Source organism: Thermobia domestica, chromosome 3 (assembly GCF_964235325.1).
Source record: "Thermobia domestica chromosome 3, izTheDome1.hap1.1, whole genome shotgun sequence".
In the NCBI taxonomy this organism is placed as follows: Eukaryota; Metazoa; Arthropoda; class Insecta; order Zygentoma; family Lepismatidae; genus Thermobia; species Thermobia domestica.
Window position 1 is genome coordinate 330,969,689 of NC_137456.1, and position 144,179 is coordinate 331,113,867.

A 144,179-nucleotide genomic window follows, 5' to 3' on the forward strand; every position below is an offset into this window, starting at 1 on the left:
GGCTCAGGTGAGCCATCGGTTTTTGCCGTCTCGGTTAGGTGAGGTGTTGACTCGGCTCATTTCTCGGTTCGGATCGATAGTAGATGAGCTATGAGCAGAGCCACTCGATCCGTTGACAACTCTAAACTCGGGCGGAGCACCGCGGTGATTCAGATTACTGCTAACTCCAGAACAGAAAAATAACAGGGTTGCCGGGATATTCTAAGATGGATATAGGCCTATACATGATGTGTCTCATGTAACCCCTCTTTAATAAATTGATGTGGGTATCAATTTATCTCTATACACCTTTATGCTATAGCCGTAAATAATTAATACTCGTAATTAATTAATTAATACGTAAAATTTACCATATTTTCCAATATTTTATCATATATATATATATATATATATATATATATATATATATATATATATATATATATATATATATATATATATATATCGAATTACCCTCTCAAACCATAATTATCAACATTAAATCTCCTTGTCTTTATATACGTGACTGTGTATAGCTGTGTTGAAATGGCTCCCATTATGAATGATTAATAAAAGGGATAATTCAAAATTGATCACTTTTCTGAATATCTTATCATAGGCTATATGGAGAAATTACTAATTTTTCAGTATTAACATATTGCTTTATTGGTCTGTTTTTCTGTTAAGATCAATCATTATAAAGAATTCTAGTGACAAAAGAAATCATACTTAACTTTAAATTATCTTCATAATACTCTTTCGTAATATTCCTATATTGTCTTTAGCTTTATAATTTTCCTATGGTATTTTTAAATTCCTCATATTTAGAATTTCTTGCGAGAAGAATAATCGTCATCTAGTTTCTACATATTATTATTATTATTATTATTATTATTATTATTATTATTATTATTATTATTATTATTATTATTATTATTATTATTATTAATAATAATAATAATAATACCAATATAATAAAAAGACTATTCCGGATAACAGTGTTGTTATTTGTATAATATGGGCAGCTCGTGGAAACATCATTTTATGCCACATTTTCTGACTTTCGAGTAAGTATGAAAAGAAAGTTCATCATTCCTATGCAATTCGATACAATGACACATACCAAACAAGTATGCCTTGTGGTTTAATACCAATCCAGTCCACCTAATAACTTAATTTTACTAGAAGTGACAATTATCATGATGTTCGCTAAATCCTCTCATATCATGGTAAAAACGAAATGAAATCTTTAAGTTTTATGTCCCACGGTTTTGCCGGTTAGGCTAAAGGTGAGGGTGATGATGAGAGATGAGTGAAATGGTGGGATAAAGAAAGTGGGAGGAAACGGGACCATCCCGAGAAAACCCACGAGCACGGTGTTTGTCCACCACAAAGTCCACACGGCGCGAGCTGGGATCGAACCAGGGACCCCAAGCACCGGAGGTGAACGCTCTACTACTGAGCTACCGCGCTCCCCCACATATCATGGTAAATAAAGTGCTGACTTCGCTTCTTCATATTTTGTATGGTCGGAAATTCTCTTTTATCTTATTCATTGGAGGCAAACGTTCTTACAGATTTAGGCTGGACTGCAACTGAACATGTGTGGTTTATTGTTCAACAGCCCTGCAACTCTGCAAGTAAACAAGTTACCACCAAACGGAATCTGTAATCAGAGGTTCCTCCCTATAAAGGTTCAGACTTTTCTTTACTGAATAGTTTTAAGCTCTTTCCTTTTTTATAGTAGGCAATAAAAATAGGAGAAGAACAATATTACTTTTCTGCGGCAGTGTGTCATTTACTGCAGCAAAGCTATGGTAGTCAACATTTGCAGACACTCCTCAAATAACAGGAAGAATCCCACAGCTATTTACAAAGGCAATCTGAAAAACAAGTTCATTTCTCTGCTTTCACGAAATATTTACATGTGTGACACTTTGCGTGCTGAAATTAATAATAATAATAATAATAATAATAATAATAATAATAATAATAATAATAATAATAATAATAATAATAATAATAATAATAATAATAATAATAGTGAATATCTACAATATGTTATCATTATTCATACTTTATCTTATTTTTGACAGCAGTGTTACATACATAATTTTGTCTTCTTTAATCACAAGCCACTGTTGTGCTTATCCGATTCAAATCTCTCCTCCATATCGTTCTGCTTATTTACTCAGTAAAGTACTACTAGACTAATATTGATTCAAAACAATTCTTTGATCCAATTTTTTGTTGTATATACCTACATTCATGTCCAGTTCCATCTAAAGAAACTAGTGTAAAAAATATTTGTTCCCGAGCATTATAGTAGTGTATGATTGAATTCCGGATATATGAAGGCCCATAAATATGCAAATTACATATGGGCCGTTAAAATTAGTGCAATATGCATTGGGCCGCGGAGAGCTTCGCGTTTGAATCAATTTTACACGAATACCGAGAGAACACTTCGCGAATGTAGCATAGATTGTGTCTTAAAATTACACTGTTAAAAATTTCCTTGCTCAGAAATGAGAAAAATGCATGTTCAAAATAAGATAAGTATTTTTTTTTCTCATATTTGAGACAAAATGTTTCATTATTTTCAAACGCGTTTCCATTTGTGAGCTCAAGGCTAATTTTCAGGTTCCCATTTATCAGATTTTCTCATTTCTTAAAAATGAGAATGAAATAGTGCGTGATTTGCAATATAATAGATGACTGAAAAATAACGGTAACAATCTTACTGAAATAATATTACTATGTCTTACTAGAGTGTAATATTGCTAGGGCTTAATTACTATACAGGGAACGAGATAAAAGATTTCAGTTGTAGCAGAGTGAGAATAGATATGAGTACGCAGTGATGCGGCTGAGATGGCGTATGAATACACTATACTATTACGAGAGTCGAGGAAGTAAACATATGAAAATAAACGTATAGATTCGAGCAAACAAGATCGTGGAAGTTATTACCTGAGTTGTATTAAAATTAATATTGTATTGTAAGTTCATATAGTTTATTGGTGGAACACTATTGTAGTAATTGAACCGAGTTCACAGTAAGAGCTCAGGTAAATAATAAATGGATTGATTACTGTAAATATCCTTTCTTTATGCAATAATAAATAGAATGGGGAGGCATGTCAATGTTTTACACCCTTTTCCATTCGTTATAAGATGCAAAATAGCTGATGTATCGAAACAAAGAACACACATAAGTTATCTGTGTAGTTAGAAACAGCGTTGAAAAAAGTGTGATTTATTATTATGGAATTGTAATGCAAAGACACTTTGTACTGATCACCTAGCATAGATTAGCTCCTCTTGTTTTCCTCACCAGTAATCTTTTTAATGACATACGTTTGCAGGTTATTTGTGGCATATAGTCACTGTGCGAATTGCATATTTCGTGCAGACTGATTATATGAATGCATACAACAATTCTGAAATATAGACTTCTTTCTGAATTCACTTTCTGTACTTTCAGCAATCATTTTTCAGGTGTGCATTTGCATTCCCAGCTGCAGATTCACTTTAAGAGGTCTTGTTAAAAAACACCAAACAACCTGTGCTAGATGGCCACTTAAAAGCACGAGTGCTATGTAACCGAGTCAGAGCAGGGGTGCAGAAGGATGCTCCGTCCGTAGGGAGCAGGCGCGTCAACGATGGTGGTTGTACGCTTAAAGGAGGATTATGGAAACCTACTGTTTTTACGATGCAAAGATATATATTTCTGTGAAAGTTATTTGTTTGTTACTTTGAAGTGTGCACACATTTTCCGGAACAGATCCATTTTAAAGAGCCTTGTGCTAAAAACAACAACCAACCTGTGCTAGGTGGCGACTAAAAGCTTCAAAGCTACCTAACCGAGTCAGGGCTGGGGGGCGGGCGTCCGTAAGAAGCAGGCGCGTTAGCGGTAGTGGGTATACGCGTAAAACGGTTCTGGAAAACCACTGTTTTTACGATGCTAAGGTATGTTTTTGTTAAAGTAATTTACTTGTTACATTGAGGTGTGCACTTACATTCCCCGGAGCAGATTCATTTTAAAAGGTCTTGTGCAGATAACAATCAACCTGTGCTAGGTAGCCACTAAAAAGCACGAATGCTATCTAAACAAGTCAGAGGCTGGGGGCGGGCGTCCGTAAGAATCAGGCGCGTCAGTGGTGATGGGTATACTCGTAAAAAAGGATTATGGAAAATCACTGATTTCACAATACAAAGATATCTTTTTTGTTAAAGGCATTTGCTTTAACTTCATATTGTTGGTAATTAATGTATCACTACTTAGCTTATGGGCGAATGTGCACGCCAGGTTCGACCTTCATTAATATATTTCACGCAAATGCGCATCTCACAAATAAGAGTACACCAGATTTCGATTACTTACACACTAATCCATTAAAATATTATTACAAATTTCTTATGTAAATTTTACAAATATGTGGATCCGTATAATCAATCTGCACGTAATATGTTTCCCTGGGGGAGGGATGAATTTCACCCATATACGCATCCAGTCGTCACACACGTACACAATCTGTATAGAGAGAATTTGAAAAGTTATCCATACCAGGGATGAAAATTTTCTTCTTCAAGAGCGTTAAATATTTCTCATAGAGAAAATCCCTGGCATTTCTGTCAATTCTGCATATAGCATATAAAACACTGCATATAGCAATATACACATTTGTTCTTAATTTAACGTAGAAGCCGTGATAGCTAAGTGGTAGAGCGTTCACTTCTGGTGCATGATTTCTTAGTTCGATCCCAGCTCGAGGCAAGTGTGCTGTGTGTTGGATAAACACAGTGTGTGTGGGTTTTCTCGGGATTCTTCCCACTTTCTTGATTCCACTGTCTCATTTATTCCCTAACAGCACAAAATCTTCCCTAGGATGTCCCATGGCCCTCCCGCCCGGGAAAACGGGACTATCCCGGGACGATCCCATAGGACTCCTGCGACATCCATGGGACTGACACGCGAATTCCAGATGTCCGCGTTTGTCCCGGGAAACGGGACGACCCGTGGGACTCCAGCGGGAGTCATGCAGGAAGAATCCCGTAGGAAACCAGAGGATATCCTCAGGCAGAACCACGTACGCGAATGGGATAATCCCGGGACGATCCCGTGGGACTCCTGAGACATCCGTGAAATCCTGATGAGAATCCTACGGGACTTCAAACGGAAGCTCATGTGTAATCGTGTAGCATTGCACCAGAAATGACGATGTGAATCTATTGACTGTTTTCAGGCTCTGGTTTCAGATTTGCAAACACAATGTACAGTGCAAATCATACGGAATATGTGTTATTTCACGTGTAGCTACTTGAGAGGCGCCTTTGAAAAGCCAGAGCCTAAAAATAACCAATAGCTTCACTCTGTAATTATTGATAGAGCTATCGTGCAATACCACAGGGTGGCCTGTACATGAACTTCCGCTTCAAAGTCCCAGTGAGTCCCGTCAGGTACATATTTATAGGCAGTGGCGTATTTACGATTTTGTTTCGGGAGGGGCTTTGCTATCTTTCGGGGGGGCTTTCCCTGGAAATGTGAAAATTCTGCAAGATATTTCATTTACTTTACTATACTAAGTAAGATTTCGGGGGGGAGGCTTAAGCCCGGAAGCCACCCCCCTAAATACGCCACTGGCTATAGGTAAACATTTCAAAAGCAAATGTTTGACTCGTTGACTTGCACTCTCTATTACCGCAGTAACGTTTCCAATGATATTAGCTATGGTTAGGTAAATTTAAATTTCGTGAGAAAATATATCAATTGGTGCCTTTGGACAATCTCCTTGTTGGCGGGATAAACTGCAAAATGTAGCCAGTGGATGCTTGACGCCACATTGTATCATCATCAAATCCTTCAGACGTCTTCCTTGTGACAAAGTGATCTGTACGATTCAACATAGTCATATATGGGACTATGCGAAATAAGAGCGAAGATGTAGCTATTTACAATATATAAGTTATCTGCATATAGTATTTTTCCACATTACTTGTAATAATAACTAACTTAGTGTTGTTCAGCTGTAAATTTCTCCTCAAGGGATAGAAAGAAAATAAGAATGGAACATGATTCAACTAGGGAAAAAAAAACTGCCTTTTCTGAAACATGAACCTAGTTAATCATTAATAACCGAAGGTCACGTTTGGATCGTAGTTATCTAGCATCTGTGTAGCAAAGAAAGATATGCTTAATAAAACAAATGGGTTACACACGTACAATCTTTTATTCAAAAGCTATCATACATGAAGGGATTTTTTCACCCTTTCAAAATATACATCTAGGGTTTTATAATGTGAGCATTTGCATGTTCATCCCGGCTTCAGTCACATCGCACTTTATGTGTATTCATTTGCCTGTCAACATCGCGCTTTGTTCATCCCCTTTCCCTACAAAATGGAAAAGGAAAAAAATTCTGTTAAAAGACGAAGTGAGTGCAAATATTCATAAAAAATTAGCCACAGAAAAATCTAATAATTACGTTAAATACGTATGGATGTATGGAAAGTAGTAGGGAGATGACACTTGTTGGAATTACTCGCTTTATTATTATGATCCAGTCATAAGACAATGAGACCTGTTTTGCTTGAATTGAAAAATCTTTTCGCTAGAAATATGTAAGTACATGTGATGCTGCGAATCAGTCGCGCTTCTGACAAGAAGTGAATATAATACTAAGTATTAATTATAAACCAACAACGAACTTTAAAAAGCAGAGAAAGCACACCAAGTTTGGATTTAGTTCGCATAGCGATGAATATATAAAGTTAGCCTTTAAATCAGTAATCAAGCCAAAAGGCAAAGACAAGCAACATAGCTAACTGTCCAGGCCAATCGAGGCACACACACATTCCAGTTCGAGCTTTGGATAATGATGTTTGTCTCTTTTATTCATTGTTGAACATTACTATCCCTTGACGTAAGTAAAAAATTGTTTCAATGAAAGAAAAAAAACTCTATCCATTGAATTCATTTACTTTCTTTTGTATCAGATGTCATGTAAAAAGTGGAAAACGGAACATATGAAGCCAAATTACTAGCATTACTTTGTTACAAACCTTGAGATAGAAGTTAGAAAGGAGCAACTAAGTAATAAACAAAATACAATATTGATACAAGTATTTGCAATGGGATGACCAAAAATTACCCGAACCGTACAAAAAAGAACAAGATTTCCGCTGGACACACACACACACAAACACACACAATGAAGATAATGTGAATCAACTGTGGTGTAGAACAGGGTGTCTACTGGTACTTGAAATACTGGTATTTGATTTTCTTACTGGAAATATTGGAATGTACTGGAAATTATTGTCTAATACTGGAGAAATATAAAGATTTCCTTTGAGACCCTTCAAGATGGCAGTCCCATTATCTGGGTGTATGTGATGATAAAATTAATTGGTCAAACATTGAAAGAACTTGGTAATTCGAGAAAGAAAATCAATAGTGTTTCCTTTTTTTTTTAACCCACTAGTTTCTATGCATTCTTTCCATCAGAATATTGAAGAACTAGCTTTATCCACACATTTTACAGCTTCTTGAATATCATAGTATGCCTTTTTTTTTATCCAGGGTGGTGTTTTGAAAATTTGTAAGTCAAGAAATCAACTCCAGTAAACACCCTGTAGAATCCTGAAGGACGATCGCCCCCAAGCAGTCTTTTGGCATGTTTATAGTTTATGTGAAAGTATATCGTGTAGGATTTCTTGGGACATGGCAAAATAACATTAAAAACGAAGACTGCCTGACCTGTATGAAGATAAAAATACAGAACTATAATAATTACAATAGCCATCTACACTATTTAAAAGTCATAAAACGTATTTAGTAGACACATCCCACTTCGTAAATGGGTTTCCATGCCTATCGCGGGTGCGTTACACATGCAAAGAGAGTGTATTATTAATTTTACAACGACTTTTCTTAACTATTAAGTAGGGTCGCACAATGGTGTCTTTGGTGCGACATCAACAATACATTACATTATAATACAGAATAATTTTATGTATTATAATTGATTGCTTGAAGCTTCCGTTCACCACGTCCACTAAGCAAGAGCAAGCAATTTACAAACCTAAAAGTGTCAATATGTTACTTACGTTTCTCTCTTTTCATTCTTTCCGTTGCGTGACGAAGCCAGCTTTGAACTGGTCTTTTGATCTCAGCATCTGTAGCAAATTTGCTGGACGCTTGTTGCCTCACTGTCTCTGGAAATATAATATTTCTGAATGAGAAAAACTGGCAAATTTCTGCAATAGATATGTGTTATAACAAGAAGGAATATGAAATATAATATTCGACATGCATTTCAATAGGTGAAATGAGGTTCCAAAAGTTATGGGATACAAAGATAATAGGTCTATTGTGCTATGCCTTCTCGAGCATGGCGAGTGCAGCAACTTGGAATGGCATGGACTCGACAAGTCGGTGGAAATCCTTCATAAAGTCTTGGTTGTTGGCTATTATGACCTGATTGTTGCAAGTAAAACGTGTGCACAAATGGTTCGTACGATGATATCGTACATGTTTCTATTAACTTTATGTCTAGCAGTATTTGGCCGATTCATTGTTTAGAGTGTTCTGCAAACCAATCGCGAATAATTTTGGCTTGCTGATATTGTCTAGGTCAATCGGACTCGAGGATCCAAGAATGCCATATAAACACGCACCACATAATTACAGGCCACAAGCTTGTAACTGCCTTGTTGATAACTTGAGTCTACGGCGTCTCGAGTCTCCGCCACATACGCACTCTACCATCAGTTCGTATCAACTGGGATCATGATCAGTATGGCTATCCGGCATATTGGCAGTTATCAAGAGCAACACACACATTGATAGTTTTCGTCGTAGAAGCAACATCACGGTCAATGACCTTTTACAGAAGTTCAAGTAACAGAAGTCGAGTGCTATGTGCATTTATATTTGTTTTCCGCAACACATGAAGTGGTTCTATACCGCTATTACATAACTTGTAGGACTTTAGTGTATTTCAAAAACAACATCCTAATTTTATTTAAAATCACGAAGCATTTCAGACACGTGGTAGCTTGTAATTCTACCTTATAATTAAGTTTAGAGGTTTTTCAAAACATGAGAAATATTTGTGTACTATACCATGATTTAAAAAAAAATCTCCTGGATAACGCAAACTGCTCAACATTATAAAAAAAATCTACCATCCATTCTTCTTTCTCAAAAATAAATTTTAAAATAGAATGAAACAACAGTTCACGATCATTAAATTTTAAGAAAAGTCAATTATGATATTAAACAAGTAGTGAGTATCAAGAAACTAAGAGAATAAGTTTATGTAAGCTGGTATAAAATACTAATTCACAATCCTGAATTTAATTTCTCGAAACATATCGACATTTATTTTCTCATACAAATTCTTTGGAAAAACTGAGCTCTGTGAACAAATTACTTCGGAGAATTGTTTTATAATACTAACTTCTAGATAATTTTTGTAGTGGATGGTCGAATCGAGTGGAAACACATACAAATTCTAGTTAATCGTCTTAAATAATAACATAAGAAAATATATAATAAATCATAATATATTACCTGTAAGAACATCACAAGAATATAGGGGTTCCTCCACAACTAAAGTATTACCTCGAACATTTGCTGACACGTAACCAGTGATCGGGGACTTTCCATTGTTTGATTCAATATTAACTTCCTTATCTGATGATACAGTCTTCTCACAGATTGTTAACATCAATTCATCTGTCTCTTCTTTTATCCGTCTTCGTAAATGCCTCGAAGATATGCAATCTGCGGATTTTCTCTTTCTTTCCATTTCCTAGAATTAATGAAAAAAATCAATGCTTGAAATTTCAGCAGGGCTCGCAAAAGCCATGTTTGAAAACAGAAACAGCTTTGAGTTTAAAACCAGATCTTTTTTTGTTAGTGTTTAAACCAGGTTTTTTGGTTTAAATTGATTTGCTTTAATTATTTAGATTACATGTGAATAGAACTAATTTCGTTTGACCTTAGCAAGCTCCCTCATGGCTGTATGGTTAGCGTACGCGCCTTTGATGCGGGAGACTCAAATTCGCGATGGGTGCTCATGTGACTCAGATTCCACGTTAAGCTGTAGTTGCACGTCTCATATAGCCATGCTACTGAGAGACCCTACACTCCAAGCCTAGATTGTCCTTAACATCTTTATGTAACAGCGGAGACCTTATGAAGGATGGAACCTAGAGCTTAAAGTGGGATCAAATCACTTACCCAGTTTGCACCCAAGAAAAACTGTCCTCCGCCTGGCCCCGAACCCAAGACCTAGCTCGACCCTCTGTAGACTCATGTACAGAAGAGACCTGATAGAAATGTGTTATATTGATCTTGCGTACTTGTGAATATTTTAAATTATTTTAGAAAGACAACTGCACAAGTGGAACCACTATACAGATTATTGAGGTGGGCGAGCTTTTTTTTTATTATTTTTTTATTTATTTATATTTTTTTATTTAACAGAACTAGTCCCAGGTATTTGGTGACCGAACTTGGCAGGATCATAGTCGACTAAGTTTCAGAACTAGAAGTTGCGAAACCTTATTGGCTACATCCACATCTTATCAATTGGACTTTTCAGTTTTAATTTTAAAGTTCCAGCCTTTTTTAAGAAATAAACGTCGGTTTTAGCGAACTGGCTATTATACAGTGACAATAAAATAAATTTTAACACCATGTGTGTTGATTTCCTCGGGGTTTTCCCATTTCCTTACATTTCTTTCATTTCACCATTTCACTTATTATTATCATCAGTCTCCTTTAGCCTAGGGCATAACCCTAGGAAAATTAATATGCAAAATATCTGCTTATGAAAAATCACACCGGCACGATTAAAGCGGGAGCTTTTCGATGTAAAATATATATATACCGCCCAGCTCTGTACTGAAACTGGACAATCCAGATTCACAGAATACTATCCGTATTAGAATAAAGTGAAGTGGGCGAAGCCCAAATTCTGTTGTTCCCTAGTAAAAAATCAGATTGTAATTATGCTAATGTACTGATTGCACCAAACCGAACAAGGTGCTTTTTACGAAAACTTGTATTTTAAGCGCATGACTTAACTTTATTACGTCATTTTTATTGATGTCTACTTTCGGATCAGCCTTTTATGTTGTGAAAGGGCTCATCAACCTCCTGTTGCATAAGGATGTTAAGGCTACACAAACTTAGTTATATGTAACCTAAATAAATAAAGAAATCAATTTGAACAAAAAGTAACAATGTGAAAACAATATGGTTTAATCAAATTCTTTTCTTTCGACAAAACATGGTTTCTGCCAACCCTGGCAATAACAAGGATTTATGAGCAGTAAGCACAATACGTTGTAGCTTTCCATTACTTTTACATCCAACACCGCCTTCCATCACTCACTGGCGGGTGTAGGACAAAAGCTCACTAGACCTTTTGTCTAAGCTGACTAAATATATAAATAAAAGAAACACATGACTGGGATAGTCATCCATATTTTTCGATTATATTTGCGAATTACCACTTTTACGTAAATCACACCGTGCAGATTAAGAATAAGGTAACATGTTCCAGCCAATATTACCCTTCACAGATATTGTTTTTCTCTTTCCCTCCTCTTTTCAGAATACAACCCTCGCTCAGCTTTTACAATTTGAGTTACTGCAATACTTTTATCTTATATTACAAATCGTTGTCATAAAAAATCTAAACTAGTATATTTTAATATATTAGCATTGTAACTTAATTGGTTCGGTTCCTGTTCGGGCTAGCCATTCTTGTAACACGATGGGTTCGATTCTCGTTTGTCCCTGTTCGGGAAGACATTATTGTAACTTGCAGGGTTCTATTCTCGTTTGTCCCTGTTCGGGAAGACATTATTGTGAGCTGCAGGGTTCGATTCTCGTTGGTACGCCTTTATTATTATTATAGTACTGAGTTCGATCCTCATGTGTGCGTTGCCAGAGTAGAGACTTTGATTACAATACATAGATCCTACAGATCCCTAGGTGGAGTCGGACATCTACCATAGTCCGGGATTCGATCCTTTGCTACTAATATGTCTCCTTGAATATGTCATAACAATTGCATCATTCATTTCAGCTTACCATATAGCCACTGGACACACAACTTAGAATTCGAACCGGAACGTTTTAAAGAACCAACATAAAATAGATTCTAATTGTACGTTTAGCGCTGATGCAATTTACTAATACACGTATTATTAAGTTGCATAGGCGCTAATCACTCGTGCTGTAAGGAAAGAATAAATTACATTATTTCTTAAAATTAATACATGTAAATTTAGATTATGATTATTGTTTTGAAAGGATACTCAATTATTGGATTTTGCTTTTAATTCACAACACTAAAACTTTACGAACATATAATACATAAATAGTGGCACTTCACTTTTAATAACCAATAATACAAGCCCATTTAATACGAAAGACGCGGATGTCGCGGTAGACACGAATTATTCGTTATATTTCACCACAAGGTTGATTCTGTTGTTCACTAGCACTGTTTACTCACTGTAACAATTGGAAAGGAATTGTCGTTGGCGGCTCCTGAGGATATGTCCAGAAGGTTGCGGGTTGGTTTCTTTACATCTTCTTTGATGAACAAGTGGTTTGGCTGCTGGCTTACTCCATCTCGCTGTAATGACTTTGTATTTATTTGTAAACGAATACTTTAAAATTTGTGATCATCTTCGTTCTCACTACATTGTTTCCGAAGTTATATTTTACACTAACAAAAAATTTGACGTTATTTCAAATTGTTTTTTTTATTTTAGTTGAGCGCACCATACTCAACGTGGTTGCTTCTTCGTAAGTGTAAGTCAGACTACTGCACCTTTTCTTTTCGTCTCGCCGTGTTGCTAAGCAAAAGAATCGGCTTGCTACGCAGTTTGATGATGTCAAGAGCTAAAAATAGCCATGACAGCCCATAGACAGGAATGTTTTGAGACGACGTTTGTCCATTGTGCTGAATTTTAGGTCCTTATAAGGGAAGGAGAGAGGAACTCTTGCGATCTCCGTCGCAGACAAAATGCACATTCGTTTGTTGGCTGAGAGAAAAATTCTTGGAAACACTTTTATGTGAGGTTCATTTAAAAAGTTAAAAATTTCTTCTTAAAAATTGACTGAGCTAAACTGTATGGTTACAAAGGCGCTCGACAGGACGTTTGTTTTTTGATCGAAGAAGAAAAACAAACAGAACCCTGCAACACTGATCACTTCACTAGTGTCACCAAATTTCATTCATTGGTCTTCAAAGGGTTAACATCACTTAACTCTTCTCGTGACGATATAACGAAAAATTTTCAAAGTCCTTTCGGAAAAACGGTAACGAACACGTGGGCCATACGAAACGAAATTCGGATTACGGTTGGGCCATAATTTCAATAAAGTCTATCAATGTCTTTCATTTTATTATTGTATGTTGTCGTTTTAAAATATTTAAGTGCCACAATTTCCAGCTCAACAAAATATAAACAAAATTATTGTTATTTTCTTTCGAAATATCACATTTAATAATTGAACAACTAATTACTGGCATTGTTTACCATTAAACATAAAAACATTACAAGTATATTAAATAATCATTGTAACCTAAAATATATGCTAATGTAGTGCCTTATACTCTTAAATGTACCTTGAATTAATTATCTGACTATTATCGAAAAGCATTCATTTTCAATATTTACTTTCATTGAAAACAACTTCTAATATTCTTGAAGCTAACACAATAACTGTATATCTATTTTCATTTATTGTTATTATTATTAGTAGTATTATTTCAATTATCATTACTACTATAAACCAAATATATGATACAAAAATTAAATTCAAGTATGAACACACGTAAATATTTTTCAAAATATCGGTTAAAGTATGAAAACTTTTACTTAATTCTACAACAATACTAATTTATCATAATATTTTACATTTATTACATTCTGGTTAAAACTTGACCAAGAATGGACTGAACAGTGGATGGTTTGTCACACCATTACACTTTTTAAAGTGTCTGCTCTCCTAAATTTCGAAGATACCTACCCACATTAAAATATCATTTATTTCCATCCCCGAAGCAAAGTGAAAAGATAGGATATTTGGGTAAAGTTCAAAAATAATACAGAAGGGACTAATAAGAAAATTGCCTACTCCGGGCATTACATAATACGAGTAACCCATAGTTGGAGGGACCTTTGCTTCCATGTCTTCGAGTTAAGACTTAAAATGTTTTCGTATTCAACGAAAAGATTAATGCAAAGTAAATGCAACAATGGTTGCTAACAATTGGCCTGAACACCACTTACTTGATACTTATTCATAGTAAGATGTCTCATTGTATATTCTTTTCAACTTAACAACGCGCCTGAAGGTGGGTACAGATAACTACCATAACTTACCACACCAAAATTCAAGTATCCTCAGCTGATTAGTAATCCCAGAGGCATACTGATTGGTTAAAACAAATAAATTGATATTACACATCGTAAGTATACATTACTATTAATTGACGCATGGTTGTTATTTAAAAATTGAAATTTTCATTGCATTAATTTAAAATGTGCTTATTCAGGTTTATCACCGAATGATTTCTCACCAAAATATTTAAATTTGTGATTTAAAACATTTTCAGTTTTGTCAAATTGCAACATTGTGATGACATATTTAATATAGATTTTCCACATATTCAATTTAAATTCATTCCATTTCATTATATTTGAAATTTTTCATTACGCAAATGCACCCTTGCACTTCGAAAAGAAACACTATATTTTCTAAGATTAAAAAAAAATGAAATTTCACCGTGAATGCATTAACAAAAAAAAATATGCTATTACAAGTAATTTGGTACCACATATATTTCAAATATCAAGATTTTTTTTTTTTGTTAAAATATTAAAACCATTGCAAGTGTCGGCATCATACAGTACAAGCAGTCCGGCTTAACGAAGTTTCGTTTACCCTACACCTACTCGAGGCTTTTTCAACACAAAAACAATTTTCAAAGGTTTCATTTGCCAATAAACAACTAGCATGAATGGTTTCTCAGCATGTATGACTGCTGCATAGCACAAGAAATTGACTAACTTATCACTACTTGAGTTGCAATTACTTTTCCTTTGTGATAATTTTCGACGTGCACCAATTTTACTATATTTAGGTTGAACACTAGATTGCTTTTTTCTTTTCACTAGGTTTTTCCATTTACCTGTATGCTTAGCTTTTGTTATGACGTCACGATCAGCTGATAGCACATCACTGACAATAATTGGCGATCGACATTTAATTTTCCTATTACGTTCACTTTCAAATCGATTAAACGTAAATGATTTATTCACCCAGTTACCACATTCTTCCTGAAAAGGTTCGTGATATTTCTTTGTAGGTGATGAGTGGTCAGCACCTGACCTATTTACTACGCCATGAATCGCTAAGTTACTAATGTGATTCAATTTTAAACTTCGGTCACTTGTCTGAGCATTGGTGCGACTGTTACATTTATTCCTCAAAGAACATTTACGAACATACTTGGAAAATTTTGAAAAACAATATAGCATGCGTTTAACTCTTTTTAGTTTTCGTCTGACTTTACGTACTTTCCTTTTATATTGCCGGTGCCTTTTGCCACATTGAACCTGTAAACTATATTTTCTTGCCCTTTGACAAACAACATTTCGTAACCCACTAAAATATTCTTGACAGGTTTTTAATTTCTTTTCCCACGTTACTGAGTTATGGTTACTACTATGAGGCCTACAAGACACAAAGCCATTTTTACTTCCTTCTAAATACACAATTTGAATGCAAGTAACTATGCAAAAGATGACATAATTCATTTGTTCTATCTGTATGCTTTTAACTTTCAACTCACAGCTTAAAGAACTACTGTTCTCTTGACAAATCTCTACAACCCTAACAGACACAAAAAATAAACAAGTTTTGTGAAACGGAACGCATTCCAATCTACTGGTTAGCGAGGTGCCATAAAAACAATTTTCCTCTAAGAAATACCTCATACTACAAGGTTGCGCATATGGGCTACTTTCATTCCCCTTTTCAACGCAATTTATTACCACTTTAGTAAACCTTTCTGTAGTGAAGCACGCTTCGCATTCCTGAATGCCTTTTGTCCCCTTACAAAACAAACAAATGACAGCTGGGACAGCTGATCGCTCGCTCACACACGGAGCTACACTAAACGTGATCGACTTGGTTGGTAGGGTTTGCAAGACAGCTGGGTTGTTATTCTTTTTTCTTCCTGTTTCTTTTCTCTCTGAAACGCTATTTGACAGAGACAAAACAAATTCTTTGGCTTGGCCTAACTCAATGTTAACGTGATTAACAACAGAAATGCTTTGTTTTTCTACCTTTAATTCACTCTCAGACATTTCTTCAACCTGTTCAAATTCAGTGTCAAGAAATTCAATATTGGCTTGATTTACTACAATAGGTGGTGACTGAGACTTAACACATGGCAAAATAGTACAACTTTTAACACATTCATTTTTCACTGTTCGTGCGTATGCTTTCCGAGCTACGGGGGCAATGTCCCACAAAGTACCTACAGACTCATATTCAATAAATTCTAAGCTATTTTTAGCAAATTTTCTTTCTAATGGTACAGTTTTCCTTTGACAACTTTCATAATTTTGAACATTTTCTGACTTATTAACATTTACAGGAGAATCAGCAAACCTAACCCATTTTTGTGATGTTGTTTTACAGTTTACCTTCTTTTCCTCGCTGGAATCTTTATTACAACTAATCTTATGATGTCTTAAATACTTTTTATATATCCTTTCGGCTACCCTTTCTTTCGCAATACGTACTATCTCTGAAATTTCAAAGTCAATGTTTAACTTACGTTTGATGTCTGACAAAGAAACAGATTTTGATTTATAGACACATTCATCTTTAACTCTTCTATAAAGCTCAGATTCACGTATTTCATGCATTTGAGACACAATTTTATCTTCAACTCCTGCTCTATATTCTCTATTGCTTTCTAAAAGAAATTTTGCAGCTTCCTGTTTAGCTCTTTTACGAATTTTGGATACTTCCTGATCTATCTTCAAAGCATTTTCAACATCTCGCAATGTAAATGGTTCTATTCTATATCTAAATTGCATTTCTACCATTACATACTCTCTTTCTTTTAGAAATTTTCGCATTTCCTTCATGACAGGTACCATTTCTCCATTCACATACATGATGACTGATTTACGAAATTCAAACAACAAAATTAAAAAGTACTAAGAAGGCACTACAATTTACCTTGATCAAAAATACAATTAGCGTCACTTTTATGTGGTTTTATCAAACGTTCCAGTACATAAATTGCTAGTTTCGATTTAGCGGTTCAGGAGTTCTGTCTCTGTTTCGGAGCGCCATTATTGTAACTTGCAGGGTTCTATTCTCGTTTGTCCCTGTTCGGGAAGACATTATTGTGAGCTGCAGGGTTCGATTCTCGTTGGTACGCCTTTATTATTATTATAGTATTGAGTTCGATCCTCATGTGTGCGTTGCCAGAGTAGAGACTTTGATTACAATACATAGATCCTACAGATCCCTAGGTGGAGTCGGACATCTACCATAGTCCGGGATTCGATCCTTTGCTACTAATATGTCTCCTTGAATATGTCATAACAATTGCATCATTCATTTCAGCTTACCATATAGCCACTGGACACACAACTTAGAATTCGAACCGGAACGTTTTAAAGAACCAACATAAAATAGATTCTAATTGTACGTTTAGCGCTGATGCAATTTACTAATACACGTATTATTAAGTTGCATAGGCGCTAATCACTCGTGCTGTAAGGAAAGAATAAATTACATTATTTCTTAAAATTAATACATGTAAATTTAGATTATGATTATTGTTTTGAAAGGATACTCAATTATTGGATTTTGCTTTTAATTCACAACACTAAAACTTTACGAACATATAATACATAAATAGTGGCACTTCACTTTTAATAACCAATAATACAAGCCCATTTAATACGAAAGACGCGGATGTCGCGGTAGACACGAATTATTCGTTATATTTCACCACAAGGTTGATTCTGTTGTTCACTAGCACTGTTTACTCACTGTAACAATTGGAAAGGAATTGTCGTTGGCGGCTCCTGAGGATATGTCCAGAAGGTTGCGGGTTGGTTTCTTTACATCTTCTTTGATGAACAAGTGGTTTGGCTGCTGGCTTACTCCATCTCGCTGTAATGACTTTGTATTTATTTGTAAACGAATACTTTAAAATTTGTGATCATCTTCGTTCTCACTACATTGTTTCCGAAGTTATATTTTACACTAACAAAAAATTTGACGTTATTTCAAATTGTTTTTTTTATTTTAGTTGAGCGCACCATACTCAACGTGGTTGCTTCTTCGTAAGTGTAAGTCAGACTACTGCACCTTTTCTTTTCGTCTCGCCGTGTTGCTAAGCAAAAGAATCGGCTTGCTACGCAGTTTGATGATGTCAAGAGCTAAAAATAGCCATGACAGCCCATAGACAGGAATGTTTTGAGACGACGTTTGTCCATTGTGCTGAATTTTAGGTCCTTATAAGGGAAGGAGAGAGGAACTCTTGCGATCTCCGTCGCAGACAAAATGCACATTCGTTTGTTGGCTGAGAGAAAAATTCTTGGAAACACTTTTATGCGAGGTTCATTTAAAAAGTTAAAAATTTCTTCTTAAAAATTGACTGAGCTAAACTGTATGGTTACAGCATTAAATTAGGTTTGCGTATTTTGCGAATAAAATATAATAAAGTGCGTGAAGAGTGAAGTTGCCTAACTGGGATGGCATTTAGTATTTCCCCCAACTCGATCCATGGAACTGGTACTGCAGCTTAGTGAACCATTGTGCTAATGAAAGAAAGAAAAAAGACTGCGGGGTTTCTCATCCCTTTCGCTCGCTCAGCTATATTTCGTAACGCAACTAAGTCACTTTTTTTCAGGGTTGGCAAAAACCATGGTTTTTATTGAAAAAACCAAAAAAAAAACGGTTTTTTTGGTTTAAACCAGGTTTATTTGGTTTAAATAATTTGCTCTATATATTCATATCATATATGGACAGAAATAAGTTTGTTTCGCCTTGATGTTATTATGCAACAGCCGGGTTATGCTGGAAGGGGTCACATAAGCTTAAAGCGGAATAAAAAGTGCTTCTCGAGTTACATCCGATAGAAATTGTCCTCCATTTGAACTCGGAACCAGGACTAATTGGCCACAAATGCGATACGTCTGCCGACTCACTCACGAAGGAATCCTGATAAAAATACGTTGTACTGATCTTTACATGCTTCTTAATATAGCTCTCAACAGTCATTTCGGAAGGACAAAAAGATAAACAGTTGCACAAGTGAGACCATTATACTGAATTACATATGGACAATTTCAAAGTACAACGGAGTACAGAAGAACTAATTTAATTCAAGTTAGTTAACAACGACTTATATTGGTGACGACTTACTTTGCATATCACAAAGATACGAATTATTTGGGTCCACTTTGGCTCAGACTCATTGTAACCATACAGTTTAGCTCAGTCAATTTTTAAGAAGAAATTTTTAACTTTTTAAATGAACCTCGCATAAAAGTGTTTCCAAGAATTTTTCTCTCAGCCAACAAACGAATGTGTATTTTGTCTGCGACGGAGATCGCAAGAGTTCCTCTCTCCTTCCCTTATAAGGACCTAAAATTCAGCACAATGGACAAACGTCGTCTCAAAACATTCCTGTCTATGGGCTGTCATGGCTATTTTTAGCTCTTGACATCATCAAACTGCGTAGCAAGCCGATTCTTTTGCTTAGCAACACGGCGAGACGGAAAGAAAAGGTGCAGTAGTCTGACTTACACTTACGAAGAAGCAACCACGTTGAGTATGGTGCGCTCAACTAAAATAAAAAAAACAATTTGAAATAACGTCAAATTTTTTGTTAGTGTAAAATATAACTTCGGAAACAATGTAGTGAGAACGAAGATGATCACAAATTTTAAAGTATTCGTTTACAAATAAATACAAAGTCATTACAGCGAGATGGAGTAAGCCAGCAGCCAAACCACTTGTTCATCAAAGAAGATGTAAAGAAACCAACCCGCAACCTTCTGGACATATCCTCAGGAGCCGCCAACGACAATTCCTTTCCAATTGTTACAGTGAGTAAACAGTGCTAGTGAACAACAGAATCAACCTTGTGGTGAAATATAACGAATAATTCGTGTCTACCGCGACATCCGCGTCTTTCGTATTAAATGGGCTTGTATTATTGGTTATTAAAAGTGAAGTGCCACTATTTATGTATTATATGTTCGTAAAGTTTTAGTGTTGTGAATTAAAAGCAAAATCCAATAATTGAGTATCCTTTCAAAACAATAATCATAATCTAAATTTACATGTATTAATTTTAAGAAATAATGTAATTTATTCTTTCCTTACAGCACGAGTGATTAGCGCCTATGCAACTTAATAATACGTGTATTAGTAAATTGCATCAGCGCTAAACGTACAATTAGAATCTATTTTATGTTGGTTCTTTAAAACGTTCCGGTTCGAATTCTAAGTTGTGTGTCCAGTGGCTATATGGTAAGCTGAAATGAATGATGCAATTGTTATGACATATTCAAGGAGACATATTAGTAGCAAAGGATCGAATCCCGGACTATGGTAGATGTCCGACTCCACCTAGGGATCTGTAGGATCTATGTATTGTAATCAAAGTCTCTACTCTGGCAACGCACACATGAGGATCGAACTCAGTACTATAATAATAATAAAGGCGTACCAACGAGAATCGAACCCTGCAGCTCACAATAATGTCTTCCCGAACAGGGACAAACGAGAATAGAACCCTGCAAGTTACAATAATGTCTTCCCGAACAGGGACAAACGAGAATCGAACCCATCGTGTTACAAGAATGGCTAGCCCGAACAGGAACCGAACCAATTAAGTTACATCATTTATACATAAATAGATATCGAAGATACTTCTCATTTCACTAAATGCCTCTCGTGGGGTCTGTATGACCCTTCCCCCCCCACACACACACAAAGTACGGAATTTCGATGTATTTTGTTAATAGTAAACATTGAAACAAAACAATATTTAGAATGTTTCTTTGCTTGCAATTAGGCCTACATAAGAATAATAACTACAAAAAAAAATATCACAAAACAAACATTTATAAACTTACATAAAAAGAGTTGCTTTTGTAGTATAATCTTTTTGAGTAATGAATGGGGAATTTAGGTCTGAATATAATACGAATAATATACGGGAGTGAAACGTGATAACCCACAAATGTGTGTTCATCAAGATTTTACAAACACTTACACTTTTACGAACATTTTCGTTTTTTGGTTTAAACCAGTTTTTTTTTTTTTTTTTTTTGAAAAAACCACCTGGCTTAAACCAGCCAACCCTGCTTCTTTTAAAATCAAAATCACTACCGTAAAAGACTGGAGGAGAAACAAAAAGCAACCCCCAAATTGAATTTCATTAAGACTTTGGTTCTTCGCATAAAATCTTTCGTCACTGGTGCCTGATAACCCGAATCACTCTTCACAGTCTCGATATTTGGAAATTCTAACCTTTCAACCTCCGTTGCGTTTTGAAGGGGTTCGGCTATTATTTGTAGTTGTAAGTCGCAAATATGTTCGGGGGGCTTCTAACCCCGTTCGCTCGCTCAGGTAGACCTGCATTTCGTAAAGTAAATAAACCACTTTTAATTTAAACATTAATATAGTGGAGAGATGTAACTCAAGCTACGTAAAAAAAAAAAAAAAAAAAAAGCCTCCACAGTAGCCTTTAAACTCTTTCATTGCATCGTCTTTGCAAATTTCAACACTATGATAAAATTTGCATGAGATACGTCCGGTTAAAATTTGTAAAAAGGCAGATTCTGCTGCGCTGCTTTTAAGTGCAACACTGTTGTGTTTGCTTAAGTCACTTCACAACAGAAAAGAAACACAAAACATATGATGAAAGCAGTTTTAATTGAAAATAATCCATGTTCATCAATTTCGCTAACTAACACCTTGGCGGGTTAACTTTAGCAGACGGCTCTACCAAAAGAAAAATTTATAGGTCGAAAAATAATGAAACGGTAATATAATTCTTTAAACTCATAAACCATATGGGGCCGCGGTGGCTCAGAGGTAGAGCGTTCATCTCTGGTGCTTGGGGTCCCGGGTTCGATCCCAGCTCGCGCCAAGTGAACTCTGTGGTGGACAAACTCCGTGTGCGTGGGTTTTCTCGGGTTCTCCCGTTTCCTCCCACTTTCTTCATTCCACCATTTCATTCATTTCTCATCATCACCGTTTCCCATAGCCTCGGTGCACAATCGTGAGACGTTAAAATAAATATTTCATTTCATTCAATTTCATAAACCATATGTGGGAGTAAGTAACATAGGAAAGTATATGTTATGGTGGAACTATTTGCTAAGGCAGAAGGCGGCTGAATACAAGTTAGGAACGAGATGGTAAGTGTTGTATCTGAAGATTTGGGAAATGGTTAGAAACAATGGTTGCAGTGCAAAGGCAAGGTTCTAGATTACTGGTCCCCCTTCCCATTGAGCAGTAATAAAGACAGAAAACAACGTGCCCTGCGGGGCTCTAACCCGCCTTCACTCGCTAACGCTCGCTCGGCAATACTGTATAAGTTAAATGTATAAACTTTAGTACAGAAAGAAATCTACCCATCTACTAATCCACATCGGGGACCAGTAATCTACAACCTTCCCCACGCAAATCATGTGTCACTTCAAAGGTAGAAAACAACTTGCCCTGCGGGGCTTCTAAGCCCCTTCAGTCGATCAGTTATGTAGCGTTTTGTAACACTAGTGCTCCAAATATAGTAAAAAATAACTAGACAATATTTGCTCATCTTCGCTTTACCACACATATCTTAACAAAATCCCAGAGGCTGGTGCTGGACACTGAATGGCTGCTTATCAGTTTGGTACATCAACAATGCAGGTTTTATGGTAAATCAGTTTGCGTGCTTATTCTTAAACTGTACGCCATAATTTCAGCATGAAATAACAGTGTGAAATAAGAGTAAGAATGTTTTAGATAATTGTTTGAAACATAAAAAGTGAAAAATATTTTAAAAGATTCTTACCTATTGTAAATCTGCCCATTTGTTCATAGCATTCCTGCTCTGTTGAACTTTAAACATTGATTACTACGGCTGTAACTAGAATAACAACAACTCTTTTTTTTTTAAACCACTAAAACTTTCATCGAAACAGGAGCGTCATTTCAGATTTTGCTTGGGGGGGCAAGACCCCTTGATATAAGTAAAATTTCGCATTTTTCGCTGATTTACTATTATTCTATTGATAAAATCTATATACATCTCAAGCTCAGGGGGGGGGCAAATGCCCCTCTCTGCCCCCCATAAATGACGCCCCTGCATCGAAACTTACCGAAATCAAGACTAAAATCTGTTGGAACACTTAATATTTCACTAACATCAACCACTGCGTCACCGCTGAACCTCACGTATTCCCTCCAATACCACAAACCACAATGCAATTGTGACAAACAAATGACGGTTCCGAACGCGCACCACAGCACTGAGGACCAGGCGAAATTTTATGGTTTATATTTTCTTTTCTGCAGATTTTTAAACATATTCTTTTATTATGAGAGAAATACGTATAATTTTGTGAATTTCTATTTCCCGTTGCCATGTGGCCATCCTGCGGGACAACCGTGGGATTCCCATGCATATAGATCCATGCCTGTTCCAAGCGGGACTTCCCTGGGATTACCTATTTATATCCTGGATTTTTTAGGATCGTTGTGGGTCGTACGTAATCATAATGGGACGTCCCGTGGACTACTTGTGCTATTAGGGTTCTGATCATCGTCGTCTCCTTTAGCCTAATAAACACAAATGTGGAGCGTAAAACTCAATGATTTCATTTCTTTTTAAATTTAACGTCCCAATATTGTGCTCCAAGGCAAAGGGAGACACTGTATTGATGGATAATAGTGTTGTAGTGAAATGTGGACGATCGTTGCTTGGTAGATTTTGTGAATTTATCTGCTTAATTTTTCGGTTTGTTACAAAACAAATATTTCGTTATCAAAGAATGTATTTTTCTTGAAATGAAGATTTAAATATATTATATTTTAAATAATTAACTGTAGAAATTTATTTAATATGAATTCTGTATGTACTAATTGTTTGATATTTTTGTTGCATGTTTATATTTTGTTTATACCCTTTCCTCTTTTCCTTATCGTATTTGAGAACCCTGTTTCAGTGCACCGTTTCTCGCTTTGGAGAAATACATTTCTCTCTCTCTTTTTTTTTTTTTTTTTTTTTTTTTTTTTTTTTTTTTTGAGAAATGTGTTTCTCAAAATGGGGGTTTTATGCCTCATTTACTCAGATGTTTATTTCTCAATTTTAAGAAAGAATACATTTTTTCTCAAATTTCAGAAAGCATTTGCACCCTCAGAAATGAGCCATAATTCCTCGCGTTTGAGTCATTATTTCTCAAAATGATTTGAGAAAATCGAAATCTCACTTTTAAGAATGTATTACTCGGTGCACAGATAAGAAACGGATGTTCTCAAATACGAGGATTTTTTTCTCGAATTCAAGAAACCATTTTTAACAGTGTACTCATATACAGACCACGACAATAGTCTAGGAGACAAAGTTTGTGTTTGTCTCGTATCGTAAAAGTGGTGGCCTCTTAGGAACTGTATATGTACCTGGAAACGTATGACTTCATGCCCACCATCAGCCATCTTTTGCAGAATTGAGTGAACGAGAGATATATTTATTTATTTATTACTAAGCTACCAGATACAATCTCAGAGGCCATTTTACACTGGAGCCTTCAAATCAACAATAATAACAACATTGGGAAATGAAGTGGAAGGATGGCGGCCAGGGTCTGTATTTTAAGGTACCATCTCAAAATTGACCTGGTATAACTGAGGAAAACCCTGGAAAACCTCAGTCAGGATACTGAACTCTGAACTCGAACATGGGACCTTCCGATTGCGAGCAAAAACGCTGTAATAATAGTAAATCTTTGAGTTTTACGGCCCACTCTTATGTCGGCTAGACTAAAGGAGATGGGGATGATGAGAAATGAATGAAATGGTGGAATGAAGCAAGTGGGAGGAAATGGGCGGGCCCCGAGAAAACCCATGCACACGGTGTTCGTCCACCACAAGGTTCACTTGGCGGGAGCAGAGATGGAACCCAGGACCCCATGCACCAGAAGTGAACGCTCTACCAATGAGCCACGGCGGTCCTTAAAATAATAATAATAATAATAATAATAATAATAATAAGTAGTAGTAGTAGTAGTGGTAGTGTCATTGATAATAATTGTATTGTGTATGTATGATACTTGAAGACAGTACTTGAACTACACACACGATAAGGCTCGATTTGGCTCGTTTTGGCTCGAGTCGAGTTTCCAGTCGAGTTGGAGGAAATTTTTCGAGCCGAGTTCTCTAGTCGAGTTCAAAGATTTCTATTTCGAGTAGAGGCGAGTTTCAAAGAAAACTCGCTCGTGTCCATCCCTAATTTTTACAAACCAACTCACTACCAATTTTCCATATATAGAAAGTGCCCCTCCCCCACATAAAGGAGAATTTTAAAAAAATGCTAGGACACATTCTGTTTATTTTCAATAAAGAGTTAATACACTGAATTTTAGTTCCGTAAGTGTAACGACTTGCGAGATACTCATTTCTTTTTTTTCGCAAAAATTTGGATCCTCACTACCTCCTTAGGATATTATGCATTATAATAAAAGCAATATAACATCCCAATTTGGATTAAGGCCGAAATATATACCGAAAGTAATTTCTTTTGACTTTGCAATTTGACCGTGATGATCAGGCACACATAGTTACATTCAATTTTTTATATATTACAGTGATTCAAAAATGTACTTTTTCCAGTAGTTAGCTTCTCTAAAAACTCACAGGTCTCGAAAGCCAAGTTGTAGTGTAAGTCATATTGCTATTATTACAATTAAAAATATCAATATCGAAAAGTGCCTGAATTAACTTGGTTAGATATACTCATCTCAGGTAAGTAGACAGAAACAAGTGGAAAAGGAAGGGAAACGAAGGTCTTGAAAGTAAAATGGAGACAAATTTACCAGTCTTCAGAAGATACAGTCTACAATGCAGTGAGCAGAGAGGGTCGGTAGATCATACTGAGTCGGTGGGTCATGGTGGGTGGTGGGTCGCAGTGGGTCACGGTGGGTGGTGGGTCACAGTGGGTCATGGTGGGTGGTGGGTCACAGTGGGTCACATGCTGTTGACCCACGATCCACTGACCCACTCAAAAAACTTGACCCACTCCATCTCTGATTTGCACATTATTTTCATACCGTTTACAACAATGTACCCGCCACATAAAACGTTGACTCAGCTTTCTAATCGGACCGAATGTAATATATTAAATAATTTTGAATGAAATGAAATAAACCTCAAAGAAATAGAAAATTCTATACGAGCGTTGAAACCAAAAGCATATTGTGATCCTGATAACATTCCTCCTTATGTTGTGAAAGGTTGCAATGATCTATTTAAATAGCCACTCCGCATTACATTTAATATTTCTATAAATATTCCTTGCTTTAAAAATATCCTTATATATAAACGCAGCGGCGCAAATCTGTCTTCAACTTTCGAGGGGGAGGGGGACGGGTAAGAATGTTCTCATAACGTTTTTTTTTTTAATAGCAATGTTCAAAATATTTATGAAATTGAAAAACAATGCACAAATGAAGATGAAGGGAGCACAGTTGTCGTCAACATTGGAAGGCGGGCAGATTTGATGCTTATTCTGGAAATGGGGAGAGGGGGAGATGAGACTCATATTACAGTAGATGAATCTAATAACTCTGTTGTATTATATATCAGGCGATCCAGATGAAGTAGTGGTACATATCAGTGCCGTGAACACATTCTGAAATCTGAATATATGCATATTTATAATTGATATGTTTCTACTGAGGCATCCACAATGATCCACATTAACATTTTATTACACTTGTTTTATAATACTGTAATATAAATAATGCCTTCCCCGAAACTATGAAGAAAGAAAATCAATTATGTATGACACAACAATATGATAGTGATCTCAATAGCATTATAGCAATCGTTACAGGAATTAAACAAATAGTTGGAAATAAAGTAACTAATTAATGACAAATTTAATGTAATGAAGTTTCAAATCTTTACATAATTAAGGTGAAATGAAAAAGCCAAGAGAAATAAATTTCATTTCACTTTCTTTTGTGGCAGTCGGACACAAATCTCACTTATCCCCAAAAACCACTTTTCAAATTGGATTATTGGGGGGACAGCAACCCAATTCTAATATTGATGGGAACATAACCCTCTTCAACCCCCCGGGATTTGCGCCAGTGTATAAATGTAATTTTGTTTTAGTTTTTATTTATAAATATTAAAATTATATAATACAGTAGTTAAATTTCAACGAACCATTATGGTGCAGGTATTCAACATTCTTAAGAGCTACTCTTGTTTATTTCGATTTAAAGAAGCTATAATTAGATAATACATATTTCGCTCGACTTTTCTATGAAGCCACAGCTTCATTAGTTGCTAGTATATAAATTTCCTACTTTGCAAGGTCAAGCAGTTTCCTTAATTTATAATTTTAACACACACACACACACACACAAAAAAAAAAACAGGTCATGGAAGTTGCTACTAAAACAGCAAAAATAAACACCTGCCTCAAATACCATCTCCTCATAATAACCAAGAAAAATATATATATTTTTTTTAGTCATCGAAGATGTTTGAAGTCCTTTGAACAATAAAATTACAGCTCAGACCTCAAGAATGTGCTTTTTCTTTTTGTAAGTTGTTTCAATCTTCCTTTTCAATTCTGCACATGGAATGCGTTTCCTATCTTTTTGGCTCTGAACCAAATGAGTCCAAGTGAGTGCGAAGTGAGCGCGAGCTCGCGCTCACTTATCTCAACTGGGCTCGCGATCACTTTTCTCAACTGAGCTTGCACTCACTCGGGCTCGCGCTCATCTGTTTTGACTGGGCTCGCACTCACTCGCGCTCGCACTCAACTGTCTCAACTGGGCTCGCGCTCACTAGCACTCGCGATCACTTCTCTCAACTGACCTCGCACTCACTTGGGCTCGCGCTCATCTCTTTTGACTGGGCTCGCACTCACTCGCGCTCGCGCTCAACTGTCTCAACTGGGCTCGCGATCACTTCTCTCAACTGAGCTCGCACTCACTCGGGCTCGCGCTCATCTCTTTTGACTGGGCTCGCACTCACTCGCGCTCGCGCTCAACTGTCTCAACTGGGCTCGCGCTCACTAGCACTCGCGATCACTTCTCTCAACTGAGCTCGCACTCACTCGGGCTCGCGCTCATCTCTTTTGACTGGGCTCGCACTCACTCGCGCTCGCGCTCAACTGGACTCGCGCTCACTAGCACTCGCGATCACTTCTCTTAACTGAGCTCGCACTCACTCGGGCTCGCGCTCATCTCTTTTGACTGGGCTTGCACTCACTCGCGCTCGTACTCACTTCTCTCAACTGGGCTCGCGCTCACTTATTTCTTTGGGGCTCGGGCTCACTCGGACTCGTGCTCACTTCTCTCAACTGGCCTCGCGCTCACTTATTTCTTTGGGGCTCGGGCTCACTCGGGATCGCGCTCAATTATTGAGCTCGAGCCCGGTTGAGCGCGAGTGCCGAGCTCATGAGCGCCGGGCTCGCGAGTGTGGGCACCTATGCTAAATGGTAGATCTATTAGAACTTCTGGTTTCAATATTAATTGAAGAAATATTGCGTGATTCTCTTTACTATCTTTACTAGAGTCTATATTATCGTATTTCAATTGATACTAATTCAAATTAGAACGTAGCAACACTAATATTATTCGAGATATCGCCATACACGAATAAGATTTATAAGTATTTCATTTTATGTTTATTTCTATCAGTAGCGTAGCGTGATATTCCGAAAGGGGGATGCCAAAGTTAGTCATTTGTGCGATATAGTACTACTGCAAGCAGCAATACATAGCTATTCCGAATAGAAATATAGGGTTATACAAAATTTAGGAGGAAGCCCCCCTAATTGGAGGTCTAGTGGGGCATAGAGAAGTGAATGCGTAGATTACGTTAGAATTTAAGAACCAATTGTCTCAGCTCCTTCTTGCTACTACCGTTGTGACGAGAAAACTAGGCCCCACTTTTGTATGAACATTGTTTCTAGTATCGTTCCCTTTATTTCTTTCTCGTGGGCGGCTTTTTTCTCCACATACCATACGTCAATCTCGTTCTTTAAAAAAATGAAATGAAATCTTTGAGTTTTACGTCCCACGGTTATGCCGGTTAGGCTAAAAGAGACGGTGATTATGAGAGATGAGTGAAATGGTGGAATGAAGAAAGTGGGAGGAAACGGGAGAACCCCAAGAAAACCCACGCACGCGGTGTTTGTCCACCACGAAGTTTACTTGGCGGGGGCTGGGATCGAACCCGGGACCCCAAGCACCAGAGGTGAACGCTCTACCACTGAGCCACCGCGGCCCCGTTCTATATATCGCCCCTAGAAATTTTTCATCTTGGGTCCGGAACTCAGACGCCCGTTCGTGAATATGGGCCTGATTGTATATATCATTTGAAGATGTAAATACAAAGCACTTAAACCAACTCTGGGGGCCTGTTTTTGTATCCAGATACTGAAGTCAAGGGCGCAAATCTGTCTTCAACGTTCGTCAGATGGGTAAGACTGTTCCCATAATACTTTCCTTTTTTAACGATGTTCAAAATATCTATGAAGTTGAAAAAAATGCTGTGGAGGATTAGGGAAGCAGAGTTGTCTATAACATTTTAAGGCTTATTGTGGGGGGAGGGGAGAAGAGACTCATATTACAGTAGATGAATCAGATTTCTGAGGTAAACCTGTTGTACTCGTATATTATGTACCAAATGATGTAGATGAAATAGTGGTACATATCATTATTACATCTCAGTGCCGTGAGCACATTCTGAAATTTGAATATATGCATAATATTAATTGACATGTTTCTACTTACGCGTCCACAGTGATCCACATTAAAATTTTAGGACATTTGTTATGACTTCCCCAAAACTATGAAAGAAAATCAATCAGACCTATATTTGGCGCAACAATATTCTTATCTGAGCAAAATTATGATTACCACAATAGCATTATAGGAATTGTTACAGGAATTAAACAAATAGTTGAAAATAGACTACTAATAATTAATGAAAATGAAATATTAAAGAATACGATTCTTTTTTAAAAATGAAAGAAGTCAAAGGACATCAGTTTCGTTTGTGGCAGTCGGATAGAAATCATCATCACAATTTTCTAATCGGATTATTGGGGGGGTGGACAAGATTGTAGGGAACATGTTCCCCTTATGTCCCCGAGATTTGTGCCAGTGACTGAAGGACCCTGGCACAATCTTTGCGAGTGACTGGGATTGGTGGCTCTCTTGTCCTAGTAGATCGGTGATCGTAATTCTACAGAATGCTTTATATTTATGCCTGTGTCTTTGAGCTCCTTTACGATGAAGATTACAATTACGATGCATTTAGTTGTGATTAAGGCATAACTATTTTAATACTATTATTTACATGCTTCAAAAATGCGTTGAACTAACCATTTCCGTTTTGTTCTATTTCCTTTATATTAGGGCTCGTACGTTCTGATCAGAAACTATAGCTTAGTTCAAAATATATACAGTTGGAAATACTTGAATATGCCAGCGTATATCTAAAGCAAATGAAAGGTTGCAAGGGATGAGGAGAAGTGAGAAGGGAAGTATTGCGCATGTGCATTCAACAGAAAGCAGACAAAAACCCCGATGCTTTCAGTAGGCCTGGAAGCCCGAGGAAAATAGCATACGACAGGAGGAAAGACAGAAAATGTGCATCTGAGCGACGCGCATGCGTAGGTTCCTCTTGTCAAATTAAGTCGAGAGAGCGCGCCAGAAAATTGCAGTGGAGATAATTGTGATAATTACAAGCAAACAATTTATGTATAATGAAATACGTACTTTTTATTATCAACAGGGGATGCCGGGCATACCGGCGTTCTCTTACGCTACGCCGCTGATTTCTATTGTCACTAATTACATAATCTCTTTGTTTTCAGAGATATGAAGGCATAGACACATTTATAGCAAACATGGGCGTCTCTGGCGGGGGATGAGGGGGACACGTCCCCCCAATATTTTGAAGTTCAATATTTTATTCTAATTGCATTTATTTACTAACGACAGAATATCATATAAATAATAATTATTTTTTGGAATATAATATTCAGGCTGTGAAACGATTATAACAAGAGTAATTGATATACCTTAGGAGGTCCGTGAAGGTAAGCACAAAGGTCACAAAGGGAATCCAAGATAATAAACAGGTTGGACTAGGTAGTACCATTTCAGTCACTTCCTTTGATGTCCCCCTCAAATTTTACATGCCAGAGACGCCAGTGATGGCAAATGAAAAACTTCTGGGAGGATCTCGAACATAGCCGTTTATATTGTCCATTGGCAGTCGACGCACACTGTTTTCCAACAAATGCATACATCTGTCATAGTACTTTGTAGGCATATTCAGAGGGTTCATGTATCCTCATTGTCTTATGTAAGTTGTTATAAAAATTGTTCTTAAGTATTTACCAAATTATTTACTTGTCAATGACATTTGTTACGAAGTCACAGTAACATTATAACTGAATACTGGATAGGAATTTGTCCAAAGAATGTACATATTCGAGTGTATGTGAAGTATATTTATGTATGGACTTAGTTTATTATTTGACAAATAAAAAATACAATGTACAAACATACTTTTCTTTAATCAAAATGAAACAAATATATATACATTTAAGTTTTTTTGTGTGTGTGTGCGTGTGTGTAACGTCGCATGATTATGTTTCAAGGCTAAAGAAGAAGGCAATGATAATGAAGTGATGCAATGAAGAAAGTAGGAGGAAACGAGAATACATCGAGAAAACCAGTGCACATAAAATTTGTCCACCATATCAGACTTACTTGTTTAAAACTACGCAAACCAACATAATTAAAACTTTAAGTTACAAGGAGCTTGTGTGTTGATTAAATTAAAATTCTCATCTATGCTATTTATGGAAACAACAGGTCTCAGCATAAAAATGTAACCTTGCAGATTCAAAATTGAGTAAAAAAGTACTTTAACAATTAGATTGTATTAGTATTCAAAAATAGGAAAGTGGGATATTTATTCTGCTGCCTTGCTAGCACAGGGAAAATTACCCAAAATTACAAAGGTAGATGAATTTCACACTACACTAAACAATTTATCGTAAGTACGCCTTCTACACATTAATATTGATGTTAGACATTTTCATCTTCAAAGCTGGGAAATACAAGTAATTTTTGAAGTACTCGTATTTTTTCAAAAACTGATTTCTATTTTCCAACTTTTAAGAGGAAAATGTTTTAACTTCAATATTAATGTGTAGAAGGCGTAATTACTATAAATTGTCCAGTGCAGTGTGAGAGTAATCTACCTTTCTAGTTCCAGGAAACTTTCCCTGTGCCAGCAAGACAGCAGAATAACTACTTTTTTTCATTTTTGAATACTAATAAAATCTCATTTTTGAGTACTTTTTTACTCATTTTTTTAAAAAAATCCTTCTCATTTTTGAGAAGAGTTTTTCTTAAATTTGAGAGGAAATATTCTCAATTTTTGAGAACGTGTGTTTCTCAATTTTGCGGCTATCTGAGCATTTCGAATACTTTTCTACTCACTTTTGAGTATACATGTTCTCAGTTGTGAGGAGAGCATTACTAGTTTTTGAACAAAGAGTTTCTCAATGTTGATTACATTCATCTCATTTTACAGTTAACTTCCTCATTTTTGAGAAAATATGTTCTCGTTATTTTTGAGAAATAGCAGTTTCTCATTTTATTTAAGAATATTTTATCTCGCTTTTAAGAGAATTTTTACTCAAAAGTGAGTAAAATTTACTCAAATTTGAGTACATATTGTTCTTATATTTTAAACACCAATACTTTCTCACTTTTGAGAACAATGTATTTGGAGCTATTCTGAGAACACAATGTTCTCAAATTTGAGTCAATTTTACTCTTTTTAAGTAAGTATTTTTAACAGTGAGGCTTCAAATGTCGTTAGCACCAATTTAAGTATATACTTTAGTTCTTACTGTCAAGGTTGAGACCTGCACGGTAGAATGTTTGAGCCGAAACGGAAGCTCAACACGGGTAGTGATGTAAACCTGCTCGGCTCGGTCCAACGGAGCGAAATGCTCGAGCCAGCAAGTTTGGGATAAGCCATCGATTCGCTCCCAACTGAGCCATCAGCTCTGTTCGTCTCGGTTTGGGTGAGCCATTGGCTTAGATCGGCTCACCTAGGCTGACAACCCTAAGCCCGAGCCGAACAGTTTTGAACATCCGAGCCCTACAAATTTTAACAATTTCTGTCTCGAGGCAAATATTTGCTTTTCCGGAACTCAAATCCGGAATCTCGTGAACGATGGCCATGCCTCCTAGGCTTCACGACTACCGGCAGTCAATTAGTTTCTAGTATTCAGGTAGAAACCACCTATCTTTCATGTTTATACAAGTTGTTATAATAATAATAATAATAATAATAATAATAATAATAATAATAATAATAATAATAATAATAATAATAATAATAATAAGTTGTAGTAGCAGTAGTATCATTGATAATAATTACACTGTCTATATAGGATAGTTGAAGAGAGTACGGTACTTGAAACTACACAAAATTTAGCTCCATTTGGCTCGTTCTGGCTCGACTCGACTCGAAACTCGACCTGAATTCGAGTCGAGTTGGAGGAAATTTTTCGAACCTACTTCTCGAGTCGAGCTTAAATATGTCCGAGTTAAATATGTTTCGAGTCGAGTCGAGTTTCAAAGAAAACTCGCTCGAAGTCGCTTGTGGCCATCCCTACAGGCTTCTTATTCGATAGAGAAGGCGGTTTTCAGAACGGTGTTGAATAGAGCACTGAAACTTCAACCAACACTCTGGCAACACTGATCTGACAAATGAAGATCAATGCAGTGTGAATTTTGCAGCGGAATAGCGGATCGAGATTTCGGGGGGGGGGACCTTCATCAAGCAGTTAATTGAAAACGGTTGAATACGATGATAATATATTTATTCACTGTTTGCACCCCCCAATATTTTCTTCAAGTTGGCGCCTATGTTCGCAGCGACCTTATCCTGATAGCCGAAATACGCAGCTTCAATTCAGGCGACTCCGCGCACATTACATAGTTCCTCACGTTACACACGTAAAACATTACTTAGGAGATCAATTCAAAGAGCAAATTGAGTTCAAGTATATAAAAATGTCAGTACAGAAACAATATTTAAAATAAGAGATACTACATTTATTAGTAACGGGTTATGAAAATGACATCACGACTCAGAATCGGAAAGAGAGAAGGAAAGAAAGGAGTGAAAAGCCGGCAGCTAAGATGCGAGTCTCTTGCAAGTGTTGCAAGATTATAAACTTGAAAAATCTTATATCAAAAACAGAAGAACAGTAAAATTAGTTAATTGGTCAATGTTAGAAACCGTCCACAATGGATAGAAAATGGCTTAATATTTTTATATGATATATAAATTAAATAAAGTAGCTACCCCGTAAGAAACTTCTTTGCCTGCTGACAAATGAAACAAAATAAAGAATGGAACTCACATGTAACTTCTGCTATTTTTGTGCAGAGGGTAACACTGCTCTGCCAAATATCGCCTTCGCGCGTGCGTTAGAGTGGGTACGTGCATGTACTGAAACTGAAACAATGAAGAGTGTTAAGCGCGAAGTTGAAAATATGAATGAATCCGAATTATCATCTTCTCAGTATTATCGCAAACACGCGGAAGGGAAACCTCTTAAAATCAAGCAAAGTAAATTGTCATCAATTTCTACGCTCGACTAAGAGTATAATATGCAGACAAAACTATTGAAGAAATTGTTGATATGATTGTTGCCGGTTCGCTGTGGTTTACTCAGTGCCAATGTAGAGTGGCTGTGCTTTGAGAAAAAAATTGTATTTTTAATTTATTGTGTGGGAGGGTGGCTGCTCGTATGTTTCTGTTTATGATTGACCTTTTTCAGGTTGATATATGAGAATAACTTTATTTCTTATCCTTTCTTACCTTAATCAATTGAAATGAATAAGCAAAATAGTTTTCATGCTCTCGGGTTTTAATTGTGAGGATTGCAAATAGCCTTCATGACGTGCGAATTTCCAATACATTTATTACTATTGTCGTGTCTTCATGAATTATTAAAACAAATAAACCAAGAAACATATTTTTCGTAAGCGGCAGGGAAAGGACGAGAAATTACTGTTCCGCTCATATCAGCTGAAACCCGGAGCAGCGCCAGTTGAAACCCTGGCGATTGAGAGCCAAACCAAAACACACACACACACAGATACAAAGGCTTTCCTGTGAAAAGGTTCGCGCGCCGACATGTACTAATGCGCTTGTAATGCGGCTCTCAAGTTAACATTGCGTTTTTTTGTTGTTTTTTTTTTTTTTTTTTTTTTTTTTTTTTTGTAATTTATTACTTCTGGAATTTCAGATACGTGAACTTTCTATATCGAAACTTTGAAGCATAAAAGTACATATTTTCTTCTTTCTTTCTTTTTTAACTCTTCAGCCATCGTCTTCTCCCACTTCGATTTCATGATTTCGCACTCTGATGAAATATATTAAATACCGGCAGGAAAAATACTAATATATAACCTCCCTTTTAGGCGCCCCTCCAACCACACGCCCGGGGCACGTGCCTCGCTTCCTGCCCCAAATTTGCGGCCCTGTGAAATAAATATGTAAAATACAACGGTATATGTAAAGCTCTTACTTACAAATGCAAAAGAAGGAAGAATTTCAATTTTTGTTTAACTTTCGAAAGAAGCAATTACGAGATTAAAAATAAACTAGGAAAGGTAAAACATTTGTAAGAAAATGAAGTGAAACACACAGCGGTCTATGCTCTCACCCAGCAGTCGTATTGTTTTGAACCCCAAAATGTGACTTTTGGCATCTTGCACTTAGGTTCACAGCGGAAGCGACGAAATGACTTGACTCCAGTGCCGTGCTGTGGTATCTCAGAACCTGGGGGAGAGTATAAGACGGTGCCCCCGTAAATATGGGTGGATCGACAGACCAGCCATGAAGCGCCACCATGCTTGGCGAAAAGCGGTAGAAAATTTTCAAAATTAAACCCACCACAAGGCACGGGACTGCTTGACATCCATTGTAGCTTTTCTCCCCACCGGACAACACCCCCAGAAATCTACTGTGATACCATTTCCAAAATACATTTTGTTCAAGTATCCCTACTCGAAAACCCCTGTAAATAGAGTCTTTCTCCAATACAACTGAAATAATCTATTGTTTTCCTCCGTATTAATAAGATCACTTTTTGTTCAAAGGGAAAGGTCTATTCACACACAAAGCAGATACGGTTACACAATATATTCACTCTGGTATCCAAATCTACTTCCCTTTGATATTATACTATTGGGAAAAAACTCTTAAATTTGTCAAATTTTCATATTATAAATGGTAAAAAGTTTATACTAACCAGCCACTGCCTTGCTCTTATTTTATTAATAGGCCAATTAATTCTTATTAATCTCCACAATCTGCGTGTTGTCTTGTATACACTCTTGTATCAAATGCTTTTGCGTCCAATGCTCTCTCTGCAACCGAAACGCTTCTTCTGTCTGTCTTTGTTTTAATTCTGCACGCCACCTCTATTGTCAGTGGTACAATTTCCCAATGTTTAATTAAAGAATCTTCAAAATATTTAGGAATATCAAATGAACAAAAGTGAAGTGTGATCACTTGCAGAGTCGGATTTAGATTTACTGGGGCCCTAAACTGTTGAAGGTAATGGGGCCTGTTACGTGCCCAGGCGAAGGTACACACCCTATATACAGAAATGGATGAACTAATGATATTTTAGGAAGCAGGCTAGCAGAAGGGGCACCATTACTTACATCATAGTAGCCTACACAACAGGAAGCACTGTTGCTACGTCCTATGTATATATAAATTTTATTTTATTGATTGACTTTCTTATAGATTGGAAATGGCTATCCAGTTTTCTTCAGGCTTTTGGGGGCCCCAAGTCAGTGGGGCCCTAAACTGTAACTTGTTTAGCTTATACGTAAACCCGGCACTGATCACAGGAAACAAGTAAAGAAGCTTTCAATGAATATATCAATTTATTTCAAAATAGGAAACTACACAAAATTTATGCTAAGTCTATGAAAGAACTGATAATAATTTGCAGCACGAAGAAAGCAGCATTCTTCAAATTACCAACAAGGTATTTTAATTTGCCAACTTGTTAAGAAATTGAGAACTTTGGGGGGAGGTCCACCCTTACGGTCCTTAACGACACCCCTGGAAACCACACTATTTTTCGATTGGTATGGTAAAATAGTATTTTCCGTACTATTTTACTTTAAATTATTAATTATACATAAACTTTATTTTTAAATGACTGAATCGAGGCAATCTTACAATGATGTTTTATAACCTGGTCATTTGGGGGGCCAAGAACTCATTTGGGTGGCTTGGCCCCGATGCCTCCCCGTAACTACACCCCTGGTGAAACCCATCAACTGAGAATTAACACTAAAGTTATCAATAACCAATTGAAAATTGTTATACCTGTTTTCAATTAGTGTCAATGCATCATTTAATGTAATTTAATAATAACACTTGTCGGCATGAAAATCCTCCCACGAGGGTAAAAGAGTGTACCGGATTGATTTCGAGACGCTGATTACAAATATCTCATCAAGAAAGTTTCAGCACGTAAGTTTTTTTTTTTTTTTTGCGGGGTCTTGTTTACATAATTGACAGAAAAATCGTATTTTTCGTATTTCATATGTCTTTTCCGTGTTTGGAGTACATAATTCTCAATTTTTATCTTAATCCAAGAACTGTTACTAGGCTATACCCTAGGAACATTCTTTTCTCTAGCTCATGACACCCCGGAAACGTACCCCCTTCCCTTGGGTTGCAAAGATTTATTGTCGTTCGACACTGCATAAACCTAGGCGTTATTGACGGAGAAAGGTTTCGTAATGAACTTGAAATCATCGTCGGCTGCCTTTTGTCTAGATGACAGACAGATTGTTAAAAAAAGGCGCCAAGATATACACCACGTTATCGCTTGAAACAAATATTTTAGTTTCGAGTTGATCTTCGTGTTAGAAGGTGGTGTTACGCTGTGTCTGTGTATACCGTAGGTGGAAAATACTTCTGCATGAGATATTGACGTTTGTGTTATACGAACATGCCGAGAACTTGCAACAATTCCAATGATTCATTCATTCTGCTACATATGTAGGGAAGTGATTTTCAAGGCACAAAGTTGGGCATTGTCACCGTTTCTGAAGACAGCCTACCATCTACTTCGATTGTAAAATCGATGACCAGGATCGCGTTTGGGCTCCGAAACAAAGTTGTATCTCGTGTGCGCGTACTTTCACAGGATGATTGAAAGGTACACGTAAATCGATGCCGTTCGCCGTAACTATGGTTTGGCACGAGCCCCGTGGTAATGTTTCAGACTGTTACTTCGGCCTGATTAATATAAAAGGTTTCTCAAAGAACATCAAGCATAAAATACAGTATCCTAACTTGGATTCCGCGAGGAGACCTGTGAAACATGATGTTTGTCTGCCTGTACCCACACCACTAGACTTATACACCCTGTGCAGTGTTTCATCCGATGAAGAACCTGCTGCTTGTGAGGATGTTGCATAATCTTCCAGTACACAGTCAGATCCCAATTACGCTCCAGTGCCTGACACTAATGAACCACATGTGACAAGTCATGAAGAACTAAATGATCTGACCAGAGACTTAACCTTCCCAAGTCTAAAGCCCTGTTGCTTGCATCACGACTTCAACAATAGAATCTACTAAACCAAGAAGTGAATATATCAATGTATAGGAAAAGAGAGGTGAGCCTAGTTCCTAATTTTACAAACGATGGTGATTTGGTGTATTGCAGTGACTTTCCATCGCTAATGATGTGACGAAGGTGCAGGTCCCGTTAATTTCCACTTGTTTAGAGAACTGCCCACGCTATAGTTAGCGGTTGTCACAAAAGAGTTATAATTAAACTACACCATGATTTTCATGGGAAAGGTGGATTAATCTAGGGGAATAACAACATAACTTTCTAAAATATTTAAGTTTATTACATGCTAGGATGGCAATATACAACAACAATATTATTTGAGTAATTCAACAGGAGCAATTCATATTATTGATAGTGTGTTTCATAGATTGACAATTTAGTATAGATTGCTTTAACAATGACGTTATTGGAGATAAATGATGAAATGCAAGTATACGACAACAGTTCTTAATCTTGAAAGTTTTATGGTGGACAAGCAAATCATTTTAAGGTACTGCATGTCATCTCTACTCAAGAAATTACTGATGCACTAAGTGCTCATACATACCTTTCTGTGATCTCGTAACTTGGAGAACTTTGATGACGCTTCTGGTAACTCGTTGCCGACGTTCCGATGCCGAATGTCGAGTTTCGAATCTCTGAGTCGTTGAATGAATAATTTGAGACCTTGAGGTCTCTTTTTATTAGTTTCGAGGGACACACCCAAACCTCGTATCAGTCAGCTCAACCGTTTCCATCAGATTCCTAAATATGGAAACCTATTGTTCTTTTGCATTCTGATTGGCTCTTAGCAAGTACCGCACCCAGGATACATGGCATGACACACATGCACACACGTGGACGTCGTGAACAGTCACTGCCGGAAGATTTCAATGGCATGATTTCTAGATTTATCCATAATTGATAACTATTTGACTCCACTATTTGACCAATTTCCGCACATTAATGCAGGATCACGTTGTCAAAATCCTGATTGTGTATCCTGTATGGTGAGTAGTATAACCTTCAACAAGTAAACTTCCTACGAAAATTGCGCAGTAAAAGCCACATCAGTCACCTTCAGAAGTTTTGCGTATTTCCTTTCTCTGGTGCTAGCTTCTGGCAAACCGAGAGAAAAATATCGTTTTAAAATGCATATTAATTCAAAATAACCCTTTTAATTCCTTCAGTAAAGAGCAAGGGAACCATATTTTGGACCCAGCGTCACATTCCCACTGCTTCATAATTTTCTACCTCGAAAATTGCCAAGAAGCGAGCGTTAGTGCCGGAACATTTGAAACTTACTTTTTGAGTGGCCCTCGTAAAATAAAGTATATTGAAGACAAATAGAAAATCTTGGCAAATAGAATAATATAAAGGTTCATAAAAATAATTATGAGCCTTCTGTCAACATAGTCACATTTCATCTCTTCTTAACCTCAATACAGAGAACGTTTACAACAACAAGGTTGGTGTCTCTGTTCCATCACATAACACAACTAGATGGAAAAACAGGTGATCATGTATGAGGAACGTCAAGCTAATAAGTATATCTTAGTTTTACACTACATATTGTTCATTGCGTTAAAGGTGTATTACATTAAATTGAAAGTCAATAACATTTCAACATACTACAATTGTAAGAAGTTACGTGAATGAAATACTACATTAAATTTGATAGTAAACAACATTATGAACATACTACGATTGCAAGAAGTTAACATTATCACAGTCTACATAATGCCATGAAGTTCGTAACAGCTAATAGTCTTCATCTCCAAAGATTCATCACAAAAGGTTCAAGAACTTTGCATATAATATTTAACGACAAGCAGCGTTAATTTGTTTGAATTTTGTTATATGCAAGAATAGGACATAGAGCGAAAATAATGATATATAGTGAAAACAGTACAAGTGAATTAGATTATAAGACAAATAAAGATAACCGTTCAGATTACCACCCTAACGATAATTTTATAATGTTCAGAACACTATCTCAGATTTGAATTCAGTTCGTTTAGTACATTTGAGTTGCTAATTGTAAACTCTGAAACCTCATACAACAGCTTCGATTAAGTTTTGTTGTATGTTTGCGGATGTTAATGCTTACCATCTAGTGACATATTTACTATACCATAGTAGTAGGGACCCCGTTATGGCGAACCGAGTCAGCAAAAATTTCTCGATTCTGATTGGCTGGGAGAGGTCACGTGACGTTAGGCCCCGCCCACGCGGGAAATTCAAATTTTCAGGTCACGTGGTATGACTTCATGAGTCACCCTGCGGGGAAATCCCTCACCCGGGATTTTTGAAATTTGTTCCCTTTTACGGGTAAGATGTGTGATTCTGATTGGTTGAGAGATATCACGTGATTTTACACCCTGCGATATTTGAAATTTGTTCCCTTTTACGGGTAAGATGTGTGATTCTGATTGGTTGAGAGATATCACGTGATTTTAGACCCTGCGATATTTGAAATTCGTTCCCTTTTACGGGTAAGATGAGTGCTTTGGTACCACGATGATGATTGGCTGATAGAGGTCACGTGATCTTAGGCCCTGGGATTTTTAAAATTCGTTCCCTTTTTATGGGTAAGATGAGTCCTTTGGTACCACGATGCTGATTGGTTGATAGAGGTCACGTGATCTTAAGCCCTGTGACTTTTGAAATTCGTTCCCTTTTTATGAGTAAGATGAGTGCTTTGGTACCTCGATTCTGATTGGCTGATAGAGGTCACATGATTTTAGACCCGCCACACGGCGAACAGAATACGTGGGAAAACCCCTCACTCATTTGTTTTATTTTATGTGTAAGATGCGTGTTTTGGTACCTCGATTTTGATTGGTTGATAGAAGTCACATGATCTTAACCCCCCACAGCCCATGAGTGAAATATAGAGCGATATGTCGGTGATCCTGGATTTTAGAATTTAGTTCCCTTTTATGGTTATGCGTAAAGTTCCCATGAAGGGTTCAACCTCCTCCTTAAATAACCCTTTTTTGGTATCATGATATTGTACTGAAGTTTACCTTAAATATTATCGTTCTCTTTGACAGATAAGATGATTACCAGCTTTTTTTACCTTGATGGAGATCCTGTCCTTGAATTAGTAGTCTATGTCTCTGGAAGTAACAATGGTGAAAGAGAGGTGTCGCTTGTAGATTTCTTATAACACATTGTTGTGAGTTTAAGCGATTTTTTGCTCAGTAAGCGCTTCATTAATGGAAACAGTGTTGCCAGATTTGTCTTACCTAAACTGCTCCGATTCTTTTCGAAACGGTTCCGCAGAGTACAAGAAATTTTAAACTAAAAAATTTTTCGAACTAAAAAAATTTCAAAACTAAAAAAAATTTTAAACAAAAATTTTCAAACAAAAAATTTTCGAACTAAAAAATTTTGAAACAAAAATTTCAAAAAAATTCGAACTAAAAATTTTAAACTAAAAACTTTCGAACTAAATTTTCAAATCAAAAAATTTTCGAACTAAAAGGAATTTAAAAAATTTTCGAACCCAAAAAAAAATTCGAACTAAAAAAATTAAAAATTTTTCGAAAAATATTTTAAACTAAAAACTTTAGAACTAAATTTTCAAACCAAAAATTTTTCGAACTAAAAATTTTAAAAAAATTTCGAACCAATTTTAAAAACAAGTTTCGAACTAAAGATGTAAACCACATTTGAAAATTTTCAAATTAAAAATTTTTCGAACTAAATTAAAAATCAAATTTTGGACACTAAAAAAATTCTTTAATTAATTTTTCGAACAAAATCATGTAAACCAAATCTTGGATATATTTTTCACCTTAAATTTTCAAGATTACCATGATTTGAAAACAAGTGTTCAGGGTTTCAAGAAATAATAAAACATATTTTTTTTTTTCAACTTGTTGTATTTAACGAAAAGTATGTGGTCTTCCTATACATGTTTATTAACATAATAAATACAGGATCTAGTTAATGAATATTTTGGACGCGTCATCATCTTCGAATCTTGTAGCCGTATCCTGTAAAGAAAAAGAAGAAACGACGGATTACTTTAAGAATTTCTTTTTTCTGAAACAATAAAAATGAGTCAATATTGATAAGAGAGAAATAAAACTTACTCGTAAATGATGGATGTGCTTAGGCTCATCTTCCTCCTCGGGTACAGGATCACTGCATTTTTTTCACCGATGGATGTTTATGAACTCTTCTGGGTACTGCATTTTTCTTGGTGTTGCTCCTTTATGGTCAAGGTTCCTCCTTGGATACGAGATGACTGCATTTCTTCCACTGATGGTTGTGTTGATGGTTTATGAACTCTTGTGGGTACTTCATTTTCTTCTTGGTGTTGCTGCTTTGTGGTTAAGGAAGGGAAAGAAGAAAAGGAAAAGGAAAAAAGAAATGGCGGCCTTATTGGGTGTTTACAGTTTTTTCTTCTTCATCTTCTTTTTCCAGTTCCATCTTCTGTTTTTTAACGTACCCGTACGGAACCGTATCATAGGAATTGAATTCTTTAAATCGACGTTTTGTGTACTGGATACTGTACATTTTTTCTTCTTTGCGTGTGACGATGGTATGGTCTTTGGTCCTGCATATCTTATGGGGGATAGTGATGGTGACTTGTCCACGGCATTGATTTGTAATCATTTCTTTTAGCGTGTTGAAATTTAATTGCTGTCCTGCATTGTAATTTAATGTAAATCCTCTAATTTTGCATATGTAACTGGTGACGTTGGTATCCGGATTGTATATTTCTAGGCTGTAATTTTTTGGTCCTCCACTGACAAATGTCTTGATGTATGCTCGTGGTCCGTAAGATTCCATCTCGTCCGATAAGCATCCCAAGTACGTTGAAGGTTCAATGGTTGGCTCCCCGGGCTTCTCCGTAAATATTACAGAATCCGTGTCGAAATATAAAACACGTTCCTGCAACATTTCCAAGTACTTGTACAGTTCCAGACGTGCCTGACATGTTGTAAATGCACCTAACACGACATTGGTGTTTCGGTTTTGAACAGGCACATGTTCGTTGTACTCCCAGAACGCATACAACATCGTATCATTGATGGGTACAATTTGATGGAGTTTAATGTCGGGGGAAGTGAGTTTTTCATAAAATTCTTCCGGCCGATCAATAATTGTGGTCTGGCTAAAGTTTGTACGCTGGCAAAGCTTTCCCCAAAGAGCGTTAAGACAAAGCTTAGATAAACTTCTTCGTGCAGGATTATTTTCAATTTTGGACGGATCCAATGCAATACCTTCACGCTCCAGGACGGTTTGTATGAATTTTGATTTGTCTTCTTCGGTCACACAGGAACTAGGCCAGCCAGACGCTTCCATTTTTGATTTTAAAAATGTATTGATATATTCCGTGAACAAGCCACCTGTTTTCGTGATGGGATCATATTGTTCAATGTCATAATCCCAAATTTCAAAAATTTCCACTGGTTGATATCCTAATTCTACTGCTTTCTGGATTTCATATGATACCCATGTTCCAGTGAGGCATCGCTCCTGATCGTTGTGTGTACACGTTGCTGTAGGGTCTGGGTTCATTTCTTCGGCACACGCAGCACACAGTGGAAAGAGTAGTTTCTTGTTACATCGGTAAGGCAGGAGACCATGATAAAGATGGCGACTTGGTAATATCGACATTTTGATTAGACCATTGACTTTATTTATTGGTGGTATATTTTCATCACCCTGTAGATAAATTCTAGGATGGCCTACAGGGTATTTAGCACACTTATTTATGTAAGGATAAAGCGAGACAATATCGAAATATTTTATTACTTCTACTGCTTTTTCGTCGACTTGGTGGTACAATTTCACGCAATTGGTCCTTCCTCCAAAAAAGCTATCTCTTGGATTTAATGGTCTGCGGTTCATGTACGGGTGATTCTTCAGATACGTCGCCATTGCAGGATTTTGTTTTAAGAACTGATTAAATTCGCACTCCCACATTTCATGTACAATGTACCCCAATTCACGCAGTCTTGCATTTTTGCGTTGCGTTCGTTCATAACGGAATTCCATGGTGTCTTCTGGATTGCCATAGATGGGCTGATTACGGCCTGTAGTAATACATACTTTACACCCGTGATAAAAGCAGCCGGCATGCTCGTAGATGTGCTCCTCTAACGTCTCAGGATCTTGGTAGTAACCATCAACATGGAATCCCGCAATAAACACTTCTTTTTGTCGGGCCGCATGTAAGATTTGTTTTCCTTCGCTTTTTTCAATGTAGGCCAGCCATTGCATTGCAGCGATCGATTGCGTACTTCTCCATCGATAGCCATGTGCCGGTAGAATTCCAATGGTGTTGGGTTTGAGGAAATTCCGGCGGAATACTAAATTGGAAGCACTTGCAATCGTGATCGTCTCCAAGAAGGGATTCACTTTGGTTTCTGTTTCAAATGACGTCATAAACGAAACGCATGCTTGTCGCAGTACATTGACATCTTGAATACAATACTTGAGAATTTCTTTCTGAAAATCAAACGTGTCATTACGATGATCGTTGTACCAATGCATGAACTTGTTTCTGTCTTCGACGGCCATTTCATCTGCACCATAATACTTTGTTTCTGGAAGTGGTCCAATATACGATTGATTCTCCTTGGTGTTGAAGAAATGCGGGAAGTAGCCTTTGGTTGCGGGTAAATTGAACGCTTTTGACAATTTACTTAATGCCATAGGTAGGAAGTTCAACGAGTCAATGAACGTCAGATTATTCAAGGTTAAACTCAGTATCTTGGTCCCATTTAATATGACGTCAGGTCTCCATTGGCATTGTTCTACCATGGTCTTTAGGATAAAATGTCCATCGTATCCCTTAGCGTTGTGTGCGACACAGAAAATCCTATTTATATTGGGACGACGTTCCCGCAAGTACTGAAGAAAATCATAAACTGGATCCTCTCCTTGGAAAATATGCTGGCGCTGACCACACGTACTGCAAGACTGCTGGATATTATCGTTTTCAATACATGCATAACATACTTGTTGTGCAACCAATAAATTTGGAATGTGTACATACGTATTATCGCCAATATTCGTGTCCTGCATAGATTCTATATCATAGAATATCAATAAGGCTTTCTTTGCGTGCATGAGTGAAGGAACACCAGGTTTCAAACATTGTCGATCGGGAAGCATAAAACATTGATGGGATCCTGGAACAATCTTCTTACAAACATTGCAAAAGATCTCATTGCAATCATGAATGCGTTGTCCACTTCGTACAAAAGAATATACTCTGTAGCATTTAGTACATTGCTTCACCATTTTGCATACAGGTTCCCCTTGATGATATACAATATTACGATGATTATTAAAACATTTTTCGCCATAAAATTGACGATCGCAGTCGTTGCATAATATCGGCGTTTGGTTCTTGTCGCATAGTGGTCTCTGTAGACATTTGGAGCATGTTACAGGACAATTTTTTACATGTCTGTTACGTTTACTATACTTTTTATGGCACGCTTCACAGTAGAACTTGGTTGCAAAACAAGCAGTTAAAGATTGAATGATGTCAAAATGGCCAGCCAAACAAATCAAATTTATGAGAGTGCGATTTTCATCGTTGGGCCCCTCGTACATGATATCACGACCTGAGAAACTGGTATACACTGTAATTTTATATTCTTTGAGGTATGCCTGGAATTGTCGAATTTCATTTACACTGGCACCATGATCCAAATTGACTCCTGCATTTGAACATAACGCATCCACTTCATCGTCCACAATACATTTCGATTGATCTTTATATTGCTTATGTCGTTTCATATCTGTATTCTTGTATTTTTTCAGGCCAATAGCAATAACAAGGGCGTACGCCAGGCACCTTGAATCTTGATTTTTTACACGTACAATCCCACGCTTGCAACGTAACAATTCTTCATTTTGAAGTATTCCTTGTGCTAAACGATCTCCATATCCGTATCCTCTTGGAATATCCACACGATGAAAATGCACGGTGAATGGTTCGTGCAGGAGAAATGCATTGTTACTTTGTAAAACTCTTTCGAACGAGGCCCACATCGTTTCCAGTGTCAGGTTTCGGGCTTGGCGAAAACTCACCCAAAACGGTTTATTGGTATTCCGTGGTGATATTACCGATAAACCAACCATCGCCTCATCGTCGACATTGGCTAACAAATGGTCTAGCATTGCTTGGAAACTGTTATGTACATACTGTATGACATCGGTTCCTACGGGCGGTGCGTTGAATTGAATTTCGAGCATTCGGCCCTCAATGTTAAATCGTCTATAATGACGAGTGATTTCATTGCGAACAGTAAAACCCGATTCGGCCATGGTTAATAAAAGGAGAAAACAAACAAACAGGTACGGTAAAACAAATATGTAATGTGTGGAAAAAAGGAATTATGCAGCGTGAATTTACTACAAAAGAAAAGAAGAAAGAAAAATCTTAATCACCTGATAAACAGGAAATCATAACATTCATGATACATTCTTAACTAAGTAATTCATGTAAAGGTCCTGAGTTTGATTCCCTGACGGTGGCGTTCAGAATCTCATTATGAAAACATATGTACTAGAAATCAAAGTTTTTTTAAAAAAAATAATTATGTTACTGAAATGAGTGTTTTATTGCTGTCAAACTCGAGACCATTACATCAGCATGTAACTGACCTATCATTCTATAGTGATAAAAAGAATGCATGAAATGAATGAATGTTTCATCAGTACTGAGATGTGATAAAGCACGCGTCAGCATTTTTTTTTCCCCACTCACAACGACCTTTAAATGATGCGTTTGCAAGTTGAAGAGATTCATCAAGCATTAACGATACACATACGTAATTGTCAAAACAAAAATCTGTATAGCGTATTTTTTTTATTATTATTATTGTGACTAAGCGGTTAGCGTACATGGTTCGGACGTGGAAGGTCCTGGTTCAAGCCTCGGTGAGTTTGCTTTCCACGTCGGTGCATGTCAAGCCTTTTCTGTAATTTAATATTCTCATGCGTTATCATACATTCTTTTCAAACTAAGCTAAATGGTTGACGTGCACACCTCATAATACATAAACGTACATAAATCGTCTATAATGACGAGTGATTTCATTGGGAACAGTAAAACCCGATTCGGCCATGATTAAAAAATGAAAACAAACAAACAGGTACAATTGCGATAAATTTGATATGGAAAAAAGGAATTGAGCAGCGTGAATTTGAGTTGATTTTTTGATTTTTTTTTAGTTTAGCGTCCCTTTCAGCAGCGAGGCTATATGAGACGTGGACCTACTGATTAACGTGGAATCCGAACCACATGAGCTCCCGCCGGGAATCGAACCCGGGTCTCCCACGCCAAAGGCGCGTATGCTAACCGCTTAGCCCAGGAAATCATAACATTCATGATAAATTCTTAACTAAGTAATTCATGTAAAGGTCCTGAGTTTGATTCCTGGCGGTGACGTTCAGAATCTCCTTATGAAAACACATGTACTAGAAATCAAAGTTTTTTAAAAATAATTATGTTACTGAAATGTGTGTTTTATTGCTGTCAAACTCGAGACCATTACATCAGCATGTAACTGACCTACCATTCTATAGTGATAAAAAAATGCATGAAATTAATGAATGTTTCAACAGTACTGAGATGTGATAAAATACGCGTAAGCATTTTTTTCTACTCACAACGACCTTTAAATGATGCGTTTGCAAGTTGAAGAGATTCACCAACCATTAACGTTACACATACGTAATTGTCAAAACAAAATCTGTATAGCGTAAATCTTTTTAACCACATATTCATGCACTCGTGGCTAAGTGGTTAGCGTACATGCTTTTAACGTGGAAGGTCCTGGTTCAATCCACGGTGGAGTTTGCTTTCCCACATCGGATCGCTGTCAAACCTTTTCTGAAATTTAATATTCTCACGCGTTATCATACATTCTTTTCAAAACTAAGCTAAATGATTGACGTACACACCTCTGGCCCAGGTTCAATCCCGGATGGTTGCTCGAATATCACGTTAAGCTGAAGGGGCCGCTAATGCTTTCAAAGGGTATCGAACCATATTGTTCTCAGGCATAGTTTCTGAAATTTTGTAATGCATTCTTTTCAAAACTAAGCGCACACATTTTCTAGCCATGGTTCAATTCCCGACGGGTGCTCGCTAAAGGGACGCTAAACCATATCATTTATCGTGCTTACTTCTAATGTGTGGGGGTTCCTGATTCGTACTCCCACTTTCCCATTCCACTAATTTCTTCATAGTCTAAATATTTCGTACTAAAAGTAAAACAGTGTATTCGTGATCCACCCCCACAAATATAAAATAAAAATGATTTTCGAATCTTGTGTGAAAAATAAAATCTCACTGAACTTACCTCAAATTCAATGAACAAAAAGTCGGTGCAGTAAAGCTTCTTAAATGAAGACACTTTTCAAGAACAGACCTTCTCACACGATAGTTGAGAGCGGTGTAGGATTTAAAAAATGAAATTTAGATTTTTATTTAGGTCGCTGTGAAAACGATGTCACCGTCAGCCAATCAGAAACGAGGAAATTTATAAAATGATGTCATAACGAACCAATCAAAACGCTCGCTGCTTTTGTCATGAATCACGAACCAAAACGATGTGTAACAATCGATCGTGACGTCATTCACGTTTCTCAATAGTATCGCAATTCCGATCCCAAATGATTTCTACATGTCACTACTTGTCGTAACTGTGACGACATTTCATTTTCATCATATTCCATACGAGAATGTCAATGTTTGCTTTTTTCATGAATCATGCTGACACGTTCGTAGTAAAACTAAAGTAATGCGATCTGCTGACGTTTGCATTTTTTCAATCATATGTGCTTCTATGTCTACACACAAAGAAGTCTATCAGCATTTTATTTTAATCCACGAACGGAAGCGTTACACTGTCAGATTTATTTTCTTAAAGTATAAGTGTATCCTTTTCAAGGACCATGGTTCGAAACCCACCAAGCATGATTAAATCCGAATTCATTCATAGCTAAACGGTTAGGATACACATCTTTGGTTTGAAAGACCTGAGTTCAATTCCTGGAGAAACATTTCTTAGGATTTTTCTTAAACTTGGTTTAAATTTCTAGTTCGAAAATTTTAAAAGTTTAGTTCGATAAAAAGTTTGATTTGAAAAATTTTTAGATGTGATTTACATCTTTAGTTCGAAACTTTTGTTTTTAAAAATGTTTTAGTTCGACAAAATTTTGTTTCAATTTTTTTAGTTCGAAATTTTTTTGGGTTCGAAAATTTTTTGTTTGAAACTTTTTGTTTCAAATTTTTTAGTTCGAAAATTTTTTTTGGGTTCGAAAATTTTTTGTTTGAAACTTTTTTGTTTCAAAATTTTTTGTTTGAAAATTTTTGTTTAAATTTTTTTTTAGTTTTGAAATTTTTTTTAGTTCGAAAAATTTTTTAGTTTAAAATTTCTTGCACTCTGCGGAACCGTTTCGAAAAGAATCGGAACAGTTTAGGTAAGAAAAATCTGGCAACACTGTTTCCATTAATGAAGCGCTTACTGAGCAATAAATCGCTTAAGCTCACAACAATGTGTTATAAGAAATCTACAAGCGACACCCCTCTTTCACCATTGTTACTTCCAGAGACATAGGCAACTATTTCAAGGACAGGATCTCCATCAAGGTAAAAAAAAGCTGGTAATCATCTTATCTGCCAAAGAGAACGATAATATTTAATGTAAACTTCAGTACAATATCATGATACCAAAAAAGGGTTATTTAAGGAGGAGGTTGAACCCTCCATGGGAACTTTAAGGTACCAGAAAGGATAACCATTAAAAAAATCCAGGTCTAGGGTGGATCGTCGTCATAGCACTCTGAATGTCTAGCATTGGGGTGGGTGTGTAAGATTATGCGACTTCTATCCTCCAATCAACATCGTGGTACCAAAGCAATCATCTTACCCGTAACATGGAAACAAATGAGTGATGGGGTTTTCCCACGTATTCTGTTCACCGTGTGGCGGGTCTAAAATCATGTGACCTCTGTCGGCCAATCAGAATCGAGGTACCAAAGTATACATCAGAAAGGACACCCTAATTTCAAAAATCCTAGGACCTAAAATCACATGATCTCTATCATCCAATCAGAATCAAGGTACCAAAGCACTTATCTTACCTGTAAAAGGGAACGAATTAGTGATGGATTTCCCCGCAAGGGTAAAACATGACGTCATACCATGTGACCTGTTCACCGTGTAGCGGGTCTAAGATCATGTAACCTCTATCAGCCAATCAGTATCGTAGTACCAAAGTACTCATCAAAGAGGATACCCAAATTTCAAAACGCAGGGTCTAAGATCATGTGACCGCTATCAACCAATCAAATTCAAGGTACCAAACCACTCATCTTACCCATAAAAGGGAACGAATTTTAAAAATCCCAGGGTCTAAGATCACGTGACCTCTATCAGCCAATCATAAACACTCATCTTACCCGTAAAAGGGAACGAATTTCAAATATCGCAGGGTCTAAAATCACGTGACAGCTATCAACCAATCAGAATCACACATCTTACCCGTAAAAGGGAACAAATTTCAAAAATCCCGGGTGAGGGATTTCCCCGCAGGGTGACTCATGACGTCATACCACGTGACCTGAAAATTTGAATTTCCCGCGTGGGCGGGGCCTAACGTCACGTGACCTCTCCCAGCCAATCAGAATCGAGAAATTTTTGCTGACTCGGTTCGCCATAACGGGGTCCCTACTACTACCATACTCAACGAAATAGGGCCCCATTAGAAATTGAACAATACATAAGTAAGGAAGAAATATTATCGTTATAATTAGCAACAAATGTTGTATACTCAGGGGTGCAAATTAGTTGCAATATTTTAGCACATCTTAATGACACAATTTTATATCAACATCTTGCTTAGTAAGTGAGCAAGTGCAATAAGCGATGTATCACCAGTGGGTTAAGAAAGTGACGTAATTATGGGCATCGATTTGAGTGACATTAGCAAATCGATTTACAACAAACTTAATATGGGCATAAAGAACGATTCTAAACATGAATGAAATGGAAGATATATCAATACATAGGTCATAGTAGATCACGTAGCAGATCAGCTTTATGATATCATTTCCAAAAGGAGAGGAATGCATATTTACAAATTAGTCACCCCAAGTGAGTGGGTATTAACACAGCAATTAATGGGGTTTAAATAGAGATATCTGTGGTTACATAGCGAAATAGAGAAATGATTACATAAAAATGCGAGAAATCGAAGAGGGCATAGAGGAATGGCTACTATTGATTGTTACTATTGATACTTAAGTATAGTACATAAGTGCATGAAGACTCAAGGGTGGACAACCGTCACATTTTCGTATTGATTTAGTAAACTGTTAATATTATAATTTGGGAATTTAATTTACTATTTTATTTTAGGTTATATTATTTTATGCATGACAAAACAAAACGAGACGAATAGACTTTTGAGATAGTGTTGACCTGTAGTCGCTACCTTGAATTTACATGCGATGAATTTAAAATTTGCTTGGAACCCATTCTCGTCTTAAGTAATCGTCTATATAATGAGTAATCCTCTCTCCTTTCTCCTATTATTTAATCTGTGTACCCAATGGAGCGAAGAAAGAGGATTCCAGATTGTCGATCTGTGACTAAGCAGAATCGAACCGACGATTACTTGCATTCGAGAAATTGACCGTATTCTTGATACAAATTTTGAATCAACGTACCCAGTTGTTTGCGGAAAGAAAAAATGCAATTTTAATTGTGATATTTTAGCGTAGCTGGTTTACAGCAGAGAAAAGATTAGTTCAACTAGTAATCGCGTCATGGATATCCACAGTGAGCTGATACAGGCTTCCTGTTTACACATTGAAATGATATAACAGGAAACTCGTGTTAATGCAGCCAAGAAGGTAGAACAATATACCGAACCTTAAGTGTGAATTTAAACGAAGGCAGTGGCGTTAAGTAATTCCTCAGCTTATATTTCTCCAATCCTTTATGGACGTTATCAGTATAATAGAGAAAAGATGTTGAGATGGAAATTTTTAATTCCGACGAATGTTAGCTAGTGAAACCATGTCGCCTAATATGGGCTGAAAATGTGGATTCTGCCATTCTATTGGTTATTGTAATTTGGACAATGTATAAGTGGAAACACGGATGGGTGTTGGCCGGAAAAGCGTTTGATTTGTACAGAATTATAATATTGTTCTTCAAGTATTCGAACTGTGGCCATAAGAAGGTACGCCACGTATGAAACAGCGTAAGTTTTGGGCACTGATACTAGGAAGCAAATTTGTTGGAGTAAAATAGAAGTGCATACCGATATCAGGATCGACGTGAATTTAACAAGAAGGTGTAACGTGGAAAATTGAAAGAGCACTGTTGTAGAAATACACGAAAGGAACAAAAGCGCGTCCAAAGGTAAGAAAAAGTTGCGCCGATTCGTAGGTAAGTAAATAACCATTCTCTAGCCTCTTTTTCTTAGTTCTATCAAACATTAAATAGACACAGTAGTACATAAGTGTATTGATACCATAAGTGCTCCAATAATACCACGATTATTGACGGTGAATTAATCCTCGTGAAGAAAGAGTCTTCCAATTTTGCCGATAACGATTCAGAGTACCGGTATCTGAAATTTCAAACATTTCTAGACGTATCTTCTGCCAGTGCGTGTTGTTGTTTTTAAACGAGGCAACTCACATGCAGGAGGCAATTTAACCATAAAAAGACAGTTGTAAAAAGAATATTAATTCATAATCTTAATTCATAGCACTACAGACCAATTAAATAAGCTCTAAATAACAACTAAATAACAATTCCGGATAATTAATAACAATTAATGACTATTAATCACCATTAATGGTTTTTAATAATTAATAACTTCTATAACAACACAATACAATTAATAGGTTGGATAGATAATAAAGAAGGATAATTAATTAATTTTATTTTATATTCTTAAATTTTGTTGTATTGCATGAGCATGAGAACGTTGATATTATATGTCTAATAATTGCATGAGTACATGTATAGAAATGCATTCTGTATGTTTATTTGTGTGTGTCCTTGCTCTGATGATTGTTGGAACTTGGGATGATAAAGCCTTCCGGTCTTTCAACTCTGCTCGATAATTCTTACATAGACTTATATAATATTTGAGGTTGAAGAGAACAGAGTGTTTCTAGGTCACTTTATATTGGAATGTTTGCATGTACAATTATTATCTTAATGGTGCAATGGTACACTGTCGACAATAGTAGAATTTAATTCTGCATATTCCGTCGTAGACTTAATAGTCGTTAAGTTATCCCTTTTTGTTTTGTTTGTTTGAAATCCTTTAGATATATACTAGTGTTTGCTTTGCTTTTGCTTTCCCTTATCCTTTACCTGTTCCTTGGGGTGCGGATTTATCCCAGTCGCATAATTAGCAGGGAATTTAATAGCCCGATTAGCCTACTTTGCGATAAATGATCCACTCTCTGGTATGCAATGCAACGCTTTTTGCGGCTTATGCGTATTTGCGGCTTTGTTATGTATATTTCCTACCTAAACCTTTTCCTGGGGTGTTAATCTATCCCAGTCGCAAAATTAGCAGGGACGAAATTCCTCAATTAGTCTATTTTGCCATAAAGGATTTTCACCTTGGTACCCGGTAGCAATGCAATACCTAAGTACATTAACCTATGATCATCTAATTGAAGCTTATGCGCAGATTAGCGTAGAATAAAAATTTCATTTTACAATTTAATTTTGTTTATTAAATTATGATTTATGTTAATATATGTGTACAGGTACATAACATACTTAGCAATTCACATTATGCATGATGGTTTACAACCAGAGTGCCGTGAGTCTACTTAGGCCTTTAGTAATAAAAATCTATAACCTATAATCTAGGGAAATAACAACATAAATTTCTAAAATATTTAAGTTTATTACATGCTAGAATGGCAATATACAACAACAATATTATTTGAGTAAAGGCGGATTTTCATGCCCGCGTTAGAACGGAAGCATCACATGTAGCGTATTCACCGTAAATTATTTTCGTTTTCATACATCCGTGAATGTATTGCGAAAAATTACTACTCCCTAGCTAATGCGCATGCGTAAAAGAGAAAGTTTGCGACTTCCGCCATGTTAGTCAGTGAATACAATAGTGTACGCGCGCTACTTCCGTCAGAATTGAACAAATTTCTACTCTGACGCGAGTGTAGCGCGCCATCTCCGATGCGTGATTTCATTGGCTGTTTAGCACAATCACTCGCAACTCACGGAGGTAAAGGACACATGAAAATCCGCCTTAATTCAACAGGAGTAATTCATATTATTGATACCCTAATAGCACAAGTAGTCCACGGGACGTCCCATTATAACCCCGTACGACCCACAACGATCCTAAAAAATCCAGGATATAAATAGGTAATCCCAGGGAAGTCCCGCTTGGGACAGGCATGGGTCTATATGCATGGGAATCCCACGGTTGTCCCGCAGGATGGCCACTAGCAACGGGAAATAGAAATTCACAAAATTATACGTATTTCTCTCATAATAAAAGAATATGTTTAAAAATCTGCAGAAAAGAAAATATAAACCATAAAATTTCGCCTGGTCCTCAGTGCTGTGGTGCGCGTTCGGAACCGTCATTTGTTTGTCACAATTGCATTGTGGTTTGTGGTATTGGAGGGAATACGTGAGGTTCAGTGGTGACGCAGTGGTTGATGTTAGTGAAATATTAAGTGTTCCAACAGATTTTAGTCTTGATTTCGGTAAGTTTCGATGAAAGTTTTAGTGGTTTAAAAAAAAAAGAGTTGTTGTTATTCTAGTTACAGCCGTAGTACTCAATGTTTAAAGTTCAACAGAGCAGGAATGCTATGAACAAATGGGCAGATTTACAATAGGTCGGAATCTTTTAAAATATTTTTCACTTTTTATGTTTCAAATAATTATCTAAAACATTCTTACTCTTATTTCACACTGTTATTTCATGCTGAAATTATGGCGTACAGTTTAAGAATAAGCACGCAAACTGATTTACCATAAAACCTGCATTGTTGATGTACCAAACTGATAAGCAGCCATTCAGTGTCCAGCACCAGCCTCTGGGATTTTGTTAAGATATGTGTGGTAAAGCGAAGATGAGCAAATATTGTCTAGTTATTTTTTACTATATTTGGAGCACTAGTGTTACAAAACGCTACATAACTGATCGACTGAAGGGGCTTAGAAGCCCCGCAGGGCAAGTTGTTTTCTACCTTTGAAGTGACACATGATTTGCATGGGGAAGGTTGTAGATTTCTGGTCCCCGATGTGGATTAGTAGATGGGTAGATTTCTTTCTGTACTAAAGTTTATACATTTAACTTATACAGTATTGCCGAGCGAGCGTTAGCGAGTGAAGGCGGGTTAGAGCCCCGCAGGGCACGTTGTTTTCTGTCTTTATTACTGCTCAATGGGAAGGGGGACCAGTAATCTAGAACCTTGCCTTTGCACTGCAACCATTGTTTCTAACCATTTCCCAAATCTTCAGATACAACACTTACCATCTCGTTCCTAACTTGTATTCAGCCGCCTTCTGCCTTAGCAAATAGTTCCACCATAACATATACTTTCCTATGTTACTTACTCCCACATATGGTTTATGAAATTGAATGAAATGAAATATTTATTTTAACGTCTCACGATTGTGCACCGAGGCTATGGGAAACGGTGATGATGAGAAATGAATGAAATGGTGGAATGAAGAAAGTGGGAGGAAACGGGAGAACCCGAGAAAACCCACGCACACGGTGTTTGTCCACCACAGAGTTCACTTGGCGCGAGCTGGGATCGAACCCGGGACCCCAAGCACCAGAGATGAACGCTCTACCTCTGAGCCACCGCGGCCCCATATGGTTTATGAGTTTAAACAATTATATTACCGTTTCACTATTTTTCGACCTATAAATTTTTCTTTTGGTAGAGCCGTCTGCTAAAGTTAACCCGCCAAGGTGTTAGTTAGCGAAATTGATGAACATGGATTATTTTCAATTAAAACTGCTTTCATCATATGTTTTGTGTTTCTTTTCTGTTGTGAAGTGACTTAAGCAAACACAACAGTGTTGCACTTAAAAGCAGCGCAGCAGAATCTGCCTTTTTACAAATTTTAACCGGACGTATCTCATGCAAATTTCATCATAGTGTTGAAATTTGCAAAGACGATGCAATGAAAGAGTTTAAAGGCTACTGTGGAGGCTTTTTTTTTTTTTTTTTTTACGTAGCTTGAGTTACATCTCTCCACTATATTAATGTTTAAATTAAAAGTGGTTTATTTACTTTACGAAATGCAGGTCTACCTGAGCTAGCGAACGGGGTTAGAAGCCCCCCGAACATATTTGCGACTTACAACTACAAATAATAGCCGAACCCCTTCAAAACGCAACGGAGGTTGAAAGGTTAGAATTTCCAAATATCGAGACTGTGAAGCGTGATTCGGGTTATCAGGCACCAGTGACGAAAGATTTTATGCGAAGAACTAAAGTCTTAATGAAATTCAATTTGGGGGTTGCTTTTTGTTTCTCCTCCAGTCTTTTACGGTAGTGATTTTGATTTTTTTTTTAAAAAAAGCAGGGTTGGCTGGTTTAAGCCAGGTGGTTTTTTCAAAAAAAAAAAAAAAAAAAAAAAAACTGGTTTAAACCAAAAAACGAAAATGTTCGTAAAAGTGTAAGTGTTTGTAAAATCTTGATGAACACACATTTGTGGGTTATCACGTTTCACTCCCGTATATTATTCGTATTATATTCAGACCTAAATTCCCCATTCATTACTCAAAAAGATTATACTACAAAAGCAACTCTTTTTATGTAAGTTTATAAATGTTTGTTTTGTGATTTTTTTTTTTTTTGTAGTTATTATTGTTATGTAGGCCTAATTGCAATCAAAGAAACATTCTAAATATTGTTTTGTTTCAATGTTTACTATTAATAAAATACATCGAAATTCCGTACTTTGTGTGTGTGGGGGGGGGGGGAAGGGTCATACAGACCCCACGAGAGGCATTTAGTGAAATGAGAAGTATCTTCGATATCTATTTATGTATAAATGAGTCTGAGCCAAAGTGGACCCAAATAATTCGTATCTTTGTGATATGCAAAGTAAGTCGTCACCAATATAAGTCGTTGTTAACTAACTTGAATTAAATTAGTTCTTCTGTACTCCGTAGTACTTTGAAATTGTCCATATGTAATTCAGTATAATGGTCTCACTTGTGCAACTGTTTATCTTTTTGTCCTTCCGAAATGACTCTTGAGAGCTATATTAAGAAGCATGTAAAGATCAGTACAACGTATTTTTATCAGGATTCCTTCGTGAGTGAGTCGGCAGTCGTATCGCATTTGTGGCCAATTAGTCCTGGTTCCGAGTTCAAATGGAGGACAATTTCTATCGGATGTAACTCGAGAAGCAGTTTTTATTCCGCTTTAAGCTTATGTGACCCCTTCCAGCATAACCCGGCTGTTGCATAATAACATCAAGGCGAAACAAACTTATTTCTGTCCATATATGATAAGAATATATAGAGCAAATTATTTAAACCAAATAAACCTGGTTTAAACCAAAAAAACCGTTTTTTTTTGTTTTTTCAATAAAAACCATGGTTTTTGCCAACCCTGAAAAAAAGTGACTTAGTTGCGTTACGAAATATAGCTGAGCGAGCGAAAGGGGTGAGAAACCCCGCAGTTTTTTTTCTTTCTTTCATTAGCACAATGGTTCACTAAGCTGCAGTACCAGTTCCATGGATCGAGTTGGGGGAAATACTAAATGCCATCCCAGTTAGGCAACTTCACTCTTCACGCACTTTATTATATTTTATTCGCAAAATACGCAAACCTAATTTAATGCTAATATATTAAAATATACTAGTTTAGATTTTTTATGACAACGATTTGTAATATAAGAAAAGATAAAAGTATTGCAGTAACTCAAATTGTAAAAGCTGAGCGAGGGTTGTATTCTGAAAAGAGGAGGGAAAGAGAAAAACAATATCTGTGAAGGGTAATATTGGCTGGAACATGTTACCTTATTCTTAATCTGCACGGTGTGATTTACGTAAAAGTGGTAATTCGCAAATATAATCGAAAAATATGGATGACTATCCCAGTCATGTGTTTCTTTTATTTATATATTTAGTCAGCTTAGACAAAAGGTCTAGTGAGCTTTTGTCCTACACCCGCCAGTGAGTGATGGAAGGCGGTGTTGGATGTAAAAGTAATGGAAAGCTACAACGTATTGTGCTTACTGCTCATAAATTTTTGTTATTGCCAGGGTTGGCAGAAACCATGTTTTGTCGAAAGAAAAGAATTTGATTAAACCATATTGTTTTCACATTGTTACTTTTTGTTCAAATTGATTTCTTTATTTATTTAGGTTACATATAACTAAGTTTGTGTAGCCTTAACATCCTTATGCAACAGGAGGTTGATGAGCCCTTTCACAACATAAAAGGCTGATCCGAAAGTAGACATCAATAAAAATGACGTAATAAAGTTAAGTCATGCGCTTAAAATACAAGTTTTCGTTAAAAGCACCTTGTTCGGTTTGGTGCAATCAGTACATTAGCATAATTACAATCTGATTTTTTACTAGGGAACAACAGAATTTGGGCTTCGCCCACTTCACTTTATTCTAATACGGATAGTATTCTGTGAATCTGGATTGTCCAGTTTCAGTACAGAGCTGGGCGGTATATATATATTTTACATCGAAAAGCTCCCGCTTTAATCGTGCCGGTGTGATTTTTCATAAGCAGATATTTTGCATATTAATTTTCCTAGGGTTATGCCCTAGGCTAAAGGAGACTGATGATAATAATAAGTGAAATGGTGAAATGAAAGAAATGTAAGGAAATGGGAAAACCCCGAGGAAATCAACACACATGGTGTTAAAATTTATTTTATTGTCACTGTATAATAGCCAGTTCGCTAAAACCGACGTTTATTTCTTAAAAAAGGCTGGAACTTTAAAATTAAAACTGAAAAGTCCAATTGATAAGATGTGGATGTAGCCAATAAGGTTTCGCAACTTCTAGTTCTGAAACTTAGTCGACTATGATCCTGCCAAGTTCGGTCACCAAATACCTGGGACTAGTTCTGTTAAATAAAAAAAAATAAATAAAAAAAATAATAAAAAAAAGCTCGCCCACCTCAATAATCTGTATAGTGATTTCACTTGTGCAGTTGTCTTTCTAAAATAATTTAAAATATTCACAAGTACGCAAGATCAATATAACACATTTCTATCAGGTCTCTTCTGTACATGAGTCTACAGAGGGTCGAGCTAGGTCTTGGGTTCGGGGCCAGGCGGAGGACAGTTTTTCTTGGGTGCAAACTGGGTAAGTGATTTGATCCCACTTTAAGCTTTAGGTTCCATCCTTCATAAGGTCTCCGCTGTTACATAAAGATGTTAAGGACAATCTAGGCTTGGAGTGTAGGGTCTCTCAGTAGCATGGCTATATGAGACGTGCAACTACAGCTTAACGTGGAATCTGAGTCACATGAGCACCCATCGCGAATTTGAGTCTCCCGCATCAAAGGCGCGTACGCTAACCATACAGCCATGAGGGAGCTTGCTAAGGTCAAACGAAATTAGTTCTATTCACATGTAATCTAAATAATTAAAGCAAATCAATTTAAACCAAAAAACCTGGTTTAAACACTAACAAAAAAAGATCTGGTTTTAAACTCAAAGCTGTTTCTGTTTTCAAACATGGCTTTTGCGAGCCCTGCTGAAATTTCAAGCATTGATTTTTTTCATTAATTCTAGGAAATGGAAAGAAAGAGAAAATCCGCAGATTGCATATCTTCGAGGCATTTACGAAGACGGATAAAAGAAGAGACAGATGAATTGATGTTAACAATCTGTGAGAAGACTGTATCATCAGATAAGGAAGTTAATATTGAATCAAACAATGGAAAGTCCCCGATCACTGGTTACGTGTCAGCAAATGTTCGAGGTAGTACTTTAGTTGTGGAGGAACCCCTATATTCTTGTGATGTTCTTACAGGTAATATATTATGATTTATTATATATTTTCTTATGTTATTATTTAAGACGATTAACTAGAATTTGTATGTGTTTCCACTCGATCCACTGCAAAAATTATCCAGAAGTTAGTATTGTAAGACAATTCTCCGAAGTAATTTGTTCACAGAGCTCAGTTTTTCCAAAGAATTTGTATGAGAAAATAAATGTCGATATGTTTCGAGAAATTAAATTCAGGATTGTGAATTAGTATTTTATACCAGCTTACATAAACTTATTCTCTTAGTTTCTTGATACTCACTACTTGTTTAATATCATAATTGACTTTTCTTAAAATTTAATGATCGTGAACTGTTGTTTCATTCTATTTTAAAATTTATTTTTGAGAAAGAAGAATGGATGGTAGATTTTTTTATAATGTTGAGCAGTTTGCGTTATCCAGGAGATTTTTTTTTTAAATCATGGTATAGTACACAAATATTTCTCATGTTTTGAAAAACCTCTAAACTTAATTATAAGGTAGAATTACAAGCTACCACGTGTCTGAAATGCTTCGTGATTTTAAATAAAATTAGGATGTTGTTTTTGAAATACACTAAAGTCCTACAAGTTATGGGATAGCGGTATAGAACCACTTCATGTGTTGCGGAAAACAAATATAAATGCACATAGCACTCGACTTCTGTTACTTGAACTTCTGTAAAAGGTCATTGACCGTGATGTTGCTTCTACGACGAAAACTATCAATGTGTGTGTTGCTCTTGATAACTGCCAATATGCCGGATAGCCATACTGATCATGATCCCAGTTGATACGAACTGATGGTAGGTGCGTATGTGGCGGAGACTCGAGACGCCGTAGACTCAAGTTATCAACAAGGCAGTTACAAGCTTGTGGCCTGTAATTATGTGGTGCGTGTCGTGTTTATATGGCATTCTTGGATCCTCGAGTCCGATTGACCTAGACAATATCAGCAAGCCAAAATTATTCGCGATTGGTTTGCAGAACATTCTAAACAATGAATCGGCCAAATACTGCTAGACATAAAGTTAATAGAAACATGTACGATATCATCGTACGAACCATTTGTGCACACGTTTTACTTGCAACAATCACGTCATAATAGCCAATAACCAAGACTTTATGAAGGATTTCCACCGACTTGTCGAGTCCATGCCATTCCAAGTTGCTGCACTCGCCATGCTCGAGAAGGCATAGCACAATAGACCTATTATCTTTGTATCCCATAACTTTTGGAACCTCATTTCACCTATTGAAATGCATGTCGAATATTATATTTCATATTCCTTCTTGTTATAACACATATCTATTGCAGAAATTTGCCAGTTTTTCTCATTCAGAAATATTATATTTCCAGAGACAGTGAGGCAACATGCGTCCAGCAAATTTGCTACAGATGCTGAGATCAAAAGACCAGTTCAAAGCTGGCTTCGTCACGCAACGGAAAGAATGAAAAGAGAGAAACGTAAGTAACATATTGACACTTTTAGGTTTGTAAATTGCTTGCTCTTGCTTAGTCGACGTGGTGAACGGAAGCTTCAAGCAATCAATTATAATACATAAAATTATTCTGTATTATAATGTAATGTATTGTTGATGTCGCACCAAAGACACCATTGTGCGACCCTACTTAATAGTTAAGAAAAGTCGTTGTAAAATTAATAATACACTCTCTTTGCATGTGTAACGCACCCGCGATAGGCATGGAAACCCACTTACGAAGTGGGATGTGTCTACTAAATACGTTTTATGACTTTTAAATAGTGTAGATGGCTATTGTAATTATTATAGTTCTGTATTTTTATCTTCATACAGGTCAGGCAGTCTTCGTTTTTAATGTTATTTTGCCATGTCCCAAGAAATCCTACACGATATACTTTCACATAAACTATAAACATGCCAAAAGACTGCTTGGGGGCGATCGTCCTTCGGGATTCTACAGGGTGTTTACTGGAGTTGACTTCTTGACTTACAAATTTTCAAAACACCACCCTGGATAAAAAAAAAAAGGCATACTATGATATTCAAGAAGCTGTAAAATGTGTTGATAAAGCTAGTTCTTCAATATTCTGATGGAAAGAATGCATAGAAACTAGTGGGTTAAAAAAAAAGGAAACACTATTGATTTTCTTTCTCGAATTACCAAGTTCTTTCAATGTTTGACCAATTAATTTTATCATCACCTACACCCAGATAATGGGACTGCCATCTTGAAGGGTCTCAAAGGAAATCTTTATATTTCTCCAGTATTAGACAATAATTTCCAGTACATTCCAATATTTCCAGTAAGAAAATCAAATACCAGTATTTCAAGTACCAGTAGACACCCTGTTCTACACCACAGTTGATTCACATTATCTTCATTGTGTGTGTTTGTGTGTGTGTGTGTCCAGCGGAAATCTTGTTCTTTTTTGTACGGTTCGGGTAATTTTTGGTCATCATATTGCAAATACTTGTATCAATATTGTATTTTGTTTATTACTTAGTTGCTCCTTTCTAACTTCTATCTCAAGGTTTGTAACAAAGTAATGCTAGTAATTTGGCTTCATATGTTCCGTTTTCCACTTTTTACATGACATCTGATACAAAAGAAAGTAAATGAATTCAATGGATAGAGTTTTTTTTCTTTCATTGAAACAATTTTTTACTTACGTCAAGGGATAGTAATGTTCAACAATGAATAAAAGAGACAAACATCATTATCCAAAGCTCGAACTGGAATGTGTGTGTGCCTCGATTGGCCTGGACAGTTAGCTATGTTGCTTGTCTTTGCCTTTTGGCTTGATTACTGATTTAAAGGCTAACTTTATATATTCATCGCTATGCGAACTAAATCCAAACTTGGTGTGCTTTCTCTGCTTTTTAAAGTTCGTTGTTGGTTTATAATTAATACTTAGTATTATATTCACTTCTTGTCAGAAGCGCGACTGATTCGCAGCATCACATGTACTTACATATTTCTAGCGAAAAGATTTTTCAATTCAAGCAAAACAGGTCTCATTGTCTTATGACTGGATCATAATAATAAAGCGAGTAATTCCAACAAGTGTCATCTCCCTACTACTTTCCATACATCCATACGTATTTAACGTAATTATTAGATTTTTCTGTGGCTAATTTTTTATGAATATTTGCACTCACTTCGTCTTTTAACAGAATTTTTTTCCTTTTCCATTTTGTAAGGAAAGGGGATGAACAAAGCGCGATGTTGACAGGCAAATGAATACACATAAAGTGCGATGTGACTGAAGCCGGGATGAACATGCAAATGCTCACATTATAAAACCCTAGATGTATATTTTGAAAGGGTGAAAAAATCCCTTCATGTATGATAGCTTTTGAATAAAAGATTGTACGTGTGTAACCCATTTGTTTTATTAAGCATATCTTTCTTTGCTACACAGATGCTAGATAACTACGATCCAAACGTGACCTTCGGATATTAATGATTAATTAGGTTCATGTTTCAGAAAAGGCAGTTTTTTTTCCCCTATTTGAATCATGTTCCATTCTTATTTTCTTTCTATCCCTTGAGGAGAAATTTACAGCTGAACAACACTAAGTTAGTTATTATTACAAGTAATGTGGAAAAATACTATATGCAGATAACTTATATATTGTAAATAGCTACATCTTCGCTCTTATTTCGCATAGTCCCATATATGACTATGTTGAATCGTACAGATCACTTTGTCACAAGGAAGACGTCTGAAGGATTTGATGATGATACAATGTGGCGTCAAGCATCCACTGGCTACATTTTGCAGTTTATCCCGCCAACAAGGAGATTGTCCAAAGGCACCAATTGATATATTTTCTCACGAAATTTAAATTTACCTAACCATAGCTAATATCATTGGAAACGTTACTGCGGTAATAGAGAGTGCAAGTCAACGAGTCAAACATTTGCTTTTGAAATGTTTACCTATAGCCAGTGGCGTATTTAGGGGGGTGGCTTCCGGGCTTAAGCCTCCCCCCGAAATCTTACTTAGTATAGTAAAGTAAATGAAATATCTTGCAGAATTTTCACATTTCCAGGGAAAGGCCCCCCGAAAGATAGCAAAGCCCCTCCCGAAACAAAATCGTAAATACGCCACTGCCTATAGCCTATAAATATGTACCTGACGGGACTCACTGGGACTTTGAAGCGGAAGTTCATGTACAGGCCACCCTGTGGTATTGCACGATAGCTCTATCGGTAATTACAGAGTGAAGCTATTGGTTATTTTTAGGCTCTGGCTTTTCAAAGGCGCCTCTCAAGTAGCTACACGTGAAATAACACATATTCCGTTTGATTTGCACTGTACATTGTGTTTGCAAATCTGAAACCAGAGCCTGAAAACAGTCAATAGATTCACATCGTCATTTCTGGTGCAATGCTACACGATTACACATGAGCTTCCGTTTGAAGTCCCGTAGGATTCTCATCAGGATTTCACGGATGTCTCAGGAGTCCCACGGGATCTTCCCGGGATTATCCCATTCGCGTACGTGGTTCTGCCTGAGGATATCCTCTGGTTTCCTACGGGATTCTTCCTGCATGACTCCCGCTGGAGTCCCACGGGTCGTCCCGTTTCCCGGGACAAACGCGGACATCTGGAATTCGCGTGTCAGTCCCATGGATGTCGCAGGAGTCCTATGGGATCGTCCCGGGATAGTCCCGTTTTCCCGGGCGGGAGGGCCATGGGACATCCTAGGGAAGATTTTGTGCTGTTAGGGTAGTGTGTTTCATAGATTGACAATTTAGTATAGATTGCTTTAACAATGACGTTATTGGAGGTAAATGATGAAATGCAAGTTATCGACAACAGTTCTTAATCTTGAAAGTTTTATGGTGGACAAGCAAATCATTTTAAGGTACTGCATGTCATCTCTACTCAAGAAATTACTGATGCACTAAGTGCTCATACATACCTTTCTGTGATCTCGTTACTTGAAGAACTTTGATGACGCTTCTGGTAACTCGTTGCCGACGTTCCGATGCTGAATGTCGAGTTCTGAATCTCTGTGTCGTTGAATAAATAATTTGAGACCTTGAGATCCCTTTCTATTAGTTTGCATCAGGTTCCTAAATATGGAAACCTATTGTTCTTTTGCATTCTGATTGGCTGATTGGCTTTATTCACAACATTTTGAATCACTTGCATTCTTTACAGAATGATGAAAAAGTGTTTTTAACACTCGCCAAAAGATTAGGGAAGGAGAACATTCAACAAAGCAATGTTTCGCATTACATTATTTTTACCGACGATGAGGAGAGCTGGTTGAGGTATCGGTAAGGTAGTAATGGTTTCTTTTTCAACTTACGACAGTGATGTTAGCCAAGTTAAGTAGAAGTTCCCTCTATCGGTCTAAATTTTACCTCATTCCTTAAAATAACCCACGCTCCGAAAATCTACTTTTTTAAATGTCTTTAGTCCTACACGAAGTTTGAATGTAGCGGCAAATTCATAGAAGTAAACGCTCTTGTCATTCATCAAAGCATTTGGAATTTGGTTGAATTATTTCAATACTTTTGTTTAGTACTTTTTTAAAAGAAAAACTTATTATTAACTTAAGGTTAATGTTAAATGAAATAATAACATGCGTATTGCGACGCAGTTGACTATCATATACTATTATATTTGTTTCCTACTTTTCGCTTGTCAAAATCTGGTCACCCTACGCCATCGGCACTCGTAATTGAAAAGATCAGTAGTTAATATCTAAAGTCAAACATAAGAAGAAGAATCTATCTTCCTTTTCCATAATTCAGATGAAAACTTATTAATTACTTCAACAAATGCTCAGCATTTTTAGTGTGAATGATATCAAATTCCTCTTGTTCTGATATTTTGGGGGTGGCTTAAGCCCCAAACTCCCCCTCTAAATTCGCTTCTGTCGATCAGTACTTATAGAATGAGTCGTCTATTCTCGTTGTTTGCTGTGTGTTGAAGGGGGTTGTATATCTTTTGTTCTCAATTGCATTGAATAATCTTCAATTTATCACTGATAATTCTCAACTTGGCGGTGGAGCTACGCGGAATCTTTTCACATTATTAGCGCGGTTACATGTTTTACATTCTCATTGGTTTCATTACACCTATTATATACTTTTATATACTTAATACTGGTGAGCGTGAGCGTGAAGACGATTACTTTCACTTTAACTTCTTTCGCTCGAATCCGCGGCAATTTGACAGTCATTTTTAGTTTTTGTGTACCCTTAGTAGTAGTCCCCGACGTATGGCCGATTTGACCTTGAACTCATTTTCGTGACGTCATAGGTCAAAGGTCAATGACCTTGGCCCAGGGTCAATGACCTAGGGGTACCTAGGACCACCCCCTCTAAATTTTGGCAGGGGTACCTTGGCCCACCCCCTAAATTTTGGCAGGGGTACATAGGACCACCCCCCTTAAATTTTGGAAATTGCCAAATCTAAAAATTTGGTATGGTAGCCTAGGACCATAGTATGTACCTCTATCAGTATTGGGGGTCTATGTCGTTCCCTTTTATGGGTAAAAAATTGCCAAAAATTCAAATTTCGGGGGTTTTTGACCTAATTTATCCCCTTGGATGAGGTATTATTATCCTATATAGTTATATGGGCGTATACAGGGGTCCATTCCCTTTCATAACATATGGGTATATTAATGCACCCCTTGAAAAATTTGGGAGGGGTACCTTGGCCCACCCCTTAAATTTTGGAAATTGCCCAATTTCAACATTGGGTATTATAGTACAGGACCCTAATATGTATCATGATAAATTTGGGTGGTCCACCTCGTTCCCTTCTAGGGGTATAAAATTGCCAAAATATAAACGTAAGCAATACGTTGTACCACGTGTTTGGTCTTTTGGCCCAATTTGTCCTCTTGGATGAGGTCCTATTACCTTATATGGTTATATGGTCATGTATAGGGGTCCATTACCTATCATAAGACATGGGTATATTAATGCACCCCTTGAAAAATTTGGGAGGGGTACTTTGGCCCACCCCTTAAATTTTGGAAATTGACCAATTTCAACATTGGGTATTATAGTATAGGACCCTAATATGCATTATGATAAATTTGGGTGGTCCACCTCATTCCCTTCTAGGGGTACAAAATTGCCAAAATATAAACGTAAGCAATACTTTATATCACGTGTTTGGTTTTCGGCCTAATTTATGTGCTTGGATGAGGTCCTATTACCTTATATAGTTATATGATCATGTATAGGGGTTTATTACCTATCATAAGACATAGGTACATTTGTGCACCCCCGGGAGGGGTACAATGGTCCACCCCTTAAATTTTGGAAATTGACCAATTTAAACATTTGGTATTATAGTACAAGACCCTAATATGTATTATGATAAATTTGGGTGGTCCACCTCGTTCCCTTCTAGGGGTACAAAATTGCCAAAAATATAAACGTAAGCAATACGTTATATCACGTGTTTGGTTTTCGGCCTAATTTATGTGCTTGGATGAGGTCCTATTACCTTATATAGTTATATGATCATGTATAGGGGTTTATTACCTATCATAAGACATAGGTACATTTGTGCACCCCCGGGAGGGGTACAATGGTCCACCCCTTAAATTTTGGAAATTGACCAATTTAAACATTTGGTATTATAGTACAAGACCCTAATATGTATTATGATAAATTTGGGTGGTCCACCTCGTTCCCTTCTAGGGGTACAAAATTGCCAAAAATATAAACGTAAGCAATACGTTATACCACGTGTTTGGTTTTTGGTCGATTTTATTCCCTTTGATGAGGTGTTATTACCTTATATGTTTACATGAGCGTATACAGGAGTCTATTACCTTTCATAAGACATGGGTATATTGATGCACCCCTTTAAATTTTGGGAGGGGTACCTTGGCCCAACCCTTTAATTTTGGAAATTGCTTAATTTCAACATGTGGTGTCATAGTACTAGATACTAATATGTATCATGATAAATTTGGGTGGTCCACCTCGTTCCCTTTTAGGGGTACCAAATTGCCAAAATATAAACGTAAGCAATACGTTATACCACGTGTTTGATTTTTGACCTAATTTATCTCCTTGATGAGGGCCTATTACATCATATAGTTATATGGTCATATAGGGGTCCATTCCCTATCATAAGACATAGGTACATTGATGCACCCCGGGAGGGGTACAATGGCCCACCCCTTTAATTTGGAAATTGCTCAATTAAACATTTGGTATTACAGTATAAGACCCTAATATGGATCACTATAAATTTGGGTGGTCCACCTCGTTCCCTTTTAGGGGTACAAAATTGACAAAATATAAACGTAAGCATTACGTTGTACCACGTGTTTGGTTTTTGACCTAATTTATTCCTTTGGATGAGGTCCTATTACCTTATATGGTTATATGGTCATGTATATGGGTCCTCGCTATCATAGTACATGACCTCAATATGTATCATGATAAATTTGGGTGGTCCACATCGTTCTCTTTTAGGGGTACAAAATTGCTAAAATATAAACATAAGCAATATGTTGTACCATGTGTTTGGTTTTTGGCCCAATTTCTCCCCCTTTGATGAGGTTCTATTACCTTATATGGTTATATGGTCATGTATATAGGTTCATTTCCTATCATAAGATATGGGTACATTGATGCATCCTTTAAAAATTTGGGAGGGGTATCTTGACACATCCACTCGGTTTTAGAAATTGTTTAATATAAGCATTTGGTATCATAGTACAGGTCTTCAATATGTACCACTATAAATTTGGATGGTCCACATCGTTCCCTTTTCATAGGTAAAGAACTACCAAAAATCAAATTTCGGAGGTTATTGACCCCTATTTAGCACGTTATATGGTTTATTACCTTTATATGTTTATGTTCCCTTTTAAATTTGGGAATTATCAAATAACAAAATTCGGTAAACGTTTTCTAGGACCCGTTGGTATTCCTCTTATGGCCAAATATTCAAAATTTAAAGGTTATTGACCGGCTTTATTATTGAATAAGTACAGGATTTATTACTTTTTTCATAAGACACAGGTGTATTTGTGTACCAATCTTAAATTTTGGGAGGGGGTACATTTCTTATTGTCATATCAATAATTGGTAAATGTTCTTTGGGTAAATCATTGTGATCACGTGATCAGTTATTGACCTATGATGGGATTAGGAGTCCAGGACATTGGTACATTGAAACTTTGTAGGATAATTTGAGAATGCGTCATTGGTATTGATTATTACAGCCAAATATAAACGTAAGCAAGACGTTGTACCACGTGATTGTCCTTGATGAGGTAGTGTACAGGGATTCATTTCCTTTGTTGTGGTACTTCTTAAGTTTGAGTACACACACACTTCTAGAAAACAGTTGGTTCTACTCAGGTAAACAATTGACGGACATTATTGACCTTATTGAACATATAATGATATGATTAACTCTAAGACTTAGGTATATCAAGAGAAGTATTCTTTAAATTTGGGAATGGTGATAAACAGAATTTTAACATGAGGTGCGAAATTTGAAACAATACATTGAACTTTAGTCACAGCTCATAGTCTAAGATCATTGGTGGTGATTGATTTGAAATCTGATAGCTAACCTTATTGAATCTTATGACTCATAGACGAAAGGCAATACATGCTACAACAGTTTAAAATTTAATCATAAGGTGATGTAATCTGACACTAGCAAAGTTATTGTGTATGCAATTTGATTGGATGATCACTATCTTTCCTGCAATCTGATTGGTTGATCACTATCTTTCGTGCAATCTGATTGGTTGATGATTTTCAAATCTTTGCTGTATTCAGTTTTAAGTTTAACATTTAAAAATCTTGGTTTCGTTCATCATTTTGCACTCACTGATAAATATGATCAAAACCGTTTATTTGTTAATCGAATAGTTAAAAACCGGTTAAAGTTTGACGGTTAACCGTGAAACGTAAAATTTTTTCCTTGAAACTTTTTGTTTAAAAATTCTTGCTTTCAAATTTTTGTTTGATTTTTTTTTGTTTCAAAATTTGGTTTGACATTTTTCGTTTCCAAATTTTTTGTTTCAAAATTTTTTGTTTAAAAATTTTTCGTTTGAAATTTTTTGTTTGAAAATTTTTGTTCGAAAATTTTGTTTAAAATTTTTTGTTTGAAATTTTTCGTTTCCAAATTTTTTGTTTGAAATTTTTTGTTTCAAAATTTTGTTTGAAATTTTTTTCGCTTCAAAATTTTGTTTGAATTTTTTTCGTTTCAAAGATTTTTTGTTCTAAATTTTTGTTTCAAAGTTTGGTTTGACATTTTTAAAAGTTTGTGCACTCATTAGTAAAGAACCGGAACTGTTTAGAGCAAAAACATCTGGCAACGTTGTGGTGCAATAGTACACGTCAGAACATGATAATGCAACGTCATCAGTTTTGCATCATATATAAGTATCGTTGGAGTTAGTATTCATGATAACGTCATCATGGCTACTTGTCTGCAGTTTCTAAACACGCGTGATGTGATGAAATCATTTACCAAAATTACTGATTTACAACAGAATGTACCTTATAGAATCTTAGCTAGCCAAATGATCCCTACAAAGTTTGGATTAAGAATCGTAGTGAAGCTTGAAAATGATAAAAATATAATTTTACCAGCAAGATATTTACCCATGGAAGCATCAAAACAAGAAGAACTGCTGCGTTTCTTAGATACTGGATCTGTATCTTTATGTTACAAAGGATTCTTGGGTCGAAGTCATCAACTTGAATTTAGTACACAGCAATTGTGATGAAATCATGAATCAGCACATTTCTTTCCAATGACGTCAGCCGTAGTTGTATGAATTTGGTTGGTCGGCATGACGTCAGCAACTGTGATGAAATCATGAATTCAAACGTCAGCACATTCCTTTCCAATGACGTCAGCAATAACTATAAACCAGCAAATACAGTGTCATCCCACGAAATCATTTGAGCAAGTGCTTTTCAGGAGGAAAGATGTGTACTTCTAACGATAAAGAGTTCATCTTCGCAAGCTATTATCCAATAAATATATTTCAAACAAAACATGTGATGATTGGTATCAGTGCTAGAACATTTGACCCAGTGATTCGATTGGGCAAAGCAGAACAATTTGGTGTACAACTGACCTGTGAAGAATGGCAAATATTATGTTCACGAATCGACCAAATGAACGATTATTTTCATGATGAGCTAAATGTGACCATAGTCAAATCATTAGGCTCAAATCATGAAGTGGTGCTGCGTACAGTCCTCGAAGAGAAGATGGTGCTGTTACGTAAAAAGAGTACATTCCATGTCCCTCGTAACATGGTGTATCTAACACAAACTGAATGGAACAAATTCATCAGCGTATTTCAGTGTGTGAAACATGCAGTGGAAATGTGCAACAAAACTAGTATATTCCTGAAAAAGTACTATTTTGAAAAATGTGTTATGCATATTGTACAACATGTATCTAGATATTGTGATGGTTGTCAACAGCGTTCGTGGGTGCATAACTGTATTGATAAACAGTTTATTTGTGATCAAATGGACATTGAGTTTCCACCAATTGATATTGCATTAGACCTTAAAAGACTTCAACTGGAATTAAAATTATATGCTAAAGACAAACTAGTGCAAGAAGTTCAAAATACATTGTATCGACAATATCCAGAACCACTATCTGGTATGGATGTATGTGGAGTGTAATAAAATGATCCATTTCAATGAATTGTGTTTTTTCATTTCAAGTACAACCCCAGGTTCTGACGTGTACTATTGCACCACAATGTTGTCAAAGGTTTTTGTTCTAAACAGTTCCGGTTCTTTACTAATAGGTGCACAAACTTTTAAAAATGTCAACTCAAACTTTGAAACAAAAATTTCAAACAAAAATCTTTGAAACAAAATTTTGAAACGAAAAAAAAATTCAAACGAAAAAAATTCAAACAAAATTTTCCAAACAAAATTTTGAAACGAAAAAAATTTTAAACAAAATTTTGAAACGAAAAAATTTCAAACGAAAAATTTTTAAACAAAAAATTTCAAACGAAAAAATTCAAACAAAATTTTGAAACAAAATTTTGAAACAAAAAAATTTCAAACAAAAATTTTTTCAAACAAAAAATTTGGAAACGAAAAAATTTCAAACAAAAATTTTAAACAAAATTTTGAAACGAAAAAAAATTCAAACAAAAAAATTTAAACAAAAAATTTTGAAACAAAAGTTGTCAAAAAAATTTCAAACAAAATTCTCAAACAAAAAATTCAAACAAAAAAAATTTGAAAGCAAGAATTTTCAAACAAAATGTTTCAAGCAAAAAAAATTTCAAACTAAAAAATTTTTACGTTTCACGGTTAACCGTCAAACTTTATCCGGTTTTTAACTATTCGATTAACAAATAAACGGTTTTGATCATATTTATCATTGAGTGCAAAATGTTGAACAAAAACAAGATTTTTAAATGTAAAACAAAACTTAAAAACTGAATACAGCAAAGATTTAAAACTCATCAACCAATCAGATTGCACGAAAGATAGTGATCAGCCAATCAAATTGCATCAACAATAACTTTGCCAGTGTTGTAGCATGTATTCCCTTAAGACTATGAGTCATAAGTTTCAATAAGGTTAGCTATGTATCCCTGTACACTACCTCATCAAGGTCAATCACGTGGTACAACGTCTTGCTTACGTTTATATTTGGCTGTAATAATCAATACCAATGACGCATTCTCAAATTATCCTACAAAGTTTCAATGTACCAATGTCCTGGACTCCTAATCCCATCATAGGTCAATAACTGATCACGTGATCACAATGATTTACCCAAAGAACATTTACCAATTATTGATATGACAATAAGAAATGTACCCCCTCCCAAAATTTAAGATTGGTACACAAATACACCTGTGTCTTATGAAAAAAGTAATAAATCCTGTACTTATTCAATAATAAAGCCGGTCAATAACCTTTAAATTTTGAATATTTGGCCATAAGAGGAATACCAACGGGTCCTAGAAAACGTTTACCGAATTTTGTTATTTGATAATTCCCAAATTTAAAAGGGAACATAAACATATAAAGGTAATAAACCATATAACGTGCTAAATAGGGGTCAATAACCTCCGAAATTTGATTTTTGGTAGTTCTTTACCTATGAAAAGGGAACGATGTGGACCATCCAAATTTATAGTGGTACATATTGAAGACCTGTACTATGATACCAAATGCTTATATTAAACAATTTCTAAAACCGAGTGGATGTGTCAAGATACCCCTCCCAAATTTTTAAAGGATGCATCAATGTACCCATATCTTATGATAGGAAATGAACCTATATACATGACCATATAACCATATAAGGTAATAGAACCTCATCAAAGGGGGAGAAATTGGGCCAAAAAACCAAACACATGGTACAACATATTGCTTATGTTTATATTTTAGCAATTTTTACCCATGAAAGGGAACAAGATGGACCACCCAAATTTATCATGATACATATTGAGGTCATGTACTATGATAGCGAGGACCCATATACATGACCATATAACCATATAAGGTAATAGGACCTCATCCAAAGGAATAAATTAGGTCAAAAACCAAACACGTGGTACAACGTAATGCTTACGTTTATATTTTGTCAATTTTGTACCCCTAAAAGGGAACGAGGTGGACCACCCAAATTTATAGTGATCCATATTAGGGTCTTATACTGTAATACCAAATGTTTAATTGAGCAATTTCCAAATTAAAGGGGTGGGCCATTGTACCCCTCCCGGGGTGCATCAATGTACCTATGTCTTATGATAGGGAATGGATCCCTATATGACCATATAACTATATGATGTAATAGGCCCTCATCAAGGAGATAAATTAGGTCAAAAATCAAACACGTGGTATAACGTATTGCTTACGTTTATATTTTGGCAATTTGGTACCCCTAAAAGGGAACGAGGTGGACCACCCAAATTTATCATGATACATATTAGTATCCAGTACTATGACACCACATGTTGAAATTAAGCAATTTCCAAAATTAAAGGGTTGGGCCAAGGTACCCCTCCCAAAATTTAAAGGGGTGCATCAATATACCCATGTCTTATGAAAGGTAATAGACTCCTGTATACGCTCATGTAAACATATAAGGTAATAACACCTCATCAAAGGGAATAAAATCGACCAAAAACCAAACACGTGGTATAACGTATTGCTTACGTTTATATTTTTGGCAATTTTGTACCCCTAGAAGGGAACGAGGTGGACCACCCAAATTTATCATAATACATATTAGGGTCTTGTACTATAATACCAAATGTTTAAATTGGTCAATTTCCAAAATTTAAGGGGTGGACCATTGTACCCCTCCCGGGGGTGCACAAATGTACCTATGTCTTATGATAGGTAATAAACCCCTATACATGATCATATAACTATATAAGGTAATAGGACCTCATCCAAGCACATAAATTAGGCCGAAAACCAAACACGTGATATAACGTATTGCTTACGTTTATATTTTTGGCAATTTTGTACCCCTAGAAGGGAACGAGGTGGACCACCCAAATTTATCATAATACATATTAGGGTCTTGTACTATAATACCAAATGTTTAAATTGGTCAATTTCCAAAATTTAAGGGGTGGACCATTGTACCCCTCCCGGGGGTGCACAAATGTACCTATGTCTTATGATAGGTAATAAACCCCTATACATGATCATATAACTATATAAGGTAATAGGACCTCATCCAAGCACATAAATTAGGCCGAAAACCAAACACGTGATATAAAGTATTGCTTACGTTTATATTTTGGCAATTTTGTACCCCTAGAAGGGAATGAGGTGGACCACCCAAATTTATCATAATGCATATTAGGGTCCTATACTATAATACCCAATGTTGAAATTGGTCAATTTCCAAAATTTAAGGGGTGGGCCAAAGTACCCCTCCCAAATTTTTCAAGGGGTGCATTAATATACCCATGTCTTATGATAGGTAATGGACCCCTATACATGACCATATAACCATATAAGGTAATAGGACCTCATCCAAGAGGACAAATTGGGCCAAAAGACCAAACACGTGGTACAACGTATTGCTTACGTTTATATTTTGGCAATTTTATACCCCTAGAAGGGAACGAGGTGGACCACCCAAATTTATCATGATACATATTAGGGTCCTGTACTATAATACCCAATGTTGAAATTGGGCAATTTCCAAAATTTAAGGGGTGGGGCCAAGGTACCCCTCCCAAATTTTTCAAGGGGTGCATTAATATACCCATATGTTATGAAAGGGAATGGACCCCTGTATACGCCCATATAACTATATAGGATAATAATACCTCATCCAAGGGGATAAATTAGGTCAAAAACCCCCGAAATTTGAATTTTTGGCAATTTTTTACCCATAAAAGGGAACGACATAGACCCCCAATACTGATAGAGGTACATACTATGGTCCTAGGCTACCATACCAAATTTTTAGATTTGGCAATTTCCAAAATTTAAGGGGGGTGGTCCTATGTACCCCTGCCAAAATTTAGGGGGTGGGCCAAGGTACCCCTGCCAAAATTTAGAGGGGGTGGTCCTAGGTACCCCTAGGTCATTGACCCTGGGCCAAGGTCATTGACCTTTGACCTATGACGTCACGAAAATGAGTTCAAGGTCAAATCGGCCATACGTCGGGGACTACTACTCCCTTCTTCCCAGGGCTCTAAGATTGTGGCTAAAGGGGTATGTATTCTCTATTTATACTCCCACCTAATAGATTCTGTGCGGCTGCAGTCTAACCAGTTCCTACTTACGGCTCAGTACAATCCCAAAGTTGCTGGTGGAGGGTGGACGGCCAATCTGCCGTGTGTGCGAGCGAAAACGTGATTTTTTTTTTGTAGTGCAACTATATAAAAATGTAAGTGAAAGTTTATTGTTTTTCATTGGTTGTTTCATTTTTTACTGCAATAACATCAAAAATAATACAAGATGACCGTATGTGTACGAGTAGCAATAGAACTAATGAATGAAAACCTGAAATCTTGTTTTAAAACCTCAACTTTGCCAAAAGGTTTGCTGGTGTTCTAGGTACAATACAGAGAGCAAACTACTGATTTTGAAGTAGTTGAACCAATCCTTAGAGGTATTTGATACATCTGCGGGTCAAAAAAGGTAAAAAGAACTCGTCTTGAATGTAAACATTGTAGAAAGAAACGTGTACAAAAAGTACTCAACCTTACTATTACTTGCAATACATGCCAGCAATCTCAACGAGAACAGTGACATGGATGTTGATTAGCTTAGATTCTGTTGATTAGGTTAGGTTCGTTGTGTTTTGTTCACTGTGTGTTCATTCATATTTTGCAGTGTTGTAATTTAATATAAACATATTTTTGGTGAAAAATATTTTGTTTTAATTTACTAAATCTAATTACTCAAAAACATACACTTTGCATCATGCAAAACATTGAAAAACGTGAATAATCAATGACGGCCAAATTGCCGTCGCGCGAGCGGAAACCGACTTGGCTGTACGCGAGCGGATGAAGGTTAAGTTTATTTCCCTAATCGACTCTTTTAGTTCATTATATATTTCTTCTCATGTCTTTAAATTAAAATAAATATTAACTGCCCTTCATTATACCCTTTAGTGTAAAGATGTATTATTAAATGGAGCTGAATAATTAGCCTGGTTATATTCAAACAAAAGTCTACTGGTAGGCCACTGGTTCCCCCATTGAATCTACGCGTGTCAAAAAAATTACGGCAATTATTTCCACGCAGATGTAGGTAAAAATATTGTTCTTAGCGTAACAGGCAAATCCCAAGGGCGCCGATCCTGGGGAGACCAGGGGAGCCTGGGCTCCCCAAAGCTCATGTGAGACCCCTACTCTATTTCTGAATAAACAATATTTGGCATAATTTCAGTGCAATTTGTCTTAATATATATATATATATATATATATATATATATATATATATATATATATATATATATATATATATATATATATATATCTGCATCTGAATGCCCCCCCCCCAAATTTACAGAGAAATCGGCACCCTTGGCAAATACCAGGAAAGTTGTTAGCAAAATTGGTCTCATGATACTTTCCCGAATTTTTCTCTTTATTATTTATCATCTGTAAAATAGTGTACTGGTGTAAGGGTTCCAGTGTTGGGTATAGCCAAGAAAGAGTTGAGCGATTGGAACGAAACTTGCAGGATTCATGGCTCTTCAACTTACAAGAAAAACGTTAAAAAGTGATACGGCTGCATGACCCTAAAAAATTGTCCAAATGGAAAGAAACTCAAAATTTTAATCTGTGTAACATCCCCAGAGCAGCATTTTTTCATTTTATCAATTCCTATTTGGGGGGATCAGAGGGGGCATATCCCTTTATAAAATCATATGGTTCGGCTCTTGTCTTGTTTGGACAATTTTTGAGGGGCAATGGAAAATGTTAAATTTTCGCGTTTTTATTGTAGGCTAAGAGATTTATAAATCCTGGAGGTTCCGTTCCATTCGCTAAACTATTTTAAACTAGGCGCAAGAACTGAACCGTAGGATTTTAAAGATGAATATGCTCCATCCAAATAGGAATAGAAAACATTTAAAAATTTTGCCTGTTCTCAACTTTATTCGAATTAATTTTTTTCTCATTTGGAAAATTTTTGACTCTCATGCACCTCGTCTCCCTTTTGTATGTGTCAATGGAAAATTTTATTTTTCTCCTTTCTATTGTAGCCTAAAAAGCAATGTATGAATCCTACAAGTTTCATTCCATTCTCTCAACTCCTTTTAGACCAGACCCAAGAGCCGAACCCTAACCGTGAAGTATTTGGTGCTTATTACTATTGAGAAATACATAGGATAATTTTCAGTATCTCGACTAGGAATCGAATCTGGAACTGCTGGTAGTCTGCTAACAACAGGTGCTTTACTAGATAAAGCACGGAAGCATTTTCATCTGGTAGCTGACCACCCAGAAGCCCGGGCTTGGGTTCCGACCGGAGTGCTCTGTTAATTATTATTTTTAAAAGTTGAGAACAATCACGTAGCCAATGGAGGTGGTCCGGACCCCTCCCTTCGAAAACAGAAATGAAAAATTTAAGGAAGGATGAAACAAAAAGAAACTAGAAGGAGAAGGATCAGCGTTAAAAATGAAACTACAACAGGCTTTTGGTTACTCTCTCTTATAAGGAGATTTGTATTATTTGCAATACGTGGTGGGGAATGAGCGAGATACCCTGGAAAAGTGAAGGAATTTGAAATTTTTAGAAAAATTACGAAATTCTCAGAATTTCTGCTGCTAATCAGGGAAATATCAAGGTTTCGAAACATAGTACCGTTCTGTAATAGTGCGAACATTTTCTATCATAATTTTTCGTCATCGCTTCTCTGCAGCATCAAACATGTTATTTCATAAACAGTTTTCTACTGCTCCTTTAATCTCTCATTTGGAACAGCCAGTCGTTAACGGAATAATGAAAACTAAAAAAGTTATGTGGAAAGAAAGTTCTATTAACATTTGATTCAACAGAGAAAGGAACGCAGACATTGTAAAATATTTTACACAACATAATTGAATATGTACTTTTGATATTAGTGTATATGTATTCCTTTTCATAATGGTTGAGGTCATAACGAAACGAAAATGGTTATATTTGAATGACCAAAGGAATCAATGTAAATATTGTAAAACCCTTTTCAATACTTTGTTTTATTCTTTTACTCCAGATTTCTTCATAATTTGTTATTAAAATACTAACATATCCTCATTTTAATGTCCTAACTAACCAATATATGTCGCCAGTAAAGTGGTTTAGATTGGTCGAGCCCCTGGTGTGGTAACCACAGTATTTCATGTCTCCCCCCGCTATTACGAAATCCTGGCTAAACGAAGCAACATGTGTTGCCAGTAAAATAGTTTAGAATAATAGAGCCCTGGTGTCTTGACCTTAGTATTTCGTGTAACGGAACCCCCTTTACGAAATCTTGGCTACGAGGCTGGCTGAGAACAGTGCTCTTCCTTATGAAAACCTAGATGCAAAATGCAGGCTTTTTTTTTCAAATTGCAGCTTCTTTCCTATAAAACTAATTACTACATTTCAGAACAATTTTGTCACCACCATTAAATTTTTACTAAAACATTTTTATTTTCGATTATTACCCTAATGGCTTTACAAAATAGTTCGACCTAAAAAAAACGCTTTACGTTATATTGGGTGATCAGCGGTGGAACGTTGTCTTAATTTTACATTGAAGTTAAAATATTAAAAGAAGTTTAGTTTTCCCCGAATCTTGCACTGCTAGGCAAACTATAAATTAAGAGTATTTATTCAGAAATTGTGAGGCCTTTGAAGGAGGTTGTGAGAAAGAAGAGATCGGAAGCTTCCAAAAACGAAACATGCGTGCTGCACCATGACAATGCTCCTAGCTGTTTGCCGCTTCTCACCAGGGAAAATTTTGCCAAGAGCAATACAACTGTTGTATCTCAACCACTATAATACTAATCTGATTTTTCACCTGGAGAATTCTTTGTATTCCCCAGGTTGAAATCTACCTCAAAGCTCACCAATCCATAGAAAATTTGAAATAATCTGTATGAGAACTCTGGTCTATTCTACGTAGATAAATTTTGCGATCCAGCAGTGCATTGTGCATGGACCCGCTACGGACAATACATTAATAGTAAAGGGAGTTATTTTGAAGGTGATAAATCTGAAAAATTTCCATGAACAATAAATACCATTATATTTAAAAAGATCGGCTTCCTGCTGTACAAACTGTATTTAAGTATAAAAAATGAGAGTAAGAGAAGAAAATGCAACACAGAAATCTTAGTGAAACATCCATAACCTGCTATGTAAAATGTAACGTGGAAAACTGTATTTTTCATTTGCGGAAACTTAGGCAAATGAACTTCAGATTAAATGAATTAATTCTTTTCGTGCAAATCTATATCAATTTTAAAATAGTTCTCCAAACAATTATTTAGGAACCTCCAACGTTATGCTGTTATCGAAACTTTACAAGTCTTTATTAAAACTTACAAGTAATTTAATTCAAATGGGCAAAGTAATGACTCCTGAGGTCGCTGATAATGAGTACCTGGCAGTAGGTAGCAGCACAATCCACCTAATATGATAAAAGGATATTTTGGGGGTGTCCGGATACTCTTGATCACATAGTGTACTTCTGCATCTGATCTACGTGAAACTTCTCTCTAAATGTCTACGTGTTTTTATTGCAGGAATTACTACTGAACCTTGTAGGAGGAAGAAAGCTACAACACATCGTACGAAGCATGTTGGAAAAAATATTTAGCAATAATTTTGCATTTCAATTTAACTCCCAAGAGAAGGTATTCCCTTCTACGGGTTTTGCGTGATAAAAAAATCAATTTAACTGGACAGGCAAGCACAACAAGAAACCTCTCAAGCACCTGAAATTGATGGATATTCAACCAGGTGCGTATTCAACCTGCTTTCAGTTGTATGCTTCTGATATCCTGTAAGGAAGACTTCACCTGTTCGTCTGTCTATAGCAAGTTCTTTGTCTATGTGTAGCAAGTTTTAAATGGGGGTTCCACTGTAAGGATCATGAAATTTTAACATTTTTAAAGCTGAGCTCCCTCGTGGCTAAGCGATTGGAGTACGCGCCTTTGGTGTGGGACACCCAGGTTCGGTTCCGACAGGAGCTCATGTGGCTCGGATTCCATGTTAATCAGTAGGTCCACGTCTCATATAGCCTCGCTGCTGAAAGGGACACTAAAATGAAATCAACTCAAATTTTTAAAACTATCGGTTACATGCTTCAAATGGCAGAATGGTTCACCTCTGGAGCTTGGTGAACCTGGAATGATCCCAGCTCGTGCCATCTGGGCCTTGTGCTGAACAAAGACTATGTGTGTGTTTTTTCTCGGAGTTCTTCTGTTTCCTTCCACACCTTTGGTTCCACCAATCATCATCCGTCCATCCAGTCTGAGCCAAAGTTGCAGAAAGAACTCAAAACAAATTCAAAGTATCGACAATTAAATCTCGGTGTTGTAGTCCAGTAAAGATAGGATTGAGAAAGGAACAAATTAGTAACAAGCTGAAAATTGGTATGGGAGTAGGGGGATGTGTCAGGAATAACATACTAAAAGTCCCCTAAAATCTCACTGTAGCTTTTCCCGCAATTTTGAAAAGTGTCCGCCATCTTTAGATGACGACAAGCAATTTATAGAAATCGTCACTCTTAATGTTTATTCTTCTAGCCACCGCTCTAATTATTACAAAGCCATGAATCATATATGGTTGGAAAGCTTGAAAGACAGAGAATCTAAGTAAATAACATATATACCCACCGTGCTAAATTTCTAGAAGAAGAGGAAGAAGAAAACAGCTTTTTTATTTAAAAAAAAGATATTTTCAGAAATCATGAGAAGTTTGCTACACTGACAGTTATTGCACACCAACGAAACACCACCAAAAGATAGCCTTGATATTTATCTCAATCATAGCCAACAATGACACAAATCGGTGCAATACAAGCCGAGAAAAAATATAACATATGTTACTTTCTGACCTCTTTGTATATACAAAAGTGCATAAGGTGACATACACTTTCACGGTTCTAGTCAGCTTCTTTTATCACATAGGACCAAGAGTTATATATCATTAGAAATCTTAAGAAACGTAAATTCGAACGAGGTAACACTTATACTAATCAACCCCAATTTGTGGAAGAAGCGCAAAACCCAAAATTTCGGGACAAAACGTGTTTTCGCATAAATTCTTTAAAACTTGCAACACTGACAATTATCGTATGTTAACAAAACACAGCTACCGTTTTCACTATCGTCATTATTAATTTACTTTTAAAATGGCCAACGTTTTTCCCAATGGAGTATGCTTTTATGATACATAGTTTTACATCACTTAAATATAGCACAAAAATCATTTATTGACAGCATTAGAAAGTAGCAGAAATTGGTAGTCTCCTATTCATAGGAAAATCGTAATTCACACACTTAAAATCACTCTCAACTACAGTAGTCATTTGAGTGTATTTTTTAAAATGTTTTGTTCATAACTAGAATGCAACTTTCCTCCTAGTATCCTTCAAATCAACTTAGTATATACATTAGACGTTAGTATGCACTTTAAGAACATTTTTGTAACTAGTCCATTCGGACTTATTTTATTAGAAATCAATGATGTTATCATTATCTCGTTCATTTCCATGGTTTTCAACATTTGCTTTTGCATTCACACATCCAATTCCTCGAGAATGACATAAATTAGAGCACACAATTTCTGCTTTCCGACAACCATACATACTTTCACAACCCTTTTTACAGTTACAGGATATTACACGGAGCGGGTTCCTTGGTCATTCTTGCTGGTACGAGGATACCTCCTAATGTTTTCCATTCATATTCAGTCGCTTGCATATCATTGAGCAATACCTGGGTTCAAAAAACGTAGACTGTCAAAGAATGAATGGAATATACCACTTTTAACGTACACACACAAAGGTAATGGTCTTTCGGATTTAATCATTGAAGATATAAGATACCTTCGTGTTCTGAATATCCAAACTGAAATTCACCTTCTGTACGATGTAACATGGATGATTCTCAAGTGGTTGAAGACACTAACTTGCCCGAATTGGAATGGATTTATGCAGCTGGTGACAAGCAACAACCATAAGTATCAAACATATTAAGTAGTAATTCAACCTCTCATCAATCTTCAACCAATAAGCAGATGCTGTATACTCGGCGCTTATGTTTGACAGCAAAGAATGTGCAGGGAATAAGCAAAAAAGTGTGCTTAGTCACGTTGGATCAACCTTTGTACTCTAAAGTATGTGACATTGTAGCAGCATGTAGAAATTCTGTTGAATTACCGTCAGGGGTTGTTAGACTTCGGGTTTTTTCACTCTATAATGTCATTTATGGAAACAGTTGCATATATAATGAAAGGTAGTGGCATTGAAGAACTTTGGTCTTGTGTGTATGCTAGTAACTCCATGCCACAGATAAAGCCAGGCCATTCTTATTGCTTGTGCTTTGCGAGCTATTTTTTTTTTAACACAACACGCCCCTTAGCAGTTGCAATATATACTGTTTAATTAATGAATCAGACGGCACCGAGGAGTTTGTGCGTCAATTGCTAGATGTTTGTATTCCTCTGATGACTGAAGAAGATATCGATACTGATGTAGTTGTTCAACATTCATAGTCAATCAAGATTGCAAAAGACCTGAAGTTATTCATTGACGCTGCTGCAGAAACAAGCCGTATCTCTAAGTTATTCGCTCTGTACTTTCAGCTTGTAGAAATTATGCGTCTTTTAATTCGAAAGAACTGGAGACTTGAATCTTCAACTTCACTGCATGTAAGAAATGTTACCATACTTCTATGCAGCTGAGTATCTTTTGTATGCCAAATACGCACATCTATACTTACAAGAAATGTTGCTGTTGGAGGATGAAATGGATCTTCATCAGTTCCAGCTATTTTTAGGAGACGGTTACTTCACTATTCGTAGAAAATATATATTTTGGAGTGGTACATGGTCTGATATGACGATTGAGCAGGTTTTAGCGAGTGACTGAAAAGATAATACCTAGATGTGTGTCAAATGTGCCAGCAGCGTGCCACTTACGAGAATGTCTTGAAAAATTATTAAACAAAGATAGGCATGAACTTCACACTGGTCGGCATGTGGACCTGTACCAAAGCAGTCAATCGCGTGATATATTACATCTAAAGAAGTTCTTGCGTTGGTTTCGCCAACATTCTGCATTCCCTTCATATTCGGAGCTCGCGTCCCTAAGCACTGGCATGGTAGGTAATGAAATGGTCAACTAATAAATTTAAGGACATCGGATTGGCTGCTATGGAAGGAATGTTTGGACAGACTTTGGGAAATGTGAAACTTAAACAAAAAGATAAAGTCATCCCACTATCCGTAATGCACAATGTAGTGCGTATCCGTGATGAGCTACTGGCTGTAAACACCATACTTCAACTGAATCATATGAGTAGAAGTCCGAAAAAGAACTCCAGCAGTGTTTTGCTTACGAGCTTGCACCCTATTCACTTTCTCTCTTCACAGAAATGTCTATGAGAAAAACGAAAAAGTCCGCTTTGTACGACATGTTTGAATATCGGACAAATTTTAAAACTCAAATTAAAAACACTGTGTACGTTATAGATGGAGGCTTGCTTCTACATCATGTTGTTTGGCCACAACATGGAATATACCTTGACGTGCACAACTCATATGTGTCCTATGTACTCACAAACCCAGGAATGAAAGCAACAATTATTTTTTTTATGGCTATTGCACTGAAAACTGTACAAAAGCCGCTGAGCGGGAGCAAGGTGAGTCAAAGGTCCAATCAGCTTTGGTGTTATTCACAAACGAAACCATATTATTAACAAAAAAGGATAAATTCTTAGGTAATTTCAAAAATAAGGATTGTTTCGCCCGTGAGTTGATGGTTCATTTAACACAAGCTGGAATTCAAACCCAGCAAGCAAGGAGTGATGCTGACGCATTTATAGCTAAAACTGCTGTAGCCAAGTCTTTAAATCCTTGTCGGCATATCATGCTAACTGGCGAGGATGTTGACATTTTAATCATTTTGCTTGAACAAGGTAATAATCAGTACGCCGTCACATTTCGAAATAATCAGTACGACGTTGGACGTGTACAAGACGTGAGTAAAGAATTTAGTATTAAGAAGTTGTAAGATACGCAGACAAATATACTAACTGTTTTGCTCAGTTACCATGCTTTAACTGGATGCGACACATCATGTGCTTTGTATCGACAGGGAAAGAAAAAGCCATTGCGATTACTTCAAAAACGGGAAAATTTATGCCGATCACTTGAAGTTTTGAACCTTGATAATGCTAGTGTACAATCTATGAAGCTGGCACATCATTTCTACTAACACACTACGATTCTCCAACAATAGTAACCTTACTGGATGAATTCCAGTATCATTCATACATCCTTGCAGTAAGTCGCTCCCAATTCAGAACGAAATACAATTGGCAAAACTGCCACCCACCAGTGATGCTGCGAAACACCATATCATCAGGCTCAATAGTACCGTGGAAACGATTTGCGAGCGACTGAATATGGATAAACAACATTAGGAGGTACCCTCGCACCAGCAAGAATGACCAAGGAATCCGCTCCGTGTAATATTTTGTAACTGTGAAAAGGGCTGTGAAAGTATGTACAGTTGTCGGAAAGCAGAAATTGTGTGCTCTAATTTATGTCATTCTCGAGGAATTGGATGTGTGAATGCAAAATCAAATGTTGAAAACCATGGAAATGAACGAGATAATGATAACATCATTGATTTCTAATAAAATAAGTCCGAATGGACTAGTTACAAAAATGTTCTTAAAGTGCATACTAACGTCTAATGTAAATACTAAGTTGATTTGAAGGATACTAGGAGGAAAGTTGCATTCTAGTTATGAACAAAACATTTAAAAAAATACACTCAAATGACTACTGTAGTTGAGAGTGATTTTAAGTGTGTGAATTACGATTTTCCTATGAATAGGAGACTACCAATTTCTGCTACTTTCTAATGCTGTCAATAAATGATTTTTGTGCTATATTTAAGTGATGTAAAACTATGTATCATAAAAGCATACTCCATTGGGAAAAACGTTGGCCATTTTAAAAGTAAATTAATAATGACGATAGTGAAAACGGTAGCTGTGTTTTGTTAACATACGATAATTGTCAGTGTTGCAAGTTCTAAAGAATTTATGCGAAAACACGTTTTGTCCCGAAATTTTGGGTTTTGCGCTTCTTCCACAAATTGGGGTTGATTAGTATAAGTGTTACCTCGTTCGAATTTACGTTTCTTAAGATTTCTAATGATATATAACTCTTGGTCCTATGTGATAAAAGAAGCTGACTAGAACCGTGAAAGTGTATGTCACCTTATGCACTTTTGTATATACAAAGAGGTCAGAAAGTAACATATGTTATATTTTTTCTCGGCTTGTATTGCACCGATTTGTGTCATTGTTGGCTATGATTGAGATAAATATCAAGGCTATCTTTTGGTGGTGTTTCGTTGGTGTGCAATAACTGTCAGTGTTGCAAACTTCTCATGATTTCTGAAATCTTTTTTTTAAATAAAAAAGCTGTTTTCTTCTTCCTCTTCTTCTAGAAATTTAGCACGGTGGGCATATATGTTATTTACTTAGATTCTCTGTCTTTCAAGCTTTCCAACCATATATGATTCATGGCTTTGTGATAATTAGAACGGTGGCTAGAAGAATAAACATAAAGGGTGACGATTTCTATAAATTGCTTGTTGTCATCTAAAGATGGCGGACATTTTTCAAAATTGCGGGAAAAGCTACAGTGGGATTTTAGGGGACTTTTAGTATGTTATTCCTGACACATCCCCCTACTTCCATACCAATTTTCAGCTTGTTACTAATTTGTTCCTTTCTTGGCAGAAAAATGGGCTATCTTTACTGGACTAATTGCTCCAGATTCTTTGGACAGTCTCTGTCAAGGGTGCAATTTTTTCTTGTGATTTAAATGCATTTTTGCTTCCTAAGTATTCCCCATGGCTAGGTAGAAGGAAATTCATTCGGCTTTAATATTTGCAGTGTAAATTAAGAATTAACATTAATAATACAAAAAATGTGTTTTCTTCAGACAGTAACGAAAAAAAAAATGACTGTCAGGTCTCTCATGTAGTCTCGCCCTGAGGCGTGATCGCTCTCCAACTTCTACTAGTGATTTCCACATGGATGCATGCAATGAAAGCATCTGCCACGGGTGAGGATGCTACGAATTTGTCGGTAAACTACACAAGCGAGAAGTTACTGTTATGGATGGATTTAGTTTGTTGTATAGTAGATTGATTTGAATTAGTTTGCATGATTTAGATTGTTTGATTGATGAATTGCGTTTAATTAGCGTCACTAGATTTTTATGATTTTACTTGAACTGTAAATTGCAGAACATAGTTTTTCTTTTACTGTTGTTTAGATGGAGTGATTTTCTTACATTTACGTCTGTTTTAAAGTAAGTTAATGTGATGTACTTCGTTTTGGAAATGTTTTCTTTATACATTTTACTTAATGTTCTAATGTTACTTTCCAGGGTTTTAGAGCGCGTTATTTTGCTAAGTTTTATATGCACATTTGTGCTAATTTTGACCTAAACAACCGTGAACCGAGCGAAACATTGTCTCACACGGATAAAGATCAGGCAAGTTACCAGTCCAGGAAAGGACAAATTCACTGCCATTTTCTTGCAAGATCTTTTGTGCGGTCATACACAGTGATAAAGCAGTCATTTATAATATTTGCTTTCGGCAAGGTCTGCTCTGAAGTCGTTCCTCTATAGTTTGGTGTGTTTTTCTACATATCCACACTCACAATCACACACTTCGTTTAACCTCTGCTCTGTACATATTTTCCACTCCCTTTATCCATTTATAACTGTGTCTAACGTTTTATTTCTTTCCATTCACTCCTGTGTTCCAACATTCTCTTTGGCAATCTTTCTTTCTTCATCGCTTTTAAATGGCCAAATCATGATGTCCAATTCTTATATATATATATATATATATATATATATAGACCCTAACACTGACATAACTCAATTCCATCCTACATTTATTTATTCATTTCTTATTCGTTGTGCTTGTTCCTAAATATGTTTATGACAAACATGTTTTCTTTAACGCCTGTACTTTAGAGGCTGTAATTGTTTTATAATAGCACTCTTACTACCATATGGTACGGGGCTGCGGTAACTCATTGGTAGAGCGCTCACCTCTGGTGCATAAAGTCCTTGGTTTGATCCCGGTTCGTGGGTTTTGTAGTGAACAAACACCGTGTGCGTGATTTTATTGCTGTAGTCAAAGCTATTTCAAGCCCGTTAACAAATTCAAAAGTCAATATACTTATTACTGCTATTAATGCAACTGACCTCTTTCGGAGCATCATTTTATATAAATTCGACATACCTACTAGATAGAGATAAGCACCAAGACGATAAGGTTATCTTGGCTGAGATTTTTCAGGGTTTTCCTCAGCAACACTAGACATATGTCCCGATCATACCGTATTAATGGGACGTTCTTGCCACCATCTCACTGTCTCCGCCAATCTAAACCTTGCTAATTGAAAAATAATTGATCCTGCGAAATTAATCTTGAAGCAAAACAAAAATAGCTACCGGATATTGATTAACGCCACGTAAGAACACGTTACTTTATATTAGTCAACAATCTCCTGTAATAAGGTAGTGTTATTTAAGAATAACGAGGCCAAAGCCCACCCGTGAATGGATAACTATAGTTAAAAAGAAATAACGCTTCCAGAGTAGCCGGCGTAACTGTTTCAACGAGGTTAGTCCAGTGAGTCCCAAAGTCTCCCGAAAAGTATGGAAGTTTGTAGATAGGGGCGAGGCGAAAAAAAAAAAAAAACATCAGCATAGAGTGCCTGATTGTAATATATCGATCAATTTAAAATGTCAGTGCTCCACAGTTTTTGTGAAGAGTGTGTCAATTTTTTCACATTGTATTTTTACATGTAATATATTTTAGTATATGTTAACAGAATCAAACAGTAATTTATTTGTAATTGTTTTCAGGTACGGTTCGGAGAAACCCATACACGTCGAATGCTTCTGAATGTGAAGTGCATTCTGTAATACAGAAGTAGTTTCGCCACGTTGAAGACGGGCAAAGTGTACGTAAAGCATAGACAGAAAACTGATCGTGGTCGAGATAAGCCAACAGTACCCTGAAAAGGAACACGTTGTGATTATATATAAAAAAAAAATCTTTAAGTTTAACTGTGATTGTATGAGGGGAATAACATGGTGCCAAAAGTAATGAAATTTACCAATATGTTAAGAAATCTTTTCAGTGTATTGTTACAATTGTAAGTCAATATACAAGTTTAAAATGCACAGAATATTTCGTTGAATTGTCTTGTCTTTAGAATGCATATAAGAAAACAAGGTTACTTTAGTTCAACTGAAGTTGTGTTTTTTTTTTCGAATTTTTTTCCATAGAAGGCTAGGTAGTGAAATCTTTTCGGTAAAGGAGCATTCATTTTTTCTTTATTTTTAAGAACATCTGAAGCTTAGATTTATGCACTGTCAATTCTTCCATTGAGTCTTCCAGTTCCAAAATGACACTGGTCCATTCACAGAAAATTCTAGAAAACCGAGAAAAACTGTTGGATCGATGTGTTTTGTAGAACTGGAAATATTTGAGGATTTTCAGGTTTTTTCACATGAACACACTGAAGCATTCCCAGTTGTACAAAACATGCAGATTCTACATTTTTTCTAAGTTTTCTGTGATTTTCTGTAAATGAACAAGAGCCATTTTGGAACTTCACGACTAGCAGGTAAGCCCATGAGTTTTATTTGTACACAGATTACTAAACATGATTAGTCTACTGAGTAGTATATCTTAGACGCACGCTCTCAAACTTCAACTGAAACCGATTCTACTAGTACCCTCATATGTTTAATAATTGTTTTGAAAAAGAAAAAAATGTCCATTCTAAACAGACACGCTTCGTTCAGTTTTTACTTACAATTTGTATAACGCTTTGTACAGGTGCGGCACGTAAAACCGGCCCGTCGTAATATTCTGGTATATTGTGTTTTTGGCAACACTTAAATAATCTACCTTCCTACCAAGAGATGGCGTGTCGAGGTCGGGTCGACTTACGTGACCTGCAGCAGTCACGTGCAGCCGCAGCCAGTGAAACTTGTCGAAACCAGTTGAGAAAAAGGCCTCGTTGTGTTAAGCAGGGTGAATGTCAGTGTGTGATAATGCCGTATTTGATACCCGAGCGTGTTGCCATTGTTGAAGGGTTCATTCTCACTGGATCTTTTGTGAAAACAAAGAATTTGTTTCGAGAGAAATTTCCAGGACGTTCTGTGCCAGCAAAAAGCACCATTCAGGAATTGATTGAAAAATGGCGGCGTACAGGATCGGTTCAAAATGCTCCCAGGAACAGACGACCATCTGTCTGCACACCTAAATTAAAGATGCAGGTGGAGGAGATAATGACAAGAAGTCCTCGAAAGTCAACCAGGAGATTGAGTCAACAGGTTCATGCGAGTGAGAGAAGTTGCAGACGTGTTTTAAGGGGACTGAAGTTAAAACCGTACCGGATAAGTGTTGTGCAAGAACTGAAGGAGCCTGACCTGCAGAAGAGGGTGCATTTCTGTTCATGGCTGTTGAGCAATGTTGCCAGTGGTTTCTTGGATCCACTAATGCTCATCATGAGTGACGAGGCGTGGTTCCACCTGTCTGGGTACGTAAATTCCCAAAACAACCGGTATTGGTCGACAGAAAATCCACACGCAATCCACCAGGTACCCTTGCATGATGAGAAGATTGGTGTTTGGTGTGCCATTTCCGCCACACGCGTTATTGGGCCCATATTCTTTGAGACGACAGTGAACAGTGATGTGTATATGGGAATCCTGGAGGAGTTTTATACACACTTGACCGAAGAGGAGCGTCAGTTATGTTACTTTCAGCAGGACGGTGCAGCATGCCACACATCAGCTGCATCATTGTCCCTTGTGCATGAGATGTTTACACCAGAGAGGACAATCAGCAAAGGCTTGTGGCGTCCTCGGTCACCAGACTTGTCCACGTGTGACTTTTACTTATGGGGACTGTTAAAGGGAAGAGTATACGAAACAAATCAACACACAATTGAAGAACTCAAGACCAGGATCCAGGATGTCACCAATAGCATTACAACACAAGAACTGACAAGGGTATATATGAATCTCCTCAATCGTGCTCACATGTGTGTTGAAGTGGGCGGAGGACACTTTCAGCACCTGCTGTGAAGGTGAGTAATCATATTCAATACATTACATTTCATTTTATGTGTTCACTTTACGGGCCGGTTTTACTTGCCGCACCCTGTATTTTTATGTGACTTTATATGCCACTTCGTTTTGCAAAAAAAAATGCTGCTCAAATATATATTGTATGCACATCAAGATAAAGTAATGCTTCTGTAGCATTTAAGTGTATATTTAATTTTTAAATAAGATTTATCATTATTTGTTCTGTGAAATTGAAGAATAAATGTTAATGTATATTTCTTTCCAAATGTATGTTTTTATTGTTTTGTAAAACCTTATAAAAATCATCTTAAATCCTATCATTCCGACGTTAGAAAATATAAATTATAGGTTACCCCGTATCCGCGTATGAACGCAGTCGGAACATCGGCATCGAAATATATGGAAAGATTAATGTTAAGTGTAACATAGACGTACATATTAATTCAAGAAAATTGTTAAGCGATTTTTTTGGCAAACTTTCCTTTCAATAGTGTTTGTAGCTTAAATGCATATGTGTCAAATATGTATTATGTGGTAAATCTAGTACTCTGTGTATGTAATACAGTGTTTACTGTTGCCAGCTGTGGATGTTGAGAGCATAACTCCTGTGGATATAGAGAATCTACTACACTCCTGGAAATCTGCGGAAGGTACGTTCCACCACCCACAGCTGATATTAGTTAGCACTCACACCCACCGTCGGCAGGTTATCCCTGTGTGGTCGGGAGATGGTCCAAGAATAGTCACGTCCATCGTCGGTAAGCTCTCCATTTTTGGTCGGCAAGTCGTCAGTAATCGGTCGGGATATTGTCGGTATTATGGGAATTTGGTCGGGAGATTGTCAAAAAATACTCACGCCTACAGTCAATAAGCTGTCCATATTTGGTCGGCAAGTCGTCGGGATATTGTCGCTATTGTCCACATATGATCGGGAAATTGTCGGGAGGTCGTCGAAAAAGCGGACATAACGACCTTTTCCCGATCGTCGCGGCCAACTTCCACTGACCAGTTATGGACGGCGGGCCATCATTTTGTGCTACTTAGGCAGCGGAGACACTTCGTGACCCTTCCTTGTAAGATAAGTATCATATCTAGTTGCTTGTCTTGTGAGCGATGGATGTGTAAATTATTCTATAGTTTACAGCACTTCGAAATCTCAAACCGTTGCGGAGATATGATAAACATTGCTGAAGTTTGCAAGACTGCTCAAAATGGCGTATTGTGAAAATATTGTTGTTCTTTTGCTCTTTTATAGGATTACTGTAATAGTTTTTTGTAGCTGTAATTACAAGTTCTCGCAATTACTTCGTTTAAGCAATGTTGGATACTTCAGCAATGTTTATCATATCTAAGGAACGGTGTGAGATATCGAAGTCCTATGAACGACAAAATAATTTACATATTCATTGCAAACCACACAAGTAACTAGATATGATAGTTAATTAAGCATTTTTTCGAAACCAAGCCTTTAAAAAATAAAATTTTCAAGCCCTTTTAACTTCCTACCTATTCATTCTAAATAAATCATCCTATGGCCACGGTATCCAACTCTATGATACTTTTGATGTGCATTGTCCTCTCCATCTCCGTTGTGCCGTGTATGTGACAGACACTTCTAAACTTAGATGTTTGTGATAATATAACACCCTTAGTTTACAACACTGAGTAATAAAGGTATTTCATGTTTTCATTTGACGTGTTGATTTGAAATGTGTAATAATCTGACGTAGTGCAATTTGAAAAAAAAAAATATTGGGATGGAACACTGTTCACTGGGTGGTGTTGCTTAATACGTAAAACGATGTTTCCTTCCTTAAAGTTGCTTCATGCAAAGTTTGGCTTTCTTCTGTCTTTGGTTTCTCCGTTATCACGAATAGTCAAGATACATTGTCCATCCTGTTTGTCCAGCATGAATGAATGCTCACATTTTGGCAGTTACAAAATAAAAAGTTGAATTTTCAAGATTGAAATTGCCGTCTTTTCCAATATAAGAATGGAAATCTCGAAAAATACCGCAACATATGTTCAATTATTTTCACGGAAAGCTCATATGGCAAGTTTTATGTCCAAAATATGGGATAGCTACTTCATTCTCGGAAAATGATTTGAACCCCATTTAAACTTCCGTAGGTTACATATTTAATAGGAATCCTTTCTTATCCTTTGTTTTCGTAGCAAAGGAGTTTCCTCTCCTAAAGGGTGGTGCCTAGTTTAGAACCAATTTCCTCTCCCCATCAATTTGCCCGAACGTTATTGCAAGCAATAGCTTCCGATGTGTAGAACACGCCTGCGAAGGAATCAGAGTGATCAGATGAACCGTTCCTGAGATATCACGTTCCAAATTTGTGGGATGCCACGAGATGGCGCCAGCATCGGAGTTAAGATCAAATGACACTTTAGTTTATAAAACTCAATCAGAAACATCCGCATTATCGGAAGCACTTTCAATGCGAAGAGAAACGTTGGACAATCGATGAACGGGCACAACAAACTCATCGTTGTGACCGTAAGAGAAGTACCGAATAATGGTGGCCACGTGTGAACAAGATTCTACTGAACGTGCTCCAGACCCTCACGAATAATAATAGGCGATGATTGCCGCTCTACCTGTCTTCCCCTTGTCCGTCAGCACAAATATCACTGGTCAACAAATTTTCCCTTTTTATTTTTTTACAGAAACGAAAGTAGCCAATCTTTATAGATTTCGAGGCGCTGAACACGAATATCACACTTAAAATTAGCTGGTAGCTCAGGGTTAGTAATTGTGGAATTTACCTTAAAAAAATCATGTTTTTCACATTTATTTTGTTTGGTTTTATTCAGGAACGTATAATTACGTCCTTATTTATCGTTGCGGAATGTGTTATGCCTCTTTCTATTTGTCAGTGACCATACTTTCTGAAAATTTAACAATCGTTCCCGTAACCGGTACCGTTGGGAAATTATATACCCATATATTCGAAAATATCCCTTTTCTTAGAGGAAAATCCGATTTTTTATTTTTTTACTGGCAACCCTACAATAGTAAAATTGTCATTTATATTTGAAAAGTAATCTGTGAATGTTTTCTGCAAATGTCGTCATGATCGAAGCGAGCCGAACTGTGAAAAAAAATATTATCCCTTCTACCGAAATGCCGAAATTTTCCCTACCTTTACAACATGTACATTAAAAATGTAATGTTTACTTCCGTATGCCGAACAGAACTATAGGACAATACATTCAGGCAATGTAACTATCATTTCGGTAGTCTGTACTGGAGTGGGGGATTTTATGTACTGAAATATTGCACGAAAAATTCCCTTTCTGCAAAATTCCGACATTTTTCTGTCTGACAATCCTGCAATAAATAACTGCACTGGCAATCCTCGGATAAATATAATAAAATATACGTTTACACCAACAATTTATATTCTATTCACATCCACACAAAAAAATGTTTTTCCCATGGGATGACCGTATTGTCAAGAAATTTCGAAGGGAACAAATGAATTGCATTGCTGTTATAATAGCAATATACAAAGAAGTGTATCAACGGTTTTGCTGCCGTCGTTAAGCAAGTTGTGCTTGTTGGATCTGGCAACATTGCGTATAGCTCACTCATGTGCCCACGATCCAATCACCTGATCATTCGACAGGCTGAAAGTTGTAGCCGGCGTGCGTGTGTGTGTCCGCGCTCTTTTTTACTGTACTGTAATTTGTGTTGGTTGAGAGGTGGTTGGTGGTGAATGTATATACAGTAAAGTATTTGAATTAAACTGAGAGTGTTTGTGTTATTTGTACGAGTGTCGGTTTTCATGAAAATGCCCCGCACCTGCAAGACTGATCCTGATAACTTTTGTTACATTTGTGCAGACGCTATTTGTGGTAATAGAAGGCGACCACTTACTGATGCAGTAAGGAAAGCCTATTCATTGTATTTCGGTTGTCGAGTGGAAGACCAAGACAAATCTTGGGCTTCACATGTGTATGGTACGTCGTGTTCTTCCGTACTAAATGCTTGGATGCATGGAAGAAACCTCTCCATGAAGTTTGGCGTCTCTGCTATTTGGCGTGAACCCACAAGTCATGTATCTGATTGCTATTTTTGTATGACTCCGCCCTTGAAGAAAGGAATCAATACCAAAAGGAAGAGAAATATCGAATACCCTGACATCCCATCTGTAATTCGCCCTATGCCTCATGGACAAGGCCTGCCAGTTCCTGTTCCCCCAAACAAAACAACATCAAGCAGTGATAGCGAGAATGCTGATCCTACACACCCAGCCAAAGAAGTGCATCCATCCACCAGTGATTTTGATCCTTCATTTACGCCATCTTCATCCATCGAAACACAAAAATCACACAACGTGAACTCAGTGATCTGATTAGGGATTTAGACCTCCCGAAGTGTAAAGCTGAAGTGTTAGCCTCACGACTGCAACAGTGGAACCTTCTAGCTGAAACAGTGCGAGTATCAGTTTTTCGGGATCGTCAGAAAGAACTTGAGAACCATTTGAGTACTGAAGATGACATTGCATTCTGTAGTGATGTTGAAGGTTTGTTTCATGACCTGCATATTTCATACAAACCGGACGAGTAGAGGATATTCATAGATGGTTCCAAAACAAGCCAGAAGGGTGTACTGTTACATAATAATAACGAAAGACCGTCCATCCCTGTCGCGTATGCTGCTTTAGCGAAAGAAACGTACACTACGTTGAAATCTGTTCTACGCGTCATTAGTTACAATCAGCATGAATGGTTAGTATGTGGAGGTTTCAAAGTAATTTCGATTTCGTTGGGCTTGCAAGGAGGTTATACTAAGTATTGTTGTTATATATGTGAGTGGGACAGTCGCGCAAGAGAAAAATTAAATGAAATCTTTGAGTTTTACGTCCCACAGTTATGCCGGTAAGGCTAAGGGAGACGGTGATGATGAGTAATAAATGAAATGGTGGAATGAAGAAAGTGGGAGGAAACGGGAGAACTCCGAGAAAACCCACGCACACGGTGTTTGTCCACCACAAAGTTCACTTGGCGGGGGCTGGGATCGAACCCAAGACCCCAAGCACCAGAGGTGAACGCTCTACCACCGAGCCACCGTGGCCCCTTAGTCGCGCAAGAGATAAACACTATACACAAAAGGAGTGGCCTTTAAGCACAGCTCTGACTCCTGGCTCAAAAAATATTGTCAATGAAGCTCTAGTGAACCCTCAGAAAATTGTCCTCCCACCACTGCATATTAAGTTGGGACTTATGACAGCGTTTGTAAAGGCAGTGAATACGAATGAAGCAGCATTCGGATATTTGTGCATGAAGTTTCCACGATTAAGTACAGAGAAGATCAAACAGGGAATATTCATTGGTCCACAGATACGCCAGCTCCTAAATGACCCTGACTTTGAGGCAACTTTAACCTCAGATCAGGTACGTGCATGACGTTATTTCCGGAATTTGACCATATTGTTCTTGGGAAACAAGAGTGCCGACAATTACAGTGACCTTGTGGATGAATTAATTCATGCTTATCAAAACATTGGCTGCAACATGACACTGAAAATGCACTTTCTTCACTCACACCTCGATGTCTTCCCAGAGAACTGTGGTACTTTCAGTAATGAACACGGCGAGATATTTGACAGGGATATTTCTCTCATGGAACATCAATTCACGGGTCGGTGGACAGCTGCAATGTTGGCTGACTTCTGCTGGACTACACGGGGATGCTCCAGACACATCCTACAAGAGGAAGGCAAAGAAACGGCGCATTCATTGAAGGTGAGTGCATTCATTTATCCTAGGCAATAAATTTGTGTACAATTTATTTTTGTGCAGCAATAACGAAGGTCCGAGGACGATTTTTTTTTTTTTTGGCCAAAAATGTAGTAGACAGGGGAAATTTCCGTTATTTCAGTTCAAAGGATAATATTTATTCTCAGTTCGGTCTTCTTGATGGCACATAATGTTACCAGTCTTAGAATAACTTTTTCAGCATTCTTTCCAGCTATTTATTGCAGGATTGCCAGATGTAGGCAGAAAAAAGTGGGAATTTTGCAGAAAGGGATTTTTTCGTGCAATATTTCAGTACATAAAATCCCCCACTCCAGTACAGACTACCGAAATGATAGTTACATTGTCTGAATGTATTGTCCCATAGTTCTGTTCTGCATGCGGAAGTCAATATTACATTTGTAGTATACATGTAAAGGTAGGGAAAATTTCGGCATTTCGGTAGAAGGGATAATATTTTTTTTCACAGTTCGGCTCCCTTCGATCATGACTACATTTGCAGAAAACATTCACAGATTACTTTTCAAATATAAATGATAATTTTACTATTGTAGGGTTGCCAGTAAAAAATAAAAAAAATAGGATTTTCCTCTTAAAAATTGATATTTTCGGATATATGGGTATATAATTTTCCAATGGTACCGGTTACCGGAATGATTGTTAAATTTTCAGAAAGTACGGTCATCGACGAATAGGAAGATTTATAACATATTCCGCCACGATAAATAGGGACGTAATTATACGTTCCTGAGTAAAACCTAACAAAATAAATGTGAAAAACATGAATCTTTTAGGTAAATTCCACATTTACTGGCAACCCTGACCTATCAGCTAATTTTAAGTGTGATATTCGTGTTCAGCGCCTCGAAATCTATAAAGATTGGCTACTTTCGTTTCTGTAAAAAATCCACTGTAGACCAGTGTATGTAGTGCTCGGTTGGATTGCGATATCTCGACTTCGTTTTTGTCTTAAGCAGAGTGGACTTAGCAACGTCGAAATGGCTGATATCAATTTGAACGCCAAGCCCGGCGCCCTCCGGAATTTCAGATTGGCCGATGAAGAAAACACGTTCATGGAATGCTGTGTGTTGGGCGTGGTAATCCAAAGCGTTGCGCAATTGGAATTGGCCCAAAGTTATTTAGTACAGCTTCCTCCAATGACATTTGCGGGAATTGGGATCTTGTAGCATCCTATACCTTTGGCGTGGGATATCGCAGAAACGGTGCATGACTACTCTGGTTCCTTGATAGGTGTGTTCCAAGCAACGGGAGCTATCGCTTGCACTCACGTTCGGTCAAATTTATGGGGAGATAAAATAGGGGCTCCAGGCTAATACTTTGTTGGCCGCACTCTTTTTGTTTCTATCTAGAGCAGTATGCCCTCCTGTATGTTAGTGAGTGATTCACTTTTACTTTTTTTTGCAGGGGTGGATAACTTAACGTAACTGTAACGTAACGGAAATAGCTCTCTGTAACAAAATTATTGGTTATTTAATATAGGTAAGTACAAGATATAACACCAATTTTTGTTATGACACCGTAACGTTATTCGAGCATGTAACATTATTCTGCCGTAACTAATTGAAGGAACAAATCTGTTTCGGTTATTCCTTGTCATGCTTGCCGGGAGAAAATCAAGAACTGGTACCCACACAATGAGATTCTTTCCTTTGCGGGTATCTAATTGAACGAAAATGTGCGGAATAGAATCTATTTCGTTACAAATACTATTTGCCACATGAGCAACACAGTTGATCAGACAGGTTTGGTAAAGGTATTGCGTTCATCAGTTACAGATCTTATCAGATCTTTGGAGAGTTCCTCGGGCATGGTATCAATTGTATTGTTCTTCAGAGGGTGACATTGAATTTCGTTCTTCAGGTGGTGAAGCAGAACGAAATTTCACTTTCATATGTTCTTATTGCAAATCTAAAGTAGAAACAGGGAGAAAAAAAAAACTTAGTCGATTTCTGTGAATATCATAGGAGAAAGTTAATCACATACAAGGAAAAAGGCAGGTGGAAGGGGGGCAGGATCAGGGGGAAGCACAGAGTTAGACAAAAGTAGCAAAGGGGAGGGAAAAATATACAATGTTTTTCATTCTTCATGTTGCTTTCTTTTCATAGCGCTCTTCGCTGTCCACAACAACAGTAGGATTAATATATTAATGTAAGAACAGTGGGCGCAAGCCTGTGAAAATCATATTATTATTATTAAAAGAAAACTACGGTTCTATAGCCCACAAAATAGCTAGGAAATTGCGTGATGCATGGCCACGTCGTTGGCTATCAGTCTGCATTATTTTTGGGGTATTTCATCGGACTGCTGATTCTTAATTCAGGCAAATTCCCAATTGGTTCACTATATTCAGTCATACTATATTATTATTATTATTATTATTATTATTATTATTATTATTATTATTATTATTATTATTATTATTATTATTTCTAGCGAGCGTAGCCTTGTGGTTAGCGTTCTTCCTTCGAAAAAGGGAGATCCTGGGAAGAAAGCTTGTGGCCTGCTACCCTGACCGGTTTTACCAGCTTTTCTCGCAGTTCCACAAGGTGAATGTTGGGATGTTATCTTTAAGAGCCAGCGGGACTCAAGTGACCTTGACAAATCGAAGATAGAGTTTCTCCTTGCAGTTCAAAGTGTTTCCTTATTTTGGCAACAGATGGGGTTGTCGCTGAAATGCCGTCAAAGCAAATGCACCCGTCCTTTTCCTTTGTTTTCCCCTGCATGTGGTCAAAGTTGGACAGCGTTGGAGGGGATGGTTACGGCTGTAAATGGGACAGAAGAGTGAAATTCCATTCTTTTGGCTAATAGAGAAACAGAACTGAAGAAACAAATAAATAAGAGGGACCAACATGATATCAGCCGTCAGCTCCGTGTCAGAGAGCCACTCAAATATCTACAACGGTCACAAACATACCATAGAGAACTAAAGCACTTGTCGCCTTTCTCTTTCTCAAAGGATTCTACCTATGGTAAATAACAGAATAGTGCGGGAAGAATCTGATATAAAATGAAGAACCATGCCAATATTAAACAGACACACACACACACACACACACGGGAGAGTCGATATTCTAATTTATTTAGGGCCTTCGTGGTTTAAAAAAGAAAAAAAAAACTTGGAATTGAAAGGCAGAAAACGCAGACAAAGATTTGAAATGTATTGACAATGTGAATCATATTTTTAGTGAAATCTATTTTCTTTTCAAAATATAACTACCAGATTTACTCTCTCTCTCGCCTTCACATTCGAATGGTCCTGGGTTCGATACCAGTTGCTGACCATCCTGAGTTTTTCCTATTATAACAAGAAAAAGCCGCAATGTTACATTCAGCCTTGGGGGCCGGCTTAGAAGGACAGGAGGGAGCACATGCCCTGCTTGATGTTGGTTTTTATTGGGGGAAATAGACCACTTCATTAACAATAGAATTAAAAGATGTGTCACTCATGTCCAAAATTATTGTCGCATGTCTATAAATATGTTATTGTAGGAATATAATTTGATAACAAATTCACCCGGTATTTCTTATAATGTTAGTATGCGTACAATCCGCAAAGACATGTATGTGGCAAATTTCATATCAAAAGAGCAGTAAATAAGAACAATAAAACGAAAACAAAACTTTCGTGTCCATTTAGCAACATTTTATTTTACTCATTCTAATCTTCGTATTTATAATTACTGTATTTTCCAATGAAATTTACCACATATATTTCCCGATTGTACACATAGTATCAGTATTAAAAGTCTCCTGCAAAATCATTATTACATGATATTTTTACAAGAAGACAGTTATAGATATGCGACAATCATTTTGGACATGAGTGTACAAGGATGTAACAGGTATTTGTTTCAAACATTAAATAAGTGTTCGTATAAATTGAACATATTTCCTGACGTCATAGAACTAAGAACTGTTGTAGAGCGATGTAAGTCCGGTGACAATACAATATTCCATTCTTACTTTCATACTTTGCAATATAGGCCTATCTATTTATTTTAAAAGCAAATTTTAATATGTTTTTATTTTCAACTTCCTTATCCTAAAATAAATACTATCCTTTAACCAGCCCTGGTATCCCTGGTTGCATATTACTTTAGGATTTGGAAAAGGTGTCCAACGAATTAAAAAAAATGATAAGACACCTTTTTTAAGACATTCTCTTGTTAATAAATTCCCACTAAAAAGTTAAAAATAATTTTGTTTATGCAAGACTAAATAAAAAGAATGGAGCGCGTCATTTTAAGAATTTATAAAGTAACTGTAAGCCTATATGAGAGCGCATCCCTTTTTTTAGTCACGCATAAACATTTTTTTTTAACTTTTAAGTGCAACTTGATTAATGAAAGAATGTCTTTAAAATGTTTATTATTATCTTTTTTCATTATTGTTAATGTTTGCGTCCTTGGCATAGGGTGTTTATTTTGGTAAGGTACCGTATGGTACGCTTCTATACTACTAGGGTATATTAAAATTTAGTTTCCTATGCGTTACTACATACATTAAAAAGCATTTTTTTTTAAAGAATTACTACCGAATATTACTACCGCTCCGCTAATAAGAGGGAGACAGATTGAGGATACCAAACACCACTACCGTTGATTGAGAAATATTTAGGTGTCGACACTGATGAGCAACATCTACATATGAATTTGAATGTTTTATGTTCTTTAGACAATTGATTCAGATCGGGAAACATAGGGGACAGAATGTTGGAAGCAAGTAGTCAAGTCCCTAGTTTGAATGCCTGGAATGAGTAAGGACTCTTCCCTCCTTGGTGAAACCTGCCGGAATTGGAAGCAATATCAAAGAGACACTGTTTCGAAAAAATAGGGAGCAAACATGCATAAATAGTCAGAGTCGGATTTAGGTTTAGTGGGGCCCCAAGCTGTTGAAGGTAATGGGGTCCTTTATGTGTCCAGATGAACATAGGCACCCTACATACAGCAATGAAGAAACTAGAGATAATTTAGGAAGCAGACTGGTAGAAGGAGCCCTATTAATTACACGAACGTAGGCTACACAGCAGAAAGCACTGTTGCTACGTATATATAAATTTTATTTTATTTTTTAAAATTTTCTTATATTTTAGAAATCCAGTTTTTCTTTAGATTTTGGGGCCCCCAAGAGAGCGGGGCCCTAAGCTATAGCTTGTTTAGCTTACACGTAACTCCGGCACTGTAAATAGTATACATATACAGGTTCGGATCCAAGGGTGGCTATAGAGGCTGTAGCCCCCCCCTTGACGCTCAGGTATTCACTGGATAAAATGGGCTTTAATCCTGTTTACTCTGGATAAAGAGGCAAACTATGGTTTAACTCCTCCCTGGATCCGCCACTATATATATATATATATATATATACATGTATGTATGTATATAAATGTGTGTGTCTAGTATGTTGTACGATGGAAGCTGATGAAAGAGCTTTATACCATATTATTCTTGATTTTTTGACAGGTAAACAAAGAATATTTCGGGAATTAATCTATCCTAAAGATTATAATAATGTATCTTATTTTTTCTCTTGCATGTATATTCTTAGTCCTGCAGGAAGTTTTCATTTCTTTCTTGGAATAGATAAACGAAGACTTTGGTTCGGCTTCTCCTTCACAAATTTTTGTCGAAAGGTTGACTTTATCGCTACAAACACAAATTACTTCTCACAGAAACCATATACAAACACACTGTACTGCTGAAACAGAAACCATCAACCAAAGAGGTCATAAATTTTGTCATTCCTCGTGTTTGAAGTTCCCGTTCTTCACAATGATTTCCTTTCTCTCGCCCCTGTTAAGAAGTTCAAAGTAGATTTTCAAAAGGACTGGCTCCCGCTGAGAAGGAAAGTGGGATGAGGAATGACTATAGTGCCATCTAGTAGTTATACGGCCAAGTACGTAAACACGAAAAAATCTGATTTCTGATTTCTGTAGATTCAATTATGAAGGATATAATTTCTCATCGATTGTGAAATGGATGTCTTTGGAAACAGCGAAAAAATAGTACAGTAGCGCACAAATACAAAGATTGTACTCCATTCTCAAAAAAGTCCGGAGTTTTTAGCTCTTTTCCTTACTGTAAAAAAACAGAAGACTTTTCCGTCTGACTTTGATCATTTTCTTATGGGAATTTGGATTATAATTATTTGTATTTATAAGAAGAAAATATCACGCACAGCGTTCAAATTGTACCTTTAAAATGAGATGCATCATATTTAGTGCGCTACTGAGACATTTTTGCGAAAGAACGAAATGAAACCGTGATTTGCCTAAAAAATGGTTGAGATCCCATGTTAAATTGAACACCAATATTCCGGCCGCTGTGGCGCACTCCTTCTCCCTCTTAAGCATAAATCCTGCCTAATTTTCTATTTTCCTTTTTCCATTATTGATACATTCTGTTCTATTTTGGCCTTAGGGGCTGCATTTGAGAGAATGTTACTTAAATAAATGAACGTTTAGAGGACGCCAGGCACGCGCACAGAATTGGAGGGATCCGAAGATTTTAGGGGGGTTTAATACGTATATGTAGTATTGAACCTGAGTTATTTAACACCCGAAAAGACGACAAGTAATTATTAATTCGTTCTTCCTATTACAAATGATAGTGCTAGAGATATTAAATAAAATTTTTAGGCTATATCAATCATTTCGATGATAAACAAGTATACTTATGTTAAAAAAGTTCACAAATGTTCGTGGAGTTACGAAGTTTTGTGCGGAGGAATCTAAATCCTGTGAATCCCCACATAGGTCCTCGTTTCAATTCCCAGTGGGAGCTAATGTACTTTTCCGGTGTCGTAATCCAGAGTCCGGTTACGTGCTATGTGTCTTCCTTTTACTTACAGGAATGACGCTGTTGTTTGAGGTTCAATTCATCAAGTATAAAAGGGGGAAAGGGAGTTGGTGTGAATATCCCTCAACTTGAGGTTAAAATCTGTCAAGAATAATAGTGTAAGTTCACCTCCTCCGTGGACCAACATAGAATGTTAAAGAAAAAAAGATCATTGGTCTAAACGCATAGTTGCCAATTTTGATCCATGTGTTCTAAGTATACTGAAGGAAAATTTCATCGCAGTAAAAAAATGTTTAGAGGTCGCTCAAAGCCTTCAATTATGCTCCATACTTGTTATTTGAAATATTGAACGAGTTCGCATTTAAGCGGTGATGGATCTTTTCGTTGTTGTGTGCAATGCTTGTGAATTTCATCCTAAAAACAACATTTAAAGTGGCCAGGAATTCGTAATAGGGGGAGAAGGGGTCCGTGACATGAAATAACTCCGTTACAACAATATCCATTTTTAACGTACACTCTCCGTTTCCTCCACAGACAGCTGCCCACATGAAAGAGTAACCAAACACTTGTTGTAGCTTTTTATTTTTAACGGTGATTCTTCTCTTTCGTTTCTTTTGTTTAAGGTGGATCACCACCCGGAAGTCAGTATAAGCATTAGTTCATTGTGTTAATCAACGCGTAAAGAAATCGCACATATTTTAATTATTACACTATAAAATAGAGTTATGCGTCAGCTACAACATGAGATACTATTTTTTTTTTTGTTTATGTATTCTGTTAGCTAAAAAGGTAACATATAAGAGGAAAACTTGATCAGTTTTAAGATGAGTACGCAAGATGGCGCTTGCTGTTAGATTTTGCTACTCCTGTGCTCAGTTTTATGAAATGTTTATTTACAAGCATAAATTATTTCACAAATAGTTGTCTCATTACGGAATATGGATATTATATTACCGTTTCTCGTGTTATGTTTTACATTTTATCCAAATATTATTCTATGTTTACGAAAATAGTTTTTTTTTAGCTGAATCTTATGCTTGTATAGGACGCCATAATGCTTCGTTGCCAAACTTACACGTGTACTGTTGCATTCACAGTATTAGGGCAATTCCTTGTTAGCGTTTGAAGTCCAGAGCCGAAACATGTGAATTGTGACAAAACTATTATAGTTAATAAATGTGGAAAATGAGGAAACGGAAGGAATCATATAAAAAAAACAATCCAACTCAAAGTAAAAGCTCGAAAAGCCAAAGGAAGTAAAGAGAAGGGAAGAATAATTTGAAGAAACAGCTAAGCGCTTTTCAATTTTTAACTGTTCGTTTCCACGTAATAAAAAGATAGTTTATTTTGACGATTATTTTGAACGTTAAATATGTAGCCTAATATGCGTTCTTTCTTTATTTATTTTTGCTGAAACTTAATTTGCTTAGGTAAAATATTATATCTTCTTGAAAATAATCTATATATGTTTTTGAGCTTTCATACATACAGAAATAGTTCCCTGAATCCGTTAGTGGAAAAGAGTAATTAATTCCACTTACTAGGGAAGGTCGTGGGGTGTTACTCTGATTCATATTGATACTATGCTCAGTCGACTCATTTGTACATATGAAACAATTAGGCAACCGGAGAAATCCTCGATCGCAAGCTTGTTCGAATTATGGACGTTAAAATTTCAAAACTTGAACAGATTTTGAAAAAAGTTTGAAGAATCAATTTTTTTAGATACACGCTTCAATTTTAGTACTGGATGTTTTCTTGGGTACTCGATGGAATGTTGAGGTCGAAACGTACGCATTTTGCAAGATAAGGGAACTTATTGGGGAAAGGTTGAAGGGTAATGGCGTCTTACAACTTCCAAATTGCATGCTATTTGGCACACCGGATAAATAGGCTAATAACATTTATTTGAAACCAACTGTATTGTCATTCAAATGTCACTTTCTGTGTGGCCACCTAAACATTAAACAATGACATTTGCCTCCGAAACGCTTTGCCGCGGGACTAACTTAAACACGACTCCAAACCCAGCCGGCCTCTGTGCATTGTGGAAAAATGCAATATATCAGTTTAACATCCGATGATTATACCCCTTTATGCTAAGGAAGACGAGGATTAAGGCAAATGAATGATGATGGAAGAATTGATGGAATGAGAAGAAGGGAGGAAACAGGAGTACCCCGAGAAAGCCCATGGACATGATGGTATCTATTGTGGAAGACGGTTTTTCAATATCTCATCCCTGGCCATTTTTAAAATTTTCAACGAATTTTAATGGCGATTGTTTGAAAATAGTGGCGAAACTTCAGACAATATTTTGCGGTATTTCGCGAGAAATGTGACCAAAAAACAAACAATTGGCTAGCGATGATGTATGCAAACAACGATTTTCTTGAGAATAAAAGTAACCTGGTTTACAACTTTGAGCGCACATTCCCGCTAACCATTTCTTCTCTTCTTCAAAATTTTCGGTCTATTTTCTCATTGAATATCTTAAAATATTTCCTGGAGTTTGACCAATATTTCTCCATAGTCGACATTCCAATTGCTGAAAACTAAGCACATGGCTAGCGATGATGTATTAGAACACCGTATTCTGCGATGCATAAGCATAGGCCGACAGGATTCGGAGTAACGCGGCAGGGCAAGCCTGTCTGGCGCTGCTCGAGATGTTTGCACCTAGCTACAGAAGGGGAAGAACCAGGCCAGGAGTCAGTCCAAAAAATGCAGGGGAGCAGTAGAAGTTAGGGGAAGGCGATCCAACCATATTATAGCTCATCACCATATTATTGTTAATTTGCAAGCTTATCGTGAAAATTTTATGGGAGTAGTAAAACTTTAGGAGGAGCCCGGCCCCCTAGACCCCCCGGAGATACGGGCCTGGAAAGAACACAACAATATAGATAATCGCAAGTTTAATTATGAATATCACGTCGTTCTTCATTGAATTTTGCACGCCTGACAAAGCGTTTCCAAGACAAATGTGATTCTTCAATTTGAAGGTGGGCACACAGGACAGTGCTATTTGAATAACAATATAGTCGAATAGGGGCATCAATTACATTTTATTAGCCTATTGACCTCAGGGGTAAAAGTGAAGGAGAATACGGGAACGCCGTACCCCCACCTCGAAAACAATTATAGCGTCCCCCCAGTTCCGAAAAGAACATAATGGATATAGATAGGCAGGGGAACGGAGTAGCGTCATGCCGCTACCTACCGTCCCCTCACATCTTCAGATCCACTTTTACCATTGGTTGGCCCAGTATGTCAAATGGGAGGCAATTTACATGGTGTAAGACACCATTACCCTTCACACCATTCTAAATAATTGCCCTTATCTTGCAAAATTCATACGTTTTGATCTTACTACTGTGTTGGGTATCCAGGAGAACTCCCTGATATCAAAACTGAAGCATCTATCTCAAGAAATGGTACTTCAAACTTTCTGCAAAATCTGTTCAATTTTGAACTTTTAACGTTCATAATTCGAACACGCTTGCGATCGAGGATGTATCCGGTTACCTAATTGTTTCGTATGTAAAAAGGCGTCGACTGAGCATAATACCGAAATGAAGTCAAAGTAATATCCCGTGACCTTCTGTAGTTAGTATTTAAAAATTCATAAAACCATAAAACTTGAATTGTTTTTTTTTCTATAATGGAAAGGAAGTATTCAGACCCTATAACTTCACCTGAGAAACACAACCACTCATGTAGAAATGCAAATCCTTTTTCTACTCCGGAGCTACAGTGACTCCGTGGTAGAGCATTGACAACTTGTATGCGGAGTCACTGGTTCGATCTCAGTTTTGCCAGTTGAGCTTTTTGGTAGACACACACCATGTGTGTGTGGTTTTTCTCAGAGTTTTTCTTTGTGCTCCTACTTTCTCATTCTACCATTTAATTCATTTTTATCATCACCGTCTCGTTTAGCCTATATGGCATAACCGAGAGACATGAATGTTTTTTCTTTCTGTAACGTTCTATCATTGTGCTTTGAAGGAAAGATATAAGGTGATGGTGACAACGAATGAAATTTTTGAATGAAAGAAAGGGAGAGATGCGGAGGAAACTCCACTCATCGTTTGTCCACCAGAAAGCTCACTTGGCGCGAGCTGGGATCCAGCCAAAAACCTAACCCCCCAGAAGTGAGTGATCTATGTCTAGCTCTTATTGATCCAATATTCTGACGAATATTGTCGTAAATTCCGAATTGTAAGTGATACGTTTACTGTTTGCGGTTTCAATATAAGAATAAGGAGAGGAGATGGAACCCATGCTTGGGACGCTGAATTTATATCAACAAATAATTTCTCGTTATCGCTTACCGTTTTGCTCTATGTAAGTTGAAAGTGTGATAAGGGACAATGCAGAATGACTGGATGAAGTAGGTACAATCATTGGCGTAAGTCACTGTTTAATCTGTAACATTATCCACGCTGTGCTCAGAATTCGCAATGTGTGTGCCAGGATGGTATCACGCCATTTGATAGACGAACTGAAGCAGCGATGTGTTGATGTGTCACGAGATTTTGCCACGTCGTAAACGAGAAGTTAGTGACTTTCAGAAGAGATTTGTACTAGGTATGAAACATGGGTGCACTATTACATTCCGGAAGTAAGAAAGCGAGCATGCAATGGCAGTATCCATTATCGGACACAGCCATCTACAGGGAAGTTAGTACTTTCTTCTGGGACCAAAAGGGTGACATTTTCGAGCGTTACAGCATAGGGAACGCATAGTCAATAATAGCTTGTATTCCGATCTCCAAAAAGTTATTAAAGCTACTATACGAAGTAACACGGATTTCTGAAAACAAATTTCCTCTATAACATAACAATACTCGGCCTAATACTACAGCCTATGCCATGACTGCGATCATTGAAAATCTTCATTTCATCCTCCTTGCGTACCGAATCTCGCCTCCGTGGTTTTCTCATATTTGCATTACTTAAAGGCACTAAAGAGAAAGAAGTTGCAATCTGATGAAGAGGTGCAACGAATGGTGTATGACTGATTGCGTATCCAATCAAAAAAAAAAAAAAAAAAACCTTTAGAGGCATTGGGACACTTTGTAAGTAATGGGAAACTTATATTGAGCGTAGAGTGGATTGTGTAGAAAAATGAAATTAATTCGTTCCATGCTCACTCAATATTTTCATTTTTTCAAGTTTTAAAGGTTTTTTGACACCTCATAACATTAGAAAATTGTTGTTTCCGTAAGTACCGGATATGGAAGTGGAGATACAATTTTAACAACCGGTTCCAAGAACCTGAGCAATTTTAATAACCGGTTCGGGCGAACTAGGTGAATGACACCATTGAGTAAAACAATAAACCGGTATGCTCTGTCAACGATCAGGCTATGAGCATCCGCAGCGGAGGCAAGGGGGCAATCGCTTTACCCTGCATTTTCGAAAGGTTTTTGGTTGTGTTAAAACGCTTTTTACCCAGAAACACACATGAAGGAACATTATATTTGGTTACACCAACTAGAATATTTAATACAGACCTATTTAATGTAGTTCTCAATGATATGCAATTTGCCTCAATAACTGTTTTGCATCATGCGTTATGCGCATCAATGTATGTCGGGTTATCCTGTTTCCTCCCACTTTCTACATTCTACCATTGCATTCATTTCTCATGGTCACCATATCCCTTAGCCTCGGTGCAGAATCGAGGGACCTTAAACTGAATATTTCATTTTATTTCACCAAGCCCAAGAACATCGATACAAGAATAAGATAAAGATTGGGTATGCAAGACGAAGTGCATAGTAATCTTGCTCTTGGCCTTGTTTTGGTGATCACGAAGTAGCGATGAGCATATTTTCTTGCTTTCCGTATAGTACGAAATACAATAATTAAAATCACACTTGGTCTTTATTTGTACCGATGAAGCGAGCATTCTTTCTTCTTCTATAGCATGAGAGACCACCAAGACCACGAAATGCAGGACCAAGAATTGACTGTGCAAGACAAAGAATTGATGACCAAGACCCAGGGTGCGAATTGTTTGAATTTCATTTGTTGGGCTGAAAGTGATGAAATAAAATTAGTACTTTATAATTAATTATCATACTGTATTTTTAAATTTTAAATTACAAAATTCATATTATGTATCTTCTTACTTGCAACTATATATACTGTAAAATACGTTTTAATTACCGAGAAAGAATAATCAAAGTGGCGCGGGTCCCGGAATCACAAGAACCTATTTTGGAATGAAAGTTGAAGGGTTGGAAAAAATCACAGGTGTTCTCCCGTTTCTTCAACCCTTATCATTGTAGTTAAACGATTTCCTTTTCTCTTCGCCAAGAGACTCTTGCTACTGCCTTCCGAGAAGACCCCCTGTTGTCCGAGCAGGTGAGAACACTGACCTTGAATAAAAATTTCGTCACATAAGCAGCCCATACACGTAAACACATGCCTGAAGAAACAGCGCGACTTGTTTGAAAAATGATAAAACCACAGGCAAGTTGATCGTGTATGGCCTCGTTCATTCATGTTAAAAGTTTTCAAAATCTTCTGAAAACATGTTTGATGTCTTTGCCGTTCTGCGTGCATGTTTACCGTGTATGGGCTCGTTCATGCAAGGTGGCTGTTTTATATTTAGGTCCGCCAATCACGACAGCGGAAGAAATCACGTGAGTCTCTCCTCCGTCGCATGCCAAGGTCGTGCAGTTGCAGAAAGAAAAAGAACGCGTTTCCTCGTCCTCCACATTTCTCAAACTACTTTCAATTGTTGGGCAGCACGTTGGTGCGTGTGTGGGCAAAAAATTCTTTCAAGATGTTTGATGAAAGAAACCTTTCATACATGTTGGTAATGCAAGTGCGTGCGTCTATGGCGCGCTATAGAACTAAAGCAAGAAAAAAATAAATTTCTCCCACGTCGGACACTGGTATCAGTTATAAAAAGAAATAACCAAACCTCAAATGTGCCAAATCTTCATTAAGATGCTTATTACAAATCCCCCGCTTGATCTAGCAAGTGGTTAACGTGTAAGACTTCGGTAAACGTGATCCAGGTTTAAATCCCAATGGGAGTGAATTTTGGCGTTCACCCAGTTTTGTGACCATAGTGCTCTCAAACGGGTCGGGTCGGGTTGTTCGGTCAGGCTACTCGGGTCGGGTTGTTCGGGTCGGGTTGTCGGGTCAGGTCAATCGGATCGGATCACGGGTCGGGTCACTCGAGTCGGGTCGGGTCATCGGGTCAGGTCGGTTAATCACATGCAACGTTGAGAGCACTAATCACATTCAACAGGAATACTATATAACCATGTAACTAATCAGTTTTAATGAATTTGATATTTATTAAGTAACACAGTTCGGATTTCCTAGCTACTTACCATTATTTTTCTTTCTATTTACACTAAATTTCCTTCTGTTACCCTTGGTGGAAAATAAATGTCCATTGTACCCCTGAATTTTTACCTTAGTATGTCCCTGAGGCGTCCAAGCAGCTACGCGACAGAATTCGCTAGTAGACGAAACCAAGGCGAAAATATAAAATTTGTTACAGAACATAACGATGACTAACGAAATTGAAGTCAGTTGTCACCAATTCGGAATCTTTTGAGTCCAAGGACTCAAAAAAGTATTCATTTGGATTCGGATGTAAAGTTAGACATATGCCGCCTTATGCAGAGTCGTTTTGACAAATGATTAGCATCATGCTAAACGCCCGACTTCTGCAGGAAACATATGTAAGTCGAACGCTTTAATATGACACTAATCACACGTCAGAAGGACTCTGCATATGGCCCATGATTCCTGGAATCAATTCGCGTCTGCATTGGAGAGATTGACAAGATTTAGTAACGAATACTCACACGAAATGGTAGACAAAAAGACACGTTGGAACATATGGTTATTATAGTGCGCATGCGTTAAGAAAAAAAATACACCTTCTTTGCTTTGTTCTTCTCCTTGTTTCTCCTTATTGAGTGCTCTCTCCTCTTCTCCCTTATGCACGCTTCGTAAACAGGAAGACGAAGCTAAACTGTTTTCCTCCTCCTTTTCTGTAACGGCACGGTAACTTTTAACAACCAGCGGTTTGAGAATCCACGGCTTTGCCCATACAAGGGGACAAACAACAAAGTAATAAAAATAGTTTGGTGCCATCTATTGTCCAGTTATATACAAATTGTTTTTAAATGTATTTAGAACTATTTACACTGGCAGTCTTTCTTACATATTTGCATATAAAAACATAATTTGGGAGACTTTCGAAGATTGCAATCACCTGCACGCAGTTAACACCCCCCCCAAAAAATAAATTATTTTTATGTCAATCGTGTGATCAGGTATGTTCAACAATTGTAAACTTTGATCAGATTTACTAATATAAATATAAGCTACATTTAGTAGAGGGGGACTAACTACACGAGAGTCCACCCTTCGCGCCAAATTCGGACTTTTTCGATGCTAATACTTCGATCAGGTTTCATGAACAATTTGGAAGGTTTGTTCAAATTTGCTAACAGAGAAATAATGGTTAGAAAATGGGGGGACCAGTCCTTTTACACCTCCGATTCGACTTTCTCTTATGTCAATCGTTTGATCACCGTTTGGTCATGTATGATCAACAATTTTTAACGTTTGATCAGCTTTAGTAACATAAATATAAGCTATATTTAATAGGGGGCTAACTATACAATTATTAGAATTAAGTAGATGTAATATTTAAAAATACCGCAAAGACAACACAATTTATCATTTAATGCTGTTGAATTCATTCTTCAAGTCGCTTTCTTCACATAGATTTTTTGAATCGTAATTTGTGGTAACACTGCAAATGTCTACATATATCAACGCTAATGGTTACTTTATGCAACTTTCTGGTGCATAACACCATTATTTATGATTATGGTTATTCACATTTGAGTATTTCCTTTCATTCTTGACAAAGTAACAGACAAAAGAAAAAAATTACAATGTCATCAGATTTGACGTATTACCTGCTCTCAAAGATTCTATTTCATGCTTAGGATTATAGGAGTAGGAATTAGGTTTCTGGGCTTTCAGCATGGATGGCCACGTTAACCCGTCACGTATGAGAGATGACATCCTCGTCTAACCGGGAAAAGCGGAAGGAAAGAAGCGGCCTAGGACCTATATATTAGGTACCATCTCGGCATCTGTCTGGTGTGAATGAGGAAGAAACAGGAAAATCCAATCAGGATGGCTGGCCTCAGAAAGACTTTACACTTTTTCGACCGAGTGTTCCCACCGGGAATAGAACCCGGGACCGCTCGCACCAAAAGCGAGAGAGTGTTAGAGACTACGCTATGCGAGGCCACTCTTACAATCCTTGCGCAGAAAGTACCGGTACTTTATTTTTTTTAATTTTGTTGAATTGGTCACTTGCAGTCAGTATGTTAATTAATTTATTTAGAACCCAAGTTCTATTTAGTCACGGAATATTTCAATTTCTCCGGGGGGAGGAATTCCCCCGATATTCTCCACGCAGTCCGCACACTGCTTGCAGCTGTTGTTTGTAAAGGCTTGATTTGTAGTGGAGGCCAGAAAATTTTGCCTTCTACATTTTTTTATCTCAAATGTCATTCTACTTTCCCGATATTTTCTTACTTTCGAAGGATATTATGTTAATTCACTTCAAATTCATATAAATAACCAACACGATTTTTTTTAAAAAAATATTAAAATACAGTGAAACACAGCCTGTTTATTTAGGCGCCCCACAGTTATTTACAATAGTACTATCAAACTTATGGCTGTTCTACGTTGGGTGTTCATTGAAACAACTATTTTCCACCGCTCGCTGCAGTGGAGCGGGAGGTGCTATTTTCTTTTAAAGTCAGTTGCCTAAAAATATTCTTTCCCTTTCTCCCTCTCACTCACCCCAAGCAGAATTCTACTTGATTGCTTTATGAATAGTATGCGGCCGAAGATATACGAACTACTAAGAAGCCAAACTGAATACATTGACGAAAACGAGGGACAAGCTTTTGAAAACGTGTTTGAGTACGGGTAATCAGAATTAAGGGAAAGAAACCCAAAAGGCAACTGAGTACAGGGATTCAGAGGGACACATGAGTCCTAATCAAAGTAACGAAAGTAGTCGTTACTTTTTATGATTTCCTGAACTCAACAAATTCAAAGGAATCAAGTATACATCGGGACAGCTTTAAAGGGCTCTTTCCCCAACCACTGCTTCTTTTCACCCCCACAACTCTCGGTTAGTCCACGCGAACGTGTAAGCTGTCACTGCTCTCAGTGTTGCCGTACCTCCGATCCACTTGTGTAGTTAAAGTCCGGCAAAATAAGGAGAAAGCTTTCCTTCCCATTCTCAGTTAACAAGAAAAATTTAAAAAAAAAGAAAACAACTAGGAAAAAGGAATTGAGGCAACATTGGTTTTTAGCTAGAAGGAATCATAAATCTCTACGTCGCGGAGACTAGTTATCGGAAGGTTTATAGGGGTGGACCCGGTGGACAGGGTTTTCAGACTTCCTGGAAAAAGAGCCCTCTCTTTCTGTCCCAGCGAAACATTACTGTCGCTTTCTTTTTGAAACGAGGGCATAAATCACCCATTCACGCTTCTCTAAAAATAAACTTCCAGAACGGATCGTTAACTCGAGTCCATCGATGGTTTTTTTTTTACCGGCTCACCATCGGTGAGCAACTACCCGAAGAGGGCTACGCCCTCTGTAGGGGAAGAGTTGTGAGCGAAACATGAATGGGTTTTAAATAGTTGTTGCTGGGAGCTTAGGGGTTTATACATATTGACATTTACCATCGGCTTTATTAAGTATAGTACATTATTTGGTCATTATGATCTTTTTGATCATAATCATGAGGAAGGGTAGAATTTATGGGATGAGAATGAAGTGCACTTTCACATCACAACACAGGGGTAAGTGTTAGATAGACAGATGCAGGTTAGCTTCTCGCCTAGGGGCGACACTAGGCATTGATGAGAGACAGTGGGAGCCCTGTTAGATACAATAGGTGTCACTGTGCATGTGATGGCCAAATGTAAGGAAGAATTTCATCAGAGCAATATGGCTGGTAGTAAGCAAAATCTGGGTGGTCTGGAGGAAGAGTAAAGCGATAAAGAGTGAACAGCAAAGCGAGAGGAGTAGGAATAGCCGGTGTAAGCAATGGAGGGGGACTGCGAGCATGTGCTTCAAAAGTATCTTGGAGAAGGGGTTGATTGAGCGCAAGGCGGCGGCAGATATATTTGGTGCGGAGGTTTTCAAGATGGTATAAGATGTGGGGAAAACTGAGTCGCTCATAGAGTTCTCGGGTGGGACTGGGAAGCTTAACTCGATAGGCAATTCGCAAGGCATGGCGTTCAAGAACTTTGAGTTTTTCGTAATACTGAGAGGAAGCAGACAGCCAGGCAGTGAAACCAAATGTGAGGATTGGACGAAGGAAAACTTTGTACGTTTTCAGAAGCGTGTCGGCGTTAAGTCCCCAAGTAGTGCCTGTCAGACGCTTCAGTAAGTTGAGGCGAATGTACGCTTTATTAGTTATGTCTTTTAAGTGAGGCTTCCAGGTGAGGTGATGATCAAATGTAATTCCAAGATATTTAACTGTTTTTGTAGGTACTAAGGGTGTGTCGTCAACTGAAAGATGGAGAAGAGTAGGGTTTCGCTGGATACGGGAGCGAGCTTGAGGTGGAAGGAAGACTATGGTTTGAGTTTTAGCCGCATTAATTTTCAAGCGCCAGCGATGACACCACGTGACGAATGTATCGATGGCTTGTTGCATATAGATATTGAGCTGATGAACAGTTTTATATGTGGCCAGTAGGGCAGTATCGTCGGCGTACTGGAACAAGTGGACATTTGTTGGAAGAGGGGGAAAATCAGCGACAAACAGAATATAAAGAAGGGGAGAGAGTGCAGAGCCCTGAGGAACACCAGAGTGGATGAATATAGGAAAAGATAAGGTGGAGTTAATGCAAACGTAGGCCAGGCGACAGGTAATAAAGTTAAAGATGAATCGGATGTAAGATATGGGAAGTTTAAGCTTATTGAGTTTGTAGATCAGTGCAGGATGCCATACCTTATCGAATGCCTTTTCGAGATCAAAGAGAACTAAGCAGGAAGGGCGTGAAGTATTGTAGTGATTGGTAATGTAATTACTGAGCCTGAGAAGTTGATCGTTAATACTATAATATGGACGAAAGCCAGCTTGTTGAAAGGGGAGTATGTTTCTAGATGACAGAAAGATATGCAAGCATTTAACTATGATGCGTTCGAGTATTTTACTAAATGTAGATGTGAGTTGGATTGGACGGTATGACTTTGTGTCGGCGGGAGGTTTCTGTGGTTTCAAAAACATTAGCGTCTTGGAGGTTTTCCATTGAGCGGGAAAGTAACCAGTACGTAGGATGAACGTATAGATGGCCGACAAAAGGTATAGAAGGGAGAACGGACTCTCTTTGATCTGGCGATAGGTAATGCTGTCCAGTCCAGGAGCAGTGTTGCGTTTGTTTGCGAGAACGGAGGTGATGTCTGGAACTGTGATTGGTGCTGTTAAAGGAGTGTCAGGAAGTGTGTGATCTATATGGGGTTGAAGATTAGGTGAGCTTAGGTTCAGACGATCAGCTGGATGTGGGCGATGTGGGTTTGTAGACGGCAGAGGAGTAAAGATATCCTGCAGATAATTAGCAAAGGCATTGGCTTTGTCGAGATCAGTATGTAGAGGTTGATTTTGGTCTATGAGAGGATAGGTGATACGAGTGTTTTGCCCAGTAAGAGTCTTAAAGCGCTTCCAGTACTGACTGGGATGTGCTGTAGTGCCTAATTGATTACAAGTTTTGATCCAAGAGCGTAACTTGTATGCCTTAAGGTAATTGCGGACTGTGCGAAGAAGTTGACGATGATGATGAAGGGACTCGACATTGCCAGTATGTAAGTAATCTCTGTATAACTGACGGGAGCGTTTAATGAGAGGAATATATTGGGGAGGAAGGGGAGGGCGAGAGAAAGAACAGTTAGATGAAGGGATATGTTGGGTTGTGGCAGAAGTGATAGCATTTGTGATAGTATCTACACAAGAATAAAGTTCAGACTCTGAAGTAGGAGGCAAAACAGTATTGACGGTGTCCTGTATACATAGTCGGTATTTTGCCCAGTCAGCTCGATCAAAACGCAGCCTAGTACAGGTAGCGGGGTTGGATCGATCTACGGTAGCTGGTCTGGAATGAAGTTGTAGCTTGATAGGAGCGTGGTCACTACCTATGAGATCTAGAACATCGACCGTAAACTGAGATGCGAGATTAGTGGAGAGTATGACGACGTCTGGGGTAGTTCGACTATCGGGGCGAGTAGGTTTTGGTAGAGGAAGTATTATGCCAGTCGTATGACCGGTGATAAAGTTATGAAAGCGGTTTCGTTGTGCTTCGGAACGGCTATGGAGATTAATATCTGCCATTATGAGATAAGTACGAAAGGTGTTAGATATATATTGAAAGAATGGTAATGGAATGTTATGGCCGGGCCGCACGTATATTGTAGCTAAGGTTATGTAGAAGTTCTTATAGTAAACAGTTGTGAGAAGGTGTTCAGGAAGGTTGAGGACAGGCGAAAAATGCTGACGATATGGAATGGTAGGCGAAAAGCCAATAGCAACACCACCACTGGCACGGCGTAAGACATGTGGATTGTCATGGCGGATAAGCTGGTACCCAGGAAGACGACAATGGAGTTTGGAAGTAAGGCAGGTTTCATTCAGAATGAATGTATCAACATGTTCTTCTTGGAGTAAGGCGTGAAACAGTAGTTTATGCTGTTGCAAAGAACGAATATTTAGAAATAAAAATGTAAGGCCCATAATGAAAAAGAACATGTATTGGATAATGAAGGAATTAAACTGCTGTTTCCTGAGTGCGGGAGTGAAAGTAAACATACGGTCCAGTGTATGTGGCATGGAGATTAGCATGAAAAACATATTTGGCAGCTAACTGTATATGATGTAAGATATGAGGTCGCAAAAACGGATGGATGTTCTGTAATGATAAGGTGATGAAAGAAAGCAATTGGGAAATGGTGACAGGTGCGTCCAATGAAGGTGGTAGTGCCGGTTGTGCTTGTTCCGGGAGACGTAATGGGACAACATTCTCTGGTTTGGACTGATCTGGTGATGGTTTAGACTGACATTTATAGCTATAGGTTGGATGTTTTTCTGGGCAGAGAGAGCACTGAGGGGGTTGCTGCATATTGGAACATGTACGGGTCAGATGCGGTCCTGCACAGTAGCCGCACTTTGGTGGATTATGGCACTGATTGGTAGGATGTTGGCCATAAGTTTGGCAACGCTCACATCTAATAGGCAAAGGTTTAGATGTGTGAGACGGCTCTACACGATGTCGCTTCTTGTAAATATAAGCTCCTAGATCCAAAAGATCGTTAATGGTCTGCTGAGAATTGGTGAGAACCCGCACCATGTATGTCGGTCCTTGGTTGTTGCGAATTCTCAGGCATTTAAGAATATTATGACCTTCTTGGGTGAGTTCCTCTTGAACTTCTGTGTCAGTATATGTTGGATCTACTCCACGAATGACCACGGAGAGAGTAGGTGATCTACGAGGTGGGGGTGGTTGCTTTAGACGTGAAGCAGAGAGCGTCTTAAGAGTTGCCTTTGTGCCGAAGATTTCGTAGCTATAGGAATTCAAAAGTTTGCGAGAGAATTCTGAATCAGTAGTCTTAATAATAATGCCATTTCGAGTGCGAACTAATTGAGTAATAGCAGAACGTGGCATGTATTTGGTGATTTGCAGAAACAGACGTTTGAGATCCTCATACTTAGGATCGTAGTGTTCTAAAAGAAAGGAGTAAATTGGAGGCTTGAGTGTCTCGTGCAAAGTTGGAAACTGGTTCGTGTCAGTCATGTCAACAGACATGGATGAAGTATCTGCTGGAATATTGTCATGAAGCTTATGTGGTGTCTTGGCTGGTGGTTGTGTAGTACTATTTGAAGCTTTACTAGGTGAGCTTGAACGAGAATGACTATCTAGATTTTTCTCCAGAGATCGTGCCCTCCGTAACCCTGGTTTCCCAGAGGTTGAGGGGGCAAGGAGAACAGGTGGCAGATTAGAATGACGACCAGCCAAAGGTTGAGACGCCATGATGAAGATGCAGGCACTCCGGCCTGAGAAATGTGTTCACAATGAACCAGGTGAGGTAATAATGTAGGTAAAGAGAACCCCGTTTGGATAGGTTCTCAGGTAGGCTTGAAGTCGCTTTTAGTCTGCGTCGATTTACTCTGGTATTGGCTAGATAAGTCTGCCAGAACAAACACACAAGCTATCAGCTTCTTCAGCCAGGAAGAGGATAGGATCGCAAAAAACAGCCGTACTGACGTCTGGTACGTCACAGCTGATAAGGCCAATAGGAATATTGACCTGAAGATGTCCATCGATGCTCTGCTGTCAACTCAACATCTCAAAACATCCTAAAGTACTAACTAGCGGTTCGAATAGCTTTCATGGTGTACAGAGACACAGTCAATATATAATCTTTGATTTTACCTTTAAGTTATAAAAAAATATTCTAATTTCAGATTTCTAGAATGCTTGTTAGAAACATAGTTCTGTTTCCTTTACGTTGTAAAATATGTAACTATCATTTGTGCTGCCATCTATGGACAATATTTATATCAGAAACATGAATTTGGAGTTTTAGGGAAAAGGTATAACTTGTAACAAATATTAAAGCAGAAATTTGTTAAGTAATTATAATCCCATCGTTACTATAACATTAAAAGAAGTTTCAGGTAAGAGGTAAGTGTTTCATTCACCACGCCACTAGAAGATGCTAATTTTTCCACAGCTCAACTAGGAGACAATATACAAACAGGACTGGTAGCAAAAGGCATTCTATTTATTTCGTTTTTCAGTTTGAGGAAAAGCGTATGCTGTAGCTTAGTTTTTGTCTAAAATCAGATAAATTTTGATAATTTGAATAAAGGGTGTAACACCGAGGATAAATGGATAAATGGTTAAATGACTTCCTGGCCTCCAAAGTTAAAAAGAAAACGAAAACTTTAAGTTTTCCGTCTCGCGCTACGCCGGCTAGGGAAGACGAGACAATGATGATTAGAAATTAATGAATTCGTTCAATGAAGTAAGTGGGAGGAAATGGGAGAACCCCGAGGAAACCAACGCATGCGGTGTTTGTCAACCACAAAGGCCATTTGGCGTGAGTTGGGATCAAACCAAGGACCCCGTCCAAAAGAGAGTCTGACTGTTATTTATAAAAACAGATTTACTAAAGCAAACTGACGAATGCTTATAATAAAACAAATAGAAGTGACCATTCTGAACACGAGAAATATAAGGTTTAATGAGTGTAAAACCTGAAATTTGAGTATTATAAAAATTGTCCTTCTTTCCTCATTAGAGGCGGAATTGTCGAAACTGCTCCAACACATATTTACTCATTTTTGATTATGAGTTTGTACATCGAATTTCACGCCTGCAACTTAAATGAATTGAATATTCACAAAGTATTTTATGCATAAAGTCGAACATTTTGTTTATTGGAAATTGTCTCCTTTAGGACTCGAAATCTTGAAAACCTGAGATATGTCTTTGATTAACCCTTTCGTGCATGAAAACTTCATATGAGGCGCTAATATTATTTATTTTTCAAACACTTGAAAGTTAATCGAGGTTACGAGATTTTTCTTCCACGGATGCACGTAGGCCTCAGGCAAATGAAGATTTCATTTCGTCTTTTCAATGTCGTGTATTTAGAGCATGCGTTCCTCACTGGTTTCAGGTTGCGATTTTATTTGAAGTAGATTCAGTAAAATAGAAGACAATCCAAAGGTTTAAAAAATAGTTTTATATTTCTAAATTTCAAAAATAACTTTCTATAACTGTTTCTATCGTATGTACTGGAAATGATACCGTTGTGGCCATTGAAACTTGTAACCTCAAGTCAGGCTTCCATGCAGCTACGAACGTTTTCAGTAATACTAGAAAGTTCCATAGTAAATTATTGGTATGGAATAGTTGTACTTATTTATTTAATTTAGGCTTTAAATATCTTTGTTGATGATAATAAATTTACTTGGTTTGTGGAGAGTGAATGTAGATAAATTTGACAATGTCGGTTGTAGCAGGGGAATTAACCACCGGGTGCGGACCCCCCACCCAAAAAATCTTCCTAACTCAACATATATTTGTATATTTTGTCAGTAAAACTTTTCTTGTTGTAGAGAAAAATGATAATTTCGCATGAAAATTCGTTGTTTCATTTCATCTGTATTCTTTCTTTTATAAAAACAATCTAGTTCTATAATATTTCTAAAAATATAGACAGTATTTTAAAACTACTTTTCGTGTTCTGAATAATGCCCGTTCAATGCTACATAGACGTAGTGCTTCGTAGTATCGGACTCCTCCAAACGAAAATTTTGGGATGCGCGCCTATATTGTAATATTATATTTATCAAGTAAAAGAGCAAAATTGATTTTTTATTTACATGGCTGTTGACTCGTAATATTTTCTCTTCGAGTCCATGAATAAACCAGACTTACCGCGAAAAGAAGCTCCAAATGTTCGAGCACCCTCATCTTCCGTTACTAAGCGGTTAGTGTACGGGCCTTCGGCGTGGGAGACATGGGTTCGATTCCCGACGAGAGTTCATGTGGTTCGGATTCCACGTTAATAAGTAGGCCCACGTTTCACATAGCTTCGATGCTGAAAGAGACGTTAAACTCAAAATCAACCAAACTCTAGCACTCTCCCCCAACTTAATATTTTATAGTTACCCATAAGCAGATGATAAACAGAAACATGCAAAATCCTACGTACGGTACTAATTTTGATTTTACACACTTACAAACTGAAAACCTTCGCAGAATGCCTGGCTTGAACTTTTGGAATGAGATATTTTAATTGTGTCTGCAGATGTGTACTAGCTTTAATTGAGAAAAGTGAGGGATTGTTAGGATAATAATTATCTCGAATAAGGAAGTGGATTGTAAAGTTCTGAAGCACCCATCATTCCGATTATCAGGAATAGAACAAAGAGAGTAATCGGACAGAATCTAATCTGAAGTATTACCCAGACATTTTGCTGGTGGGTTGAAAGAAAACCCAGCGAAATCTTATTTATTTATTTTTATGACATTCCATCGTACCATAAATGATATATTCTGATGATACAGAACAATCAAGAAAAACAAAAGCAAGTGTTAGCCCATCTCGAGAAACAGCAAACAAGAAGAGAATGGCATACCAGTTGCCGAATACATTAAGATATGATGGGAGACATAACTTTCTAAAGAAAATAAATGGGTCGAATGCACTTCTTAGCAAAGATTCTGCATACAAGATGAAAACAAATATACATGTATGGACAGTGTAATGTTTATTTGTGTCCGTAGTGTTTTCGAGAATTTCCATCGTAAATGATCACAATAATTTACAATAGCATCCCGCGACTATCCATGGAAAAGAAGAGGATACATGCGAGGACACTGCAAAGTCCATTTGTGTACAAATCTCTTCTAGTGTTGCCGTTGTAAGTGATCAAAACAACCGTAGAAATGAGTTCCGATTACAATGTAATGTTACGTTTAGAACCCATTTTGCAAAGAAGCTTTATACGAGGCGCATACAATTAGTTAGTGTAATTTTAATAAAAAAAATATCAATTCAATATACACCTTTTGGGTGTATAATAAATCACATATATTTTTTCAAAACCATTTCTCTAATTCTAATGTAATTTATGCATGAAACGGTTAATTATAATTACAACTTAATAAACCAGATTTCTTATCTCCAACATCAACGAATACACACACACCTAAAACTTTTCTGTATAAACATTCGAAAATTTTAATGTTATACAAATAGTTTGCTCTCTCCATTAAAAATTGAATTGCCGAATGATGTGTTATAAAGCTTCAGTCTTCATACATTACAACATAGTGAAACTTGCTCTGATTTTGGTGTTTTTTCACTTGATTCCAGAGCTGGTATTATGTGTCAAAGAATTATATGCATGTTTTCTACTTGATAATATCTTGCCCCTTGCTGCTATGAAAATAAAATCGTACACATTACCCCAAATTATTTTGCCAGTAGCTTCCTATCTGCTGATCTGTTAAAACAGTATTCCTGGACATCGTAGCGAGAAGTGTATTTGTTTTTTCGTGCATTGTACGAAAAGCACAAAAAGAGTGAACGCAATAAAAACGAAACAAGGAAAAATACCATGCGATAAAATGCTTTGACTATTTCGACAAATCTTTCAATGTAGCGCTTTCCTTGTATGCAGGTCTTGATGACGCAATCGGTAACACAGTCGGCTCAAGTGCATGAGGTCTTCAGATCGATTACCGCTGAAGAAATATATTTTCTTTTCTTTACAACAACCTAAGTTTTTTGAAACTATCCAGTCATACAAGAAAAGGAAATTGTGTAGAAACACAACATTTCACTTCTATAATCACACTATCGCAAAGAAATATCTTTTCCTACAGTTCAAACTGTGGACAATAAGTTAGTGAATAATGTTTCTGTCTTTTTATAAATAATGTCCAGTGTGTTTTCGTCGGTAGATCGCTACACTGTAGACCACAAAATCGCAACTTTCCGACGAAAGAAGTCAATTTATTATTATTATCATTACTAGAAGGATAAAAGAAGGAAAGAAAAGGCTATCAATAGGAACAGAAGAGATATACTTTATTTCAGATACTTCTTCGGTTTACACATGAACTTAAGAATAACATTTCATTTATGGATTGACAGATAGAAATATTGTTTTACAACAACAAGAAATCGAGTATAAAGATTTGTTAGCTCGTAGCAATAATGAATTTTGTTTTGCTCTTTTTCTAGATAGGTTGAGTTGATTTTAACGTCCATTGCAGTAGCGAGGCTATATGAGACCGGACCTACTGATTAATATGGAATCCGAACCACATGAGCTCCCGCCCGGAATCGAAGCTTGGTCTTTTTCTAGATAGGAAGGTGAGAAGGAATCTGGAATAAAATCGTTCTTGTGATAGAGATGTAAGTTCGATCACTATTTGTAATTTCTGTCATTTCTTTGATGTTTTGTGAATCCTGTATGTAACATGAAAGGTAATAACTTATTGGCGAAATTGAGAGTAAAATTTAACACCAACGAAGCCAGAGTAATGTGCGTATGTGTCTCGAACAAATAAATCAGATTCTCTGCTGCGTCATCGGCCCTCGTAGAGTATTGGATAGCGACGTAGTCTGAAGATCTTGTGGTACACGGATCGACTCCCACGCACTTGGAACCAGTTTTATTTTGTGAGCACAAGTGAAAGAGGCAGAAAAGAAAACAAATCGAGAAGCATGAAATTTAGAGCTAACAAGTAAGACCGAACGAAAGATATGGGTTATTACGTGACTTGGTTAAAGAAACAACAAAATGGAGGGAAAATGTTTTGTCTCCAGCAGAAAAAAGAAATGCTTACGCAGACATTTGAGCAAGGCTTGCCGGATTGGGTCCATTTTGAGTCCTTCAAATTGTATCAGAAACCAAAAATATTCAATTTGGGGAACAATATAACGACCAAAGAGGGACGTTACAAAGGGCCCCGCGTCAAAAGGATCCCAGTGAAAAGAGACCATTGACAAAAGGTTGGTCGTATAAAAAGCCTGAGATATAGGCTAAATAGCCTGAGAGTATAAAAATACTTATTAGAACAAAAATATTCTGTGGATAGGTCGCACTAGATTTTTTTTTGTGTTGAAAGATCATACATGTGGATCTGTATGTAGGCTTAGTAAAAATATTATAACAGACTAGTAATAATGACCCTTGAACGGAGGAGAAAGAAATGTTGCAGGTGGGTATTGATTCGAGAATTCCATACCTTGCATCCCGCCATATTGGATATCACACAAGATTCTCTCAATGGAAAGGGTAAAGTTTGCCACATCAATTTATGCTAGAATTTTCCGACAAATGAGTCTATGAAGTTGCTGTTTTAATCTTTCTTCATTCGTTTACTTGAAAGGGTATGCTACGTTTGACACTTGTATCTAGTAGGCAAAACTATACGCACATGCAATTAATAACGGAACACGTGGACGTAGGAAAGAAAAGGTTATAAGTGTGTATTGGGGCGAAAACTGCATTGAATGATAGTGTGGACATCATAGGAGCCATCTTGGATTATGATATATTGGGTATCACACAATATTTTAAATGCAAAGGACAGAATTTGGCACTGTATAAGGCTTTTATCTTTCCACAAAATAAAATCTGTGTTAATTTTTTTTACCTATCATCATTCTTTTACAAGATAGGTGTGCAATGTTTGACATTTGTATATATAACAGTATCGGGACAATCCAATAATAACGTGGCAGAGGAAAAGCAAATGTTGTATGTGGGTGTTGATGCGAAAACTGTATTGAATGGGGATGTGGATATCGTGGTAGCCAACTTGCAATCTGCCACATTGGATACCTCACAAGATTCTTTAAATGGGAAGGATATATGTGACACATCAATATTTGCAAGGATCTTTTTTAAATCGACAATCTAACTCACTTCTCACCTATTCCTAATTCTTTACGAGTTAGAGTGAGCTACGTTTGACATTAAAATTGAATCAGCGAGTAGAAAAAAAAAGAACATTCCAAAAATAAAGGATAACATTCCACGGTAACAATTTCCCTATAACTAAATTTCCAATTGGAATTTCTGAAAATGAAAGGTCTTAACATACGCTACAAATCTCCCATACAGATATTTTTACGTAAGCAATGGTATTTCCGGTAAGCAGTTTTACTTTTCGTTTTTCGAAAGTAACGTGTTGGGGAATGTTCTCCTTTTTCTACTCACTGATCCAATTGAGATTTATCTAAAAAAAAAAAAAGTTTGCAATACTCCTGTGTGTAACTGTACACTGCATATTGCAGAGAAAGGAAATATGACATTTACTTACATTTATTTGTATTTTGTCGATTGTTTGACAATAAGTAACTCGGTTGTAAATATTAGAAAGTGCATGTTGGACCATATCACGCGGAAGTCTTCTAGTTTCTTTGGCAATGCGATGTCATAAATCATTCAGGATGTGTGGTTTGGTGTGATACTTCGATAATGTACTTCTATGCAAGGTAACTCGGGAGTGATAGATGGACATATTTTGTAGGCCTGCTATTATACGTCGTCCTCCAAACCATCGTTGTGGAAAGGTTCTATTTTTATGTAATTATTGTAAAAATTCAGTCCATACTGGCGGTGCTTCGTCCTGTTGGAGCCAAATGTGATCAAAGTTATAAGTGAAGAGTAGATAGGATAAAGAATCCGTTTACGAAGCACTGTCAAATACTACTCTCCTGCCAAATTTCAGTCAGTGGAAAAAGGATCAATATTGATGTTTCCTATCATTCTACCTAAAGATTTAGTTTTTGTTGATTTGGGGTATGATGTTCCATCGTCCAATGCGGGTTTTCATCGGTTCAATAAGGTAAAATGTCATCAAAAGTGATTTATGTCAGTTCACGATACTGTTCAACCTAAATGTTCTTACGATGACATTTACGCTATTACAGTAGTGATCATTACTTCGCAAAATTCATTGCAGCTACGAAAATCATTCACCGTCAGTTTATGTACTAAATGAACTTTGTAAGGTTAAAAATTACTGCGCACTAAAATTCTGAACTCTGGGAAATCACCAACGTGTTTGTAACGTTCGTTGTCGATGTTTGAGGTAATTCCACAAAAGATTGTAACACATCCAAAGGAAATATCTCATTACTATAGAATTTTCGACTTCCAGATCACACTTTCACTTTTTACAAAATATCGAAAGGTTCTTTCAACGGTTGGCTTTGAAACTGGGTTACGTTCGGAAAAGTAGCTTTAAATTACTGTCACATCTCGATATACTATCGTTTGCTGTCTCCTTAGCCACACACTTTTAATAACATCGTACTTTCTCGTTCACTTTGCTCCATTCTGACCATTGACACGGATACAGTTCTTCTTCCTTCCGCACAACACTTACCAACATTAGCAGCTATATGTAAACATTCTAATTTAGATAAAAAGTGTAAGTGACAATATTCTATATTACAAGGTTACGTGAACTTACAGTCGTTATAAGTAAGTTGATCTAATAAATAAGTGTGTTTGTTATCTATTATTAAAATCTTGTGACCCATGAACAGAAACGAATTCTGATTATACTTTTCTTTATTTGGTTTCTTTCTTAATCCTATGGAAAGCTACAGAAAACCATTAAGGCTCCTTTATAGTAACATTTCAATAACTGCCAAAAGCAATTACTCACTAATAGTACTAATCATCACATAGGCCTATGTTCGCAACTTGTACAACCAAAATTGGCTCAATTCTCTGATCTAGTTCACACAGCATAAACCATAACAACTCCTAATCTCAAGGTATATACCAACATTCTCTAACACTTTTTCCTATCAGATTCTACACCAACTTTCGGCCATTACAGGCTGGCACATATGTCGTCAGATGCAGTGTATCAGATAAAGGCTGGAGCTCTTCAAATTGTTTCTAAAAATGTACGAGATATTTAATACACAAGCAGAAATATCTATCTATCTATCTATCTATCTATCTATCTATCTATCTATCTATCTATCTATCTATCTATCTATCTATCTATCTATCTATCTATCTATCTATCTATCTATCTATCTATCTATTCTATGTGTGTATGTGTGTGTGTGTGTGTGTAACAAAACAGAAAAACATTTGCGACACATAAAAATAATTCAATGTATATAAACTATAAGATAAAAAATATAAGCATATGTCACTCTGTGTTTACCTTATCATAAATATTCGGACATCATGCAACAAACAATGTCCTCAAAAGTTGTTTCCTCCCTTCACATTAATACGGTTAGTGTTTAATAGCAAACATAGGACAATTTATAACTTCCTTTAAACGTTTTAGCATGGTTATTACAATTTTACTGGTATATGTGGTCGAAAATGTTGATCCACGCTTTGCGTAATGCTGTTTTATAACCTTCTTTCACTGCAACTCGTAAGTATTGGCCTCACGTTGCAATTCGTTCCAAATATTCTCAATGGGGTTCATGTGGTTATTTTGAGGTAGAGCTCCACGCAATTTTGGGCAGTTTTAAAACAATCATTTCCTTTTAATATACATTTTGATTGGAATCAATATCTTGGTAAAATTAGAAGTTCTCCTTATTCCCAATTTTCCGTACTTTGGTGAAGATATGTCCAAGAACGTTAAGATATATTTCTTTTAACACAATCTCGCCAACACACACTAACTTTCCAACAGCTGACGAACGTATAGAACGAAACTATTACTCTTTCTTTTCCGTGTTTATAGTAGCCTGGACGTTCTTAGTATTTCACTCTGTATTTCCTTGTCGAAAAACTTATTCTACTAATAGATTATTCTACCAATATATCCATGTAGGTTTAATTCAGATTCGTCGGTAAACAACACATAATTCCACTCTTTTCTGGGTTTATCTACGGAAACTTGACAAAACTTAAATATTTTATATTTCTTAATTTGGATAGTATATTTTTTTCTAGCTATTCGACCATTATATTCTTCCCGTATTAACCAACATAGCACAATACACTGACCAGAAATAAAACATTGGTATCACCCACTACTATTGAGGTCTACTGAATATTCAAAATTCACACATTGAGAGCATTCTATTGCTTTATAGTCGTAAAGTTACAATTAAGATAAAATATATTCACGATTTAAATAGGTTAAAATATGTTGTACTTACTGCTAACATATGAGGTAACTCACTACACAATATTTTACAAAGGCAAGCAAAGGAACAGAAACGTGAAGACAATGACGAACGCCTTCTTTCCGATACTGTCCCGATAGTTTCTTCTACTAGAATCAAATGTCAAACATAGCATACGCTATCTCGTAAGGGAATCGCGGTCGGTCAAAAATCAGTTCGGATTGTAGTTCGAAGGAAAATTTTAGTCTAAATTTAATTTTATATATATATATACCTCGTTCTTTTTAAAGATATTGTAGTATAGGAATGTTTTTCTAATCAACATACTAAAAGTCTCCTGAAATCCCATGTGACCTTTGCAGTCATATTGGAAAATGTCCGCCAGAAGTCCCAGATGAACAATACCCAGATAAAAATAGCAATGTCCTTATTACGGGTGAACATAAAGAGGGAAAGTTAGTGTCGTTTTATAGAACATAGATAACACCATATTTTATATACAGAAACAATTTTTCATAAAGAACATACTTTTAGAAATATTTAGTTCTAAATTCTAAAATTCCGAAATTTACCGTCAAACTGATTTACAATTTTATTCAGCTTAGAAAGCAATTCCTAACAAGTTAAAAATTTAACATACATGCTGGTAAAAATTATGTAAATGGCATACTAAATCCCACAACTTCTTCGTTCGCTATATTGGAAAATGTCCAAATGTCCGAAGTGATTGAAAGATATTTTGTTAAGTGAAATACAAAATCTGAACTGGGCTAAATATTTGAGAAACTGTCAATGCAATCGATCCAAAGTCAATTGCGATCAGTTATGTTGGGAGGAGCAAAACATCATGTCGTATTTAAGAATGTCGTATGGCATCTTGGAATCAACTTGTTTATTTTAAATAGCAACATGATCATGTAACATATTAAACAACATCCTCCTTCGAAAAGTAACTCAACGATAATGTTATGTTTCCAAAATCTGCAACAGTTTTGAAGTTGTGAATAGATTTACGATACGTTATGTAAAAAATGCTGTGGAATGTGCTGTGTGAAGTTTCGATTTAACGAATAAAGATAAAGTAAAAAGAAGCAAGCTTAGTAACATCTCTCGTTATGTATTCTTTACCAACCAGGAAAGAAGAGAGCTAACACAGAAAAGACAAATACAATCACATGACATTTTTAACATGCCCATTGTTCTGTTGAATGCACAACATTAATCGTGAGACCAGTACTTGTGCACTCTGCGAAGGGTAGTTGGTTATATTTGTTCACAGGCTGTAATAATTCTCCTTTTTTGGTAGTCAATGTCTTTAATTTTACACTGGTAGACAATAACTTTAAAGTGCCCTTAAAGATAGAAATCCTACAGAGTTAGGTCGAGGGATCTTGCTGGCTACTCAACTAGTCCATGGCTACCTATCCAGCAACGGGGAATATGTTCATTCAGCTATCGATTACATTACGGCCATAATGCGGCCGTGCCCTATCTTGTTGTCACTATTGATGAAATCACCCTTCCTCGTTCAACAGTACTGGCATAACAGTGGTTTCAAGCATATCTCCATTTTGTGCTCCATCGAAGGTCCCATCAATGGAAATAGGTTCAATAGGTTCCATCAATGGAAACTGGTTCAGTAAGTTTTTCGACTCATATTTCACACCACACCATTACCTTAACCTGCACCTTGCAACTTTGATGCATTATCTAATTAAGATTTGTATTAACACAGTACCGAACATTTTGCCCAGTACCAAGAAATCTGACGGTAAAGTTTTTTTTTCGAAATATGCAACAGTTTTGAAGTTGTGAATGGATTTAGGATAGATTGTGTTATCATTTAGACTTAAATTTTGTATTGTGTTGAACGTTGTATAGACGGAAAATGACTGTCTCTTTCCTTTTTCTTGTAGGTAGAAAAGGATGCTAACTCGAGAGGCAAGAATCCAAATTATCCTTTTGGCTAGAGGATGCAGTTCAGCAATAATAACAGTTGTCTTCAAAGAGCGACATCCTAATCGCGAGAAGGTGACAGATAGTGCCGTACGAAAACTAATCCGCAAATTAAGGACAAAGGGGAATAATGATTTACCTCGATCAGGACGACCTCAAAATGCAAATGATTTAGACACATCAGCAGCTGTGTTGGGTATATTGGTCAAATTCCTACGACGAGTGTGCGACATCTATCAATTGATAATAATGATAGAGTCAAAAGTGTTCAAAGAATATTAAAAATGGAAAAATAGCACCCTTAACAATTACAGTTGAATACGTTCTTGCAGAACTTGGAATACCGAGAAAGCTAATTAGATTGATTAAGATATGTTTAAATGAATCCCAAAGTAAAGTCCGGGTAGGAAAATTTTTGTCAACGAGCTTTCACGTCAAAAAGAGCCTTCGCCATTATATTTAACTTCGTTTTGGAATACGCTATAAGGAAAATCAAAGACAGCAACCAGGGCTTACAGTTGAACGGTATTCACCAGGTTATGGCATATGCTGATGATGCAAATTTAATTAGAGATGATAGGAGAACAATAGAAAGAAATGCAGAGATCTTATTAAACGCTTGCAGGGACATGGGTTTAGAAGTAAATGCAGAGAAAACTAAATACATGGAAGTACGTCGGGACCGGAATACAGCAAATTATGGATGCGTTAAAATACTAAATAATACTTTTGATAAAGTGGATACTTTCAAATATCTAGGATCAATATTAACAGAGGAAAATCATATTCACGGAGAAATTAAATGTCGACTAAAAGCAGGGAATTCTTGTTACTATTTGGTTCAAAATCACTTGTCGTCGCGAATTCTGTCGAGGAATTTGAAACTTAAAATATACAAAACGATAATTATGCCTGTAGTTCTGTATGGCTGCGAAACATGGTCACTTACTCTGAGGGAAGAACATAGACTGAAAGTATTTGAGAACAAGATCCTGAGACGAATATTCGGACCCAAGAGGAACGGGAATAGGCAATGGCGGAAACTTCATAACGAGGAACTATATAATGTATATGGTTTACCCAACATTGTTAGGGTCGTCAAGTCTAGGAGGGTTAGATGAGCGGGTCATGTAGCTAGAATGGAAGAAAGTAGAGACGCTTTAAAAGTCTTGACTGGAAGACCAATCGGAAAACGACCATTAGAAAGACCGAGGCGCACATGGGAGGACAATATTTAGATGGATCTCGCAGAGATTGGAATACAGAGTAGAAACTGGATGCAGTTAGCTAAGGATAGAAGTCAGTGGAGAACTTTTGTGAACGCGGCATTGAACCTCCGGGTTCCATAGGCCATAGAGTTAGTTATTTAGTTAGTTAGTATGAATTTTTATACTTTTATCCAAGCGTGAAAGTACAATTTTAGAATTAAGGGGACAGCCATGAAAAAAAAATAGTCTAATCCGACTACGTCACAACAACACATGCCCAGAGAGATTAGGGAGCAAGCAAACTTTCATGAAGATCCGACATAAGCGATAGCAATTGTTGCAGAACAAACAAGAAAAAAAAACAAAATCAGGATCACCATTCAAGTTTCCTATTAGTTACTAATAACCAGTTATTCTTTCTTCTTTCGGACAAAAACTTACTAAAGGGACCCTATCCCCTCGTGCATCCCTGATTTCTACTCCTGCTTTGATTTCAGAGTTTTACGAAGCGGGACTGTTTTAACATAGGCGCTTTTAACCGTGCCCATTTGTCGCATTTTCCGTTTGATTTGGGCCATTTTGTGGCGGGGATCTTTCGACCTGGGCACTTCTGACGCGGGGTCCTTTCTTCGCGAGGCCCTTTTGTTCCGGGCCATTTAAACGTGGGACATTGTGACCGGTGCCCTTCTGACACGGAACCGTTTCTTAATACATTATAATTTTCTTTCTCGTTATACACGGTGTAGATTTCTGCCGCCAAAAGAAATAGTAGAATGTTGTTTTAATCTATATTATAAAATTGAAAGTGACTTTGTTTGTGACTCGTAATCTCTTGAACGACCCGATCAAAATAGTTCAAATTTTCAATATTGATAAGGCTTAAGCCTGGAAGTGAAATGAAATGAAATGAAATCTTCGAGTTTTACGTCCCACGGTTATGCCGGTTAGGCTAAAGGAGACGGTGATAATAAGAAATGAATGAAAATGGTGGAATGAAGAAAGTGGGAGGAAACGGGAGAACCCCGAGAAAACCCACGCACACGGTGTTTGTCCACCACAAAGTTCACTTGACAGGGGCTGGGATCGAACGCGGGACCCCAAGCACCAGAGGTGAACGCACTACCACTGAGCCACCGCGGCCCCAAGCCTGGAAGTGTTTATTAATAGTATGACTTATGGTCGGGGAAGAGGCGGTTATATAAAGCAATAACTAAAACTTAATAGGTCTTATGCAGAGTATTTCTGGCGTGTTATTAGTGCCATACTAAATAATTCAACTAACATTTGTTTCCTGCAGTAGTCAGGTCTTTAGTATGACGCTAATCATGTTTCAAAGTGACTCAAATGAGACGAAATAACTCTTAAACCAAACGACCAATGACGATCAAATTTTGAACATAGTTGAGATTCGTGCCTGAGATGTTTTTTATCGTTTCATTTTGAGGAAGCAACGTAGGGGAGGGGGCGAAGGATGAAATATAAAAAATAAATGTAAATAAAAATAAAAGTGACCATGTTCGTGAGTTAATAAATCGCACGACCAGACCGATCTCAATCAAATTTTCAACATGGATGGAACTCGAGGCTAGAAGAATTTTTATAATTTTACTTTGTCGGTAGATCTTAGGGAAGGAGGAGGGTAGGAAGATATATATATATATATATATATATATATATATATATATATATATATATATCTATATATATATATATATATCTATATATAAAGATGAATAAAACTTAACTCTTGAACCACCAGGAAGATCTCTATCTAATTTCAACATATGTAAGTTTCTGGCCAATGACCATTTTTATTTCAGTTTTTGTGACTTTATCACTCTTGATCCACTCAACCGATCTCATTCAAAATTTCAACATAGATGAGATCTGACCTGGAATGGTTTCTATCATATCACTTTCACGGTGCAACTTAGGGGAGGAAAAGAGGAGGAAAAAATTAATAAAAATAAATAAAACTGAATAACTCTTGAACTACCCGACCGATCACGATCAAATTTTCAACATAGATGAGGTTGGGGTCTGGCATGATCCTTATTATTTCACTCTGACGGTGCAACTTAGACGAAAAGGAAGGGAAGGTGGAAAGTTTTTTAAATGGTCGAAAAGGAACGACATGAATGTCGAATCCATAGTTTTAGGGGTCATTGAGATGAACAGTGACCCATTCGATCCCATTTAAATCCAAATTCAACACCGCAACTTGGGACGGGGAGGATGGATATATATGACAGAATATGACTAGATCCTAATATTGTGTCAAATGGAGAAGAATTCATAGTTTTCCGGGTTGTTGTGTTCAACAGTGACACTTCCGATCCCGTTTTCGCCCAAACGCAGCGCGCAGTTTGGGAGACAGGAGAGGGAGATACAAAAATGATCAAAAATGATCAATTACAATTTCGAATCCATAGTTTTGGGCGTCTATGAGTTGAACAGTGACACTTCCGATCCCGCTTACTTTCAAATTCAGGCCTGTAGCTTAGAAGAGGGAGAGAGGGAGATACATAAAATTATCAAAAGTAAATAATATTAGTGTTGAATCGATAGTTTTCGAGGTCACAGAGATGAACAGTGATACGTCCGATCACGTCATAATCAAATTTTAGCACCGCTACTTGGGGAGTGAGAGGAAGTAGATATACATAGAAATGATCGAAAATGACCATTATTAGTGTTGAGTCCATGGCTTGCGAGTTCGCTGAGATGAACACTGACACTTTCGATGTCGTGTCCCACAACAAGGGAGAGGGGAAGTGGAGATGTATAAAAATCATCGAAAATAACTTATATTAGTGCCAAATCTATAGTTTTCTCGGTTGCTGTGATGAACAGTGATACTTACGATCGCGTTTAAATCTAACTTCAGGCACACAACACGGGGAGGAGGCGGGATTAGAAATATAAAAATGATCGATATCATAGACCGCTTTGGTGGTAGTAGAATGTGACTGACTAACAGCACATTTTTTTTAAAATTTAACCCAGCGAAGCGGGTGATTGATACCAGTACGTAAATAAAATTTCATAAAAACGAAAGAACAAGAAGATATATACAGGGTTGTATTTAGCGGGCTGAGGAAGAAATTCCTCTTCACTTACTTCTTCATCTTCCTCACACATTAAATGTTTTATCCCTGCGGTGATTAGTATAAGGGAGGGAACAGTGTTTCATAATGAAATTCAGGGCTGATTTAACCGATCTCGAGGCCCGGAACTAGAAGAAATATGTGGTCCTTGCTGAATTCATCTAATACATTTCTGTGAAAGTACAGAAGGAAAGTTAAGGAAATATGATCCATCTATTATTTATATTTTACATCTTTTATTTTTATACTGAAGTTTATCGCTCTAACTACGAGGCTAGAGAGTATCTCGTCAGTGCAGTAGAGAAAGACAGAATGTTATACAACAATAGTATTTTGTTTCTTAATTATTTTATTGCAGTGTATTTTGTTTGTCTATAAGCCAGATGTAGCCTGACAGATCTTTGGGAGGGTAAAGATTTATTACCAGACCGTTAGGTGGTTTTGAGTGGACTCTGGAAGGGTTGAATGACCTCTTTGCTGTGAGAAACATGATTCCACAAGCTTCTTTAAGCGACAAATAATTTTTAATTATGATTAATAAAATTAAATTGCTTCTCAGACCATCAGAAGTCTGATACAACCCTTGAAACGCGATCTCTTGTATTTTAAAGTTATTTTTCTCGTAATAACTTACTCGGTGTTAAAAATTCCATAGGAAACTTAGCTTATGTAATAGTTTGTATGCCAGAACATACTCCTTGTAAAAATGTTTCGAAAATATTAAAAAAATGTGATCAGATTAAAATTAAAATTTAAAAAGTGCGATGTAATAATATTAAAAGCTCAAAAATGATAACTTCTATAGGAAGTTCTGCTTATGAATTCTTTCGTTTGTTACACAAACTCGTTGATAATTATTTATAAACCTTGTACCATTTACTCGTTGAACAATCTCTGATTGTAATCAAATTAAAATTTAAAAAAGTGAATACGAACAAAATATTCCCCATATATGAGAAAACAGATTCCATGATCCCCTTAGGAAAGAAAGGAATGAATATTTGTTTATTTATTTTTAAATTCTCGTAATTATTCGCTGTATATATATTATACAATCTTTGCGAGACTGGAAAAAGTTCGTTTTTGGAGAAACATAGATGCGTACATCCTTTCTCTACGTTCGCTCCCTCTGAACTGACGGGCGAGACTTGCAGAGAGCGTATGTCTCGCTGGTAACCCATGCGCAGTTGAGTACAGGAAGACCTTTTTAGCCCCGCTCTCAGCAGCCGATACACGGGACTGCTCATCTAGGGAGCTGCCCACTGTTGCCACACTTGGTACAATTGTACCAAATTCAGCCCTTTTTGTCATTCATCGGCCCGTTGGTACCACGCAGACATTTTCAGCCCTTTTCGTGGAAAAGTTGGTACAATTCTACCCAATTCAGCACCATTTGACAAATACCTGTCACATTTTCAAGAGTGTCAGTAAGACTTTCCTACATCTCATGTTACTCATACTGTGTGTTGGACTTAGATAATGCTGTTGAGCATTCATTTCTGTGATGTTGCACCGCATAACGCTATGAACTTTGTGTAGAAAATTCGTAATTCTAACTATACCAGAAAACAAATGACGCTAGATGAGCGCATCCGCGCCGCGCATGAAGAATACGAGAAAGAAGCAGTGTGGTAGATATTTTAGTCGTCCTGTTTGGATGTTTTTAAAAATTATTAAAAAAACACTTTCTTGATTTAAACTCTTGGAAAAGTGTGGGGAGTGTTATAGATCTTTACCTGTGTCACTTTCATGTTATAAACCCATGTATTACACTCAGGGGTAAAAGTAGATCTGAAAAAGTAGGGGGATGCATGACGTCACGCCGTCCCCCGTGCCTATCATTGTCCATTGTATTTTTTTAGAAGTGGGAGACGCCACAGATATTTTCTGAAAGTGGGGAGACGGCGTTCCCCGACACTTTTACCTCCGCTGGTATAAAATAATGAATTCAGCCATTTTTGTTTCAATTTGGTACTATTTTTCAGCCCACTCCAGAGCTAGGACTGTGGCAACACTGGAGCTGCCAATCATTTGCGAGAGCTGTGAGTGAACGGATGATTCAATTCCCTCCCTCCCTCTTGTCCCGCTGACTGACCACCTTTGTGTCCGGAGACAGCTGGAAGGAGACGCAAGGATTGAATTTGTTGGTCCCTTTGTCTCCTCCAGTGTCGATGACCGAATGACTGGCTGGCATATTCCTCCCGCTCACCACCCCCTTTCTTTACTTTTAATTAGCACTATGTGCGTTTGCACACGGCAACGATAATATCGGTGGAAGCCCCGATAATATCAGTGTCGGTGTCGGCATACTTTGCACACGTCACCGACAATATCGGTGGAAGCCCCGACAATATTGTTGCCGGTGATGAGCGAAGTAAGCGACACACAAAAAACCTTCTCCATATATGGAAAGAAATAAAGAAATTAATAATTGGGAAAATTATTTTTTAAAACAAGGCCTACAAAAACTGTTCTGAAGAGATATGGAGGACGGTACAAAACTTAGAAAAAATAGCCCTATGCCTAAACATGTTTAGATTAAACAGTGCCGTTTTAAATAGATGCTGTAAATATATTATTTTCGTTTCGATGAGAATTGATGCTGCTGTACATGGCAAACTATATTACTTTTAATTTTTGTTGGAACACTGTTACATATTGTATGTATATTTTTTTGTTTCCCAAGCAATTAACACTAATGTCATGGTAGGTTAAATGATAAGATTCGAAATAGTAATTCTGTTTTAAATTGCTCCATACATACACTGGCGTAAATCCCGGAGGGATGAAAGGGATATGTCCCCTCCAATCTTGGAACTGGGGAGATTCCCCCCAATAATCCGATTTGAAATGTGTTTTTTTGGGGAGGGGGAGAGAAATCTGATTATTTGTGTCCGATCGCCAGAAAGGAAAGCGAGATGAAATTAATGCCTCAAGTCTGTCCGCCTCCCAATGTTGAAGACAACTCTGCTCCCCTGATCCTCCACAGCATTGTTTCTCGACTACAGAAATATTTTGAACACCGCTATATATATATAATATGGGAACGATCTTACCCTTCCCCCTAATGTTGAAGACAGATTTGCGCTGTTGCATACACACCTGTCGTTTCTCGTTTCATTTTGTCCATGAACTCAAGATCTTGGGCAAGGCTTACATAAACTTCTCGCCATGCTTTTGGTTTTCAATTCTGTCCTTAAAAGAGTATGTTATCCCATATGCAAGGTCTACATTAGACAAGTTCAATAAGGGTTAAAATATCGAATGGAAAAATTCCTGCCATCTCTAAAAATCTAAGCAAAACTAGAAAGATACGAATGCGATAATACACAACCTTCTCATTCAGTCACTGTAGCTAAACTGCAGAACTCTATCAGGGGGTCGATCCCGGTACAAAAGGGAGAGGGAAAACTTGGATACATAGCTTTGGTCTTTGTTTTCAATTGCCATTCCATAAATTATTTAAAAAAGGGGGGATTTGGGATAGTTTTGGAAGTGAGAGAAAAATCTGCAACAAGTGAAGCATGAAGTCACATCCCTATTGTTGAGATCACAATCAAGAAAATGCCAGATGAATAACTTGTCCTTGGAGCTTTGGAAAGAGTGTTTGATTGTGCTGGTTTCGTTTCAAAATAGTAATAATTCTACTTTGACTTGTCAACAAATATTCTATTCAATCATTGCTTATTGAGTGGAACCGGGAAAAGTGATCTGCACACAATTCTGATGAAAATAAAAGAAAGTAATAATAATCAGGATTTTTTCCATATGCTTATGTTCACAGTGTATCAAACTGAAAATTACGCTTAAATTAATTTCCAGAATGTATTAAAATTTAAAAACATTAATAGATTAAAAAATATACCATCAAAGAGTTTGTGTATGAAAGAGAGAAAAAGAACAAAATTAAAAAAGGAGTGGAAAATAATCAATGAATTGGTTATCTAAATTTCCTATATTCTATTTGGTAATAGCTATTTAGAGTGAAACCAGTACTCCTCAGACTTCCCACATTTTATATTTATTTAATAAAGGGAATTAGCTACTCCAAAACAGAGACTGTAAAAAAATAATAAGCTGTTCCGAAGTTGTTTATAGGACAAGATAATAATAATAATAATATACAATTGTAATATAAAAAATGGAAACAACAAAATTCCAAAGACAAGAAACGAAACAAAAATACACAGCGCCTTGTCACTCACTCTCTTCATCTAACCCGCTGGCCGGCCGACATTATCGGTGGCGTGTGCATCCAATCATAAGAAAACATTGCCCCCGACAAAATCGGTGTCGGCGATACCGCCGACAGTATCGAGGGCTTGGCCGACAGCATCTGCGTGTCGGAGGATCGGCCGATAATATCGGTGGCGTGTGCAAGCTACGATTTGAATACATTGAAGTCGATTTCACCGCCGACATTATCGGTGGTTCCACCGATATTACCGTTGCCGTGTGCAAACGCACTTAGTTGAACACCATGTGAGACCGCTTTATTCTGTGTTGAATAGTTTTACCTGGCCCCAGTGTTATTGCTTCTTTGTCTGTTGAGAGAAAAATGGTTGCTCCTTTTGGCAGTAATACAAGATGCTTTATTTCCCCACAATTTATTTAAATCAGTATGCAAATGACAACGGAATCCATTTTTCATATTCCTTTATTGAAATGTATGGATTATTAAATTTTATTACTTTGAAAAAGCATCGGGGCAATGCTCTTCGTTTCAGTCAAAAGTTGCTACTGTAGAACCGCTTCACGTGTGTCTCTGTTGAGAGTAAAACCCGCAAACGACCTTTCTAGAAGGAAAAGTTTCCTATTCCTTTGGTGATTTCACTTTTTGTATGTTTCGTGGCGCACTTCATGTCATAAAGAGCGCCGGAATATCTTCTTTCCATAACAAAAGTCGGGATGATTTCAGACATAGTCGGTACTACAGACTTTATGCATAGTTTGAAATTTTCCGATAACGGATAATATTTTGAGGGAAAATTATACTTAATGGGACCTACATGCATAAGTATTCTGTCAATATCTGTGTGAAAGTATACGAAAAAATGATAAATTACTTGATGATGGAATTTCACGTTGGCTAGCTATGGATACATTACAGTTATGGATATATTCTGTCATATTATTGAAAGAAGAAAGTAAATTGCGAATTGATGACTAGTGAAACGAGACGGTGTGGGGCCTTTTTCTTTTCTGCTGCGTAGAAACAGAATATGCGTAGAAACCCTTTCACAGTTTGTACAATAACATTTATTGCTACTTAGGAGGCATATAAACAGGACAAACCAAAATAAAATATGAAAATTCATTTATATTATATCCTCCCTCGTATAATGTTACTAAATAAATATATATAAATCAACTGCACCTGCATTTTGAAAATTTTTCTTCGCTGCCGTGGTGTGGTTATGTTCTGGTTATCTCTCACAGTCTTTGAACTTGTCTTTTCACGTGTTTCGTTTTGTATGGGTGTTTTGTGAGTTTTTTCAAGTGGAGATATCAAAAAACAACGTAAGTTTTTTACATTATTATTATAATAATTAACAAGTACTTTTGTGTATTTTCAATAACAAAAGTTCACAAACTTTGAAAAAAATTTGCTGTAATGAGAAGAAATCAAAAACGTGGTTTCTCATGAAAATAACTGATGCGAGCTAGGATTGAACTATGGACTCCATACACCAGAGGTGATTGCTCTATCACTAACCCGCCATGTTTCCCAAACCAGAGAAGACTACCACTGAGCCATCATGCTTCCCAAAGCAGAGAAGACTACCAATGAGCCACCGTGTTTTCCAAACCGGGGGAAGACTACCACTGAGCCACCGTGCCCCACGAATCAGAGAAGTGTCACTGATCCACTGTACTTTTCGAAAAGATTGGTTGAGGGGTAGCATGGGTAGTAAGCTACTACACCCTTATTTTTTGAATAATTTATTGTTCATGACACGAAATAATATACCAACACAACATAGATTTGGGTATGCTTTATTTATTACTAAAGAGAGAAGTGAATTGGAAATTGTCTCATGGACAACCAAACTCTATATTGTTTGAAATGTTTTTGTGTGTGTTTGTTTGTGTCTGTCTCGTCTAACCTAACACTAAAGAGGATTGCCAGAACATACGTTATTATCACTATTATTACAGGTGTACACATTTCTATGGGTGAAGCAAAGTTTTTACGATAGGATCTGAAACACTGGGAAAGCAGCGATAATTGATCTTTGGCATTATATCTAAGGATACACTGGGATCCAAATCACATATGATACTTTCTTGAAATACTTACCTTTTTTTACTTACATAATTACTTAGACTTTACATGAAAACATCCGACTAATTAAGAAAAAGTTTTTTTTAGAAATGAATGGTGACTTCCCTCAGAGCCGCCACTGATGAAAGAATGATTTAGTGGAGTTCATAATTTATAGCTTAGTGGAAACTAACGGCGGAATTTGTTGTGATCTTTATAAGTGCGTGGAAACCGAAAGATGAGTATGTATACTGGAAACATGTTTATAGAATAGGGTACCGACCAACATTTTCATTAATATGTGTAGATGGCATATATTCATTTTGTGTAGACACTATGTTGCATAAATATAATGTAGATATATGTTATTACATTGTTTGAACTATTTGTCGAGCACAAGTGACCATACTAGATACTGTTTTACTGTTTTCAGGAGAATGGACACTTTAGAAATGTGAAGAACGCTTTATAAACACACATACATTATATATTTTCCCACTAGAAATATAGTAAATCTCGTTTTTCTTTTTTAGGGTGTAAAACAATAAACTTAAATAGAGACCTGTCTTTTTGCATATCAAGAATGAATGGAAAGAAAAATTGTAGTAGACATTTATTGATGGAACTTACAGAAAAATATATGTTTCTTAAGGGTTATATCTCCCTGCTTGCGATGGTACCCCCGACCTAGATTCGAACGTTGCAGAAATTACATTTGCTTATTTCCCTGTAAATGTGTGGGACTTTCCAGACTTAGACTCGAAAGAAAGGAACAACCTTGTTTATTTTGAGCATGAAACTGGGACGGTCCCTATCGACTTGTTGGAAAAACCTCACCGCAACGAAATAAAGGACGACACCGAAAGGGAAAGCCAGAAACAGCTGTGAAACTTAGAAAAAAGAGTAAAAATTGTCGAAGTGGGAACATAAAACGCAAATACAACAAATACGCCGACAACTAAACGATCACCATGCCACGATCTTGGTGTAATGGTTAAGGTGCTGGCTTACAAATGCAAAGGTCTCCGGTTCGGATCCGTCAAGGACATTTTTAAAAATTTTTGTTGATAATACATACAGCTCATGAGAGGGTAAAAGAGATCGTATTTAGATTTTGTTGCAATTATTATTGGTAATGTTTAGTACTGATAATACTTTTTGTCTTTGCGTATTTCCTTCATTTCGAAAGAGAAGAATATCCGAACAAATGCCACCAAAATTTATCTTATTTTGAATGTAAACGCCATTTGCGATTAGTGAAGAATAAAAATTGAACGTTCCGAAGTAGCTGCAAAAAGTAAAAAGAAAAACATGGAAATGGACCATACTCATGGGTACTAAAAATACAATTTCTACATGCCTTACACCTTCCGACCACATTTCTACGTTATCAAGTAAGAGGCTTGTGTTTAGGTTAGGCTGGTCAATACGTTTTGCAAAGGGGCCGGTTTAGCTCTGACGCACCACAGGTGCAAGAAGGGAGCCAAACACTTTTTCTCTCTCCCTTTGTGTGTCTATTTATCTATCTATCTGTGCATATATATAACGCTATTTATGAATGCCATAACCACCCTAATTTTCAGCGGATTGAGACGAAACTTGGCACAAACATTAATTGTTGAAATATCTTGATGAGTTCGTTAACCAGAATAATCAGATGAAAATGTTCAAAATGGCGGCCCTTCAAACTCTTAAAAAGTTCCAAGGGAACCAAATTTCGCCCATAAATAGGTATTCAGAAAGTTTGAATAACTTTTCCTCTCTTATTGAAATATTTGTGTGCAGGGACTTATCCTCTTTTATTGAAAAATTGGACACGTTTAATCGCCTACAGAAGGTTCACGCCCTTTCGCTACGGTCAGTGTTTTTTCTTTTTTTTTTTTTTTTTTTGCAGGAGGGGGTTATTTCCTATCGGAACAAGATGATTATTAGTGATGATATGGAAATACACATTGAAAGTGAAGTGACTTGTGAAACGTGGTATTTGAAAGAATAATATAATAAATGTGCTTTCCTCTAACACAGAGGAAATCATGTATTTCGAGTTCCGGAGCGCGAATGGCGAGGAGTGTTATTTGATTTGCTTTTTAGTAACACTTTGCAATGCAAATAAAGGTAGGCAACATTAGTGGTAAGTAAAATAATAATAATAATAATAATAATAATAATAATAATAATAATAATAATAATAATAATAATAATAATAATAATAATAGGTGTTGTTTGTGGCAAGGCAATATCTTCCTCAATTCTTCTTCAAAGGTAATGATTGCAACGCCATATCTCACTTACAAACAAAATATTAGCAATTTATATGGAGATGACGGGAAATTGTATAAGGATGGGAGCAACGTTGGACAGTATGCACTCATAGTAATCAGAAAAATAAACGATTTCAATGCAAAATGAACGAAGAGTCATTTTCATGGGTAGTCAT

At 37.0% G+C, this 144,179-nt stretch overlaps 2 protein-coding genes across 4 annotated transcripts; one reads left to right on the plus strand and one right to left on the minus strand.

The window, feature by feature from the left end:
- Positions 1-6,193: 6,193 nt before the first annotated feature.
- Positions 6,194-23,644, minus strand: LOC145681213 (uncharacterized). Its single transcript, XM_081752747.1, has 4 exons — positions 23,443-23,644; positions 9,560-9,800; positions 8,092-8,199; positions 6,194-6,375 (listed from the first exon to the last, which is right to left on the minus strand). Exons 2-4 carry the CDS (start codon positions 9,795-9,797, stop codon positions 6,335-6,337), a joined length of 387 nt encoding a protein of 128 aa, XP_081608873.1. The 5' UTR covers positions 9,798-9,800; positions 23,443-23,644; the 3' UTR covers positions 6,194-6,334.
- Positions 23,645-55,401: 31,757 nt separating this feature from the next.
- Positions 55,402-64,410, plus strand: LOC145681956 (uncharacterized). 3 transcript variants are annotated; one of them, XM_081753557.1, is made up of 3 exons: positions 55,402-55,778; positions 60,807-61,047; positions 62,404-64,410. In XM_081753557.1, the coding sequence occupies exons 2-3, from the start codon at positions 60,810-60,812 to the stop codon at positions 62,517-62,519; spliced, it is 354 nt and encodes a 117-aa protein (XP_081609683.1). In that variant the 5' UTR covers positions 55,402-55,778; positions 60,807-60,809; the 3' UTR covers positions 62,520-64,410. The 3 variants fall into 3 exon arrangements, 2 of the variants coding, with proteins under 2 accessions (XP_081609683.1, XP_081609684.1); XM_081753558.1 differs by lacking the exon at positions 55,402-55,778 and adding an exon at positions 55,795-55,910; XR_014130877.1 differs by lacking the exon at positions 60,807-61,047.
- The last annotated feature ends 79,769 nt before the right edge of the window (positions 64,411-144,179 follow it).

What these genes read in the sequence shown, in the direction of transcription:
- LOC145681956 (XM_081753557.1), top strand. Translation starts at nt 60,810, where the DNA reads ATGGAAAGAAAGAGAAAATCCGCAGATTGCATATCTTCGAGGCATTTA. An exon ending in TTCTTGTGATGTTCTTACAG is followed by an intron (nt 61,048 to 62,403) that starts GTAATATATTAT and finishes TTATATTTCCAG; the next exon opens with AGACAGTGAGGCAACATGCG.
- LOC145681213 (XM_081752747.1), bottom strand. Translation starts at nt 9,797, where the DNA reads ATGGAAAGAAAGAGAAAATCCGCAGATTGCATATCTTCGAGGCATTTA. An exon ending in TTCTTGTGATGTTCTTACAG is followed by an intron (nt 8,200 to 9,559) that starts GTAATATATTAT and finishes TTATATTTCCAG; the next exon opens with AGACAGTGAGGCAACAAGCG. An exon ending in AAGAATGAAAAGAGAGAAAC is followed by an intron (nt 6,376 to 8,091) that starts GTAAGTAACATA and finishes TCCATTTTGTAG; the next exon opens with GGAAAGGGGATGAACAAAGC.